Consider the following 144179-nt stretch of genomic DNA (forward strand, 5'->3'; position numbering starts at 1 on the left):
CGTGTGCTAACCATGCCCATAATATTCCTATGGGCATCTACACAGTTAGCCTGCGCTAATTCTTAGTGTGCTAAAAACGCTAGGACACCTTAGTAAACAGGGCCCTCACTGTGAATAGCCTGTTCGCTGTAGGGTCCCCAGGACAGATTTTAGAAGCTCCACGCTAACATTTATGACTTTGTCCCTGAGCAGTGAATCAGGCTTGGAACACAATTCAGAAAGGCCTTTTTTCTGAGAAATTCAGAGATGAGCAAATATTTATATACAAGAATATATCTCTGCAGATCAGGCACAGATATTCCCCCACATCAGTCTGAATAACTTCTTGCACCATAAAATAAAATGTGTAGTTTTAGGAATTCTGTTTCTTGTCCCCCCTCCCCCGTGGCCGAGACCAATCAAAACAGCACCTGTCTCTGGGCTGCTTTCTGACTATACCTTATTTACTCCTGCCAGAATTCTATGCGACTGCGAAGTACAGAATTTGCGTATAATTCCCCATAATTTCTGCGCAGAATACTGACTCTCTACTTGCTCAGCTGACCCTCCTGCCCACTCAACTGACCAGTGGTGTCTTGGGGGGGGGGGGGGGGCAGGAAAGAACACCACTCTTTCCTGCCCCGGCTGCCACCTCTCCCTTACTGGTGCCGCGCTTTTTCAAAATGGCTGCCGAGACTTCAAGCGATAGTCTCACGAGATTACCGCTTGAAGTCTCGGTGGCCGTTTGAAAAAGCACAGCACCAGTAAGGGAGCGGCGCAGGAAAGAGGGGGGTTCTTTCCTGCCCCCAAAGAGTACTCCTGCTGCAGCTCCTACCTCAGGTGAGTGCAGGGGTGTCGAGAGGGCTGTTAAAAAAAAAGAGAGGGGGGAGGGAGGGTGCAGCTGAAAAAAAAAAGGGGGGGGCATGCTGTGGGTGGCTGTTCACAAAAGGGATGCTGTGGATGGAAGGGGGTTATAAAAAAATGGATGCTGGCAGTGGAAGGGAAGGGGCTGCAAAGATGTCAGACATTTTTTTGCGCAGCGTTTTAATTTTTTTGGCATAGAATTCCAGCAGGAGTACCTAATGCAAGCAAAACAGCTGTGGCATCTGGAGAAGCGAACAGAACAGAACACCTCAAATAATTGCAGCAGCCGTAAAAAATAAAGCCATTTCTGAATTTTGTGTATTTCTACCCAGTGCAACCCGTTCTTACGTGTTTCCTGCCATTAGTGAAAGGGCAAAATCCGAGCAACCTTACTGCCAGCTACGCTCTCTGGCGTGTATCTCTACAGCTCTGTACACACCTCGTAGCACTAAATAAAAGTGTAGGTAACAGCAGTTGCTATCATAGTGCCACTAGGTGGGGAGCATTCTGGAGCTGCTAAAGTCAAGTGGAAGCTGTCAGTAAAACTAGGAAACTTTTTCCAGCTCACTCACAAAATCCACTTAGAAGGCTGTTCAGCCAATATCGCCTTTAAAAAGGTACAAACCCAGGCAAAATGCTAGTCAAAAAGAAATGCCTGAGGGGGCTACAGACATTCCAGGTCACAGTAAGTCAGCACAAGCCCAAACAGGCAGAACTGAAAGCAAACATCACATTTCTACATCCGGCAACGCCTTCATTCAACAGCAGGTGGTCATGAGATTGAAGTATTTGAGGATTGAAGGTATGAATTTCCCTGAAGAAAGCTCCTTATCCCTGGGCACACGACTGCTGGGGCTCCCCGGCCATTCCTCATGGACCTCAGCGCCCAGATACATTCTTTGAACGGCAACATGCTCAGTTTTATCCGTATCAGCAGGTCATCTAATATACACATTATACATATATATATATTTATATGTTATATATTATTACATACTATGTATAAAATTATTTCAAAGAAATTTGTCTTGATTCATATTCCTTTTAAAAGCAAACACATATGACCCGATTTCATGCTTCTGTCTACAGGTTGCAAGCTGGGATTCTCCCCATTCTCCTCAGCAGCATGATGATCCACCTTAGTGTATGGCTATTGGATATCTCTCCCCAGTTTTGCTTATTACCCTTGCTGGCTTCCGCATATCTATCAGGTCGTCCATGACTGCATGCTCTTTAGCATGTCATCAAAGGCCTCCCTGGAAGGGGCTTCAGCATTCTGGAAAGTGTCCCTGATTCTGCTGTACAGGCTAAAGGATTTCAACTCCAACCAGATGAATCCAAATCGATCCTCATCAAACAGGATAAACACACCTGGTGTCCGCTCAGGACTGGTGAACCCATGTCCCGCTATGAGCCCTGTTCCGTAAAAACTGGAAGGAAGACAATGGGGGGGAGGGTGGAAAAGATCATCATTAGTAGTGAAGAATAATTTATGATGTATTAATCAGCAAAGGGGAGAGAGGGAAAACTAATTATCAATCTCATAAAAGTCAGGAGACTTATAATAGAAGACAATGCCCTGAACCTTCTGCTAGTCATATATAAAAGGAATTAAATGGAAAAACCTGCAATACAGAGATGAGGTCCATATTCAAAACTATTTTTGTGCTTCATTTGAAGTTAACCACACATTTTTGTTCCTTTTTTCTTTGTTTTCATATAGTACAGTGAATGCTTAGCCAGACAGCTTGATAATCAGCTATCCAGTTATATCCTTATTCAGCTGTCCCAATTAAATGAATGGTGTTGCTGAAAATCTACTTACAGATATCAGGATAACTTGTTCAGATACCTAAACAGCGATTGCCATATTTAGTGAGGCAGTTAAGGCTAGCGAATATCAAGGATGCAAAGCTGCCTGGTCTACTCGAGCTTCTTCCTCAAAGAAAATTCTAGAGTTAGTGAGGAGGACAGGATCCTATGGCTCCTGTCGATCCCTAAATAGATGAGGCTGGAACCAATGGATCTGCATCAGAGCCTGGAAGGTGTGCAAGCAGACAGAGGGAAGAGGAATTTCTATGGGAGATTTCTCAAATGGAGGAAGTCTCCCCTAGCAGCCTTCACACTTTGGGGCAATAGTCAACATTCCAAGCATGTATTTTATTTCAAACAAGCAAAAAACGCCCGTTTCTCCAAAAATGAAACAGGCCCTAGGAAGGCTATCATCTAAGCGATTTCTCCTCTCTCCCCTGCCCTCCCCTCCATGTCCAGCGATTCTCCCCTCCCTTCCATGTTCAGTGACTCACTCCAGCCCCCACCTGCCCCCCCCCCTTTAAGCACCTGAGTTCCAGTTCAAACCCAGCCCTCACCTGCCCACCCTCTTCTCCCACAACAGCCCTCCTTTCCTTCCTGCTGCCCTTCCTTTAAAACTTGTATTTTACCTTAAGTCGCAGTGGCATCACTGAAAGCGGCAGCTTCAGCTCGGCTCGCCTCTAGCTTTCCCTTCCTTCTCAGTGTCTCGCCCTCCTCTGACATAATTTCCTCTTTCCACGAGGGCGGGACACTGAGAGGGAAGGGGAGGCGAGCCGATTACGTAGTAGCTCATTTGCATATGGTTACGAACCCAGCCAGCCAGGGACGCAGATTGACAAATTATTATATAGGAGATTATCTATAACCAACATTCTACAAGCACTAACCCAGACTCCGTGATACCTAGAACAGGATCGATAAGAAATAAGCATCTTCCCTACCAATGTAAAATAAGCATATCTGATGCCCAGTAACAATGAAAACAGTGACACGTGGCAAATTAACAGTTACTCTACTGCCAAGGTCAGTGACCGTCACACATGCTGGGCTTCTCACCACATTTTGCAGGTTCGGGGATATTCTTCGTTTCTTGCCATCACCCCCATGGGCAGCTCAAAGGGTTGTCCTGTTGCAGATCCTCCCGACTCGCCCTCTGCCGATTCCCCCTCTTCTTCCTCACTCGCAGCCTCTAATTTCGGAGGATTCCTCATGTCCTGCCGCACTCCATCCACCTCTCCCAGCTCATCCTGCTGCTGCTCCCGGTGCACCTGCTCCTGGATCTCTAGGATGATGCGGGACAACACCTCAAAATTACGCAGGCGTTCCAGGTCTGGCAGCTGGACCCGGCGGGTAAGGTCCACATCCATGGTCTGTTGCCCAGCTGGCACGTTGGGGTCTCCCTTTCAAGAAAAAAAAAAATCTGCAAGAATCAGCTCCCATCTCAAATTCAAGTTCAGTTTATTTGAAATGCCACAAATACAGCAAAAATCTAAGCAAATATAAAATAAAATTGTGGGGGGTGGGAACATGAAACCTCGTGGTATAATATTTAACGGTGAATGACGAACACCACACACAGAAAAGGGGGAAGGGAAAAATACAAGTTTAAAATGTGGGAGACATTTTTTTTTTGGGGGGGGGGGGGGGGGGGGGCAAAGCAGCAGCATACAAGCAGGAGAAAACACTCTTATTCGTCAGGTATTCCTACCAAAAGAAGCACAGCTAAGAGGTGGGACAGTCTTCAGAGTCAGTTCTGGGAAAAGTATGCTTTTAGCTGACATCTATATTTTTCAAAAGATGTTTCAAGCCTGAGATACAGAGGGAGACTATTCTAAAGGATGGGGGCGACTACAATCAAACATGAGGTTCTGTTAATGTCCAGGTATACTTGACGGAAGGTAGGTACTGATAGAAGACATTGCTGTGATGACTGGAGGGCCCTGGCCCATGCGTAGCCTTCAACAGTAGTTAAGAGTTCAATTGTAAACAGAACCCGTGGCTCTCTATCTAAGCAAACAGAGATAAGAGGTGCTCACAGTTAGCTTTGTCCCTTTGGCACTAGTCCCGTGGAAGCTGAGCATGATGATCTCTAGGCCGTGGCTTCCGTACGTGCCTTTGAAGAGACCTGCCTGCAGCAGGTCCTCCGAGCTGCAAGGAGGGTGATAGATGCGCCGATATGTCAGGCAGTTGCTGCAAAAACAGACGTTTCATTTGTAGTGCTACATGTAAAGACAACAGATTTTCAGGCTAGGAGGACAGAAGCTGTGTCATTACACCTATGGTCTTTGGTACAGTAAGCATTTGAAATGTGCACATAAGAGCAATGTGTTACAAAAAGCTGGTCCTCGGAAGCATAGGGACAAGCAATGAATTTATCTCGGCAATAAATCTGAGAACACCCCAGGGGCGTATCTGAGATTCGGCGGTAGGGGGGGCAGGGGCTAGAGTGAGGGGGCACATTATAACCCCCCCCCCCTGCCGCTGTCGTCGTCAACCCTCCCCCCCTACCGCCGTTAACCCTCCCCCGCCTACCGCCAACCCTTTCCCCGCCTACCGCCGTCACCTACCCCGAGGTCCGCTCCTGCCGGTTTTTTAAACTATTACTTCAGCTGAAGCCCAGCCGAGGTCTTCTTTAACTTCATCTTCATCCTCGTGCTGTTAAAGCTGCATGATGCATCCTTCCAGTTGGACAGAGTTTGACGTTGCAGCACGTTGACGTCCGTACAACGTGCTGCGACGTCAAACTCCGTCCAACTGGAAGGATGCATCATGCAGCTTTAACAGCACGAGGATGAAGATGAAGTTAAAGAAGACCTCGGCTGGGCGGGCGGGGGTTGGGGTCCCCCGCCAGCTGAAGTAATAGTTTAAAAAACCGGCAGGAGCGGACCTCGGGGTAGGTGACGGCGGTAGGCGGGGAAAGGGTTGGCGGTAGGCGGGGGAGGGTTAACGGCGGTAGGGGGGTCCAGGGCCCTGTGGCCCCACGCAGATACGCCCCTGCAACACCCCCTCTCTCCCGACATTGTGCTGAATAGATCAAACATGAGCAATAGGCAATTACAGCAGTAAAAGCATTCAAACAATACAAAATATGGCATGGCATACTACTTGCAACGTCAACAAGATACGTAATAGGACATTTTAATTGATAGTGAACGGAGTAAGAAGAGCTGGAAAGTATTGTGACTGATTTAAAGAAAGTTGCACAAGAGGTCAGAGAAATGGTTAAATATTATCTCAGCAAGGGCAGGAGTGGATAAACATGTCCTGCTGCAGTATGTGCAGCCCCAGTCACTCCTTGTGTGTGTGAGTGAGACTAACATATTAGTTATTTCTTCCATTAAAGGCCTGGTTGAAGAGCCAAGCTTTCACCTGCTTCCTGAAGTAGAGATATTCTTGTGTTAAGCGGAGCCTTTCAGGCATTAGACACGTTTAATCTCCCCTAGACCCAACCAAGGACGAAAGGAGCAATTTTGGATTTGGCTCACCTTTTTCAGTAGCAGTTCAAGGTGAGTTATATTCAGGTACACGAGGTAATTAGTTCCCTGTTCCCAGAGGGCTTACAGTCTAAGTCTGTACCTGAGGCTGTGAAAGTTTGTCACTTTCTCAAGATCACAAGGAGCTGTAGTTGGATTTGAACCCTGAATTCTCTGGTTTTCAGCCTGCTGCTCTAATCATTAGGCTGTCCCTCTGCTTAAAATGCGGATGAATCAGGTTTCTATTTTCTAGCGTTTTATTTTTTCTTTCTTGTATTTCATTATGTGCCATTTTTGCTGCTTATATAAAGACATATTTTTGATTGTTTTTGGTTTCCAAGCTATTCCTTTCCACACAGTTTCACACATTTTTTGGCAGGATGCACGATTAGAGGCAGGATCACTGTCTGACATTTATGTCTGTATTTTACATGCCAGCAGGATATAGCTGAGCGATGAAAAATGAGTTTCCAAAGTTCAAACCTGCTTCTCCCATGGATGCTCTTGGTGATCTTGGATAAATCACTTCACCCTGCTTTACCTGAAGTATGACACTTACTGTAGACCCTAATCTCTCTGTGGCAGAGAAAGAACGACAGTCCCTGAGCTGTAACTCTTCATGAGCTTGGATTTGAAAAGGCGAGAACCAAGTAATTACCGTAAATCTAAAAATCTAACCTGATCTATGAAATTTTGCTTTCAAAAGGAGCTTATAAATTTATAACTGCTGCCAAGACAGGGGTCTGTGATGCTCTCTCCAAATGCTGTTACACCAATGTATTTTTAAATGTCTTTATTTTAACTGACTGTTTTTTCACAGTGCGAGCAGAGACTCAGCCAGGGAGGACGATCACTTACTCATATTGGCTGGTGTATATGAACTTCATTAGGATGAGCTCCTGCATGTGTTCATGGAAGATATCCTCCAAGGTCCGGCCCCACTCCTCCCTCAACCACGTCCGAAACTCCTATGGAAACAGAGAGATAAAGGTAGTGCTTCATTACAAGGGCCCATACACAGGACACTGACATTGGGTACAATGCGACACAGCCACCCTCCCCACAGGAATCTATCCTCTGTTCAAGCTAACCAACTTCAAGTTGAAGTTGTGCTCTCTCTGAAGCAGAATATATGTACTTCCCAGGAACCCCCACCACCACCACCAGCACCAAGTCAGAAGCCATGCACCGTTGTCCCAGGCACCCCTGCCCCCCCCCCAACCCATCTCTTTCTTCCCCAGCACCCCTCATGTGTCTCTTCTCTAATCTACTGCTATTCCTAGCACCCCCCGTTTGCCACTTGTCTCCCTATTACTGCTCCTACCACTCCTGGTTTGGGCCCATGCTGTAACTGCCACGGCTACTGCTCCTGCTGATTCAGGCCACGTAGGCCCTCCCTGCTGCCCAGCCCCAAACCTCAGGTAAACCTTTGGGCTACACATTTACTGCTAGTCCAACCTCACCGCTCCTGCAACTACAGGCTTAGGAATTAGCAGAGGTGAGTGAGGGGATACAGAGTTTGGTAACAGGTCAGCCACCTTTTAGCTTATCAACTGAAAAAACCCTTACTATAACACACCAGGAGGGAAACACCCACCACAAGAATGGAGGTGATATAGTGTGAATTTGTGCACTTTTATACTGAACGCTATACTCCATAATCAGCAGTCTCTAGAATGACTATTGGTCAGTTTTTTAATAATATAGCTTTAAAGGAAACGCTATGGGCCATTAAGAACCTGCCCCAGGGTACACCACTGGGCATGGATGGGTATACACAGTAACATAGTAGATGACGGCAGAAAAAAGACCTGCACGGTCCATCCAGTCTGCCCAACAAGATAACTCATATGTGCTACTTTTTGTGTATACCTTACCTTGATTTCTATCTGTCTTTTTCAGGGCACAGACCGTATAAGTCTGCCCAGCACTAACCCCGCCTCCCAACCACCAGCCCCGCCTCTGCCATCCAACCTCCGCTAAGCTCCTGAGGATCCCTTCCTTCCAAACAGGATTCCTTTATGTTTATCCCAAGCATGTTTGAATTCCGTTACCGTTTTCATCTCCACCACCTCCGGCGGGAGGGCATTCCAAGTATCCACCACACTCTCTCCGTGAAAAAATACTTCCTGACTTTTTTCTTGAGTCTGCCCCCCTTCAATCTCATTTCATGTCCTCCATTCTACCGCCTTCCCATCTCCGGAAAAGGTTTGTTTGCGGATTAATACCTTTCATAGTAAGGCTAGTTTTATAAATGCTATAGAAAACATTTAGCACCCATGTTAACTAAAGTGTTTAACTCCATTAATACACTGAAATCTTCTGCTCAGTGTGTGGCGGTGGCCAAAAAAGCAAACACAATGCTAGGCATTATTAGGAAAGGGATGATGAACAAGACTGAAGATACTATAATGCCTCTGTATCGCTCCATGGTGCGACCGCACATTGAGTATTGCATTTAGTTCTGGTCACCGTATCTCAAAAAAAGGTATAGTGGAATTAGAAAAGGTTCAAAGAACAGCGACCAAAATGATAAAGGGGATGGAACGCCTCTCGTATGAGGAACAGCTAAATAGGTTAGGGCTCTTCAGCTTGGATAAGAGACGGATGAGGGGAGATATGATTGAGGTCTACAATTACTAATAACAGCATAACACGAAATCCTGACCATATAACATGTTTGTAATACATAAGATAGAAAGTGGATATGGACAGAGTTATTGCAAGTTTAGTTAGAGGGTTATTTCTATTGGTAGAGGCCGATCTTAAGTGAGTTTTTAATAGTTTACAAAATACGAGATAGTCTTCAGTTTGACAGACTTCTTTGGGCAAAGAGTTCCATCTGGTTGTATTTTGGTATGAAAATCCAGAATTGTGGATAGTTTTATATTTATTTGTTACATTTGTACCCCACATTTTCCCACCTTTTTTTGCTTTTTCTTTTTTGGCACAATCGCGTCATTTGATTTCGCCGAAGCCGTTTTTTCTTCCATGTCATCAAAGACACCCAGCGGCTTCAAATGTTTTTCTTGCGACCAAGCCTCAAAAAGGTGCCCAAACTGATCAGATGACCACCGGAGGGAATTGGGGATGACCTCCCCTTACTCCCCGAGTGGTCACTAACCCCCTCCCACCCTCAAAAAATATCTTTCAAAATATTGATTGCCAGCCTCTATACCAGCCTCAGATGTCATACTCAGGTCCATGACAGCAGTATGCAGATCCATGGAGCAGTTTTAGTGGGTGCAGTGCACTTCAGGCAGGCGGACCCAGCCCCCCCCCAACCTGTTAACACTTGTGGTGGTAAATGTGAGCCTTTCAAAACCCACCCGAAACCCACTGTACCCACATGTAGGTGCCCCCCTTCACCCCTTAGGGCTATGGTAGTGTTGCACAGTTGTGGGGAGTGGGTTTTGGGGGGCTCAGCACCCAAGGTAAGGGAGCTATGCACCTGGGAGCAATTTGTGAAGTCCACTGTAGTGCCCCCTAGGGTGCCCGGTTGGTGTCCTGGCATGTGAGGGGGACCAGTGCACTACGAATGCTGGCTCCTCCCACAACCAAACGGCTTGGATTTGGTCGTTTCTGAGATGGGCGTCCTCGGTTTCCATTATCGCCAAAAATCGGGGACGACCATCTCTAAGGACGACCTAAATGTCGAGATTTGGGCGTCCCTTCGCTGGGACATCCTGCAAGGACGTCCTCAGGAAAACTTGGGCGCCCCCGTTCGTTTATGCCCCTCCAATACACTTACATTTCTTCTGTATTGCAATGGAGCCGTTACAGAGGTTTGCAAGATGTAGTTTTGTATGGCTTGGTATGAAACAGTCAGTTGTGTTTTCCTCAATACTTTGAATACAAAGAGACAACGAAGGCAGGTGCCCCACAAGATGTGGCACTGAGCACCAGCATCCCTCAAGGTACAAAGTTCTTGACTAGTTTAAAATGGCAGTTATAAGTGCACAAACGTCTTAAGTCTACATCACTCATATGACAGCCTCACAGATATAATGGTGGGCAGCAGGGCAAGTGGCACAGTGCTAATACATAATTAAATGTTTTCAGTTTGGGGAATATTGGTTTATTTCTTTAGTTAAAAAGGTCGTCAGCTGCTCTGTGATTCTCTTACATTCTGTCCCAAAGCCCAAAGCCAAGTTCCCACTAACCTCTTGCCTTCCGCCCGACATCCGATGATAGTCTGTCTGATTGCACTTGGTAGAAAACTCATCTTTCTTCACAATCTACAAGTATTGGAGAAAAAAAACAGAAGGAATTTTACAGTGTGAAGCCAGAAAAAAATTGAAGTGAAAGATCAAAACAGCAAACTTACCTACAACAGTTGTTCTCTGAAGGTAACAGTTCACCAATTACACATGCGTTTATGTGCTGGATAAATTCTTCCAGAGCTTTCTCTGCTCACACATAGCTGCTATGCATTGTAGCAACCCCACAGCTTCCCTTTGCCTAGTATGTCATTGGGGGAATGAAGGAGGAGACAACTCCAAAAAGAGGAAGGAAGGAGGGACTACGACTGGTGAAAAGCTTCTTCCAAACTGGTTTGACTCAGTGTGCACTGTGCCAAGAAAGATTCAGAGCTCAAGACCTGTGTGAGCACAAACAAGCTTGAAGCCAAAGGGGAGATTCTGAGAGGAAGATTACTTGAGCTAAAGGGGAATGAAAGTGCTCGGCACCAGGGCCCCGATGTGCCTGGCATATTGAAAGAACGCTTTGGAAAGTCTCCTGTCCACCACCACCTCAACATTTTCCCAAGGACAATTCCATGGTTGGCCTTGAAGGACAGTAAAGGAAAAATGAGGTCTTACCTGATCGTTTTCTTTCCTTTAGTCCTTCCCACTATTCCAGAACCTGTGGAATAACTGTGTCCATCAACCAGCAGGTGGAGCTAGAGAACTGAAAACTGAGCTGAGACATATCGGCATCCAGTCCAGCTCCTCAGTATTTTATACTTCCAGCAGGTGGATGGACACACTTTTCAGCCTCTGGTTCTAAGTGACTCTGAAATAGTGTGAAGCTGCATAATGGAAATGGCCTTTATAGTCCATGGGCTTTTACTGGCCTGACAATCTCCTCACCCAGTCTGTAGGTGTCTCAAAACAGAGAAAGGCATTAGAGCTTGTCACTGCCGCTGTTTTGTGTCTGCAACGCGAGCTTGTTAAAAAAACTTGCCAGAGGCACTACCTGTGGCGCACAACAGTACGTTTAGCACCTTCCCTGAGTTGTTAACAAGCTCATGTTTGCCAGCAATGATGGTGGTGGTGGCGGCAGGTCAGGACGGCAGGCAGTTTCTTTTTTTATTTTGTATTCTAGCAAATGGCAGTGAGAAGATCAGATTGAATAAGTTGAAATGGTTAGTGGAGCAACAGAAGGAGCATCAGCTGCACTTAGACTCGGAGCTGTGGAATGGAAGAGAGGCAGATGCTAGGCACAGAGGGAGGAAGAGTCAGAAGGGCCATATTAAGAGGATAATTTATAGAGGATTTTTCATGTGCATAAGAGGGCTTTTATAAATTTACCCTAGCGCAGTGGTTTCCAACCCTGATCCTGGAGGCACCCCAGTCAGTCAGGTTTTCAGGATATCCACAATGAATATTTATGAGATAGATTTACATGCGGTGCAGGCAGTGCTTGCAAATCTCTCTCATGAATATTCATGGTGGATATCCTGAAAACCTGACTGGCTGGGGTGCCTCTAGGACCAGGTTTGGGAACCACTGCCCTAGAGGGTTAACAAAAATGCACAGAGACAAGATAGTATGCATTTTTATGCACTCTGGGGTAGGTGTGTTCAGGAACAGGATTGGGCAGATCTCAAAGTTGCAATTAATGTATTTTATAAAATGAGCAAAAGTCATTATAGATAATTCTATGTTTAAAACTTGAATTGTATTCTTGGGAATGATATTGTCACTGTAAGGGTAGATTGGGAGGGTAGCTTAAATTGTATTACAGTTTGTCTATTGACTAGTTGTACGTTATTCATCTGTAAGGTGTTATGTTAGTAACCAGAAGATTTTGTATCTGATTGATATATTCAAAAATTCAATAAAAATCGTTTAAACATAAAATGAGCAAATATTTTCTGCGATCACTTAGGCCTGCTCCTGAGCAGGCTTAAAATGCTTGCAGCTGCAACCTAGGCACAATTTCTGCTGCTTTGACCATAGTATTTCATAAAAACACATAAGCGCTTGTTTCTTTATAAAATATGCTTGAAGTGGGACACCTACTTGGTCTTTACAAAGAGGTGACCTGTTATAAACTACCTCCCACCCAGACGTACAAGCAGTATTAGCTAAAGACAGTGTTAAAGCCAGAAGCATCATGGCCTTGGTTCTAGACACCTGTAGCAAACAACGTGACTGTCCCTACTAGACACTTCGTCTGTGCTCAAGACAGATCCTGTAGCAACTGACTTGCTCCTGAAAACTGAGAAGGCAAAATCAATCATGTTTCTTCCTCATAAGAAACAGCCTGAAAAGATGTAAAGATGACTAATGCAGATCAGTTCAACAAACTGACGAAGACAAATTTAAAGTTCAAAAGTGACAAAAACATGTGTAAGGCGGGAATATCAAACATATGGGCCATTTCTGGCCCACTACACAGTCCACCCTTGGCTTTATGCACCCCCATCCCCCTGCTGTCCCATCAAGGTATTGCAACATTTTGGGTAAGTCACTTAACCCTCCATTGCCCCATGTAAGCCGCATTGAGCCTGCCATGAGTGGGAAAGCGCGGGGTACAAATGTAACAAAAATAAAATAAAATCTTCCTTCTCCTTTTCCCACCCTCTCTCCCTACCTCCAGCTGCCACTGTGCCACAGCAGCAGTAATGCAAGCACTTCAGCAGCAGCCGCAGAGTCTACCAGGCCCCATCTCCTCTGGAAACAAAAAGTATGAATTGGGGGAAAGCAGCAGCTAGAGTGCAAAGGCTCAAAGTCTCTGCAGCCAACACTGAAACACCTGCACTGGTGCTGCCACGGACCCAGCGAGATGTAGAGGGATCAAAAATGGTATTCAAAGTTGAGTCAGAGAAACTGAATGAAATCTCTATAAACCTAGAAGATGTAATGGTGCAATCTGACAAACTGAAGAGAAGCAAATCACCTGGACCACATGGTATTCATGCAAAAAAGTGCTCAAGCTCAAAACGTTCAAAGTAGCTCAAATACTGTTCGGAGAAAAGCCCTCAGAAACCAGGGACACTAGGTCTCTGGTTGTAAACACTGTTATTAAGCATTTATCTCAGGCATAAAATCTCCATTGAACATTACATGGTATTCATCCCAGGGTACTGATACAGTTGAAAAATGAACTTGCAGAACAAATGTTAGTAATATGTAATTTATCTTAAAAATCACGCATGGAACTAGAAGATTGGAGGGTGGCAAATGTATCGCTGATTTTTAAAAAAGGCTCCAGAGGTGATCCGGGAAATTATAACCGGTGAGCCTGACATCGGTGTCGGGCAAAATGGTAGAGACTATTATAAAGAAAAAAATTACAAAGTATATTCAAAAGAATGGATTAATGAGTCAAAGTCAATATGAATTTAGTGAAGAGAAATCTTGCCTCACTAATCTATTACATTTCTTTGAAGGGAAGAACAAACATGTGGATAAAGGTGAGCTAGTTGATATTGTATATCTGGATTTTCAAATGGCATCTGACAAAGTACCTCATGAAAGACTCCAGAGGAAATTGGAGAGTCATAGGATAGGAGATAATGCTCTATTGTAAATTAAAAACTGGCTAAAAGATAGAAAGCAGAGAGTAGGGTTAAACGGTCAGTATTCTCAATGGAGAAGGGTAGATAGTGGGGTTCCCCAGGGGTCTGTGCTGAGACCGCTGCTTTTTAACATATTTATAAACGATCTAAAGATGGGAGTAACTAGTGAGGTAATTACATTTGACGACGACACAAAGTTATTAAATCGCAAGAGGACTGTGAAAAATTACAAGACGACCTTACGAGACCAGCAGACTGGGCATCCAAATGGCAGATGATGTTTAATGTGAGCAAGTGCAAAGTGATGCATGTGGGAAAGAGGAATCCGAACTATAGCTATGTAATGCAAGGTTCCATACTACGCGTCGCCAACCAGGAAAGGGATCTACGTGTCATCATAGAAGGTTAGATATTAGGAAAGGAATGGTAAACAAAAATGAGGATGTCATGATGCCTTTGTATCGCTCAATGGTGCGACTGCACCTCAAATACTGTGTGCAATTCTGGTCACTGAATCATAGTGGAATTAGAAAAGGTACAGAGAAGGACGACAAAAATGATAAAGGGGATGGAATGATTTACCTATGAGGAAAGGCTAAAGCGGCTAGGACTCTTCAGCTTGGAGAAAATATGGCTGAGGGGAGATATGATTCAGGTATATAAAACAACGAGTGGAGTGGAACGGATAGACATGAATCGTTTGTTTACTATTTCCAAAAATACTAGGACTAGGGGGCACACAATGAAGCTACAAAGTAGTAAATTTAAAACGAATCAGAAAAAATATTTCTTCACTCAATGTGTAATTAAACTCTGGAATTCATTACCAGAGAATGTAGTAAAAGCTGTTAGCTTAGCAGAGTTTAAAAAGGTTTGGATAGACTCCTAAAAGAAAAGTTCATTAGCCATTATTAAGATGGACCTGAGGAAAATTCACTGTTTATTTCTAGGATAAGTGGCATAAAATGCATTGTACTATTTTGGTATCTTGCCAGGTACTTGTAATCTGGATTGGCCACTGTTGGAAACAGGATGCTGGGCTTGATGGACCTTCAGTCTGTCCCAGTATGGGACAGCAGACCATTCGTTCTCATGTGTGGGTATGTCATCCGTGTTGCCTGGTGCGGAGCTTAAACAAGCTACTAAAGCTTTAAGAGCACGCGCAGCATACCCACCACACATGCACGAGTGCCTTCCCACCCACCATGAGAGTGCAGGACCATCAACACAATACTATAGCATACTACAAAAAGAAGACAACACCAAGGGGAGGTGGGAGGGTATGTGAGAATGCCTAGGACTAGGGGGCATGTGATGAAGCTACAATGTAGTAAATTTAAAACGAATCGGAGAAAATTTTTCTTCACTCAATGTGTCGTGTAATTAAACTCTGGAATATGTTGCCAGAGAATGTGGTACAGATGGTTAGCTTAGCAGAGTTTAAAAAAGATTTGGACAGCTTCCTAAAGGAAAAGTCCATAGACCATTATTAAATTGGACTTGGAGAAAATCCACAATTTCTGGGATAAGCAGTATAAAATGTTTTGTACTTTTTTGGGATCTTGCCAGGTATTTGTGACCTGGATTGGCCACTGTTGGAAGGCTTGATGGAACTTTCGTCTGTCCCAGTATGTCAATATTTATGTACTTATGTAACTCTATACAGACCTTCTGCTACTTGACCAACTGGCAAAGAGATTTGGCCTGCTCCTGTGGGAGAGAATCCGCCAAATCAGACATACTGCACACCAAGTTCTGCAAGTAAAGGCTCATGTAGAGCTGGTAAGATTGAGTACAGGAGATGAGCATACAGGTCGGATACATCTTCTGCCCAAAGGTATCCAGGATTCTAGCTTCTCTGCCAGGGAGCGCCGAAGCATAGTCCCTAGAACTCCTGGCTCTTTTGAGCTCAGATTTCACCACCAAGGAATGACGACGCAACTGAGGCTTGTCAAACCCTGGGGAACTCTGGACCAGGTGCAAAGTGTATCTTCTTGGGCAAGGGACCAACAGAGGGGACTCCCAGTTCTTCACCTGAACATATTTTAGGATCCGGTGAAGAGGGACCGTCACAGCCTCTCTAGGAGGAGATTCATAGTCTAGGACCTCAAACATCTCAGCCCTGGGCTTGTCTTCCATTTCCAAACAGATGGGAATAGGAGCCACCATTTCCTTAACAAAACCTGGGAAGGAAAGGCACTCAGGTGGAGACTTCCTCCTGTCCTCTGGAGGGGAGGGGTCAGATGGGATACCATAGGACTCATTTGAGAAGTACCGTGGATCCTCATCACACATGAGCTCTCCTCATCAGTGTTGGCAAAAAAATTCCTCATGGGAGGGCCAAGACCAAGCTTGCCTCAAAACAGAGGAGCCATGTCCTCGAGAAGGGCACTGAGGTGTCAGCTCCATCCTCGATTCCGGCAAAGTTTCCTCCACTGACATCGAGGGGGTGCCAACACCGTGGCTGGTGACACCGGTGTCAGAGACCTCACTGCAGACTGAGGGCCTTGCATGGCAGCAGCAAGAGGCACAGCTGGTGCATGCACCCCAGATGCTGATGCACACTGCTGTAAAAATCCCACCAAGAGCTCAGGGAGCATGGCCCAGATACGCTGATTAAGAAATACCATCAGAGACAGACTACTGAACTGCCGGAGTCAAAACTGGTCCTGGCTGACTGGAGGCCAGCGCATTGGCACCTCTTGTACGGAGGGGTAGCACTCCTCTCATTGCCAGCGCTTCTTGAGGACCGAATCCCTCAGTGCCCCAGAATTCCCAGCACGGTGCGTCGAGTGGGGGGGATCTATGCCAATGCTTCTTGGCCTTCGCCTGGTGTCGGTCATCAAAGCTCTTCGGTGACAACAAGGACATCAAATCCCCACGTCGCCTCGGTGTTCAGTCCAGTTGTGACCAATCCCAAGGGCCCTGCACAGTGGCCAACATTGAGGCAGATGGAGACCACTCAATGCACGTTCACTCCCAGTGTCTGAGACAGGGCCCTCAGCCAAACGGACCAACGAACACAATGCAACTCCCAACGCTGATGCATTTCAGACCGGACTCCAAAGATCTTTTCCCTTTGAGCCTCTCTGACCAGCTGGGTTCTTTTCTTTTCATATGAAGAGAAGAACACAACTGGAAGGAGTGTGTTCAGGCCACAAACACTGAAGACACCAAGAATGAGTGTCTTTGCCAGAGATGGTCCTATTGCATCAGCTACAGAGCTTAAAGCCACTGGGAACCTTCAATGACATGCAATGGAAAACAGCCATGGCCAAATCAAACGGCTTGATGGTGACTAAAAAAAAGAGGCACATACACCAGAAATATTGAAGGAAAAATGCCCGAATGGAGCTCAGGCCAAAGGCCTACTGAGCACACCAAAAATAAAGGAAACTTAAAAGTGGGTAAAAATAAACTAAAACTACATGGGAAGGGAGAGGAACTTTTCCGAAGAACAAAAAGTCAGGGCAAAAAGCCCCAGAGGGAAGTCACAAAAAAACCCCAAAAACTACGCTCACATACCAGACACTGTGAAGAGCGCAGGACAATCGCGTTCTCTGCTCTCTGGGGGTGAGAACAGACCGATGGTCCAGCGCTCTCGCAAGCACGCAGGAAGGCACAGATGCTGTGCATGCTCTTAAAGATTAGTAGCTCCGCACCGGGTGACGTGGATGAAATGACTCATATGTGAGAATATGGCCTGCTCGTCCTCGGAGAATGCACTGCTACCCCATAACATGGGAGGGCAATGCAATTGTCCAAGAGGAGGGTGATCTCTTTGAATCAATATTTTCTTTCAGCCACGCCAGGCAGTACACCTGCCTCAGCTTCTAGACTGACTAGTCTTTTATTAACAAAAAGTCAATGAAAATAAAATATCCCAAAACACTCCTATATGTGCTGAACAGTTTCTTATATCTCCATTTTCATTTGTAAAAATGAACAGGGAGCGGAGGACTGTGACAATTACTCTCCCTACGTATAAGGTGTTTGTACCTGAACAAGTGAACAATCACTCTCTTGATTTAAACAAGCAGTGGCCAAAACTCGGAAGCATATGCTCGGTGTCTCACAAATGGTGTAAAGCCCTTGGCTAATACAGGGACTGAGGCTTACCTGGATATGCCCGTTGTGGGGGCCCTTGTGCCCATACATACACTCTACTGTTGCCGCCTTCCTTTCCATTAAGTGAATCCTGAAGAGGGGTTTAAGCCTCATTGGCTCATCCACGTGGGGGTCATGAGGGGGCAGGTACATCCAGCCAATGATAAACAAGCCGTCCACCTACAGAATATAAGGTAAAGTCATTCCATTCACATGCAAGGCTGAGAGTTTCCAAATTTAAGCATTAAGTATGGACACTAAAGAGCAGGTTCTCTTCAGCACCTTCCCCTGTGTAACTTCGCTGGAGGTCTTCCAGCAAGCTGGCTAGGAACCAAACAAGTTACATGGATTTTCAAGTGGTGGAAACACAGCAAACTAGGCCAAATATGCTGTCAAGTTTGAGGAGGATAGCTTAAACTTACCACAACATTCAGCAGGCCTCCATACGGTCCAATATCTGGCTGCCATAAGCCCAAAATGTGTCTGTAGCGATGCAGAACTGAAAAATACAAGACAAAATCATTCCCACTTAACTCGGCAGCCATTATGAGGGGAGGGAAGAGGAGGCGTGTGTGGGATTTCCATGAATTTGATAGCCAGCACTACAGTAAAAAGGAAATGAAAAGGCAGCAAAGATTTCAAATTTCAGAAACAATTTCTTACTTCTGTCTCCAAAGCCTTCGTCTGTGCCACACTGAATTACATCAGGACTAGCAGAACACTCTTTGTGAGAAATGAAACAAAGCACGTGGTTAGGGTTACCATTCGTCCGGATTTCCCCGGACATGTCCTCTTTTTTGCCTCCGGGTTTTGCCTGCACGCACGTTTGTCCGGATTTATGGACAAATGTGCAGGCGAGCAGCGCCGTGCGTCTCCCCTCCCCTTCCCTCTATCACTGTGTGAGAATACAAACCGGAAGAAGCAGACACGCAAACACTTCCCAACTTGCTTTTCAGGTTGCTAGCGACTCTGAGTCACCAACACAGCTTTGCTTCTCCAGCCTCCTCCACTCCCCCCCCCCCCCCCCGCTCTGACGTTCGTTCAGGTTCCTCTGACTTTTAACTTCCTGTTTCTGGCTGGGGGGGACGATCGGACGGTGCTGGAGTAGGAAATTAGTAGGGCGGCTGGCTGGCTGGCGATCTCAGACATGAGCTTGCTTGCTTAAAGGTAGGATTGGGTGGTAGCAGGGCAGTTCTAGGAATGTTGAAGGGAGGAGACATGCTGCACTGGGGAATTCCGGGGGGGGGGGAGAGAGAGAGAGACAGAGATGACAGTTCAGTGGGGAGGTGAGGGGACGGTATTTGTATTTCTGACGTGCCTCGAGTCACTCCTAAGCCTGTGTTTGTGGCTGCAAAGAAAGTCAAAGTGAAGCCCGAAGCCGGCTGTTGTTGGACGTTGGCTGCCAAATAAATAGCAGATTAGAAGCCCGAAGTACTGAACTGAAGACCAGCTGCAGCCAGCTCAGCTGTTTAACTCCTCCTGGGACTGGGGGGAGGCAGCGTTTGTCATTAGCCTGCCTGCTCAGTGCAGCCTGCTGCTGATCAGCAGATGAGTTAAGAAGAATCATATATAGTGGCAGTATGACTCCTAAATTCACAAACTCTAAGTAAACTGCTAAATCTTTTTGCAATCTGGATTCCTGTGATTCATCAATGATTAAAGAGATGAGTTATTTTTCATTCTAGGTGGAGATAAAGTGAAAAACACTGTGCAGAGAAACTTTGGGATTGACTTTCCAGTTTCTGAGTTTGTTTCAGGTCCCATTGTTTCTGAATCAGAAACTCACAAGCAGTACATGACAAACTTGCAGTAGAAAGGCTGCGTGTCTGCAGACAAAAAAAAGCTAAGGCTCATGAAATTTATTTTCACAGAGAAAGAGGACTACATCGTCTGGGCTGTAGAGCTCTGATGAAGAAAAGCAGCACTTCTATACTGTGAAATAGAACTAATTTCATGAGAAAATTAATTAAGCTTACTGTTTGCTCTGGGAACAAAACTAAAACTACTTGCTTGAAGTTTAATAACCATATAGCAAATAGAAACGAAATGGGAGCCAATTATTTATTTAAAAAAAACTCTAGCAGAGAAGTTGAAACAGGAAAAAATGTCTCAGAAATCAGCCATTACATTTTTTTTTAAGCTTGAGCTCTATAAGGCTGCCTAACACACTTCCAGCAATAATAATTCCCTGTAGTCAGTGTTTTCAGTTAAGTAGCAGGTGTGTCATTCAGCTTTGTGGAAAGGACGAGGTTTTAAATTTAGTTCACTCCTTTGGAACTTGTGAGTGACTTACAATCAGATACAGGGAGGTATTTTCCTGTCCTTCCAGGGCTTACAATTTAAGGGGCCAAATCAATAAGGTGTGCTCAGGCTTTACCACAGGGTTAGCACAACTTGGGTACATAATGCGGAAAGGGGTTTCATGCACAAACTAACCCTGCAGAAAGCCTTGGTAACACAGCTAATTTACTATTCAGCACAGATACAGAAAAGTGTGCTGAAGAGTGAAGTGATAGCAGGCATAGAGGACCCACAACTTGGCTTTGATGATCTAAGGTGAAGTGCACAAGGGGGCTGAGTGATACATTTCTGGTGGTCAATGTATGGCCCACTGGTTGAATTTAGGGGAATATGTGACAAGGGGTAGTAGTAAGGGGGAGGGGAGGTGATGGGGGGGGGCAGGGGAGGGGAATATGTGACAGGGGGCAGGGTGAGAGCGAGAAAGGGTGGGGAGAGGATCCGAAAAGGATATGTGTGGGCGTGGCAGGGGGCGTGGTGTGGATGGGACAGGGGGCGGGGCAGGGGCATGGTGGGGGCAGGGGGCGGGGCATGTGTCCTCTTTTTCAGAGGACAAAATATGGTAACCCTACACGTGGTTAATCCATGTAACTTGAACCATGCACACACATATCTCACCCCCCAATTTACCTCTGACCAATGACCAAATACAACACTACAAAATAATATTCTACAAGCTTCCTCCTTGGTGCTGCCCACTTTGTTGAGTTAAATCCGATTATCTAACAACGAAGTGGAAATATGAAGGATCTGATGTGAAGGGGTGACTCTGGATTTTTCTCGGCTGCGAGCCCATAAGAACGAAAGAACAGCCATACTGAGTGAGACCAAAAGTGGCCAATCCAGGTCACAAGTACCTGGCAGAAACCCAATTAGTAGCAACGCTACCAATCCCAGGGCAAGCAGTGGCTTCCCCCATGTCCATTTCAATAACAAGACCATGGACTTTTCTTCCAGAAACTTGTCCAAACCTTTTTTTTTTTAAACCCAGGTACACTAACCGCTGTTACCACATCCTCCAAGCAAAGAGTTCCAGAGCTTAATTATTCTTTGAGTGAAAAAAATATTTCTTCTTATTTGTTTTAAAACTATTTCCATGTAATTTCATCGAGTAAGCTTGTAAGCTCTTTGAGCAGGGACTGTCTTTCTTCTATGTTTGTGCAGCGCTGCGTACGCCTTGTAGCGCTATAGAAATGCTAAATAGTAGTAGTAGTAGTAGTAGTAGAGTGTCCCCTGGTCTTTGTACTTTTTGCAAGAATGCAAAAATCGATTCACTTCTACTCGTTCTACACCACTCAGGATTTTATAGACCTCAATCATATCCCCCCTCAGCCGTCTCTTTTCAAAGTTAGACAGCCCTAACCTCTTTAGCCTTTCCTCATATGGGAGGAGTTCCATCCCCTTTACCGTTTTGGTCGCTTTTCTCTGAATCTTTTCTAATGCCGCTATATCGCTTTTTCAGATATGGCAACCAGAACTGAACGCAATACTCAAGGTGAGGTCGCACCATGGAACGATACAGAGGTATTATAATATTCTTGGTCTTATTTTGCATCCCTTTCCTAATAATTCCTAGCATCCTGTTTCCTTTTTTAGCCACTGCCGTACAATGAGCAGAAGATTTCAGCATATTGTCTACAATGACACCTAGATATTTTTCTTGAGTGCTGACTCCTAAGGTGGACCCTAGCATCAGGTAACTGATATGGATAATTTTTCCCAATGTGCATCACTCTTCATTTGTACACACTAAATTTCATCTGCTATTTGGATGCCCAGTTTTCCAGTTTCCTAAGGTCTTCCTGAAAGCTTTCATAACCCACGTGTTTTGACAACGTTTAATAATTTTGTCTCATCTGCAAATTTAATCACCTCACTTGTAGTTGTTTTCCAGATCATTTATAAATATGTTAAACAGCACCGGTCCCAGTACAGATCCCTGTGGCACTCCATGATTCACCCGTCCCCACAGAGAGTGGACTTTTCTTTTAGGAAATTATCCAAACCTTTTTAAAACCCTGCTAAGCTAACTGCTTTTACCACATTCTCTGACACCGAATTCCAGAGTTAAGTACATGTTGAGTGAATACATATTTTCTCCGGTTTGTTTTAAATTTACTACTTAGTAGTTTCATTGCGTGCCCCCTAGTCCTGGAAAGGGTAAACAAGCAATTCACATCTACCTGTTCCACTCCACTCAGTATTTTATAGACCTCTATCAAATCTCCCCTCAGCGTTCTCTTCCCCAAGCTGAAGAGCCCTAGTCATTTTAGCCTTTCCTCATAGGAAGTTGTCCCATCCCCTTTATCATATCACCCTTCCCTGTACCTTTTCTAATTCTTCTATATCTTTTTTGAGTTGTGGTGACCAGAATTGAAAACAGTATTTGAGCTGCGGTCATGCCACGGAATGATACCAAGCCATTATAACATTCTCATTTTTGTTTTCCATTCCTTTAATAATTTCTAGGATTTTGTTTTCTTAGCCGCTGCTGCACTCTGAGCAGAAGGTTTCAACGGTTTTGTGCAGTAATAATGTCTTCAAGAACCTAGAAAGAGCTCTTAAAAATAAATGTGTGTTAAGAGTCCTATGGAGCTTCTCTTTTTAGGGTACTGAAAGAATCAAAGTGGCTTTCAGGGAAACAGATATGGTGGCCTTTTCATGCTCAGCAGGAGTGACCAACATAGAGAATGCCTGAGAGAGAGGAAAAAATAGTTTGTGTAGATGGGCAGATTGGATAACCCATATGGTCTTTAGCTGCTGTTGGTTTCTAAGTAAGTTTAATGCTGCTCTGGAGCTATACAATCTCCAATTGCTCCTGATTATGCCATTTCCAATCTCAGAATGACCACTGAGACATACCCCAGCAGTCTGGCAAGGCTGCCGAGGGAAATCCTGACAGCCATTTTGGCTGTGGAACCCGTGGGGGCAAGAGCAACTGGGGATCACTCTTGCTCTGAAGACTCACTAGGCCACCAAGAGGTTAAAAGATAGGCCCCAGATAGTGGGAGAAAGAGGGTGGCATAAGACTGATCATGGGGAGGAGGGGGTGGGCTGTAGCAGCAAGAGTAATCATGACAGGGGTGGGGCTGCTGAGAGTAATCACCGGGGGGGGGGGGGGGGGTTCTGTTTCAGACAAAGCTAAACAGCAAATTTTGGTCGCTGGTTTGGATGAAACCGAGAAGCCCAGTTTAGGTCGGCCTCTACTTTGTTGGGAGGGGTTTCTTAGACAGGGTGAGGGCTTACCTGGGAGAGCACGGAAATTTAATGTGTTTGTAAAGGAGGCCGCGTACCATTTGTTGTTTTATCTCATATTTTTCAATAAAAAGGTTTAAAGAGATGGTTATAGGTGTATTGAGGGGCTTGGAGGGGGCTTGGAAGGTGAGGGTTGGGGAAAGACGTTTTCAGGAGTAGGTACTCTGAAATGTTCATTCTTTTTGCATATGATGTGTAAATTTGGTTAAAATGGAATAAACATGTTTACAATTAAAAAGATGTAAAGTTTATGTATTGTTAATAATTTCTAGTTTTTAAAAGTGAGAGAATGTAATCAGATGTATTATTTCTAACTTAAAGCTGGACAATAAGTATGTTCTCAATGAAATGAATTGACTATACACCATATTGGCCTTGAAGAAGCCAATCAGATGATCAATGTGGAATAATGACTTAGACGAGTAATATCTGGGGATAATCAGGTTAATACCACGTTTTTTTTCTGTTTACTGTTTAATTGATCTCCTTGTCTTATTTCACTCTCCCTATTTTTCTTCACTTTGTGGTATAAGAAAGAGAAAGATTGTATATAATCCACATATCTAGTTGGGATTGTTTTCTTCTTATCTTGTATTAATGTGCAGTCATCTCTGTATTACTGTTTGCAAGTGACCCTTGTAAAATGAAAAATTATAAATAAATGATTTAAATAAATAAAAGAAGATGTAAAGTCAAAACTAATTGCAGAAAAATAAATACTGCTCTGACCTTTACACTGCATACTACATATACAATTTTACATTTCAACATGAGTAGGTTGATGGAGACAACAAGGAATTATTAATACCCTTGTGATACAACCCAAATCTGATTCCTGAATATTCTGACCTCCAAAAGTTGGCAGGAGAACAGCAGTGGATATGTGCCAACCTAAACTCTTTGCCCTCTACTGTATGCAGGTCAGGACTAAACTAAGCAGCAACACATGCTTTAAAAATAAGATGAGCAGATATTAGCTCTCCTTCCCCAGCACTGTAAAAGCTTCACTTCACCAGCTGAGCCTAGATCTCACCCTTCTGTCAGCTGAACTAAGAGGGCTCCAGCCTGGTCCAGAAGAGATGGGAGATTGCTGAAGAGCACCCGTCGCATGACCAGCCCACCCATACCAGCAAACCAAGAACTTTTCAACCTATACCTCAACAGCATCCCATTCACAAACCCAGGCAGATACGATTAAGGTACTAAAATCAGGATAACACATACTTTTCCAAGGCTGTGGGTGTACAGAAAGGAACGGACACCAACCAAACAGGAAGTGTAGCTGCAGACCACAGCACATACCCCCGAGGTGTCCAACTGCTATTATTCGAAGGATCAGAGGTTCTTCTTGGTTCACACCTTACACTTTCAATACCCAAATTTCACAGTGAACCAAACTAAGAGCTCACAGAGTATTCAACGCTGAACCTGCAAATAAATGGAATAATTAGCCAGCCCAATCTCCATGCAGTCTGTGTACAAGCAGGAATTGAGCCGGGACCAAGCAAAGTGTCTGCATTAAAAGGCAAGATTTGAAACCTGTAGTACCAGAGAATGGAACTCCGCACTACACCTCACAGCAAACATGTATCATCTGTACCTCAACAAAGAGGTGAATACAGCGATGTACTGAATTGAAGCCATGGTGCTAAAAAGAGTCTGGGAGCAGCAGAATAGTACGGAGAAGGAGCTACTTTCTCACACTGCAGCTTATCCCTCCATCACATGGTCCCAGCAGATATGGTTTAGGCATATCAGCCCAGCTCCTGCTTAAGATCCTGCAGATGACTGCCCTATCTTTTTATACATCGATGATATCTCTTTATATACCTGCATCGCACCCTAGGACAGCAAGTTCCACAAGAGAACTCTCCATCTATCGAGAAGCAGCTGGCAAAAAGTTATTTTATTTAAGGATGTCTGTAAAAGGTGAATTAATATCATACTTCACTTCAGTGTACACAGTACTTTTGGGTTTTTGCTTCACTGCCAGATATATCCACTGGGTACCTCCCCAGTTGCATCATCAGATGGCGTGCCTATGGCTTCCTTTACCTTATACATCCCTATCAGATTGTCCTTCAGTCACCTCTATGTGCCAATATTCATCAGCTGACCTGCATAAATAGCGGGTCTATCTTTGGCAGCTATAACTTAGCCAGTCAGCCAATGAATATCAACTTAACTGGCTATGTTCACAGCGGCCAAAATCCCCCAGAAATTCAATGCCGGTTGCTAGATACAGCCCTGGCATTTAATTTCCAGGTTGACTGCCTCCTGTGATCTGAATATCGGCCAAAACGCTCTACCACACGGCAGATGCACACAGGCTTGTCCGACTCCCTTGGCCTACCTCGGCCAAGGGCTCCAGGCATCTCTGCTGTCCCTGGCTCTCTCTGGGTGCACCAAAAGGGAAATTCCCTACCCAGTTCTTTACCACAGCATTAGCCCCTGAGCAATGGGCACAAAACTAGCCAGGCCAACTGAATTTTTTATTTTTTGTGTATGTGCTGCCGAAGCGAGCACCTTTGGAAAGCCTGGGAGCTGCAGGGGGAGCCCATTGGGAGCAGTACACCCAAAGTAAAAGGGCAAGAGCAGTGAAGGGATGTGGACCCCCACCTCTCAGTCAAGGTCCTGCAGGACCAATCCAAAGCCTCACACAGTAGCACTAAGAAGTGTGACGGGGGGGGGGGGGGTTCGGAGCCAAGTTCCAAGCTCAACCAGGTACAGTCCCGAGGCTGATCTGGGAGCAGCCGTTATGCTACACTACGATGTGAGGCTGCAGTCAGCAGAGCCGGAAGCCAGGCCAAGGGCAGGAGCACCATCAGCACAACCTACCAACTGCTGGAGGTAGAGAAAAATACAGGACTGTTCCAGGGAGCACCATAGCTTCTGCTGGCGATACAGCTGGCAAAATTCAATTTTCTCTACCTGCTGGTAGGAAGGGATAACACCCATTGGTTCAGAATGTAGCATGATATGAGGAATTTTCAGTTATTGATTTTGATATATAAAATATATAGCTGAAAAGACTTTTATCAGATACACTGGACTTTCACCTTCCCCTTCCCCCCTGGAAACTATACTGATAACAAAAGCTAGCCGGGTGGATACTTACAGTCAATCAACACATCTCCAGAGAACAAACATCTGAATATTGACAGCAATCACTGAGACTGAAGTTAACAAAGGGCAGCGAAACTCCACCTAATCTGACAAGAAGCCCACCTAGTCTCAGACAATGACTCAGGTCCAGATGCATCAACCAACGTTAAAAAATCTAAAACGTTAAAGTCCCTAACGAATTTTAAAAAACGAAGAATGCACCAAAAAAACAAGCCTCACAAGTTCGGTGCGGTACTGTAAAGTACAATGCATCAAACCTGTGTAATCCCCGTCGGTAATCGGCCCCTAAAGCATGCGCAGAGCAGCCAAGTGTTATGCTGGCTGCTCTGCGCATGCCACAAATGTGAACACTACCAAAAAAACAAAAACAAAACACAAACACGTGTGTTTCGGGAGGGGGCAAAGGCGCTCATCAGGAGCGTCCTTCACGGACGTCCTTGCCCCCGCCCCGCCTCACCAGAGTTTGCCACTGCTCCCCGCTTCCCCCCTGCTTCAAAACCAAATTTAAAATAAAAATAAAAAACTTTTAAGCCCAGATTTTAGAAACTTGTAATGCTGCCCCGGCACCCCTCCCATCCTCTGTTTCCCAGCTCCGCCTCCCGCCATTCTCCGCCCCCGTGCGCCGCTCCCCCCCTCCACCGGGCCCCCCCTCCTTCCTACCGGGCCCGCACAGCGCCTCTCACCTCTCTGTGAAGGCGCTGCACGGGCAAGAAGAACAGCACAGCTGATGCCTCTTCTAGTCTTGGCCTCTCTCCTTCGCTCCTTGGCCCGCCCCCGTCTGCATGCGATGGTTCAAAATTTCATTGTTACAGGGTCGTTAAAGTTTAGTGCATCTGGGCCTCAGAGACTGAAAACCCCACCTACCTATCTAATCTAACAAAAGAAAGCCTAATCCAATGTCCAGACAGAAACTCTTATGATGTCATTAAAACGTGTGACCAGTTACCATGCTCTCTCTCAAAACTAGATGGAACCTGTTTTCAGCTATCCCTGAGTTTTCATTGGATCGAGTGCACCTCACCTGACTTCAGCCTATGGTCCACAAAGAACTTATAAAAAGCCTGGACCATAAGGGGGGGGGGGGAATACATGTGTGGTGAGAGGAGTCATTGAGGAGAATGAACCCAATGGGGACAAGGGACGGTTATATGGAAGCGCAAAGATTTTTATTTTATTTTATTTATTTATTACAAGTTCAAGCTGATGTGTTTTCAAATAGGAGACTAATTTGGTTCGATAGGGGAAGGTCCAAGGACCCTGACCTCCCTCATCAACGTATCTGAAGTATTTCCTGCTCTAAAGTGGGGACCTCCTTCGGACTTCTTTCCATTCATGTATGATAATGATTTTGCAAAAGAGGGTTGAAAAAAAAAGGGGGGGGGGGGAAATGTAATGGAAAAGTGAACAAACTACTCAAGATTATGGTTGTAATATTTTGTTGTTGTTCAATAAAAAATTGTCTAAATTAAAATAAAGCCTGGAACATTTTCAGTTCTCTCTTTCTGCTCTCTAGCCTCTTGATCTGCATTTTCATGGACCTTGCTGGACTTCACACACATCCAAGATAAGACTCTGTCCAGGCTCCAGCAACAACAAGACTTCTTTTCCAGCAAGGACCTCCTTCATCACTCCAACCAGCAGCCTCCATCAAAGTGAGTTACATAGTAGATGACGGCAGAAAAAAGACCTGCACAGTCCATCCAGTCTGCCCAACAAGATAAACTCATATGTGCTACTTTTTGTGTATACCTTACCTTGATTTGTATCTGTCTTTTTCAAGGCACAGACCGTATAAGTCTGCCCAGCACTAGCCCCGCCTCCCAACCACCAGCCCCGCCTCCCACCACCGGTTCTGGCACAGACCCTATAAGTCTGCCCAGCACTATCCCCGCCTCCAAACCACCAGTCCCTCCTCCTACTACTGGCTCTGGCACAGGCCGTATAAGTCTGCCCAGCACCATCCCCACCTCCCACCACCGGCTCTGGCACAGACCGTATAAGTCCGCCCAGCACTATCCCCGCCTCCCAACCACCAGCCCCGCCTCCCACCACCAGTTCTGGCACAGACCCTATAAGTTTGCCCAGCACTATCTCCGCCTCCCAACCACTAGCCCCGCCTCCCACCACCGGCTCTGGCACAGACCGTATAAGTCTGCCCAGCACTATCCCCGCCTCCCAACCACCAGCCCCGCCTCCCACCACCGGCTCTGGCACAGACCGTATAAGTCTGCCCAGCACTAAACAAAAGAACTGGCAAGAAAAGACTCCACAAGAACAAGGAAGCACAAGAAAGCAACCTGCTCATGAGCACTCTGGGGAAATAAAAGTTTTGTTTTGTTTTTTTTAAGTGATAGGCTCTGAAATTTCCACCCGAGGGCACTTAACTCCCACTGAGCTAGCAGCCTCCAGGGAACAAACAGCCTGAGAGGGCCCAGCTCTCCAGGCATTATACAGAGACTATATATATACTTGATATACACATATATATACTTGATAGTGACCACTGGGTTACCATTAATCCAGCCTAATTTCTAATCTTGTAGCACATTTCCCTTGTGTAAGGTCCCTAAAAAACTGCCTCTCTTAACATTATTACATTACCTGTATTGTAAAGAAACATTTTAAAGTTACATATATGGTCTTTATGTTCTGAGCACATGTCCTTAAAACCTTACAGTGCAGGTTAATGTAATTCAACAAATATATTATTTAATTCCCTTTTCTTACATATTCTTATCATATTACATTACAAGAACAGTGGAGTTGATGCTGAGAAAAGTATTTTAGGGGCAGATCACAAACAAGCTCTACATCTGAAAATATGTTCATCAAGTAAACTTCTACTAGTACTACTTAAGATTTATAAAGCGCTACCAGGGTTACGCAGCGCTGTATAATTTAACACAGAGGGACGGTCCCTGCTCAAAGAGCTTACAATCTAAAGGACAAAAAAGTGCAGTCAAATTGGAGCAGTCTAGATTTCCTGGATAGAGGTACAATGGTTAGGTGCCGAAAGCGACATTGAAGAGGTGGACTTTGAGCAAGGATTTGAAGATGGGCAGGGAGGGGGCTTGGCGTATGGGCTCAGGGAGTTTATTCCAAGCATAGGGTGAGGCGAGGCAGAAAGGGCGGAGCCTGGAGTTGGCAGTGGTGAAAAAGGGTACTGAGAGGAGGGATTTGTCCTGTGAGCGGAGGTTACGGGTAGGAGCGTAAGGGGAGATGAGGGTAGAGAGGTAATGAGGGGCTGCAGATTGAGTGCATTTGTGGCTAACAGGAGAACAGCCCCTCCCACTCCAACACAGAACCATGTGGCTCAGTTCGACCCCAAATTCCAGAGAGCATTTGGCCATGTATTTCTGCAGAATGGCACTGGTGAGTGTGTTAAACACATGGGGCATCCACACCCAGTAAACATCCAGCTCGTTTCTGCAAACTCACAAAACTCTTCACAGCATCGCAGGTGGCAGCTAGAGACAGGGTCAGTCGAGAGGCTGTTGTTTCTAAGGCGGGATCCTACGTAGCTGTGTGAAAGCTCATTATGCATGAAAACTTGTGTTAGTACAGCAGGTATCACACACTATTTTAAAGGATGACTAAGGTAGGCAATAACATCTTAGAATAAAAAACACACGGTGCACCACTCTTGATTGTGAGGTTACATCCGAGCCAGTCTAAAGCCCTAACCAATATGCAATGGCCAATGTCTTATTAATAAGATGAAACGTTATTCAGACAATGGCCTGTTCCAAAGGGCTGGAGAAGGATCTCATGACATTGCACAGGCAGTGACCAAATCTTTCCCCAAGCTCAGACTCAAGTCCAACTCTGTTGTGGTAGCCACTCAGCCAACACTCCCCATGCAGCACTCTGCATGCTAAGCACAGAAAGGGTTAAATCATAACAAGTACATACGGCAGGTGTACACATCTCTGTACTCCATGTGTTCATAATCAGGAAGGATTTTCATAAAGCGGCCTGACTTCACACGTGGGTTTATACCTGTACAGACACAGCAGAGTAAATGCAGAAAAAAAGTCGGAATGGATTGCTGCTCGTTACTGCCTGTCGGGAATGATTACCCATTTATAGAACTGAACAATGTGGATTTCTGCGGCATTTGACACTGGGATTTTTTTGCAGGCTGTGAGAGCTGTATCACACTAACAGTGGTTCCCAAACCTGATTCTGGAGGCACCCCAGCCAGTCAGGTTTTTGGGACATCCACAATTAATATTCATGAGAGAGATCTGCATGCAAATCTCTCATTAATATTCATTGTGGATATGCCCAAAACCTGACTGGCTGGGGTGCCTCTAGGACCAGGTTTGGGAACCAATGAACTAGGAGAAAAGCCCTACCTGGAAAGTTATTTAGAGACTAAACAGGCTGACTTCCCTCCAGATGTAGACTTTTATTAATCCCATCCACTGATATTATAGATAAGGCAGTCCCTGCACTGAAAGAACATAATGTTTTCACTATGGGAGTAGGTGTTTCTATTAATCTTAAATGGGACTAATTAATTTGGGGGTGGAAAACACATCCCCAGCCAATGCACTAACCAATAGGGAGCTTCCAAGAAAAGGGGAAAGGGAATGGGACTTGACATACTGCCTTTCTGTGGTTACAATCAAAGTGGTTTACATATTATATACAGTGTCAGCAGGCCACCACCTTCAGGCCTTCCTGCAGGTATGGACTTGGCTAACCCTGGAAGGGCCCTTCCCTGGACACAGCACTCCCAGAAGCAGACTCCAAAAATATACTTAAAACCGCTTTATTCCATCAGCAAGGCCAAGACATTTCCTCTTCCAGACACAGTCCTTGGTTACAGCACAAATCTCCCCTTGTTCCTTCCCCCTGCCGGCCACAGTTTCTGGATACAGCTTAAATCATTCACTGCTTCCCCATCATAGCCTGATTCCTGGACACAGTTTTAAATCAATATTTAGTTCAATATTTTGCATGAATCACAGTCGGGATTCCGCCTGCACCACAGCACCGAAACTGTGCTCGTAACACTCGTGTCCAACTTCAAAAAGGAAATAGCTGTAGGAAAAAGCATTCTACTTTTACAATTCGACATGTCGAGTGCTTTTGACATGGTGGACCATACAATCCTGCTACAACTACTCAATTACTTTGGAGCCAGTGGAAACGTCATTGCATGGTTGAAAGGTTTTTTAACATCACGAACCTACCAAGTTAAATCCACCACAAGTTTATCGCCTCCATGGTCAGCAGACTGCAGTGTGCCTCAGAGCTCACCTCTTTCACCAACACTCTTCAACATCATGTTGACTCCTCTGGCAAAAGCTCTTTCAAATCTTGCTCTCAACCCGTTCATCTACGCGGATGACATCACAATCTATATCCCTTTCAGAAAGGACTTAAGCGATAATACACAGTGAAATCAGACTGGGGCCGAACACCATGCTTGCTTGGGCCAACTCATTTAAGTTAAAACTCAACACTGAGAAAACCCATTGCCTTATACTCTCCTCTTTCCATAACAAGTACAAACCGCCCACCTTAATCACTCGTGAGCTTGCCTTGCCAATCTCTGAGACTCTAAAAATCCCAGGAGTTATAGTAGATAGAAACTTAGCACTGGAGCAACAAACAAACTTTACCACCAAGAAAGCATTCTTTGCTCTTTGGAAACTGAAACATATAAAGCCTTATTTCCCTAGAGATGTTTTTCGCAATCTAGTTCAAACACTAGTATTAAGCCACCTTGATTATTGCAATTGAATCTATGCAGGATGCAAAGAAATGCTTCAAAGAAAATTACAAACTGCTCAGAATACTGCTGCACGGCTGATCTATGGAACATCGAGGTTCGAAAGTTCGAGGCCACTGCGTGAGAAACTACATTGGCTACCCGTTAAAGACCGGATCACCTTTAAAGTTTGCACCCTGGGGCATAAAATCCTCTACGGAGAAGCTCCAGCTTATATGGCTAACATTATCAACTTACCACCTAGGAACTCTGACAGATCATCTCGTTCGTACTTAACTCTCCATTACCCTACATGTTCTGGCCTCAAATATAAAGCCACTTACGCATCCACCTTCCCCTATGTTGGTGCTCATTTGTGGAATGGATTACCTAAATCTGTAAAAACTACCCCCCGATCATCTGACCTTCAGGAAAGCGCTCAAGACCACCTTATTTGGAATAGCTTACGCTAAAGTCCCGCCGTTGCATCCCTAACTGTTGAACTGTACCCATCTTAATGTCATCCTCCACTTTCTTACCCCTTCCCCTTCTCCGTAATTACTGATCACTCCTACTTCCATGTACTTGATTCTTTATGCCAAATTAATGTATGCCCTTTCAGCCCTTTACTGTTGTAAGCCACATTGGGCCTGCCCGCGGGTGGGAAAATGTGGGCTATAAATGCCATAAATAAATAAATAAATCACTGCTTCCCCAGCATGGCATTACTTCTGGACACAGTTGAAATCACTCACTGCTTCCCCAGCATGGCATGACTTCTGGACACAGTTTAAATCACTGACTGCCTTCCCAGGATGGCATGACTTCTGGACACAGTTCAAATCACTCACTGCTTTCCCCAGCATGGCCAGGTTCCTGGACACAGTTCAAGTCACTACCTGTTTCTCCAGCCGGGTCTGACTTCTGGCCACAGCTGAAATCATTCACTGCTTTACAGCATGGCACCTCTCTCCCCCTTGAATGGAACAGCTGCTTAACTTTTCCTCCAAGCTTTCCCCAGCCTTGAAGAAGGTTTGTTATGAAGCCTTTCAACTTCTTCCCTTGTACCTGAGCTAGAGCAGCAATCTCCATGGGCTCACTTCCCCAGTCATCTTGGGCTTGGATCTCCTCTCCGACCTCTTTCTCCACCTCCCATTCCATGGGCTCTTCTCCCTTTATGGTCCCCAGCTGGTCCTCTCCCTCCTGATTATTCCTTCTCAGCCAATCCCCCTCCTCTCCCTAGGGACCCTGGGACTTGTAGTTCCCTTGCTGCTCCCTTTGCTTGCCCCCAGGGCTTTGCAGGGATTCTTGGGAACTGTAGTCCTCCTCCCTTCTCCAGCTCTTGGGAAACGTATGCCTCCATGGGGGCGTGGCTTCCCAGCCCCTAGGATCCTGGGACTTGTAGTTGGAATCCCAGGTATGAAACCTACCCATCTTGCTCCTCTCCCGGATCCCTTCTTCCCTGACCGTCAGGGGTTCCTCACAAATGTACTTATTTTGTACCTGGGGCAATGGAGGGTTAAGCAACTTGCCCAGAGTCACAAGGAGCTGCAGCAGGAACTGAACCCAGCTCCCCTGGTTCTCAGGCCACTGCGCTAATCAATAAGCTACTCCTCCAATCCATATAATGAAGGGGGGCCGTGCACAGCTCTGGCCCTTAGAAGATGTGCGGATCATAAAGGATCTCTTAAAATATAATTTCCTGCTCACACTGGACAGATATTTTATTCCAATAAGTGGGGCTTCACAGCATAATTTCATGTCATGGGTTTGTTTGCAAAAGGAACCTTCACTTGTATGCAATAGTTACCATAAATTTCATACCAGAGAGACCAAGTATCACAACTTGTGAAGAATCCACTTCATATCGTTTAAGGAGAAATTACCGTTTCCCCGAAAGTAAGACCTAGTAGAGGTTTTCCTGAATTGGTAGATATAAGGCCTCCCCTGAAATTAAGACCTAGCAAATTTTTGTTTGAAAGCAGGTTCCGCCGAGAGCCTGACAAGGCCGCCTCCGGGCCGCTCCCCCTCCACCCTTGGTCGCCAGGCCCCCCCTCCACCCACCCTCCGTCGCTCCCGGAACTAACCTTAAACGCCTCCTTTCACCTTCGCAGCAAGCAGCAGCAGGGCAGACCTCTCCTTCCTTCCGTGCCCCGCCCTTGCGGATGTTACGTCAGGTGAGGGCGGGACACGGAAGGAAGGAGTGGCCTGCCCTGCTGCTGCTTGCTGCGAAGGTGAAAGGAGGCGTTTAAGGTTAGTTCCGGGCGCGACGGAGGGCGGGCAGGCCAACCCCGATCCAACCCCGATGTTTCCCTGAAAATAAGACCTAGCGCATTTTGGGGGGCAAAAATTAATGTAAGACAGTGTCTTATTTTCGGGGAAACACGGTAGGTCTTACCTAATCATTTTCTTTCCATTAGTCCTTCCCACTATTCCAGAGCCTGTGGGATAGCTGTGTCCGTCGACCAGCAGGTGGAGACAGAACTGAAAACTGAACTGAGATTTCTTTTGGCGTCCAGTTCAGCTCCTCAGTGTTTACTTAGACAAGGAGAAACTCAGAACAACCAACCACCTTAAACAATTTGCTAAGTAACACTAACCAGATGAGCAAAAAATCTCATCTCCGGACAACCTGTACAGAACAAGAGATATGCAGGAAGCACCATGCAAGGTGACCATAATTATTTGACCCTTTACTCTGCACCGACTAAACATCTCAGAAACCTCAGGCAGGCCTCTGGAATAGAGGGATGGACTAATGGAATCAAAATCATCAGGTAAGACCTAATTTCTCCTTCCATTACACAGCTTCCCACTATTCCGAGAACCCTGTGGGATGTTCAAAAGCAATCCCTGGAGTGGGTGAGATCCTGGCACTACTGCTGCAGTGTACACCCTGTAGTACTTGGCAAAGGTAAGCAACATCAACCATGTCTCCACCTTACTGTCTCCGGTGGATATTTGTAAGGTAGTCTCCCACACAGGATGTCGCTCTATGCCTCATAGAATTAGCCCACAAGGCCCAAGAAGCCTGCTTCCCCACAAGCAAATAAGCTGACATGATAGTCTCCTTCAGCCATCTAGCAACTGTGGGCTTGAAAACCATGATCCTCTCCATTGCTGTGTCAAACAGAATGACCAGATACTCCAGCATCTACAATGACGTTAGTCTGCTGTACTTCAAATTGATTGCTAAAAAAAACCTCATTAACTGCAGAATATGGACAACTTTGTCCATCGCCGCCACACTGTCCAAATAGAACAACGCACGAATGGGCCAGTCACTGAGACAAGAGTGAACTGACTCCCTAGCACCGAGGTCAGGCCACCACCATAACCTTCGTAAACAAAAAAATCTTGGAGCCAGGGCGAGACCGAAGGGCAAAGCCCTGAACCACAAAACTTAGAAACCAGACGCGGTGGCCATATGGGTCAAGTACGCCTACTTGATATTGAGGGCGGTGAGAAATTCTCAAGCTTGAACTGAGGCTATAACTCACTCTGAGGCACTGGTTTAGAACTTTGAGATCTAAGATTGGAAGAAAGGTGCCTTCCTTCTTTGGAACAATTAAGTTGACGGACTATCTGCCTTACATAAGAATAGCCATACCGGGTTTGACCAATGGTCCATCTAGCCCAGTATCCCGGTTACAACAGTGACTAATCCAGGTCACAAGTATCTGGCAGGAACCCAATTAGTAGCAACATTCTATGCTACCAATCTCAGCACAAGCAGTGGCTTCCCATGTCTGTCTCAAAAACAGACTGTGCACTTTTCCTCCAGGAACTTGTCCAAACCTTTTTTAAACCCAGAAATGCTAACCGCTGTTACCACATCCAGCAAACAGTTTGAAAGCTTAACTATTCGTTGAGTGCAAAAATTATTTCCTATTTGTTTTAAAAGTATTTCCATGTAACTTGAGTGTCTCCAAATCTTTATACTTTTTGAAATACATTTTTTTTTTACAGTGCACATACATTCTAACAATTTCGAACAGCTTTGTGTCATCTGCAAATTCAATCACCTCACTTGTTCCGATTTCCACATCATTTATAAATAAGTTAAAAGAAGATCTGTACAGATCCCTGCGGCACTCCGCTATTCACCCTCCTCCACCAAGAAAAATTACCATTTAACTCTACCTCTCTTTTTATGGTCCAATAACTAATTCCTAATCCACAGAAGGACATTGCCTCCTATCCCATGACTTTTTAATTTCCTCAAGAGTCTTTCATGAGGAACTTTGTCAAAAGCTTCTGAAAATCTAGATATACTACATCAACTGGTTCACCTTTATCCACGCCTTCAAAGAAATTAAGCAAATTGGTGAAGCAAGACTTCCCTTGGCTGAAACCATGCTGACTATCCCAATAAACCATGATTATTTATGTGTCCCATTATTTTATTCTTTACAATAGTTTCCACTATTTTACCTGGCTCTGAAGTCAGGCTCTCCGGTCTTATTTTCCAGATCACCCCTGGAACCCTTCTTAAAAATTGGTGTCACATTGGCAGGTACTACAAACGACTTAACAGGTTACAGATTAATAACAGTAGACCACGAATTTCAATTTGAGTTCTTTCAGTACTCCTAGATGCATGCCATCAGGTCCAGGTGATTTACTACTCTTTAATTTGTCGATTTGACTTGGAACTTCTTCCAGATTCACCAAATTTTTCAGTTCCTCCTCATCATCATCCTTGAAAACCATTTCTAGTACAGGTAGATCTCATATCTTCTTCCGTAAAGACCGAAGCAAAGAGTTTATTCAATCTCTCCGCTACGGCCTTGTCCTCCCCAACTACCCCTTTTACTCCTTCATGATCTAACAGTGTCACAGATTCTCTCACAGACTTTCTACTTCGGATGTAACTGAAAAAGGTGTTACTACAAGTTTGTCTCTACAGCAAGTTTTTCTTCACAATCTCTTTTAGACATCTTTATCAATGCTTTGCATCTAGCTTGACACTGCTTATGTTTATTTTCTTCATTTGGATCCTTTTTCCATTCTTTGAATGATGTTATTTTGACTCTAATAGCCTCTTTCACTTCACCTTTTAACCATGCTGTCATTTGCTCTTCTTTCCACCTTTAATACATGAATACATCTGTTCTGGGCTTCTACAATGATATTTTTACATAATATTCATGTACAATTTAAAGTCGTAACATTTGCAGCCCATCCTTTTAGCTTCTTTTTAACCATTTTCTTCATTTTATCACAGTCGCCCTTACGAAAATTAAATGCCACTACAGTAGATTTCCTCTGTGGCTTCACTCCAGATATCAGCACAAACTTGATAATGGTATGATCACCGTTTCCCAGCACATCCAACACAGTTACCCTGCATTCCACTAAGGACTAGATCTAAAATGGCTCCCCCTCTAGTCCGTTCCTGAACCAGTTGATCCAAGAAGCACTCATTTCTTACATCTAGGAATTTTACCTCCGTAACGCTCTCCGATATAACATTAATCAAGGCAAATTTGCCAGCTTTCCTAATTTCTATAAACATTTCTTCATTTGTCTGTTCATTCTGTTCTGGTAGACAATAGTACAACCCTACAAAATTACTCTCTCTCTTCACACATGGAATTTCTATCCACAGGGATTCCACGCTACTGTTTTATATAGAACTAATAAAAAAGGCCCATTTCTGACACAAATGAAACGGGCGCTAGCAAGGTTTTCCTCGGAGTGTGTATGTTTGAGAGAGTGAGTGTGAGAGTGACTGTGTGAGAGAGAGAGAGTGAATGTGCGAGTGTGTGACAGAGTGAGACTGGGTGCGAGTGTGTCTGTGAGAGAGAGAGAGAGTGTGTGTGTGAGAATGACTGTGTGAGAGAGAGAGAGTGAATGTGCGAGTGTGTGACAGAGTGAGACTGGGTGCGAGTGTGTCTGTGAGAGAGAGAGAGAGTGTGTGTGTGAGAATGACTGTGTGAGAGAGAGAGAGTGAATGTGCGAGTGTGTGACAGAGTGAGACTGGGTGTGAGTGTGTCTGTGAGAGAGAGAGAGAGTGTGTGTCTGAGAATGAGAGTGTGTGCCATGGGCCCCGCCCCCTCCCTCCCAGTTCCAGGGTCACCCCCCTCCCTCCGAGTTCCAGGGTCATCGTCCCCCTCCCTCCCTCCAAGTTCCAGGGTCGTACCCTCCCTCCGAGTTTCAGGTTCCCCCCCCTCCGACTTCCGGGGTCGTCCGTCCCCTACCTCCATCCCTCTGAGTTCCAGGGTCATCCCCCCCTCCCTCCCTCCGAGCTCCAGGGTCGTCCCCTCCCTCCCTCCCTCCGAGCTCCAGGGTCGTCCCCTCTCTCCGAGTTCCAGGGGACCGAGTTTCAGGTTCCCCCCCTCCCTCCAAGTTTCAGTGTCCCCCTCTCTCCCAGTTCCAGGGTCGTCATTCCTCCCTCCCTTCCAGTTCCAGGGTCGTCGTCCCTCCCTTCCGGTTCCAGCACCCCTCCCTCCAAATTTTAGAAGTCATCTTCACTCACCAAGTCGGGGTTACGGCGGCAGTAAGCAGCGGTAAAAGGCGTGCAGGCTCAGCCCTTCTCTCTCTCCGCTCTGGTCCCGCCCTCATTTCCTGTTTCCGCAAGGGCGGGACCAGAGCTGAGAGAGAGAGAAGGGCCGAGCCTGCATGCCTTTTACCGCTGCTGACGGCCGCCGTAAAACCGACTTGGTAAGTGAAGATGACTTCTAAAATTTGGAGGGAGGGGTGCTGGAACCGGAAGGGAGGGAGGGGGGACGACACCTCATGCGTGTGACGTCGCGTTCCTTTGCCTGGCAACTCTGAAGCGTTCCCTTCCAGTGATTGGTCGCTGCTGCTTGTGACAGACCAGGAAGCACGCAAACGTCAGGACAGGAGATGGCTACAGTGGGCAGCACGCACCCTTCAAACCCTTCACTGCCACGGAGTCAGCTTCAGAACGTTGGAGGTGCTTTTTATTATAGTAGATGTTTAGTTTGACTCAATTCCCTCTTTAACATATAGCGCAACCCCCCTTACAATTTGAGCCACTCTATCATTGAGATATAATTTGTACCCTGTTAACACAGTGTCCCATCGATTGTCCTCCTTCCATCAGGTCTCCGAAATGCCTATTATATCTACCTCATCATTTAGTGCTCTATACTTCAACTCTGCCATCTTAGTTTTTAGGCTTTTAGCATTTATATATAGACACTTCAAACTGTGTTTTTTTCCTTGCATCTAAAAGCTGCTTTGAAATTGCAGGGATAATTTGCATCCTTTTACTCTGTTCTCCCATTCAACACTCCTGGCTTGCTTTCACCATTATCGAAACCTCTGTATCAGGATTCCCTAAAGATCCTAGTTCAATAGTATCCTTCAAGGATACTTCACACTGAACCATGTGCTCCTGGGCCTTGGTCCAAACCCCAGGGGCACATGGCCCGTGACCAGCCCTGGGGACATAGGCCACCCAGGGGCTAAGGCCCACCTAATCTACCTAGCACCAGCCCAACCTCACCACCTGCTGGAGGTAGTGAAACACTGAAGGATTCCAGCATCCAACAGCCCTTATATCAATGGTGTCATGAACAGTTCAGAATCTCTACCTCCATCTGCTGGTCAGGAAGAGACAACCCACTGGTACACACTGGTCTAGCTGGATGAAAAGGAAAGGCGCTTTTTGCCATGAATAAGCAGCGCTGCACTGCGGCTTTAGGCCATACTCATTTATCTAAGACGTATCACAAACACTATCACTGCCAACCCAGAGGGTCAGCCTTGAAGGTCATTTTTCATAAGTTTCTTCATTTTGGCTTCAGTAATGTTTCTTTTAAGATTAGATTCACGCAGGAAAGGCTTGAAATGACAGATCACAAACCCTCATCAATAAGAAAGTATTACTGTGTTCTTCAGGACTGAATTCATCTTAAAGCACGTGATTCACAGCTAAAATGGAATTGCAGCATCTTCTCCAAACCTTTCATTAGATGTAAGCATGCCAAAGAGACCCAGGAGAGCGGAAAGAGACACTACACTCAGCTAAAATTGCAAATCTCTGCTCAGGCAATTATCAATTGGTAAATATCCCAGAAGTAAACCCATTCCCCTTAATGACCAAATCCTGCACCACCAGAGCATGCCTTGTTCTCAGTTAACAGGCATCACTGCCTTACTGATGGTCAAAGCTACAATCCTCTCACACTCATTGTACATCATCTCTCCCAGGAGAGAGAATACAAGGGTATACACCACACTGCAGTCAGTGTCCATTCTACAAACAGGGCCGCCGAGAGGGGGGGGACAGGGGGGACAAAATTCCCGGGGCCCGGGCCTCCAAGGGGGCCCAGTGCCACAGTCCCACCCACCACCGCCACCCGCCCCCTTCCACCCGAACCCCCGCCAGCAGAAGTGCTGTCTTCTGTTCTGACTCCGGCAGGCGCAGCCCACACAGACGCGCTCCTCTCAGCTGGTCTTCGCTGTACTCTGCAGGGCTTCTGTGCGTCTTTGCGTCTCATGTGCAGGACGTCAGACGCACAGAAGCCCTGCAGAGTACAGCGAAGATCAGCTGAGAGGAGCGCATCTGTGTGGGCCGCGCACGCCGGAGTCAGAAGACAGCACTTCTATTGGCGGGGGTTTGGGTGGAAGGAGCCCAGCCCGGTGGCGGAGGCGGGTGGGACTGTGGCGCCGGGGGCCCGGGAGCGGCCTTGTCCCGGGCCCGGCCCAGTCTCTCGGCGGCCCTGTCTACAAACTCCAGAACTGCCTGCAGCTTGTTTATTTCAAAGAAGATTCACCCCAGTAACTCACGTTTCACATAGACGTCACGACAGGACACTCCAGTGATTTCCAGTTTTCGTAAGTTCTCACAGACGCCATACTCTGTAACGACAGACATGCAAATTCAAAATTTAAGCGCGAATGGAGGGCTGACACGCAGGAAACTGTTTCAGGCATTCAGTGCTTCTCAAACATCCCCCTCCCCCCTTCCAGGAAGCACACCTAGCCGTTCAAATTAGTGTAGAAAATTTTTTTTTTTTTTGTACCCCGCGCTTTCCCACTCATGGCAGGCTCAATGCGGCTTAGGTACTTATTTGTACCTGGGGCAATGGAGGGTTAAGTGACTTGCCCAGAGTCACAAGGAGCTGCCTGTGCCTGAAGTGGGAATTGAACTCAGTTCCTCAGTTCCCCAGGACCAAAGTCCACCACCCTAACCACTAGGCCACTCCTCCACTGTTGCTACTATTTGAGATTCTATATGGAATGTTGCTATTCCACTAGCAACATTCCATGTAGAAGTCGGCCCTTGCAGATCACCAATGTGGCTGCGCAGGCTTCTACCTGGAATGTTGCTAGTGGAATAGCAACATTCCATGTAGAATCTCCAATAGTAGCAACGTTCCATGTAGAATCTCCAATAGTATCTATTTTATTTTTGTTACATTTGTACCCTGCGCTTTCCCACTCATGGCAGGCTCAATGCGGCTTACATGGGGCAATGGAGGGTTAAGTGACTTGCCCAGAGTCACAAGGAGCTGCCTGTGCCTGAAGTGGGAATCAAACTCAGTTCCTCAGGACCAAAGTCCACCACCCTAGGCCACTCCTCCACTGTTGCTACTATTTGAGATTCTATATGGAATGTTGCTATTCCACTAGCAACATTCCATGTAGAAGTCGGCCCTTGCAGATCACCAATGTGGCTGCGCAGGCTTCTACCTGGAATGTTGCTAGTGGAATAGCAACATTCCATGTAGAATCTCCAATAGTAGCAACGTTCCATGTAGAATCTCCAATAGTATCTATTTTATTTTTGTTACATTTGTACCCTGCGCTTTCCCACTCATGGCAGGCTCAATGCGGCTTACATGGGGCAATGGAGGGTTAAGTGACTTTCCCAGAGTCACAAGGAGCTGCCTGTGCCTGAAGTGGGAATCCAACTCAGTTCCTCAGGACCAGAGTCCACCACCCTAACCACTAGGCCACTCCTCCTCCAGAAGCACATATAAAATTAACCGTAACATTTCTTGAAAAGGTAGGATTTTTATTCTTTTCTGACCTGAAGATAGTTTGAAATGCTTCTTGTGACCCTGGGAATTTAATTCCACTATTTAGAGCCAAGATAACTAAATCTAGCTGTATGGATGGATTTGTAAATTATGTTTCTGCAGGTGGGTAGGTGACGTAGTAAATAACCTCTGGTTCCTGGACTTGTGTTTCTAGCTGATAGTTCAATCAGGTCTAGAATGTAATCTGGAGACATGCCAAACAGTATTTTCAAAATGACAGTGCTAGTTTTGAAAAACAGTCTGGCCTTGATTGGGAGCCAGCGTAGCATTACCAACAGTGGGGCTGATCTTTCATAAGTTGATATTTTGAATATCAGTCTTGCTGCCGTGTTTTGAAAGGTCTGCAGCAAATGCTACATTACAATAATATAGTTGAGACAACATCAAAGATTGTACTACAATATAAAGTAACTAGCCGTTAAGCCCGTTAAAACGGGCGAGATTTGTGTTTTGCAAAATGTAATAATTCTCACCTCCATCCATCCATCCATGTGCAGCAAACCTCCTCTCTCCCCTGCCCTCCCCTCCCCCGATCCATGTCCAGCAACCCTGCTCTTTCCCCATGTCCAGCAGCCGTCCTGTATCCCCTGCCCCCCCGTCCAGCAACCATCCTCTCTCCCCTGCTCTCTCCCCATGTCCAGCAGCCCTCCTCTCTCTTCTGGCCTCCCCCCATCCACCGATCCTCCCCCCCATATCCAGCAACCCTCCTCTTTCCCTTGGCCTCCCCCCCCCCCGTCCACCAACCCTGCCTTCCCCCCATGTCCAGCAACCCTCCTCTCTGTCCTGCTCTCACCCCAAGTCCAGCAACCATGCCCTCTCCCCTTGCCCTCCCCCCATGTCCAGCTACCCTCCTCGCCGCCGCTCCCTCCCTCCTCCGGGCCCCCTGCACCGACCTGACAGCGCCTCTCACCTCCGTGTGAAAGCGCTGCAGGCAGCAGCAGATTGCTCTGCTGCTGCCTGCAGCGCTTCCACACAGAGGTGAAAGGCGCTGTCAGGTCAGTGCAGGGGGCCCGATACAGATGGGGGTGAGAGCGGCGGCAGCGGAGATGGAGGGAGGGTGGAGGTTGGTGCGTGCGATGTTCATTTCCAGGCTCCAGCAGCAGCGTCCGACAGTCTGACTCCGTTTCCCTCTCTGTTCCGCCCTCTGACGTCATCACGTCTTGACGCGAGGGCGGGACAGAGAGAGAAGTCTCTACTGCGCATTTGCAGGTGAGTCGGTCACTTGCCATTTATATGTTTGATTAGTCTCTAATCCTTCTCAATTTCCATAGAGTTTTTAAACACTTTGATGTTACTTCTGAAACCTGATTTTCAAGAGTCAGATGTTCATCAAGTATAATTCCTAGTATTTTAGCCGTGTTTCAATAGGGTATGTTTGTTGGTCAATTGTGCAGTTTTAGTAGGAAGTAGGACTATGCGACCTAGATTAGTTTTAGTTTGAAAATTGTGGCCCACTTTTCCATAAAGGTCCACCCTTTTTTAACCTTCTCCAATATCTTTGTGATGTTGTTATTAAACGGTACATATATAGTACCACCATCAGCATATATAAATGGGTTCATTTTTTTTTTCCAATCTTTTGCCAAGTGGGGCCATCACGACATTGAATAATATAGGTGATATTGGTGAACTTTGTGGCACTCCACATTCAGATATGTAAGAGACTGAAAACTTGATTAGACATCTCTAGAAGACAGGATCAAGTCCTTAGAAAACCACTGAACCTCAAACTGGAAAAATAATGTACATCTAAATTATAATGAATGATGAAGTTACGTGTGTGTGATTAGAAAATACGAGACAATTCTGGCCCATAAACACCGGTGTGTTCCATCTGTCTTGAAGACTTGGGCTCGTTTAGATTCATTTTGTCAGTCTGATTTGATATGGGTATTGTCATGAAATGCTGCTGCTGTTCTGTTGGGTTTTTTTTTTTCCATTTTTGTTTCTTTATTTGCCATGGGTTATTGTTACTTTGGGGTTTTCCTTTTTGTTTTGTGTTATGCTTGGAAAACCTTAATAAAAATATGAAACAGTGAGAAAACCACTGAACCAAGCTGCCACTACACCACTAATTCCCATGTGGTCGAGCAGGGTCATTAGCATTGTGTGGTCTACTAGATCGAAAGCACTATATCAAATTGTACTAGTAGAATTTTCTGACCTTGGCATATTAACCTTCTGAATTTTGTTATCAGGATAGTTATGACTGTCTCAGTGCTACAGAGTGGTCTGAAACCTAATTGAGAGCTGTGGAGGACTGAGAAACGTGTCAGGTCTCGTATTAATACTGTGCACTTTACCTTCATATTGGGTTTTTATATTTTTGAATAGCATCATGTTGATGCAGGAAGAGATGGGGTGTCTTCTGGCTCGTGGGCCAGAGCCGCTCCCAATCCGCTTCCGCATATGGTTCAAACTTCTCCTCTTGACCTACAAGTGCATCCACTCCGCAGCTCCTCAGTACCTTTCCGCTCTCATCTCTCCCTACACTCCTCCCCGTGAACTCCGTTCGCTGGGTAAATGTCTCCTGTCGTCCCCCTTCTCCCCCACTGCTAACTCCCGGCTCCGTTCCTTCTATCTCACTGCTCCCTATTCCTGGAATAGACTCCCTGAGCCAGTACGTCAGGCTCAGTCTCTGGCTGTCTTCAAGTCTAGGCTTAAAGCCCAGCTCTTTGCTACTGCTTTCGGCTCCTAACCATGACTCTCTTACTCAACACCCTCACTTATCACCCCTACCACTGCAATTTCCCCACCCCTAGCTGTCTGTTCGTCTGTCCAATTTAGATTGTAAGCTCTGTTGAGCAGGGACTGTCTTTTCATGTTAATTTGTACAGCGCTGCGTAAGTCTAGTAGCGCTATAGAAATGTTTAATAGTGGTAGTAGTAGTAGTAGCCGCTCCTTGAAGGCAGCCTTCAGTAAAAGACTGGGGTTCAGTGGGTGCAGTCATGTCCCTGGAAGTCATCAGATTAATTCAGTTACCTCATCTTGAGGCTTTTGTACCCTGTCCAGTTCCTAAAAAGGTAAGCTGCCCTTACATCAGAGATGCTTCTGACAGTATTGAAGACTTTGATGTCTCAGGGCTCTCGATGCTGTACTTTACGGGGTCTGTGCTGATGCTTCTTGGCCTCCACCTGACATCAGGATCTCTTGGCATTCATGAAGATGAAGATGAATCCTTCCTCGACCTCAGGGTGGGATCCGAGGATGCCTGATCCCAGTGGGCACCACTGATGCTCAATGCTGAAGCAGGCAGAGATCTTGATGCCAATGCATCCCCAAGATCCGATGCAGTTCCTGGAGCCACTAAGACTGATACCTCTGACGCTGAAGTCAATGGACCAGACTTGTCAGCATCAAAATCTTTTCTTGCTGTTTCCGATGACCTTTAATTCCTCTTTTTGGCAACTGTGAATAGAATTTTCAAAAAGAGGAATTATGCATATGAGAACATTCAATATGCTGGAGGATGGACGATGTGGAGTAAGGGGGTATTTTTAAACATGTGGAGGCAAGAAATGGGCACTTGAATCCGCTCACTTTATGTCACATCAACACGCCCTGAACAGGCAAGCAATAGGGGGGGGGCTGAGGGGGATGAATATTGCTAAAAGATTGGCATTGCTCCAGGGTTTTGATGTTTGGATTTTTGGTGTTAAATGATAAGTAATATGTCATCTAACGAGTTATTGTAAAGTTTGTGATTTTAGAGATAAAAAGCCATTTGACATTTAATGTTCACATTTGCCAAGATCATAATTGTAAAGAGGGGAGAGGGGGAGGGGGGAGAAAAAAAGGGAGAAAAGTGTTTGGCGATGTTGACTATGTTGTTGGAATATTGTTTTGTATATTGATTTATGCTGTATGAACATTCCAAGTTAACTTGTAACGTGATTGTCGTCAATAAAACAGTTTAAACATAAAGAGGAATTATGAAAATACCCATTGTACTTGAATGTAACTCACCTTCAACTGCTACTGAAAAAAGTGTGAGCAAAATCCAAATCTAATATAATAATTTGTACCTCAACGTTCTATGGCTGGCTGGCTGGGTTCGTAACAACCTGATGTCAAGCAAGCCTCCAGCATTCCCTTCCCTCTCACTGTCCCGCCCTCAAGTAAAGACGAAATTACATCCGAGGAGGGCGGAACAGCGAGAGGGAAGAGAACGCTGGAGGCAAGGTGAAGTCATGATGTTACGAATGGATGGGAGGGTAGGGCACAGGACAATCGCTGGACATGAAGGGGAGGACAGAATAGCGGGACATCGAGGGCAGGGAAGAGGAGAATCGCTGGACATGGAGGGGAGGCCAGAATCACAGGACAAGAAGGGGAGGCAAGAATCCTGAGATACGGAGGGGAGAGCAGGGCAGAGGAGAATCGCTGGACACGGAGGGGAGGCCAGAATCGCAGGACACGGAGGGGAGGCCAGAATCACAGGACACGGAGGGGAGGCAAGAATCCTGGGATACGGAGGGGAGGGCAGGGCAGAGGAGAATCGCTGGACATGGAGGGGAGGCCAGAATCACAGGACAAGGAGGGGAGGCAAGAATCCTGGGATACGGAGGGGAGGGCAGGGCAGAGGAGAATCGCTGGACACGAAGGGGAGAACAGAATAGCGGGACATCGAGGGCAGGGCAGAGGAGAATCGCTGGATATGGAGGGGATGGAAGGCAAGGAGCGAATCGCGGGACATGGAAGGGAGGGGACAATCACTGGACATGGAGGGGAGACCAGAATCGCAGGACACGGAGGAGAGGCCAGGGCAGAGGACAATCACTGGACACGGAGGGGAGGCCAGGGCAGAGGACAATTGCTGGACATGGAGGGGAGGTCAGAATCACAGGACAAGGAGGGGAGGCAAGAATCCTGGGATACGGAGGGGAGGGCAGGGCAGAGGAGAATCGCCGGACACGAAGGGGAGAACAGAATAGCGGGACATCGAGGGCAGGGCAGAGGAGAATCGCTGGACATGGAGGGGATGGAAGGCAAGGAGCGAATCGCGGGACATGGGAGGGGACAATCACTGGACATGGAGGGGAGACCAGAATCGCAGGACACGGAGGAGAGGCCAGGGCAGAGGACAATCACTGGACACGGAGGGGATGGGAGGAGAGGGAGGAGAAATCGTTTAGAAAACAGAGCCTTCGTAGGGCCTGTTTCATTTTTTACTTGGGCTTGGTTGCAGTAGTAAATAAATAAATGATCGGGCCCCAGGCACTAATTATGAGTATCCATGATGGACATAGTCCTCCTGTACCTGGTGTACTTCTTAAAACCATAGAGTTTATGGGACATATCTGGCAAAATCAAAAATCAAAAGCTCAGTTTTGAAAATTAGTAGGTTTCACAGCCAGAAGTTCAAGGCCTTAAGGGAGCCTAGGGAACTGCAAAAAAAAATAAATAAATAAAGGAAACTTTAAAGTGCTGAAAACCTGACTAAAACAAACAAAAAGAAAAGAAAGAGGAAGGAATCTGGTCCTGCACAACACTTTCACGAAGGAGCAAAATAATTAAAGCAAAGCTGCAACACAAAGTAACCGTGACAAAGCTGAGGGAGAAGTGAAGAAACAGCATTCACTGCTCCGTCGAAAGAAGACCGGTCTGGTCCTGTGTGACAGCAGTGGGCGGGAAGATGCACGCGTGCCAGGTGCTTCGTTCTCAAATGCTTCTAGAAAGTTGCTGGGGAATGGTTACCGTGCCAAGGTCTGTCGGATGATGTCAACCATGAGTCAGAATAATGACATCCTGCTCGTCTTCTGGGGCTCCCTCCCAGCAGAAAATGCCAAGTGTCATGAGCTCTCTCCCAAGTTCCTTGAAGGGGTAGACTACACATTTAAGCCCTGTCATGAGGCATCCTGTTCCTCTTCAAAAATTCGAATGTTGTCCAAGCACAGTATTTCTTAGCTGTGTAGTTGCAGCTCATGTGCAGCTGGGAGCATCTATTATTGATATCTAATCAAGGATAATTACACCTTAACTGCGGAATCCCACATCCCTATTGTTATCCCATGTCACTTCCTACATGCAGAGCTCTAGTCCTCTGTAATTATCCTTGGAGAATTGGACGTCCCACAAAGACAAGCATATTCTGTACTGACATCACTACAAGTCTTATATTTTCGGGATTCAAAAACAATTATTTTTCTAAAGGAAAGAAGGGACGCAGTTACGAAAGTCAGACCTAAATGGCATTGCTTAATTACAATTCTTCTAAGTACAGAATGTAGAGTACGGAATACCAGCTGAACACTTCTATTATAAATACTCATATGTGTATGTGCTAAATGTATTGAAGGTAATCCTTAATTCTATCAATAACGTTATCCAAATTCTGGTATGCTGTGTAGCATCAATGCACATTATTGTATACTGGACGCATATAATCATTTTGCCAATATAAGCAGGTAAGCTCTAAAACCATCCCAGGAGAAAAAAGCAAGCACGTCAAGCCCTCTAAACTGGGCCCTGGAACATTTGTTTGAAAATGACACTGCTCCTTCAAGTCATGCTGAATCAGGTCCGAGAAGTTCAGTGCTTGAAGGGTTCATCATCTTGGCTAGGGAAACTGCACACTAGGGAGGTGATGGCCTTGGGTTCAGCTTCTGGCTCTGACTTGAAGGCTGTGAAAATTAAGGCTGCACGTCCATCAACATTTTAATTGCAATTACAAAATGCAGCCCTAACTAAAAAATAATAATAATAATAATAATAAAAAGTAATGAAAAGATCATACAAAATGCACATTTTTTATTTTTGTTTCATTTGTACCCTGCGCTTTCCTACTCATGGCAGGCTCAATGCGGCTTACATGGGGCAATGGAGGGTTAAGTGACTTGCCCAAAGTCACAAGGAGCTGCCTGTGCCTGAAGTGGGAATCGAACCCAGTTCCCCAGGACCAAAGTCCACCACCCTAACCACTAGGCCACTCCTCCACTGTTGCTACTATTTGAGATTCTACATGGAATGTTGCTATTCCACTAGCAACATTCCATGCAGAAGTCGGCCCTTGCAGATCACCAATGTGGCCGCGCAGGCTTCTGCTTCTGTGAATCTGATGTCCTGCAGTCAGACTCACAGAAACAGAAGCCTGTGCAGCCTTCTACATGGAATGTTGCTAGTAGAATAGCAAAATTCCATGTAGAATCTCCAATATTATCTATTTTATTTTTGTTACATTTGTACCCCTACTACTACTACTACTACTATTTAGCATTTCTATAGCGCTACAAAGCATACGCAGCGCTGCACAAACATAGAAGAAAGACAGTCCCTGCTCAAAGAGCTTACAATCTAATAGACAAAAAATAAATAAAGTAAGCAAATCAAATCAATTAATGTGGACGGGAAGGAAGAGAGGAGGGTAGGTGGAGGCAAGTGGTTACGAGTCAAAAGCAATGTTAAAGAGGTGGGCTTTCAGTCTAGATTTAAAGGTGGCCAAGGATGGGGCAAGACGTAGGGGCTCAGGAAGTTTATTCCAGGCGTAGGGTGCAGCGAGACAGAAGGCGCGAAGTCTGGAGTTGGCAGTAGTGGAGAAGGGAACAGATAAGAAGGATTTATCCATGGAGCGGAGTGCACGGGAAGGGGTGTAGGGAAGGACGAGTGTGGAGAGATACTGGGGAGCAGCAGAGTGAATACATTTATAGGTTAGTAGAAGAAGTTTGAACAGGATGCGAAAACGGATAGGGAGCCAGTGAAGGGTCTTGAGGCGAGGGGTAGTATGAGTAAAGCGACCCTGGCGGAAGATGAGACGGGCAGCAGAGTTTTGAACCGACTGGAGAGGGGAGAGGTGACTAAGTGGGAGGCCAGCAAGAAGCAGATTGCAGTAGTCTAAACGAGAGGTGACAAGGGTGTGGATGAGGGTTTTGGTAGAGTGCTCGGAAAGAAAGGGGCGGATTTTACGGATGTTGTAAAGAAAGAAACGACAGGTCTTGGCAATCTGCTGGATATGAGCAGAGAAGGAGAGAGAAGAGTCAAAGATGACCCCAAGGTTTCGAGCTGAGGAGACAGGGAGAATGAGAGAGCCATCAACAGAAATAGAAAACGGGGGGAGCAGGGAGGTGGGTTTGGGGGGGGGGGGAAATGAGAAGCTCGGTTTTGGTCATATTTAATTTCAGGTGGTGTTGAGACATCCAGACAGCGATGTCAGATAAGCACGCTGAAACTTTGGTTTGGATGCAAGGTGAGATATCAGGGGTAGAAAGGTAGATTTGGGAGTCATCAGCATAGAGATTGTAGGAAAAGCCATGGGATGAGATTAATGAGCCAAGGGAAGAAATGTAGATAGAAAAGAGGAGGGGACCAAGAACAGAACCCTGAGGTACGCCGACAGGCAGAGGGATAGAAGTAGAAGAGGATCCACCAGAGTGAACACTAAAGGTGCGGAGGGAGAGGTAGGAAGAGAACCAGGAAAGGACAGAGCCTTGGAATCCAAGTGAGGACAGGGTATCGAGAAGTATGCTGTGATTGACAGCGTCAAACGCAGCGGAAAGATCAAGAAGAATGAGGATGGAATATTGACCTCTGGATTTAGCCAGTAATAGGTCATTGGAGACTTTAGTAAGCGCAGTTTCGGTTGAGTGGAGAGGGCGAAAACCAGATTGTAGTGGGTCAAGAATAGCATGTGAGGAGAGAAAATCAAGGCAGCGGCGGTGAACAGCACACTCAAGTAATTTGGAGAGAAAAGGAAGGAGGGAGATGGGTCGGTAATTAGAGGGACAAGTAGGGTCGAGTGAAGGCTTCTTAAGGAGAGGTGTGACCACAGCATGTACCCTGCGCTTTCCCACTCATGGCAGGCTCAATGCGGCTTACATGGGGCAATGGAGGGTTAAGTGACTTGCCCAGAGTCACAAGGAGCTGCCTGTGCCTGAAGTGGGAATGGAACTCAGTTCCTCAGTTCCCCAGGACCAAAGTCCACCACCCTAACCACTAGGCCACTCCTCCACTGTTGCTACTATCTGAGATTCTACATGGAATGTTGCTATTCCACTAGCAACATTCCATGTAGAAGTCGGCCCTTGCAGATCACCAGTGTGGCTGCGCAGGCTTCTGCTTCTGTGAGTCTGACAGACTCACAGAAACAGAAGCCTGCGCAGCCTTCTACATGGAATGTTGCTAGTGGAATAGCAACATTCCATGTAGAATCTCCAATAGTATCTTTTTTTTTTTTTTAATATATTATTTATTAATTTCAAAATAAACAACAAGAAATTTCTTGTACAGAAAGAGTAATGTCACCATCTTAAAGAAATAGTTATTAAGTAAATATATCTATCCATGACAATTACATCTCAAGTCCACAATTCGGGCAAGGCACAATTCAAGGATTTATCATTAAGCATTTATATAAAGGAAAAAAAAAACCACTTTAAAAATATATCATCAAACAATAATTCAATAGTTTCAGGATAATTAGTAGGAGTATAAACCGAGCTTGTTTCTCTTACGGAGTAGATGTTACAGGGATTACTAACGATGGGGTAGTGGCCAAACCTGTTTAGAGTCCAGGAAATTCTGCAAATGCTCACTTTCATAAAAAACATATTTAACTGAAGAAAGTTTTATCACACATTTACATGGAAAATTGAGCCAAAAGATTCCTCCTAATTGGAGGACTCGGGGACGGAGTTTCAAAAATGCCTGGCGCCTTTTCTGTGTTTGCCTAGAAATATCAGGAAATATTTTTACTTTACAATTCAGAAAAATTTCCTCTCTATGAGAAAAAAAAGTTTTTAAGATCCAATCCCGATCTGGTTGCAACACAAAGTCCACTATCAGAGTAGCTGGTTGTACACCCAACAGCTCATTTTCTATTGTGTGAGAAAGATTTACATTTAACTCCTCATATGATGTTTCCAAGTTTGTCGTTAATGCTTGACCAGTGGGTTTCTTACTATAAGGTAACAAGTAGTAAATTCTTGAGACCAGCGGGTACAATTGTTCTGATATTTTTAATACTTCTGAGAGATATCTCTTAAAAGTTAACAAAGGTGCTACAGATGGCACTTTAGGAAAATGTATGAGTCTCAAAGTTTTCATTCGCTGCTGATTCTCAAGATTTTCTACTTTTCTTTGTAGTAATAAATTTTCTTTTATTAATGCTGCTTGGCAGCCTTTAATCTTGTCATTCTCTGCCTTGATAGTTTGTTCAAACACTCTGGTTTGTTGCAATTGTTCTTCCATCTCTAACATTTTACCTGGGAGTGTTTGAGTAGCTACCAAGGTCGAGGAAATTTTCTGAATAAAGGAATTTTCTAGACTCACCAAGGCGTCCCATATTGTCCCCAGGGTAATAGTTTCTGGTTTCTCCGTCGATAGTACTTTAAACTGTAACTGGCTCATTTTCTGGAATTCTCCATTAGGCTTGGCCGTCACCTCTTCCGTTACCTCTCCTGCTCCTCCTGTGGAACTCACAGCGACGCTTTCCTGCATCGCTGGAATCGGCACTCCACTGCTCATGTCTGCCCCTGCTCTCGGGCTGGCTTCCCCCGTTCCGGGTCTAGGCAGTCCACGACATCCATCTTGCAGCTTTGCCGGCATCACAGGAGGACTCCGCGTTTCAGGGCTCAAAGTGATATCCCCTTCTAGCGGGGAGAGCGGTTCACCTCTCACCGCTTCTCCCAGCAGCGAAGTGTTTTGCCCTGCTATTCCTCCTCGGGTAGCGAAACGATCCATCGGACCCAACTGAGGTCGTACAGGGGGAGCTGGGGTTACCCTCTGTCTACCCCGTCTTTTAGGCATGAAAATTATTTTTCAAAGACTCAGAAACTCATAAAAACAAGGTGAGTTAACGGAGCTGTTTCGCCAACTTCCTACTCGGACGCCATCTTGCCCCCAATAGTATCTATTTTATTTTTGTTACATTTGTACCCTGCGCTTTCCCACTCATGGCAGGCTCAATGCGGCTTACATGGGGCAATGAAGGGTTAAGTGACTTGCCCAGAGTCACAAGGAGCTGCCTGTGCCTGAAGTGGGAATCGAACTCAGTTCCTCAGTTCCCCAGGAACCAAAGTCCACCACCCTAACCACCAGGCCACTCCTCCACTCCATAGAAACATTATAAATTAACAGCATGCAGAAGAGCTACAAACAGCCTTACCCCCCCCCCCTTTTTTTTTTTTTACAAAGCCACTCTAGCGGCTGCCGGTGTGTCGGAACTGCCGCACAGATTTGTACAAATGTTCATAGTCTACTTCCGAAGTGAATGACACTGCACTGATTGCACCTTTAAGGAAGTGGAAGAATTAGTTACTGTGGTCCAGGACAGCTGATGCTAAACTATGCAATACCAGACGAGGCTGCACGAACGCCTCCAGACCTGAAAACTGGTGTTTGAGTGAAAGCTATCCTGGAACTCTAGCATGTAGTGCCACTGTGGACCTAATATTTCAGAAGGTGGTATTCTTCCAGGCAGTTAACTGAGGTTTGGTGAACTGGGAACACAAGATCAGATCCAATTACTGCAGCTGCTTTCATTTCCCAAGCAGCACATGACTTGTTCGAGGGGTTTGTTTTTTTTTTCTTTAGGATCAAGTCCCCAGCAACATTAAACACATACTGATTCTACTCCAGTCACATGCAAAAGTGAGAAACTGTTTACAGAGGCGCTTGGACCCAAAAATAAAACTACAAAATGACTCAACAGAAAAGCAGTTCACATAAAGGCAAATCAAAGCCACAAAACTTAACTACAGACTGTGAACTAACAAACTACACCTGGCAAAGCCTCATACGGTTATTGCTGCTCAGTGGAAACAAAGAGCTGCACCGGACTCGAGAAATGCGGTGTTGCAACTAGAGCAGCGGTACTCGATGTACAGGAGAATATCAGCAGTGACTAAACATAAACAGACCATTTGATCACAGATGGAGAAGCTTCTTGTATAGGCACAGCAGTATTCCTGCCTAAGGAGTTTCTTTAGGACTTGAGTAGAGGAGTGTGGTAGCCGTGTTAGTCCGCTCTTAAGGTTATCGATAGAAATCAAACAAAATAAAACATGGAAAAGAAAATAAGATGATACCTTTTTTATTGGACATAACTTAATACATTTCTTGATTAGCTTTCCAAGGTTGCCCTTCTTCAATCTGACGAAGAAGGGCAACCTTCGAAAGCTAATCAAAAAATGTCATCTTATTTTCTTTTCCATGTTTTATTTTGTTTGATTTCTATTGATAACTTTAGGACTTGATAATTTGGTCTGCATAGGGGGTTGGGGTGGGGGGTTTGGAATGAGAGGATATTGTGGTTTGTTGTTTGTTTTATCTTTCCCGCTCAATAGCAGGTTCAGTGCGGCTTACAAAGTATGGTACATTGTATCATGGAGATAACACAGTTATAAAGAGTGGGACATTGCAGGTCTCCGCCTGGTGGGGGTCAAGGTGGTATTATGATGTATTATTGCTGTTTGGCAGACCCCGCCTAATGCTACCAGCACCTAGAGGCTCTAAATCATTTGCCAATAAAGTGACTTTAACAGTACTACAAACGCTGCTGGCTGGGTTGACATCCGGGCAATGCCCGGGAATCCAACAATGGCGTGCCAAGTTGATTGTACTGATGAGACTTGAAAGACTGGATATACGGGACTGGAACTCGGAAAGAGGTGTAGAATTCCAGGACTGTTGGAGCCCCTTCTGGAAATCCTTGTCACCTGGAGTTAGAAGCAGACTTTTAAATGTTTGAATGATTGCCTGTTCTTCTGGGAAGGAGGGGGGAAGGGGAGTTAAAAGGAATTTTTTTTTTGGGGGGGGGAGAAATTAAAATGTTTGGTGACGCAGTTTGAAATGATGTTATGGTACAGTTTCGCTTTGTGTTCATGTTGGAACATTGTATAAGTTGTGTTACCACTAATAAACAGAATTAAACATAAAGAGTGGGACAAAAGTATGCGATGTAGGGAAAGGATTGGAGTGTGGGTATTGTTGTTGGTGTGGGTTAGGTTCGAGACTTTGTAGGGTGGTTTGGGTAGGCTTGTTTGAATAGGTAAGTCTTCAGCAGCTTTCGGAAGGGTAGGTGTTCGCTGGTTTTTCGGATATGTCGAGGTATGGCGTTCCAGAGTTGGCTGCCTATAACAGAGAAGTTGGATGCGTAGTAGGTTTTGTATTTGAGGCCTTTACAGTTGGGAAGATGAAGATTGAGATATGTTCGAGAAGAGCTGGACCGGTTCCTGGCTGGAAGATCGATCAGGTTGGACATGTAGTTTGGAGATTCGCCATTGAGAATCTTGTGGATCATAGTGTGGGCTTTGAAGTTTATTCATTCCTTGATAGGGAGCCAATGTAGCTTTTCTCGAAGTGGTGTTGTGCTTTCTAAACGTGAGTTGCCAAAAATTAGTCTTGCTGCTGTGTTTTGGGCAGTTTGGAGTTTTTTTCATGATTTGGGCTTTGCATTATGATCGGTGGATGCGTAGAAGAAACATGTATTCATCATATGACTATTGTTGAGTTTTGTCTGTCATCACATGACCCTTCAGAAGGATTACGTTTCCAGTTTTGTGGAAATATTTGACAGATAAAGCCGATAACCACACACAGCCTGCCATCCAACATTTCTGAATTATAATAAACTAGACTTTGAGCCCGTAAACACGGGCTAGTATAGGAAGGGGGGGTTGAAAGGCCCACCCCCACCGCCGAGTTCGCCGCTGCCCCTCCCCCTCCGAGTTCGCGCTCCCCCCCCCCACCGAGCCGTCACCACCCACCTTCCACCCGGCCAGGCCCTTGCTCCGCTATTGAAACAGCGAGGGTCCGGGAACGCAGCACTGAGCTCTGCTGAGCTGCCGACGTCGGCCTTCGTTCTTCTTCTCTGCCTGTCCCGCCCTCGTGTGACGTAACGTCGTCGAGGGCGGGACAGAGGCAGAGAAGAAGAAGGAAGGGCGATGTCGGCAGCTCAGCAGAGCTCAGTGCTGCGTTCCCGGACCCTCGCTGTTTCAATAGTGGAGCGAGGGCCCGACCGGGTAGAAGGTGGGTGGCGGCGACGACTCGGGTGGGGGGAGCGTTAGACGGCGGTGTCCCTCCCTCAGCAATGCGCAGTACAGACCCTCTGTGTTGCGCCCCCCCGTCATCACGTATTGACGTGGGGGCGGGGCAGAGAAGGTCTCTACTGCGCATTTGCGAGTGAGTATGGTCACTCGCCGTTTATATGTTTGATATTTACCACAGCATAACATTTTCAGATAATCTAAATAAACACTTGAATATAAAAAGCACAGTGAGGGATTTCTATCAAGTTTAAACAACAGATGTATAATACACCAGCAGGATACACCGAATAAAGTATGCTTTATGGAAATCACATCTACTCGTAAATGCGCTTTAATGGTGGTGTCTGGCACTTTATCTATAATGAATGAATTTGGAGCCTGCTTTTACCGACCAGAAACCACCCTTATCCTTCCTACCAGCAAGTCAGCATGCGAGTTATATGGACAAAAGGGACATAAGGAAAGGCTGAAGACATTCATAATGTATTTGATGAGGGAAGATGGGAAAGATGAGTTACGATAGGAATTACATTTACTAGGCATTGGCAGAAGCACGAAAATGTGAAATATTCCATGCAAAAGGACAAGAGGTCATGATCTAAAGTTAGAGGGCGAGAGGGTCATGAAAAAAAAAACGGTAAATAAGTGAAGTGAATACATCACCAGTGAGGGAGCACAAGCATGTTTGGAAGACAGAGGCCAGGCTAGGAGACTGCAATATTGCAAACAACCTCAACCTTCATGTCCTCAAGAACAGAAGACAAGGCAGGGCCTGGATAAAAGTACAGAATACTGAATTTCACCAGATAGATAATGGCTACAAATTCAGACACACCACTGATGCCAGCAAGGTGGTGGCAAGGTACTATCCAGCACAGCCAATTTGCTAGTTATATGTTTAGATAACTACAAGCCGAACTACATGTATGACATGGGGGGGGGGGGGGGGGCGAAGGATGACCTGATTTGGGTGCTGGCAGAGAATCAAAAGGAGTAGCCTAGTAGTTAGATCACCAGGTTTAACATCCAGGGGTGCCGGGTACAAATCCTATTGCTGCTCCTCATGCTCTTAAGCAAATCACTTAACCCTCCATTGCCTCAAGAACAGTATTAGATTATGAGCCCTGCAGGGACATGGAAATACTTAGTGTACATAAATGTGGCTCACCTTGGGCAACCAAATAAAATAAGAGGCACAACACCAAGAGTGTCTAGAATAGGGAATGACAGCCCACAACTAGCTGGGATATATCCTTAGCAGCACAGGCAAGACTGAATAGGTCAACTGACTGTCTTCTGGTATTGATTACTATGCTCCTATTACACACATTTGATGGAGGACAATTCCTCTGACATTCCTAAACACGTCCAATTTCACATCAGTTTTATACAATTGCAATTTTATTGTAGTTTACAGCTTTTTCAAATTATATCAAGAGCAAAGTATTATGGCTGTCTTCTTAGGTCACTTGAATATATTTTTATTATTTATTGCATTTGTACCCCACATTTTCCCACCTTTTTGCAGGCTCAATGTGGCTTACAGAGTGTTATTATGATGTAGTCATTACATGATCTTGAATACAATCGACAGTAGGCTAGAGGTAGATGGGGATTTAGATGGGAAGGTGTTGAGTAAGGTCATGTGAGAGGTGTTCTTTGATGAACCTCAGAGGTTTAAGGAATGGTTTGTTTCATTAAGGATGTCTTTTGTAGGCTTTGTTGAAGAGATGTGTCTTCAACGATTTGCAATATAGAGAAACAAGGGTCAAAGAAAAGTTGTAGGTGAGTTTTGGGTTGTTTCTTTTTTTACTGGATTATTTATTAGGATTTATTTTCCACCTTTTTGAAGGATTAATTTTCAAGAGCTCACTCCGTTGGATCAACGGAGAGACAACACAGTTGAGCTAGGTTTAAATGATAGCTAGGCCAAGGTATTGTCTGGATTTTTACAAATTAGAAAATAAAGCAACAGGTAATGTGGACATAGATGACTATAGTTTAAAGAACCTTTACCTGATAATGGGCTACAAAGCCAATGTCCTTATTAAGTCCATTTTTGTTTGTTTCAGTGTATGATCATCTTAATTTCAGATCTTTTGCATTCTTATGTGCTCAAGTTTCCTTTAAGTACTCTGATCGTGACAGCATTAACAGAGGGGGATCTTCCTTTTTAGAAGATTTCGTCTACTGAGATGTCACTGCATAATTTTGTTTTTAGAAAGATTTTTTTTTTTACCTTAACTTTTGGTTATTTTACTGACATAACAATCCTTCTTCACAACTTTGCCCTGATCATATACAGAACATTCATAGAGAAGCATAAATGTGATCCTTTTAATTCAAATGCCTTTCCACTCAAGCAGTTGTAGGGTCCTGTGATTTGTGTTGGTACAGTTTCCACTGTGGTATGCCCAGGGTTTGGGTTTTTTTCTTGTTTCTCTATGAAACCTATTTATTCATAACATAGTAACATAGTAGTTGACGGCAGAAAAAAACCTGCACGTTCCATCCAGTCTGCCCAACAAGATAAACTCATATGTGCTACTTTTGTGTATACCTGACCTTGATTTGTACCTGTCCTTTTCAGGGCACAGACAGTATAAGTCTGCCCAGCACTATCCCCGCCTCCCAACCACCAGTTCCGCCTCCCACCACCAGCCCCGGCACAGACCGTATAAGTCTGCCCAGCACTATCCTCACCTCCCAACCACCAGCCCCGCCCCCCCAACCACCGACTCTGCCACACAATCTCGGCTAAGCTCCTTAGGATCCATTCCTTCTGAACAAGATTCCTTTATGTTTATCCCACGCATGTTTGAATTCCGTTACCGTTTTCATTTCCACCACCTCCCGCGGGAGGGCAAGTTTATGTTTCATATGAGATATGTGCCAGAACACTAGAAGTACAGTAATAAAGCATATTTCCAAAGCTATCTTTGGGTTGGGAGTCTGTGCAGTGCACCTGATACAGAGGTGTGCTTCAGGCTCCCAATGGCACCCCTTCTCACAGAAGGACCACCCTGCTCACCCTCCCCTAAAGACAGCCCTTGATATTTCTTTCAGTGATTCATCCCCTGTAATAGTGGTTGCTGTTATGAGTCTTGTCTTCTTTAGAGGCAGGTCTTGCCAGACAAATCTGATTGATTTCTTTGACTGGGTGACCAAAGAGTTAGATCAAGGGAGAGCGCTAGATGCGGTGTATTCAGATTTTAGCAAAGCCTTTGACACGGTTCCGCCTAGACAACCGAGTGCCCTTGATATGGCCCCTAAAGTGACTGACTGGATTAGAACTGGTTGAGTGGAAGGCAACAAAGGGTAGTGGTAAATGGAGCTCATTCCAAGGAAAAGGATGTTACCAGTGGTGTGCCAAAGCAAGCCAAGGGGTGGGAATGACCAAGGAGATGAAACATGAGGAGTTAAGCCTTTATTTCATGGATATAGATCAATCAGGACATGTAACAACTTAGTGGTGTGCCACAAGGTTCAGTTCTTGGGCCGGCTCTTTCTAATATTTTTCTAAGCGATATCGCTGAAGAGCTGTCTGGTAATGTTTGCCTCTTTGCGGATGACGCCAAAATGTGCAATACGGTAGACCCTTGATGGCGTGGATAACATGAGGACTCAGCAAAGCTAGATAAATGGTCTGCACTTTCCAACTGAAATCATTAAATCTTCTGTAATACTAAATGTCTATTTTCTTATATATTTCCACTATTCATGATGTATTGTAAGCCACATTGAGCCTGCAAAGAGGTGGGAAAATGTGGGATACAAATGGAATAAATAATAATAATAATTATGCCAAAATGTGCAATACGGTAGACCCTTGATGGCGTGGATAACGTGACGGCTCAGCAAAGCTAGGATGAATGGTCTGCTCTTTCCAACTGAAATAATTAAATCTATGAAAATTTTCCTACAATAAATCTCCCTTTATTTCCCCCCCCCCCTAAAGTCAAAGGTCAGCCAAAAATTATTACATCCTCTTGTGAATACAGAGGCTGTCAGATACAAGTCACTCACATCCACTGTCAGAGCCAAAGATGACACATCTTCAAGATTTACCACCAGTGCTGGCAGAGTACAAAGGACTGTCATCAGCCCCTTCCCTACTTAATCTCTGCACAATACTAACTGTATCTGATAACTATGTAAGCCACATTGAGCCTGCAAAGAGGTGGGAAAATGTGGGATACAAATGGAATAAATAATAATAATAATTATGCCAAAATGTGCAATACAGTAGACCCTTCATGGTGTGGATAACATGAGGATTCAGCAAAGCTAGATGAATGGTCTGCACTTCCCAACTGAAATAATTAAATCTATTAAAATTTTCCTACAATTCATCTCCTTTTATCCCCCCCCCCCCCCCCCCCCAAGTCAAAGATCAGCCAAAAATTATTACATCTTCTTGTGAATAAAGAGGCTGTCAGACACAAGTCACTCACATCCACTGTCAGAGCCAAAGATGACACATCTTCAAGATTTAGGACCAGTGCTGGCAGAGTACAAAGGACTGTCATCAGCCCCTTCCCTACTTAATCTCTGCACAATACTAACTGTATCTGATAACTATGTAAGCCACATTGAGCCTGCAAAGAGGTGGGAAAATGTGGGATACAAATGGAATAAATAATAATAATAATTATGCCAAAATGTGCAATACAGTAGACCCTTCATGGTGTGGATAACAATACAAATGCAATAAATAAATAAGGAAGACCACGCCTACCACCCCTTTCAGACCCTGGACTTCATTTCCTGCCCTCTCACCTTCCCTGCAGCGCCTCCTCCAGATGGTGTCGGTGCTGAGGATCTGCCGAAACTTCTTGCAGACCTGGGCCAGGTTCGGCAGCTCGGGCCCGGGGAGGGAGGCGAAGATCTCCACCAGGAGCTCGGGAGGCAGCTGCAGCAGGGAGCGACGGGGCGGGGGAGAGCTCGGGGGCTCGGCGGGGCCCAGATCCGGGCCCTCGATCCGCTCCTCCTCCTCCTCGGGTTCGGCCTCCCCGTGCTGATGCTGCTGCTGCCTCAGCCGGCAACCCCGAGCCGAACCCACCGCGCACAACCTCGCACACACCGCCATCAGTGCGCAGCCGGCCGAAATCGTAAACGTCGGCGACGTGTTGCGTCATCACGTAAGGGGGCCGTGACGGCGCGGCCTGCTGCGTTCAGTGCGTTGAGGTTGGAGGAACGGGAGACGAAGTAGACCCCGCCCATCTAGTCCATTACGTGAGCTGAAGCCAGTAGGCGGAGCTTGACGCCCTTTTCCTTCACCCAAAACAATAACAAACAAAAACAGGGAACTTGAAATACCCTTTCTGAGGCTTTTTGCAACTACACTCAAAGCGGTTTACCGATATACAGGTATTTATTTGAGGGTTAAGTGACTTGCCCAGAGTCACAAGGAGCTGCAGTGGGAATTGAACTCAGTTCCCCAGGATCAAAAGTCCACTGCACTAACCACTAGGCTACTCCTCCACTAGCAACATTCTATGTAGAATCTTCAAATAGTAGCAAAATTCCAGAATCTCAACATTCCATTAAGAATCTCCAATTGTAGCAACCACTAGGCTACTCTTCCACTCCTTGGGATTCCGGAATCTTGCTATTCTTTGGGGTTCTACATGGAATGTTGCTACTCTTTGAGATTCTGCCTGGAATCTTGTTAATGGCACTTGGTATACTGCCTTTCTGTGGTTTTTGCAACTACATTCAAAGTGGTTTACATATATTCAGGTACTTAATTGTACCTGGGGCAATGGAGGGTTAAGTGACTTGCCCAGAGTCACAAGGAGCTGCAGTGGGAATCGAACTCAGTTCCCCAGGATCAAAGTCCACTGCACTAACCACTAGGCTACTCCTCCACTCATTCCACCAATAAGAGCCAACCTCATCAGTGATGTCACAATGGCTTGATTGCCCAATACTTGGCTCACTTCTGATATTGTGATGTCATAAGGGAAAGGGGGAAAGGGAAATGGGACTTGATATACTGCCTTTCTGAGGTTTTTTTGCAACTACATTCAAAGCGGTTTACACATATTCAGGTACTTATTTTGTACCAGGGGCAATGAAGGGTTAAGTGACTTGCCCAGAGTCACAAGGAGCTGCAGTGGGAATCGAACTCAGTTCCCCAGGATCAAAGTCTGCTGCACTAGCCACTAGGCTACTCCTCCACTAGCAACAGTCCATGTAGAATCTGAAATAGGGAAAGGGAAATGGGACTTGATATACTGCCTTTCTGTGGTTTTTGCAACCACATTCAAACAGGTTTCCATGGTATATACAGGTACTTGTTTGTACCTGGGGCAATACAGGGTTAAGTGACTTGCCTAGGGTCACAAGGTTCTGCAGTGGAAACCAAACCCAGTTCCCCAGGATCAAACTTCACTGCACTAACCACTAGGCTACTCCTCCACTAGCAACATTCCATGTAGAATCTGTAATAGTAGCAACCACTAACTAGGCTATTGTTCCACTCCTTGGTATTCCAGAATCTTGCTATTCTTTGGGGTTCTACATGGAATGTTGCTACTCTTTGAGATTGTGCCTGGAATCTTGTTAACGGCACTTGATATACTGCCTTTCTGTGGTATTTGCAACTACATTCAAAGCGGTTTACATATATTCAGGTACTTATTTTGTACCAGGGGCAATGAAGGGTTAAGTGACTTGCCCAGAATCAGAAGGAGCTGCAGTGGGAATTGAACCCAGTTCCCCAGGATCAAAGTCCGCTGCACTAACCACTAGGCTACTCCACCAATAGCAACATTCCATGTAGAATCTCAAATAGTAGCAACCACTAGGCTACTCTTCCACTCCTTGGGATTCTGGAATCTTGCTATTCTTTGGGGTTCTACATGGAATGTTGCTACTCTTTGAGATTGTGCCTGGAATCTTGTTAATGGCACTTGATATACTGCCTTTCTGTGGTTTTTGCAACTACATTCAAAGTGGTTTATACAGTATATTCAGGTACTTATTTTGTACCAGGGGCAATGGAGGGTTAAGTGACTTGCCCAGAGTCAGAAGGAGCTGCAGGGGGAATCGAACCCAGTTCCCCAAGATCAAAGTCTGCTACACTAACCACTAGGCTACTCCTCCACAGTAACCAAAGGTTATTAGAAATAAGGGACTGCCTCTACCTGGAACATCTGTAAAAAGTCTAAAGCTGTTCCCGTTGGATAGGCAGTGCCTTAAAATGTGGAGAATAAAGGATTTTCATTTATTTGAAAACTTCCCATATCTTCTTATATATATATACATATATATATATATATATAAAACGCACCTCCAACGTTCGAATGAAGCCTCACTTACCCAACATTCCAAAAGTGAAGGGGGTGAGATCGCTTTGTGTCTGCCCCGCCCACGCGTCAAACTTGACGTCGAGGGCGGAGCGTCAGGGAAGGAGGCGGCACTCCTGACGTCTCTAGCCTTCCCTTCACTGTGTTCCGCCTTCTTCTGACGTCAAGGATGACGTCAGAAGAAGGCGGAACACAGCGAAGGGAAGGCTAGACGTCGGGAGCGCCACCTCCTTCCCTGACGCTGCCGGAACCGCCACGGAGGTAAATTTAAAAAGAAAAAAAAAAAACAAAAAGATGTTGGGGGGGGAGAAGAGGGCGGGCCAGGCTGGGACATGGGAGAGAGAGGAGCATGGATGCGAGGGGGGGGGACATGGAAAGGAGAGAGGGGAATTGCTGGAAAACGATGAATGGAGGGGGCAGGGGACAGAGGAGCATGGATGGGCATGGATTGGGAGGGCAGGGCTCAGGGAGAGAGGGGAATTGCTGGAAAGGGATGAATGGAGGGGGCAGGGCTCAGGGAGAGAGGGGAATTGCTGGAAAGGGATGAATGGAGGGGGCAGGGGACATAGGAGCATGGATGGCCATGGATTGGGAGGGCAGGGCTCAGGGAGAGAGGGGAATTGCTGGAAAGGGATGAATGGAGGGGGCAGGGGACAGAGGAGCATGGATGGGCATGGAGTGGGAGGGCAGAGCTCAGGGAGAGAGGGGAATTGCTGGATAGGGATGAATGGAGGGGACAGATGGGCATGGATGGATATGGATTGCAGGGCACGGCTCAGGGAGAGAGGGGAATTGCTGGATAGGGATGAATGGAGGGGGCAGGTGACAGAGTAGCATGGATGGGCATGAATTGGGAGGGCAGGGCTCAGGGAGAGAGGGGAATTGCTGGAAAAGGATGAATGGAGGGGGCAGGGGACAGATGGGCATGGATTGGGAGGGCAGGGCTCACACTCTCTCTCATATACAATGTCTTTCTGACTCACACTCTCACACACTCTGTCTCACACTGTATCACATTCACTCTCTATGTGCCACACAGTCACTCACACACTCGCTTGGTCTCATACACTCACTCTCACAGAGAATCTGTGTCTCACACACACTCTCTCTCTCGCACACACACACACACACACACACACACACACTCTCTCTCACACTGTGTCTCACATACACACTTGCACACACTCTCATTCTCACACATACACACTCTCACAAACACACTCACACCCAGACTCACTCTCTCTCTCACACACACACACTCACACTTTCACTCTGTCTCTCACACAGTCACTCTCACATACACTCTCCCAAACATACACACTCCGAGGAAAACCTTGCTAGCGCCCGTTTCATTTGTGTCAGAAACGGGCCTTTTTTACTAGTATATATATATATATATATATATATATTATATATATAAAAGGCAACCCCAATGTTCTATGAAGCCTCCAGCCGGAAGTGTGAAGCGCCAGAGATATCCGGTTTCCCCATGAGTGAAGAGGAAAACAGCACAGCAGGAAATCCCTCTCTCTAACACTGAAGGACTCAGAGGGGGGAGGGGACAGAGACGCCCTCACTCTCTCTGTAACACAAACACAGCACAGCAGCAAACTTAACACTGAAGGACTGGACTCGGAGGGGGGAGGGGGAGGGAGGGAGGGAGAGAGGGCAGGGACACTCCCACATGCACACTCTGAAGAAAACCTTGCTAGCCCCCCCCCCCTTTCATTTGCATCAGAAACGGGGCTTTTTTACTAGTCTGCATATAAATATCATCAAATTAAAATTTAATATCACTAAAACAGCTATTATTGCAGCTAGTAGAAGCAGCACTTATGAACTCTGTGCTCATTTTTCTACACTGTTCTATACAATACAGATGCCGACATTTCAGTGAGGATATCCTGTTTCCTGATGGGTTAAATCTTAATCTGCTTTGTGATTAATCTTAATCTGCTTTGGGAAGCCTGGGGTTATGAAGATGGAATATTCTGAAATTATATGAAGTAAAATTAAACTCTCCTTTCATTGGGTCACATGGAATCACATCCACATCTGTTTTGTAGAAGTTAACATTTACAGTAGGGAAATACACACATGGATTATTTTGTTTTTAGGCATGTTTCAGGGGCAATGATTAACTGGCTATAAACCCCTAATAGAGAAGTGGGTTATATATGTGCTGGCAGGATGGGGATACAGCTGGAGAAGTGTATATGGCAGAGCTGGTGTTGGGAGGCGGGGCTGGTGGTTGGGAGGCGGGGATAGTACTGGGCAGACACATACAGTCTGTGGCAGAGCCGGTGGTGGGAGGCAGGACTGGTGGTTTGGAGGTGGGGATAGTGCTGGGCAGACTTATACGGTCTGTGCGGTGAAGAGGACAGGTACAAATCAAGGTATACACAAAAAGTAGCACATATGAGTTTATCTTGTTGGGTAGACTGGATGGACCGTGCAGGTCTTTTTCTGCTGTCATCTACTATGTTACTATGTATTAGTAGAATCCACAAAAGAGCTGTGGGGAAAGCATGTTTTGAAAGGGGGTGGGTTTCAGAGGCCAATGTGTAAAGCCAGGCAGTACAGCTGTGAATGGATGTCTGAGCACATGGCTTTTTCTGCAAGCGTAATAAAATGTCATGAAGAATTATACGTATATACAAAATTTATGCATGCAGAACTCACACGCTAATCGGGGAACCTGCCAGACACATGTGTACAAAGATTTCACGGTAAATGAGGCTTCTTGTACGCATGTCAGAACACAAACAAAAGTGTGGGCACTAAGGTTGCTAACTAGCTCCAGATTCGCCTAACAGGGTTGACCCAGTCCTGGCCTTACCCAGTGTATGCAGGGACTTGTAGCCTGGCTTTTCTTAGAGATCCAATGGGTAAATCAGAACCACAGGTCCCTGCATGCAATGGGGTAAGGCCAGGACTGGATCAACTCTGACGGGTGAATCTGGATCTAGTCAGCACAGATTATAGCACCTGTTCTTCTGTGCATAAAATATTAACCTCGTAGAAATTTGACATGCGCAGGAGAACATGTGCTCATGTGTGCTGACAAGTTTGTTTGTGTTCCCTGATGTGTGCATATCTTCTGTTACCTCCCATCAGTCTTTTAAACTACTTACAGACACTTACTACTACTACTACTACTTAACATTTCTAGAGCGCTACTAGGGTTACGCAGCGCTGTACAAAATAAACAAAGAAGGACGGTCCCTGCTCAAAGGAGCTTACAATCTAAAGAACGAAATGTCAAGTTGGGCAGTCTAGGTTTCCTGGGCAGAGGTGTAGAGGTTAGGTGCCGAAGGCGACATTGAAGAGGTGGGCTTTAAGCAGAGATTTGAAGATGGGCAGGGAGGAGGCCTGGCGTATGGGCTCGGGGAGTTTGTTCCACGCGTTGGGCGAGGCGAGACAGAAAGGGCGGAGCCTGGAGTTGGCGGTGGTGGAGAAGGGTACTGAAAGGAGGGATTTGTCTTGAGAGCGGAGGTTACTGGTAGGAACGTAAGGGGAGATGAGGGTTGAGAGGTAAGGAGGGGCTGTAGATTGAGTACATTTGTAGGTTAGTAGCAGAAGCTTGAATTGAATGCGGTACCTGATCGGAAGCCAATGAACTGACTTGAGGAGAGGGGTGATATGAGTGTATCGGTTCAGGCGGAAGATAAGACGTGCAGCAGAGTTCTGAACGGACTTCTTTCTGGCTGCAGATTTGCAGAAGACAACAAAACTAACTGTGAAAAACTGCATGAAATCCTCTCCACTAACCTTTCTATGCTGCTCTGGACCTGGTGAAAAAATCTCTCACATTGTCCACATGTCAAGAGCATATAGACTGGTAAATGTGCCATGCAGAATATAGGGAGCAGAGAAGCCAAGTTACCCAGTTCCAGACTGGAGAGTTGCGGCAAATCCTGGTTTTCAACTTACATCCCAAAGCAGTGTGGGATTTGTTGTGCCTGGTCCTGCCCACTGAAATCAGTGTTGCAAGGCCCATAGTGCACCAAGATGGGGGTGGTCAGAAATCCAGAACTGTCCCAAACTCTCCAGCCTGGAACTGGGCAATGGTATCTCTGTGGGAGAATATACAAGGTGCTCATTGTGGAATACTTACTGACCTCACTACCATATGTTTGAATGCAATGTGGAGCCGTATCGTTCACGTGAGTTAACACCTGTGCTCAATTCATCTCATGATGTGCGTGTACAACCCTCAGTTATTGCATCCTGTGGTTGGGATGCAATAACTTTCTGCATTGGTCCGTCAGAGAGCTATGATGCTGGGAGTGCTGGGGGGGGGGGGCAGGGTGAATGTTCAGAGAACTATGGTGGGGTCTGTACCTGACTGAGAGCTATGATGCAGTGCATGCTGGGAGGCTGGGAGAGAGATCTATGGGTGTGTGTGAGAGCGTGTGTGTGGAGGGTTATCCTGAGAGATATTTTATTTCTTTATTTATTTGTTACGTTTGTATCCCACATTTTCCCACCTATTTGCAGGCTCAATGTGGCTTACATAATACTGTAAAGGCGATCGCCAAGTCCGGTATGGAAACAAATACAATTTGATATTAGGGTCGGGTAAGGTTAGTATATTCAGGTACATAGGGATCGAAGATAGGAAGGAATATATAATGTCCAGTACAATCTATGGTTTTGCTGTGTTGCAGAGTTGAGGCATCTAAGTTAGGTCGGTGGGGAATGCTTTTCTGAATAAGTAGGTCTTTAACGATCTGAAGTTTAGATGGTCGTAGATTGTTTTCACGATCTTTGGCAGTGCATTCCACAAGTGTGTGCCTATGTAGGAGAAGTTGGATGCATAGGTTAATTTGTATCTGAGTCCTTTGCAGCTTGGGTAGTGGAGATTCAAGTAGGTACCTGATGCTCTGGTTCTGTTTCTGGTTGGGGGATCAATCAGGTCGACCATATATCCTGGGACTTCACCGTAGATAATCTTGTGGACCAAGGTGCAGATTTTGAAGGCGATACGTTCCTTGATTGGGAGCCAATGCAGTTTATGGGAGCGTGTGTGCTGGGGGCAAGAGAGATTTCAGAATAGCTAGTGTATGTGAGCAATTGGGGAGAGTGGTATGAGAGAGAGAGCTCTAGCTTTATTTACAGGGAGGATCTATCAGAGATGTATGGTATGTATGTATTTATTTATTTAGTTATTTATTACATTTGTACCCCGCTCTTTCCCACATACAGCAGGTCCAGTGCGGCTTACATAGTAAAAGAAAGCATCTTACATGGTAAAGAATGCAGTAAAAACAAGGAAATGTAGGAACAGTATTATAAATTGTGATGATCATAACTACTTACATTATGAAAGGCAATTCAAAGGACATGCGGAAAGAATATAATGAACTGTGGCAACAGTGTCCCGGAATATATGATTTAGAATAGGGAAGGTAGACAAGGATATGATAGGTGAAAGGGAAGGAGAATGGGAGGGAAATGGTAAAGGATGGAAGGAAGAAGTTGAGGGATTGAGTATAAGGGATTAGTGAAAAAGGTCAAATGTAACATTGGGGTCAAAGTGAGCGTCGACATCTTAGCAGGAGTATCGTAGGTGATCTGGTGGAATTAAGCTGGTCCATTAGGGTAAACTCGCTTGAAAAAATGGGACTTTAACATTTTCCTGAAAGGTAAATAGTTATTAATAGCTCAGATGGGTCTTGGGAATGTATGTGCATTCGGAGAGATGGAAAGATCTTGCAGCATCTTGCTGGGGATGGGGGGCAGAGAAAGAAAGTTGGGCTATAGAAAAACGGGGATTGAACCTGCAAAAGGAGGAGGGGCATCAAGCTTAGGGAGTGGTTCAAGCTAATTGGGGAGTAAAGCTGCTTGTGAAAGGGGGAATGGAGCCTGAGCTAGGGGACAGGTTAGGTAATATTGGGCCTGGGACATGGAAGAGCTATGCTTTCATGCTGGGGAAATTCTACATGGAAAAAACATTATAAATAAAGTATGCAGAATTTTAATTAATTAAAAACGTAGGCAAAAAAATTGTAATGTTTAATGTTTTTGCAAAGGGAAATGATAACCCATAGTGATAAAAATCTAATATATTAATAATAAATGACAGGTTTCTATGTAAATGACTACTTAAGGGGCCCCTTGTGCTAAGATTAGTGCATGGGTTTCACTGTCGTCCGCTGAGGCCACATTTAGCGTGTCTGTAAAATGGCTGGCTGCATTCGCATGATTTTTTATTAATGTTCAGGTGCTAATTTCCAAATTAGTACATAAGTACATAAGTACATAAGTAGTGCCATACTGGGAAAGACCAAAGGTCCATCTAGCCCAGCATCCTGTCACCGACAGTGGCCAATCCAGGTCAAGGGCACCTGGCACGCTCCCCAAACGTAAAAACATTCCAGACAAGTTATACCTAAAAATGAGGAATTTTTCCAGTCTATTTAATAGCGGTCTATGGACTTGTCCTTTAGGAATCTATCTAACCCCTTTTTAAACTCCGTCAAGCTAACCGCCCGTACCACGTTCTCCGGCAATGAATTCCAGAGTCTAATTACACGTTGGGTGAAGAAACATTTTCTCCGATTCGTTTTAAATTTACCACACTGTAGCTTCAACTCATGCCCTCTAGTCCTAGTATTTTTGGATAGCGTGAACAGTCGCTTCACATCCACCCGATCCATTCCACTCATTATTTTATACACTTCTATCATATCTCCCCTCAGCCGTCTCTTCTCCAAGCTGAAAAGCCCTAGCCTTCTCAGCCTCTCTTCATAGGAAAGTCGTCCCATCCCCACTATCATTTTGGTCGCCCTTCGCTGTACCTTTTCCAATTCTACTATATCTTTTTTGAGATACGGAGACCAGTACTGAACACAATACTCCAGGTGCGGTCGCACCATGGAGCGATACAATGGCATTATAACATCCGCACACCTGGACTCCATACCCTTCTTAATAACACCCAACATTCTATTCGCTTTCCTAGCCGCAGCAGCACACTGAGCAGAAGGTTTCAGCGTATCATCGACGACGACACCCAGATCCCTTTCTTGATCCGTAACTCCTAACGCGGAACCTTGCAAGACGTAGCTATAATTCGGTTCCTCTTACCCACATGCATCACTTTGCACTTGTCAACATTGAACTTCATCTGCCACTTGCACGCCCATTCTCCCAGTCTCGCAAGGTCCTCCTGTAATCGTTCACATTCCTCCTGCGACTTGACGACCTGAATAATTTTGTGTCATCGGCGAATTTAATTACCTCACTAGTTATTCCCATCTCTAGGTCATTTATAAATACATTAAAAAGCAACGGACCCAGCACAGACCCCTGCGGGACCCCACTAACTACCCTCCTCCACTGAGAATACTGGCCACGCAATCCTACTCTCTGCTTCCTATCTTTCAACCAGTTCTTAATCCATAATAATACCCTACCTCCGATTCCATGACTCTGCAATTTCTTCAGGAGTCTTTCGTGCGGCACTTTGTCAAACGCCTTCTGAAAATCCAGATATACAATATCAACCGGCTCCCCATTGTCCACATGTTTGCTTACCCCCTCAAAAAAATGCATTAGATTGGTGAGGCAAGACTTCCCTTCACTAAATCCGTGCTGACTTTGTCTCATCAGTCCATGTTTTTGTATATGCTCTGCAATTTTATTCTTAATAATAGCCTCCACCATCTTGCCCGGCACCGACGTCAGACTCACCGGTCTATAATTTCCCGGATCTCCTCTGGAACCTTTCTTAAAAATCGGAGTAACATTGGCTACCCTCCAGTCTTCCGGTATTACACTCGATTTTAGGGACAGATTGCATATTTCTAACAGTAGCTCCGCAAGTTCATTTTTTAGTTCTATTAATACTCTGGGATGAATACCATCAGGTCCCGGTGATTTACTACTCTTCAGCTTGCTGAACTGACCCATTACATCCTCCAAGGTTACAGAGAATTTGTTTAGTTTCTCCGACTCCCCCGCTTCAAATATTCTTTCCGGCACCGGTGTCCCCCCCAAATCCTCCTCGGTGAAGACCGAAGCAAAGAATTCATTTAATTTCTCCGCTACGGCTTTGTCCTCCTTGATCGCCCCTTTAACACCATTTTCGTCCAGCGGCCCAACCGACTCTTTGGCCGGTTTCCTGCTTTTAATGTATCTAAAAAAGTTTTTACTATGTATTTTTGCTTCCAACGCTAATTTCTTCTCAAAGTCCTTTTTTGCCCTCCTTATCTCCGCTTTGCATTTGGCTTGGCATTCCTTATGATCTATCCTGTTACTTTCAGTTGGTTCTCTTCTCCACTTTCTGAAGGATTGTTTTTTGGCTCTAATGATTTCCTTTATCTTACTGTTTAGCCACGCCGGCTGACGTTTAGTCTTTTTTGTTGGAATGTAATTGTATTTTACATGCATTGCCTGTCACCTATTATTTCTCTGTGATTACTCTGTGACCTCTGATGTGAATTACTTAGAGAGGTCACACTGCTATGTAACTTCCTGTGGGGGTTAGATGCAGCACATGCAGCACATGGAGCACATGGAGCTCATGTTCTCTCCTAACCTGAGAGGATCTGTGGTGGTGTGAGCATCCATTACCATCTAAGCACATGGAAGGAGCTGATAATACAAATGTATAGTAATATGTATATATAAGCCTGTCTGATTATAATCTAACTACAAACTGTGAGTAAACAGATGTTTTGTTACTTCAACTTTAAAGTGACTCAGCAGTGAATTATTCAGGGATGAATGAGAGAGAGATGAAGAAAGAAATTAACATTTCTAAAGCTGAAGCTGTGTGTACTAAAATCTGCTAATTATTTACTACAAATAATCCAACAAAAGGGTTATGGGCCCAGGTCCAGGAATTGAAAAAGAAGAGAAATATTACCAGGCAGAAAAAAAGGCCACATTTTTCTCTTAAGTTTTAAAGGAAAGATTCAGTCTGTCTCTCTCTCCCCCCACACAGCAGACAGAAGGCTAAGAAAATGGCTGAGGGAAGAAATTCACCATTGTTCTATTCTCTCAAGGTGCCTAAATTAACTGAGTTTAATTATCGGCAGTGGGAACTAAGATTCATATGTTTCCTTCGAGCAAAAAGATTAGATATATGCTTAGACCAAGACAGAACAGCTGAAAATATGGCTGAATGGGACAATGCAAACTATTATGTGAAGTGCATGCTTTTGGAAGCTCTCTCAGAGAAACAAGCCATATTAGTGGAGGGAAAAGATACACCAAAGGACATTTATATAAACTGAGAACTATGTATGCAACTACATATGCAAAGCAGCAACCAATTTGGTTGGCAGAGTTGAATGAAACCAAATTAAGGGATAAAAGTAAATGTAATGATCACATTATGTATCTTATGTCTTCATTTCAAAAGCTAGAACTTTCTGGAATTCCCATGTGTGATGCATTGAAAAGAGCATTTCTTTTTACCTCACTATCAAAGAAGTTTGATGTTTTTAGGTCTGTAAATGAGGCCATTGAAGGGCAATCTTTTGAACAGGCAACATCAAAACTAAGGCAGGAATGCATAATAAATGATTCTGAGGAGATGTGTTCTCAAAGCAAGTCAGAGAGAAATGAAACAAATTTCTTGGCAAAGAACAGAGGAAGGCGGAGCTATGGGAAAACTCCACCCAAGGGCAAGCTGATTTGCTACTCATGTGGAAAGGAGGGACATGTATCTAAATGGTGTAAGGAAACACAAAACACTCCCTCTAGCTCACCTAAGCCAATGGAACTAAAGAATTTTCAAACCAGGAAATGTATGAAGGACAAAGATAAACACAAGGGCTTTCTAATGGCAGAAAAATCTTTGACTATGGTAAATAATAATTCAAATGAAAGTACTTGGATTTTGGATTCAGGGAGCACATGCCATTTAACCAATTGTAAGAATTTCTTTCAGGAAATGTGTCCAGAGGAAGGTATTCTTAAAACTGCAAACGCAGGGACTGCTAAGATCCAAGCAAAAGGTATTGGATTCTTAAAATGCAAAGTGTCTAATGAAGTTAAAGAAATTCCTGTAAGTGATGTCTTGTATATTCCCCAAGCAGTTTGCAATATGCTTAGTGTATCTACATTAGATAAGAAGGGATTTGTGATTCATTTTGAAAATAGTAAGTGCACAATCTCTAAAAATGATGAAGTGTATGCTGAAGCTTTTATGCATAATGATGTTTATAAGCTGAACATTTCAGGTGAAGCCTCACATATGGCGCAAGTAAGGAAGAATGATGGTAAATGTAGTCTGGAAATCTGGCATCGCCGCCTGGGACATCGTGATTCTAAGGTGATCCAGGATCTTTACAGTAAGCAACTGGCCACCGGCATTCAGATAAGTGCAGATGCTGGTAAAATGGAGAAATGCATAGACTGTGTTACTCAAAAAGGTGTGAGACCCTCATTTCCTGCATACACAGGAAATAGGAGTAATAAAGTACTGGACTTAATACACAGTGACTTATGTGGACCGTTTAATATCCCATCATTGGGAAATAACAGATTTGTGCTAATATTCTTGGATGATTTTTCTAGATATTGTGTGGCCTATTTGCTGAAAGAAAAAAGTCAAGTCACAGACATGCTGAAGAAATACGTAGCCATGGTGAGCAATAAATTTGAAAGAAAACCAAAGGTTCTTCAGACCGACAATGGTGGTGAGTTCACTTCACAAAGCATGCGCACATTTCTAGAACAAGAAGGCATTCAGCATATCACAACAGTAGCTTATACACCAGAGCAAAATTCTGTTGCAGAGAGAAAATTTAGGTCACTTGTGGAAATGACCAGATGTATGCTGTCAGATAGCAATCTCCCTAAAAGACTATGGGGGGAAGCCATTCTCACAGCAGTGTACCTACAAAACAGAATGCCAACTAAAGGCGCTGAGCGCACACCACATGAGACATGGCATGGTAGGAAGCCAACCTGTCACACATAAGAACATTTGGAAGTACAGCATATGCTCATGTACCAAAACAAAGAAGGCATAAGCTGGATTCCACAACAGAAAGGGGCATTTTAGTTGGCTATGCTCCAGGACACAAAGGATATAGAATTTTGAATCTGAAAACTGGCATTGTTGGCATAAGACATGTTACATATTTTGATGAAAACAAAAGGGTTGATAAAGGCTGGATTATCCCAGATGAGCCTTATCATCCAGAATATGAAACTAGAACCATAATAGACATGCCAGTGTATATAAATGCCATACCAAGGCAGATGTCTGAAAGCAACTCACCTGTATCTAACGAGGAACAGGCAGAGGAAGCAGACACAGAAAGGATCATTGAAGAAGACAGTACAGTTGGAGAAGGGGAATCAATTGGAGAAGGACTCTCAGATTTAGAGGATGCGGAAAGGTCAGACCAACCTGTTGTCAGACGCTCATCCAGGGAAAACAAAGGTGTTCCACCCCCAAGACTGTCTTACCTAACAAAGTCAGCAGAAGCTCAAGAGCCCTTAACATGGGATGAGATTGAGAAAATGCCAGCAGAAGAAGCTGCTGAATGGCATAAAGCTGCACAAGAAGAAATTGATGCATTGGATAAAAATAATACTTGGATTCTTACAAAATTACCTCCTGGCAAGAAAGCTATAGGATGCAAATGGGTATTCAAGTTAAAAAGGAATGCACAAGGAAAAGTGGAAAGGTATAAAGCCAGATTAGTGGCAAAGGGATATCTTCAAAAATATGGAGAAGATTTTGATGAAGTGTTTGCACCTGTAGTGAAACACACGACAATTAGAACACTTCTGAGCATTGCAGTCTCAAAAGGCATGCAAGTCAAACACATTGATGTGAAAACAGCGTTTCTTCACGGAGATATAACTGAAGACTTGTACATGGAACAGCCAACAGGTTTCATAAATACAAAACAAAGACAGCTAGTGTGTAAATTAAACAAAGGTCTTTGTGGATTAAAGCAAAGTGCAGAATGTTGGAATGAAAAATTGCATGAAATATTGGCAAATTTAGGATTTAAGCAAGGTGAAGCAGATAAATGCTTGTACACTAGGTGCAGAAATGGACAATATGCATACATTTTAGCTTTTGTTGATGATCTGCTCATTGCAAGCGAAAGTGAGCAAGAGTACAAGGACATTGTAAAATATTTAAACCTCAATGTTGAGATAAAAGAACTTGGTAATGTGTCATACTATCTTGGTATAGAAATTGAGAAACAAAATGATGGTTCTTATCTTCTAAGCCAGAAGCAGAAAATAAATGAGCTTATTGAAAGTTTAGGTATGCAAGATGCCCAAGTTGTAAGCACTCCCATGATCACTGATTTTCTGAAGGATGAAACAGTAAGAGAACCTTTACCAGATAACATCCAATATAGATCAGCCATAGGTAAGCTTTTATATCTAGCTACCACATACAGGGCTGATATAGCAAATGCAGTAGGAATTTTGAGCAGAAGGGTCAGCTCACCTACCAAATCAGATTGGACTGCAGTTAAAAGGATGGTAAGGTATTTAAAGGGTACCATTGATTGTAAATTAAAGGTTTCAGCCAATAGTAATCCAAAACTAATATGTTACTGTGATTCAGATTGGGCAGGGGATCATTCTGATTATAAATCCACAAGTGGATATGTGTTTATGTATGGAAATGTACAAATTTCATGGGCCAGTCATAAACAAAGTATTGTGAGTTTGTCTTCTACAGAAGCTGAATACGTGGCCGTATCGGAAGCGTGCAGAGAACTGATGTGGATTGAAAAACTTTTGCTGGATTTTGGAATAGCTGAAAAGAGACCAATCCAGATAATGGAAGATAATCAGAGCTGCATCCGACTGTCACAGAATGACAAGGTTCAGTCACGCACCAAGCACATCGCAACGAAATACCACAACGTGCGAGAGTTGGCAAAAGAAGGGGTCATCAGTCTACACTATTGTCACACCAGTGAGATGACAGCTGACATCATGACCAAACCGTTACCCAGAGAACATTTTGTGAATCTGCGTATAAAGCTTGGACTTTGTATGAATAAATAATTGCATGACAGTTATGCATGAGAAGGGGTTTGTTGGAATGTAATTGTATTTTACATGCATTGCCTGTCACCTATTATTTCTCTGTGATTACTCTGTGACCTCTGATGTGAATTACTTAGAGAGGTCACACTGCTATGTAACTTCCTGTGGGGGTTAGATGCAGCACATGCAGCACATGGAGCACATGGAGCTCATGTTCTCTCCTAACCTGAGAGGATCTGTGGTGGTGTGAGCATCCATTACCATCTAAGCACATGGAAGGAGCTGATAATACAAATGTATAGTAATATGTATATATAAGCCTGTCTGATTATAATCTAACTACAAACTGTGAGTAAACAGATGTTTTGTTACTTCAACTTTAAAGTGACTCAGCAGTGAATTATTCAGGGATGAATGAGAGAGAGATGAAGAAAGAAATTAACATTTCTAAAGCTGAAGCTGTGTGTACTAAAATCTGCTAATTATTTACTACAAATAATCCAACATTTTTTCCCTTTTTTCTAATACGTGGAATATATTTGTCCTGAACCTCCAGGATGGTGTTTTTAAACAGCATCCACGCCTGATGCAAGTTTTTTACTCTGCGAGCTGCTCCTTTCAGTCTTTTTTTCACCATTTTTCTCATTTTGTCGTAATCACCTTTTCTATAGTTAAACGCTAGCGTACTTGATTTCCTAGTTTCACTTCCTTCAATGCCAATATCAAAACCGATCATATTATGATCACTGTTATCAAGCGGCCCTCGTATCGTTACCCCCTGCACTAGATCATGAGCACCACTAAGGACTAAGTCTAGTATTTTTCCTTCTCTTGTCGGCTCCTGAACTAGCTGTTCCATGAAGCTGTCCTTGATTTCATCAAGAAATCTTATGTCCCTTGCGTGTACAGATGTTACATTACCCCAGTCTATATGCGGGTAATTGAAATCCCCCATTATTATTGTGTTGCCCAGTTTGTTTGCGTCCCTGATTTCCTTTAACATTTCCGCATCCGTCTGTTCGTCCTGGCCAGGCGGACGGTAGTACACTCCTATCACTATCCTTTTCCCCTTTGCACATGGAATTTCAATCCACAGTGATTCCAAGGAGTGTTTTGCTTCCTGCAGAATTTTCAATCTATTTGATTCAAGGCTCTCGTTAATATACAATGCTACCCCTCCACCAATCCGATTCACCCTATCACTACGATATAATTTGTACCCCGGTATGACAGTGTCCCACTGGTTATCCTCCTTCCACCAGGTCTCAGAGATGCCTATTATATCTAATTTTTCATTTAGTGCAATATATTCTAACTCCCCCATCTTATTTCTTAGGCTCCTGGCATTTGCCCATTAGTGCGTGAGCCCTAACTGACACCTATGGAAAGGGCTCATGTGGTTGGCATGTGGCAATGTAGCTGTCCCCCAACACACTGCCCTCTCTAGTGCCAGGGAAGCATGCACAGATGCTTGAACATGAGCCACAGTGGTGCATTTGAACACATGGGATGCATGCACTAGTGCTTACCGCCACTTAGTAAAAGGAACCCTTAATTTGTAAGAGAAAAAGACAGACAGAAGCTCATTTAGCAAAGATTGTTAAAAGCACCTCTATAAATCTAGCAGGTCTCATGGAGATATGACATACAGGCTTTTCCTGGGGCTGAGGGAGCATTTTTCTCCTATTTTACTGTTGTGTTGTCTGCATTGTTTAGTCAGAGGCAGACAATAGAGCTTTACGTTCTAGAACGTCTGGTAAACAATCACAATAGAGCTCTGCGTTCTAGAACGTCTGATATAAACAATCAGGATTAAAAGAAACAATATAGAACAACAGAGCGGACTGATCTCGGCAGATAAATACATGATTGTCTCCCGTTAGAACGGCAACTAAGGAAGTGGGGTGGTTGCTGGGAGGGAGCTTCTGCCGACGTTGCACTTACTGCCCGCAGATCTCTGTGGGACGTAAAGGAGATCACGGGGAACCAGAGCCGGGGAACGTTGTGAGCAACTGAACCCTCAAACGCTGGAGCAGAATACGAGCCTACCGGAGGAGAAGCGCTGTATCGGAGGGAACAAGGAGGCAATGTTGTTCCGTACCTCCCTGCTCGTGTGCCAGCCGCCCCTCCTCCACTCTTGCAACAATGCAAAGAGAAATTGCTAACTTAAAGTAAAAAAAGAAGCAGACAAAGCAAGTTTGGAAATGGTAGTAACGTAATATTTCGATATTATACTCAGTTACTGTAGTAGAAAATAAATTAGTTTGATTAATGTTCCAAAGCAAAAAAAAAAATCTCTGCCCCGTGTGAGGATCGAACTCACGACCTTCAGATTATGAGACTGACGCGCTACCTACTGCGCTAACGAGGCGCTGAGATAACAAAACCTCAAAAGCTGTTTATAATAAAGATAAGTCCAGTGAATGTGTTAAATTACTTTCAGGCTTTACCCTGATGTACAAACGTACATACACAAACCATAGCTCAACTATAGAGATGTGGCTCTAACACTTTGAAGAAGAGCAGACTTGAGTGCCTGCAAAATCTATGAAAACAAATCATTCAGGTATAATTGTGTCTTGGTATTTCCATTCATTCAGTACAACACAGCTCTGTGGATGTCAGTGGATGCTGAACCCCCCCCCCCCCCCTCCCTGATATTGAACAAAATGCCTTCATTGTGTCAGGGAGCAACCTTACAAAAACACTTGCAAGCATATACAGCAACATATAAATGGCAAACATAGCAGCAATTTATAATTAACAGTTAAACCTCTCTAACAGTAGCACCACACAATTATCTAGATAACATTTTATAAAGCTTATAGCATAATCTTCCAGATAATCGTATGCTGATATTCCAAAGGAGGTGGTACATCTTCCTATTTTTCTAGCGGGCAAAAAAAAAAAAAAAAAAAAATAGTAAGAACTACTACTACTACTTAGCATTTCTATAGCGCTGCCAGGGTTACGCAGCGCTGTACAAGTTTAAACACGGGGAGGGACAGTCCCTGCTCAAGAGAGCCGATACCCTCCACACATTTTCCTGTCTAAAGCCAATTTCCCCCATGCATTTTCTATCTTTCTTCCCCAGCATGCTCTCCTCCACCTCCATCCCAGATGGTCCCCATGTCCATCTTCATCCCGTCTCCCAACCCCTTCAAGCTGGCTCTCCCCCCAGTGTATTTTAAATCTATATTTACTCTATAAATTTGTTGGCAGTGCCACCTCTGGAACGACTCCTGGTTTCTACAGGCACCACATGATTCAGCAAGTTTGAGCTGTTCAGTGCTCGGCCTTCCCCACTGCTCTCTCAGTCTTATGATGATAGTGACACATACCTAAAGCTTTTACAGAGATATGAATGGTGCAACTAGAAAACAGAACAGCTGACATGGATGAAGTGCCAGTGGAGGAAGAGTCATAGGATCACATTTTTTTTTTTAGTTGCAACATTTTTATCGATGGCAGGACACAGTCTACAAAGATTCTCATATAACAGTATATATAACAAGAACAAAGTTTTATACAGTCCGTCATCAAACTTTAACAATTTTAACCCCAACCCCCCTACCTTCAGCAGTTTGTAGTATCCCCCCTCTACAACCCCTCCCCCACTAACCCCCTCCCTCCCAATTGCTAACCTTTTCTCCCCTCTGCCCCCAAGGACTTGTACTCTGATAGTCCGAGTGAGCCCCCTCCCCCATCATAGATCTTAACACAAAGCATGGAGGGTCCTAACAAAAAAAGGTAATATATAGTCTCCTTGAAGCACATTATTATGACAAACTAAAAAGCAGACTTTGCCCTCTGGGACTCAATCCCTGTATATAAGGGTTCCAGATATGCGTAAAGTGTTGGAGCCATTTCGGAGATCCCTTCGCTTCCCTTGCCTCCCACATTGCTAACACATAAGTACATAAGTAATGCCATACTGGGAAAAGACCAAGGGTCCATCGAGCCCAGCATCCTGTCCACGACAGCGGCCAATCCAGGCCAAGGGCACCTGGTGAGCTTCCCAAACGTACTTTTCCAAGTCCGTTTAGTAGCGGTTTATGGACTTGTCCTTTAGGAAACCGTCCAACCCCTTTTTAAACTCTGCTAAGCTAACCGCCTTCACCACTTTCTCTGGCAACGAATTCCAGAGTTTAATTACACGTTGGGTGAAGAAACATTTTCTCTGATTTGTTTTAAATTTACTACACTGTAGTTTCATTGCATGCCCCCTAGTCCTAGTATTTTTGGAAAGCGTGAACAGACGCTTCACATCCACCTGTTCCACTCCACTCATTATTTTATATACCTCTATCATGTCTCCCCTCAGCCGTCTCTTCTCCAAGCTGTATAGCCCTAGCCTCCTTAATCTTTCTTCATAGGGAAGTCGTCCCATCCCCGCTATCATTTTAGTCGCCCTTCGCTGCACCTTTTCTAATTCTACTATATCTTTCTTGAGATGCGGCGACCAGAATTGAACACAATACTCAAGGTGCGGTCGCACCATGGAGCGATACAACGGCATTATAACATCCTCACACCTGTTTTCCATACCTTTCCTAATAATACCCAACATTCTATTTGCTTTCTTAGCCGCAGCAGCACACTGAGCAGAAGGTTTCAGTGTGTTATCGACGACGACACCCAGATCCCTTTCTTGGTCCGTAACTCCTAACGTGGAACCTTGCATGACGTAGCTATAATTCGGGTTCTTTTTTCCCACATGCATCACCTTGCACTTGCTCACATTAAACATCATCTGCCATTTAGCCGCCCAGTCTCCAAGGTCCTCTTGTAATTTTTCACAATCCTGTCGCGATTTAACGACTTTGAATAACTTTGTGTCATCAGCAAATTAATTACCTCGCTAGTTACTCCCATCTCTAAATCATTTATAAATATATTAAAAAGCAGCGGTCCTAGCACAGACCCCTGAGGAACCCCACTAACTACCCTTCTCCATTGTGAATACTGCCCATTTAAACCCACTCTCTGTTTCCTATCCTTCAACCAGTTTTTAATCCACAATAGGACATTTCCTCCTATCCCATGACCCTCCAATTTCCTCTGTAGCCTTTCATGAGGTACCTTGTCAAACGCCTTTTGAAAATCCAGATACACAATATCAACCGACTCCCCTTTGCCCACATGTTTGTTCACTCCTTCAAAGAATTGAAGTAAATTGGTCAGGCAAGATTTCCCCACACAAAAGCCATGCTGACTTGGTCTCAATAATCCATGTCCTCGGATGTGCTCTGTAATTTTGTTTTTGATAATAGCCTCTACCATTTTCCCAGGCACCGACGTCAGACTCACCGGTCTATAATTTCCCGGATCTCCCCTGGAGCCTTTTTTAAAAATGGGCGTTACATTGGCCACCCTCCAATCTTCCGGTACCACGCTCGATTTTAAGGATAAGTTGCATATCACTAGCAGTAGCTCCGCAAGCTCGTTTTTCAGTTCTATCAGTACTCTAGGATGAATACCATCCGGTCCAGGAGATTTGCTACTCTTCAGTTTGCCGAACTGCCCCATTAAGTCCTCCATGTTTACAGTGAAGTCAGTAAGTTTCTCCGACTCGTCCGCTTGAAATACCATTTCCGACACCGGTATCCCACCCAAATCTTCCTCGGTGAAGACCGAAGCAAAGAATTCATTCAGTCTCTCCGCTACGTCTTTGTCTTCCTTGATCGCCCACGTATACCTGATTCCTCCAGTGCCAATAAGCTGGTGGTTCCGTAGTTATCCAAAACTGCAAGATATTTTTCCGGGCCACCATAGTCTACGACATAGTAAACGCGCTCCCTTAGTTTGTGTACAAAAAGCTGATTGCGTGTCAAGCACAAAATGCTCCCAGGTCTCAGTCACTGGGGTCTAGCCCATGGCCTCCTGTGAGGAGCCCACATGTGCCAACTGCTGTCTAGACATGTAGGCCCGCATGACCACTCTATAGCCACATTCTCGCAGTCTCTCATCAGAGGTAAGACCCAGGATGCCCCTCAGCGTGGCCCCAACATCCCATCCCGCCAGCGACAACCCCGACTCCTGTTCACATATTTGACTATTGAGAAGTTTTTTATGGGTTTCCTTTTCACTAATGCTCTATGACAATCCTGTGGCCTCCAGTTCCTGAAAAAATGCACGCATTTTATGTCCCAGTCGAGCCCTCAACAATGTTTGGTTCAAAGCTAATACATAGGATCACATTTGAGGTCAATGGGGGCAGCCACTGATTTCTGGGCCTTGCAATGAAGAACACTGGTACAGGGGGTGAAGTTCTTCTGTACATGAAACAGGAGCAGGATCTGACTGTGATCATATCTGACGAGCTTAAAGTGGCCAGACAAGCAGACATGGTGACAGCAAAAGTCAGAAGGATACTTAAGTGCGCACAGGGATAGGAATGGACAGCAGAAAAATGTAGTCGATAGAGCCTCTCTGTAAGACTCTGGTGAGAACTAATTTGGAGTACTTCAAAGGATATACACTGGATAGAGCTGGTCCAGAAGCTGGCTACTAAAGTGATCAACAAGCTACTACTATTACTTATTTCTATAGCGCTACAAGACATGCACAGCAACTTTTCAAAATGATGGGGGAGGGGGAAGTCCTAGATTCAACCCAAATTACCTGCCCTATCCGAACACAATGTAGGTGTTGTTCAATATTAAGGGTGCTGAAGCATCCACTGGACTCATAGAGCTGGCACCTATGGTCATAGGAGCCAACTTTTCAAAATGATTGGGGGTGCTGAAATTTTTTTTCTTTTTTTACAGGCAGTGTGTCTCCCCCCCCCCCCCCCCCCCATCTTAAAATTCTGTCTACTGCAGTCTTCACCTGGGCAGTAGCAGCATCACTTATAGGCTGCCTGCAACCTGCGCAAGGACTTCTTCCCTGAACAGTCCCACCCCTCAGTCCCCCTGTACTGTGCAAATATAAAGAGATGCAAATTTCAAAAACTGACATATTTCAATCACTATACTATAGGCAAACAAATACAAATAAAACAAAACAAATAGAAAATATGATATCACTAGTAAAAAAGCCCCGTTTCTGATGCAAATGAAACGGGGGCTAGCAAGGTTTTCTTCAGAGTGTGCATGTGGGAGTGTGTGTCCCTGCCCTCTCTCCCTCCCCCTCCCCCTTCCGAGTCCAGTCCTTCAGTGTTAAGTTTCCTGCTGTTCTGTGTTTTTGTTACAGAGAGAGTGAGGGCATCTCTCTCCCCTCCCCCCTCTGAGTCCTTCACTGTGTGAGATTTCGTGCTGTGCTGTTTTCCTTCACTCATGGGGAAACCGGATATCTCTGGCGCTTCACACTTCCGGCTGGAGGCTTCATAGAACGTTGGTCTGCCTTTTATATATATAGAATTTTAGTGGACTAAATACATTTTTCAATTAGCTTTCAAAGGCCAAAACCTCTTTCCTCAGGTCAGGACAGTATACTGCTGTTATGATATTCTGTTCTGACATAAGAAAGGAGCGTTTGGTCTCCAAACATTAGTCAAACATTTATTAAAATTAGTCCAGTAAAGGTATCACCTTACTTCCATTTTCTGTATTTATTAACACAGCTACCACACTACTTTATCCTAAACTAAAAATAAAATTCATTTTTTCCTACCTTTGTGGTCTGGCCGTTTACTGTTTCTAATTGTGTTGGTCCCAGTCTCTTGTTTCTTCTTTCCTCGATCTTTAACTTTCCCCCCTTTCCATCCAGCGTCTACCCCCTCTCTTCCCCCTTTCCATCCAGCATCTGCCCCCTCTCTCTTCCCTCTTCTCATCCAGTGTCTATTTTCTCCATCTATGTGTAGTTTTTCTCCTCTCTCCCCTGCCCTCTCCCCCCATCCATATCCAGTAATTCTCCTCTCTCCCCTGCCCTCCCATCCATACTACTACTACTACTTATCATTTCTATAGCGCTACAAGGCATACGCAGTGCTGTACACCATACACAAAAAGACAGTCCCTGCTCAAAGCGCTTACAATCTAGAACTAGATGCATCCATCATTCTCTGTTCACTGCAGTGTGGCACAGGTAAAGAGTAACCATACCACACATTTATACAGAACCCTGTCTGATTTTGCAGGGCACTTTCTCCACATACCATGTTCCAAGACATAAAGCAGCACTCAGGCTCTTTGAGGATCAATACATTCAGTGCATTTTATTCTACACTAGTAAAAAAGGCCCGTTTCTGACACAAATGAAACGGGCGCTAGCAAGGTTTTCCTCGGAGTGTGTATGTTTGGGAGAGTGTATGTGAGAGTGACTTTGAGAGTCAGAGTGAAAGCGTGAGTCCAATCCATGCACCTCTGTCACCTGGCCCCTCCATTCATCCCTATCCAGCAATTCCCCTCTCTCCCTGAGGCCTGCCCTGCAATCCATATGCATCCATGGCCATCTGTCCCCTCCATTCATCCCTATCCAGCAATTCCCCTCTCCCTGAGTCCTGCCCTTCCAATCCATGCCCATCCATGCTCCTTTGTCACCTGGCCCCTCCATTCATCCCTATCCAGCAATACCCCTCTCTCCCTGAGGCCTGCCCTGCAATCCATATCCATCCATGCCCATCTGTCCCCTCCATTCATCCCTATCCAGCAATTCCCCTCTCTCCCTGAGTCCTGCCCTCCCAATCCATGCCCATCCATGCTCCTGTGTCCCCTGCCCCCTCCATTCATCCCTATCCAGCAATTCCCCTCTCCCTGAGTCCTGCCCTCCCAATCCATGCTCATCCATGCTCCTGTGTCCCCTGCCCCCTCCATTCATCCCTTTCCAGCAATTCCCCTCTCTCCCTGAGTCCTGCCCTCCCAATCCATGCCCATCCATGGTCCTCTGTCCCCTGCCCCCTCCATTCATCCCTTTCCAGCAATTGCCCTCTCTCCCTGAGCCCTGCCCTCCCAATCCATGGCCATCCATGCTCCTATGTCCCCTGCCCCCTCCATTCATCCCTTTCCAGCAATTCCCCTCTCTCCCTGAGCCCTGCCCTCCCAATCCATGCCCATCCATGCTCCTATGTCCCCTGCCCCCTCCATTCATCCCTTTCCAGCAATTCCCCTCTCTCCCTGAGCCCTGCCCTCCCAATCCATGCCCATCCATGCTCCTCTGTCCCCTGCCGCCTCCATTCATCCTTTTCCAGCAAGTCCCCTCTCTCCCTTCCATGACCCCCCCTCGCATCCATGCTCCTCTCTCTCCCATGTCCCAGCCTGGCCCGCCCTCTTCTCTCCCCCCCCCTTCGCATCCATTCTGTTGTTTCTCCCCTGCCCTCCCTCTCCCATTGTTGTACTTTACTGGCCACCCTCTTCTCTCCCCCCAACATGCGTGTGTTTTTTTTTTTTTTCTTGGTTTTAAATTTACCTCCGTGGCGGTTCCGGCAGCGAAGCGTCAGGGAAGGAGGCGGTGCTGCCGACGTCTAGGTTTCCCTTCGCTGTGTTCCGCCTTCTTTTGACGTCATCCTTGACGTCAGAAGAAGGCGGAACACAGCGAAGGGAAGGCTAGACGTCGAGAGCGCCGCCTCCTTCCCTGACGCTTCGCTGCCGAGCGATGCGATTGGTTGAGTGTCATTGCTCCGCCCTCGACGTCATCACGTTTGACGCGTGGGCGGGGCAGACACAATGCGATCTCACCCCCTTCACTTTTAGAATGTTGGCTAAGAGAGGCTTCATTAGAACGTTGGAGGTGCGTTTTATATAGAGAGATTTTATCCTATTCTCATTTGAGATTGTATTTCAAAGGAAACACTGTGCATATTTTACTAGTTATGGATAGTTCCCTGGTGCAACCACCGTTCTTCAAATTATGCTAGAATACAATTAATGTAGTCTACTACACAAAGCTCAGGAGTAGCTGGTTCCAATAGTAAAGGAATAAGACTTAACATACCACTCCTATTAAAAGTGCAGCACAAAGACACTAACCCTGCCCAAACTTCTGAACAGGCTACTTTTCAAAATGCAAAGTGATTTTTCTACATTCTCGGCTAGAAGAACCATAAACCCTTCTTTAGCATTTCAATTACAATTTTAAAACAGAGAACAAAAAAATGTTTTTCTTGCCATTGCACCATCTCCTTTTGGTTTCTCATCAGTATGTGTCACAGCAGTTTAAGGTTCAAATGACATTTGACCTTTTTAAACATTTGTAACAGCAGCCAGAGATAAAACAGAGCATCATTTAATCGGGAAAGACTCGGTGCTTGCAGTCTGTTTGAGGGGTGTAGGCAGGAGAAATTTATTATAAATATTAAGACAAATCATGGCCATTAACTGAAAAGAAAAAAGTAACCCTAAACATGAGCCCTTAGGGCACTTTAGTCTCACTTTCAAAGACACATTTTTTCATGAAATAAGAGGACAACACAAATTAAACTTTTTTCTACCTCCTGTTAGTTTAAAATCTATTGCTTTGATTTACCTGACTGAAGGGCACAGCACAGCAGGCTACCTCTTGTCTTCTCTCCTTATCTCTCTCAGCCTCCCGCCCTTGTGTAAACAGGAAATGAGGGTGGGACCTCAGAGAGGCAGCCTGCTGAGCTCCAGCCTGTTTTGCTTTCACTGCTGTGTGCTCAGGTAAAATCAGTTTTAAGTGCTGGCTGAGCTGCAGGAAAGCAAGGAGGGCAGGTTTCAAAATATTGGGGGTGCTTGAGCACCCACAGCACCCACGGAGTCGGCGCCTCTGGCCTATGGTCATAAGACACCCAGGGACATACTTAAAAAGCTAAGCATGTATACCCTAGAGAAAAGGCAGGATTGAGAAAGCATGAAAGAGACATTTAAATGGGCCACTTTCAACAGAAAAGAGGTTCTGGAACAATGGGTCATAGGATAAGGGTAAAAATAGATAGACTCCAGAATAATCTACAGAAAGGGTGGTGAATGCAGGGAAACAACAAGCCAGTGGAGGGGGTGAAGACAAGGGCCACATCAGAACCAGTGTTGCCAGGTGGGCGGTTTTCTGCGACCCGCCGCGGGAAATTTTTGCCCGCGGCGGGTTGCGGTTTTTTGGGCTGGTTTTTGTGCTTCGGGCGGTTTTTTTAGGTGGCTTTTTTGGCCGCGGTGGGCGGGGTTAGTGACGTTTTTGGGCGGGGTTAGTGACGTGGGAGGCGGGGTTAGTGACGTGGGAGGCGGGGTTAGAGATGTGGGAGGCGGGGTTAGTGACGGGGAAGGCGGGGCCGATGACGGCGGGGGCGGGGGTGATGACGGCGGGGGCGGGGGTGATGACGCGGGGTGCGGGGGTGTCAGGGGCGGGGTTTGAGTTTGGGCGGGTTTTGGGCTGGATTTTGGGCTCCTTTAGGCTGGAAAAATATTTTCCACCTGGCAACCCTGATCAGAACTGAATAAAGCATGGGACAAGCATAGAAGATCCCTGAGAGAGAGACATGATTCTACACCTAGCTAGATGGCTTGGGTGGGCACAGGGTCTCTGGTGCCCCCCTGCAGACTATCAGTTGGTGCCCCCCCATCCCCCCGTCTCGCTTCTTCATTAGATGTTTCTCCATTGCTACCTGTCTTTCCTTTAGACTGAAAACTACAGGCCCAGCCAGACCCGACAAAAGGGTCTACCACACCCTTCAATGTCAAGCATATACTAGAAAACTGTAAATTAGTTTACACAGGAAAGCAGTTTAAAAAAATAAACACAATTCCTGCTGTTTCTTAACACTGCTCTCCAGAGAAAGCACTGCCTTTATAAAGAGGCTTTTCAGTGGGACTTAGCCTATTAAAAACTATTAGCATAATTAGGAATGGCCAGCCCTTGTAACTGCCTCCCTGGCTCACTCAGAGCCCAGTCTCTTGGAGACTGCTATACATTGCAAAATAAGATAGCAGATTTAAATTCTCAAAGTGGACATATTCCAAACACTAAAATGAAAATAAAACGATTTTTTTCTACCTTTGTTGGCTGGTGACTTTCTTTTTCTGATCATGCTGGCCCAGTATCTGATTCGCTTACCGTGTCGGCACGGCCCTGGGTGGGCAAACTGGATAGGCCATATGTTCTTTACCTGCAGCCATGTTCTCTTTTTCTCTGCAAAACCTTCAGTAAAGTCTTATGATATATTTAAAAAACAGACATTAATCTAAACTGCAATCTGGTCCCAGTATTTCTCTTCAAGTACAGTGCACTCCATTTAAGTGCACGTCGGATAAGCGCGTGCTCTGTTTAACTGCGTGCCGTACTTCGGTCCCGTTTTTGGCACCATCAGTTTCTATGGGGACAAACTTATGGGAGTGAGAAGTTGGAACCCCTCGTCATTGGAAAGAGCAAACAGCCCCGTTGCTTCAAGAAAGTTAAGCGACTTCCTGTGTCATACGAGGCTAACGCAAATTCATGGATGACTGGGGAAATTTGGAAGCAGTGGCTAAAGAAGTTAGACACTAGAATGCGGGCACAAAAGCATCAGATTTTGTTGCTTTGTGATAATTGTGCTGCACACAGTGATGATGTCTGGCTAACGTCAAGGTGGTCTTCCTGCCACCAACCTATGGATCAGGGCATAATAGCCAATTTCAAACAACATTATCGGGCTCTTGTGCTATGTCATCTGATGAGCGTTATGGATGACCAGACTGCAAAGGACAAATGTGCTGTTGAACTTGCTCGTAATCTATCACTGTTGGATTCCCTACATATGCACAAAGAAGCCTGGAATCATGTTACACAGGCAACCATTGTGAACTGCTACAAGCGGGCAAGCTTTGTTAAGGATGTGGAGAGGGACGAAACAGATGCAGCTGTTGCAAAAGCGTCAGATGAAGAGGTTATTGACATCCCAGCCTGTGTTACTGAAGAGGAGTTTTATCACTACGTAGCTGTTGATTATGATCTACAAACAGCTGACGATAGCACTGATGTCGAGATATGCGCCTACACGCAGGCAACAATGGCTGATAATGAAACAGATGATGAAATGAGCAGCGAGCCACATGCAGACGAAATTCAACAACCTCCTCCTGTCACTTTTGCAAGAGCGTTGAAGAGTCTCAACACCGTGCGGGCCTATCTGAAGGCCACTGGATGTCAGTGCTATGACAGTTTTTACCGTCTGGCAGATGTAGTCTATGGAACTCACAGACCCAATAGTGTACAGAGGACTATAAATTAATATTTCAAGTAAGCCTAACGTTAGTTAACGGAGACTGTATACTGTACTTATAGTAATAAACAGTACTGTACATATGTTTATCAGATGTCAAGCTTCTTTGGGTCACAACGGTTAAGTGCACGCTCCGGTTAACTGCATGCATTTCTTTGGTCCCAGACTCTTGCACTTAAGCGGATTGCACTGTATTAGTATGTTTCATAATTTTTTATTGATGATAAACGAGGAGAAATACATGCAGTAACGACAGAGACAAAATGGCATCAACAAAACTTTCAAAGGAGTAATGACATGGTAAAGTTTATCATCAACCTTTTTTATAACATTTCCTCCCTTCCCCCTAGCCCCCCCTTCCCCCCCCCTTTTATATTCGTCCTTTTATAATTCTTCAATTTGCTTAGTGACGATTTATAGTCATCTATATTTCTTGGAGGAGTAACATCCAATTATAAAGTAAATATCCCTCACAATCGTTAAATCAATATGTTAGCACGTAGACATGTCCAAATGTCAGTTACCATTGTGGATTGTGTATTATTCTTCCCCTCCCTTTCTCTACCCTTCCCTCCCCTCCTAACTCCCACTCCCATGTGTTCCTAAGGTGTCCACATGAACCCATACATACCTGCACTGTATTAGTAAGGTGGCTTAATTTATTGATCTTCACTGCCAGTCAGGGCCTAAGTGCTACGGGGCATTATTAAAGCATGTCTGGCTCCTGAATCAAAGCAGGATTTAAAATCAAAAGCAGTCCAAAACAATAATTGAATGTATTATTATGCTGGCAAAAAGCACACAATGATCTGAAAAGATATACGAATCTTTCAGTCCAATATACACAGTCCCCCCAGATTCTATATATTGCGGCTTGATTTCCGCATGGAAATCTTACATATTCTAATAACAATACACACAACTTAATTGCCTAACTAGCTAATCAGTGCTGTTAATTGGATGTTAACAAGCAATTATCAGCAATAATTGGTATTAAGATTCACATGCACAACTCATTAAGTGTATTCTGTAATGTGGTACGCCTAAATTCTAAGTTGCATAGTTGAAAAGGGGGTGTGGCCATGGGTGGGGTGTGGGCATTTCTACAATCTCTGCACGTTCTTTTAGAATATACCCGTTCTGCGCCTAATATAAGCATCGGGATTTATGCCAAGCAAAACATAGCCTAAATGGGCGCAACCAAATGTAATCGCGTGCAGAAGCGCTGACCGTATTCTATATACTGTGCGGAACGTTAAGCTGATACTATAAGATGTAGGCGTACTTTGCAGAATATGCCTAGGTGGATTGTTTTTGCACGCAGATTTTTCAGGTGCCACATATATAGTCTAACCTAGTATATATAGAAAAGGAAGAAGATCCCTAGTTGAAAAGAAATGTAGACCGTAGGTATGAACTAGAGTCTTATGGTATGACAATCTCAAAGTAAGTCAAGGACACAGGACAGGAGGAGTAGCCTAGTGGTTAGTGCAGCAGACTTTGATGCTGGGGAACTGGGTTCAATTCCCACTACAGCTCCTTGTGACTCTGGGCAAGTCACCTAATCCACCTTGAATGTAGTTGGAAAAACCACAGAAAGGCAGTATATTAAGTCCCTTTCCCTTCATATTCTTTATCTGTTGTCAGATGCAGTAGTATACATTCAAGATGTAATTGTTTTTTTGTTCTGATCTCACCTGGTTATTCAGGCACACTTTTTCAGTTGTGATTAGCAGAAGGCTTGGACTTTATTTATTGTTTACATTTGTATCCCACATTTCCCCACCTATTTGCAGGTTCAATGTGGCTTACAGAGTACCGGAGAGGCATACGCCGACTTCCGTATGAACAATTACAAGGTGATGTAGTGGTAGAATTGGATAATTGGAACAGATATATAGGGAATCGTCGAACAGAAGAGTTGTGTTATACCATTACTTGTTTTGGTTTTGTTGTGTTGCAGGGTTTTGGCAGTTAAGTTGGCTCGGTAGGGTATGCCTTTTTGAACAGGTTAGTTTTTAGTGTTTTCCGGAAGTTTAGGTGGTCGTACGTTGTTTTCACGGCTTTTGGTAATGCGTTCCATAGTTGTGTGCTGAAGTAGGAAAAACTGGATGCATAAGTTGATTTGTATTTAAATCCTTTGCAGCTTGGGTAGTGGAGATGTAGGTATGTTGTTGCTGAACCGGATGTGTTTCTTTTTGGTAGGTCTATTAGGTCAGTCATGTATCCTGGGGCTTCGCCGTACATAATTTTGTGAACCACGGTGCAGATTTTGAAGGTAATACGTTATTTGATTGGTAGCTAGTGTAGTTTTTAGCATAAGGGTTTTGCGCTTTCAAGAATGAATAAGAGGGGTGGTGGTGAGGGTGTTAGCAGGGTTATTAAGGGTGATGGTTTTGGGAGTTTGGTCTTTGTATTGGAGGGGAAGGGAAGAGATTTAACAAATTCAGGTTGCTAGTGATATATAAATTTTAAATAAATAGGCAAAGGTCCCCAAGTCAGTGGCGTACCAAGGGGGGGGGGCGGTCCGCCCTGGGTGCACGCCGCTGAGGGGTGCTGCGGCGCGTGCCTGCTCCGAGTTCGCTAAAGTTCATCGCTCGTTCGCTGCAGCTCCCTCTGCCACGGAACAGGTTACTTCCTGTTCCGTGGCAGAGGGAGCTGCAGTGAAGCGAAGTTTAGCGAACTTGGAGCAGGCGCGGCCGCGGCACCCCCCAGCGCCGTGCACCCGGGGGGGGGGGTCATTTTGCCAGGGGGGGGGAAGGTGTAATTTAGCAGGGGGGGGCGCATCGGCGCTCCACCCCAGGTGCCATCCAGGCCAGGAACGCCACTGCCTCAAGTAACAAGTTAATGAAAGGCCCTCAACATGTCTTCCTGGAATTTACCTCAAAAGATGCAGGAGTGGCTGCAAATGGGCCCCATTCTTCCTCAGGCAGTGCTGCTTTGGTGGAATGATTCCACAGGCCAGATCCTATTTCTATATAGTTAAAGGTTATCAATAGAAATCAAACAAAATAAAAAATGGAAAAGAAAATAAGATGATACCTTTTTTATTGGACATAACTTAATACATTTCTTGATTAGCTTTCGAAGGTTGCCCTTCTTCCTCAGATCGGAAATAAGCAAATGTGCTAGCTGACAGTGTATATAAGAGAAAACATTCAAGCATTACTATGACAGTAAAATAGATACCATTGGAGATTCTACATGGAATGTTGCTACTATTGGAGATTCTACATGGAATGTTGCTATTCCACTAGCAACGTTCCATGTAGAAGGATGCGCAGGCTTCTGTTTCTGTGAGTCTGACGTCCTGCACGTACGTGCAGGACGTCAGACTCACAGAAGCAGAAGCCTGCGCAGCCACATTGGTGATCTGCAAGGGCCGACTTCTACATGGAATGTTGCTAGTGGAATAGCAACATTCCATGTAGAATCTATAGAAATCAAACAAAATAAAACATGGAAAAGAAAATAAGATGATACCTTTTTTATTGGACATAACTTAATACATTTCTTGATTAGCTTTCGAAGGTTGCCCTTCTTCAGATCAGAAATAAGCAAATGAGGTAGCAGATAGTATATATAAGAGAAACATCAAAGCATTACTTTGACAGTCTGACAGAGTGGGAGGGTGGGGGTATGCATGGGGACATCAAAGCATTTCATTGATATTCTAACAGGATGGGTGTTGGTAGGTGAGAGGAGGGAAATAAACAGAGAAATACAGCTTATGTTTTATAATGGGTTAGAAAACCCAGATCCTTATTAAGTCCTGTTTGTTGGGTGTCAAAATATTCAATCATTCTTATTTCAAAGGTCTTACGTTCCTGTACTGTTTTAAAATTACCTTTCAGTATTCTTACTGTGAAATCACTGGTGCAATGTTCTGGTCTTGTGAAGTGTTGGCCCACAGGGGTAGGGGCTTGACTGGCACCGGCTATTTTCATGTGATGTCTGTGCAGATTGAATCTTGTCTTAATCATCTGGCCTGTTTGATTGCATGATTGAATATTTTGACACCCAACAAACAGGACTTAATAAGGATCTGGGTTTTCTAACCCATTATAAACCATAAAGCTGTATTTCTCTGTTTATTTCTATGTTTATTATCCTCCTCTCACCTACCAACACCCATCCTGTTAGAATATCAATGAAATGCTTTGATGTCCCCATGCATACCCCCACCCTCCCACTCTGTCAGACTGTCAAAGTGATGCTTTGATGTTTCTCTTATATATACTATCTGCCAACACATTTGCTTATTTCCAATCTGATGAAGAAGGGCAACCTTTGAAAGCTAATCAAGAAATGTATTAAGTTATGTCCAATAAAAAAGGTATCACCTTATTTTCTTTTCCATGTTTTATTTTGTTTGATTTCTATTGATAACCTTTAAGAGTGGACTAACACGGCTACCACACCTCTCTATATAGTTAAAGTATTGTTCCTACAATGTTAGTTCACTTGAATGCAGAGGCATAAAGGAACCTAACAAGGAAAAGAAATGTAGGCTGATACCATTTTGATTGGATTCAATTCACTTAGGGGACCTTTTACTAAGGCACTGTCATGGTCATGCCCTGGTTTCAGGCTCTCAGTCATCTCGCCCCCTGGTGGCTGCATTGGATTGTCTGTGTGCTGTTTCCCGTTCCAGACTTCAGCCCAGTCCGGATCTTCCGGTCTGCCAGACTTGCTTGTCTTGTTTGAGCCTGCACAGCACCAGTACCTGCCTGGTGATTGCTGCAGCTGAATCTCAGCTGCTGCTGGGCTTATTAGCCATTTGGAAGCTCTCTGCTTTGCTTTTGCATCGCCTAAGGCCCTGGTTTGTTGGTGCTTATTGCACTTCTGCCTAGTTTGGCTTTTATTCTAGTTCTTGTCTGATTCTGGTTAGTCTGTGTGTAGTTTGGCTTGGGGTTTGTTTTTTTTCCTAGTCTTGTTCCTTGTTTGTCTTTTGTGTTTAGTTTCTGTTTGTCTGTGTTTCTTGTTCAGTGGCTGCCTGGCAGCTTTCAGTTCTGTCTCGTGTTTGTCAGTGTTTGTTCCCTGTTTTAGTGGCTGGTTGCAGCTTTCAGTCCCTGCCCTGTCCTGTAAGTCCTGTCGGCCGCCTGCATCCAGGGGCTCAACTCCTGGGGAAGGGTGGCACTTAACACACACTAATCTGTTGTTAGAGCACCTTAGTGAAAGGACCCCTAAATGACTAGTTTTCAGACTCTAAACTGCAATATTATTGAAGGCTTGTCAGTGGATAACGCTGAGCGAAGGGAAAACTGAAGTAAGCGCCGAGCCTGCACGCTTTTTACCGCTACTGCCGGCCGCCGTAACCCCGACGAGGCACCGTTTCTATGCATCCAGCTTCTCCTACATAAACACAAAACTATGGAACGCATTGCCAAAAGCTGTGACAACAATCTACGGCCACCTTAACTTCAGGAAATCACTAAAAAACAACCTGTTCAAAAAGGCATACCCCATTGACCCAATATAAACACCTACACTCTGCAACACAGCAAAACCAAAGCTCGTAATGGACACTATATAACCATTCCTCTCCTCGAGCCCTACTATACCTGAAACGTATGCACCTTTATTCGACCACAATACCACCTTGTATTTGTTTCTTTACCGGACTTGGCGAATGCCATTATGGTACTATGTAAGCCACATTGAGCCTGCAAATAGGTTGGAAAATGTGTGATACAAATATAACAAATAGTAATAATAAATAATATTTAGGGGGGCAGACTCAAGAAAAATGTCAGGAAGTATTTTTCCCACAGAGAGAGTGGTGGATGCTTGGAATGCCCTCCCGCGGGAGGTGGTGGAAATGAAAATGGTAACGGAATTCAAACATGCGTGGGATAAACATAAAGGAATCCTGTTCAGAAGGAATGGATCCTCAGGAGCTTAGCCGAGATTGGGTGGCAGAGCCAGTGGCAGGAGGCGGGGATGGTGCTGGGCAGACTTATATGGTCTGTGCCAGAGCCGGTGGTGGGAGGCGGGACTGGTGGTTGGGAGGTGGGGATGGTGCTGGGCAGACTTATACGGTCTGTGCCAGAGCCGGTGGTGGGAGGCGGGACTGGTGGTTGGGAGGGGGGATAGTGCTCGGCAGACTTACACGTTCTGTGCCCTGAAAAGGACAGGTACAAATCAAGGTAAGGTATACACAAAAAGTAGCACATATGAGTTTATCTTGTTGGGCAGACTGGATGGGCCAATGCAGATCTTTTTCTGCCGTCATCTACTATGTTACTATCTACTATAATAAAACTCACCCTCAACGTTCTGAGGACACTGACAACACTGAAGCCAAGCCCTGACTTCCTTCAAAAAGGTTCGAAGGTTCGTGGTGGTGAAGCCAACAAAATCGCTCCGGGCCCCGCCCTCGAGGGCGGAGCAATGGCAGAACAACAAAGGGTTGGCAGGGAGGGAGGCAGGGAGGCGGGGGTGGGGTGGGAAATCGATCCAGGCCCCGCCCTCGCGTCAAACGTCATGACGTTGGGGGCGGAGCAATGGCAGAACAACGAAGGGGTTGGCCAGGGAGGGGGGGGGGTGTTGGCGACGAAAACCTTGCTAGCGCCTGTTTCATTTGCTCTGAAACGGGCCTCTTTTACTAGTGTTATAATAATATAGCTTGGAATAATATATGTAAGTCCTCAGTAGGGGCCACCAGACTACCAGGACCCCTCAAGTAGGACCAGGGCAGCGGGGGTGGCAGGGGGTGTCAGGCAGCGGCTAGGCGGGGGTCCCAGAACACCCTCAGTCCACCCCTGCTGCATGGTAATTTATTTTTAAGAAAAAAAGGATAGCCTCAGCACGCATCAAAAACACGCTCTAACGCTAGTGCAGCCCTTTTACTAAGCTACTCCTTGCTCCAGCTTTGGGGTGTAATTCTATAAGGAGCCGCACGGCTCATTCATGTACACAAGTGTCCACTTACATCATAAATGACCTCTAATAGAATGTGGAACAGTACATGCCATGATTTGATGTCAGCACCTTTCTACCCTCATCCCCCCTTACGTTCCCGCCCGTAACCTCCGTTCACAGGACAAATCCTTCCTCTCAGTACCCTTCTCCACCACCGCCAACTCCAGGCTCCGCTCATTCTGCCTCGCCTCACCCTATGCTTGGAACAACCTTCCTGAGCCCTTACTCCAAGCCCCCTCCCTGCCCGTCTTCAAGTCTTTGCTTAAAGCCCACCTCTTCAATGCTGCGTTCGGCACCTAACTTACCGTTCAGTAAATCTAGACTGCCCCAATTTGACCGTTCACTTGTCTACTAGATTGTAAGCTCTTTGAGCAGGGACTGTCCCTCTATGTAAATTGTACAGCGCTGCGTAACCCTAGTAGCGCTTTAGAAATGTTAAGTAGTAGTAGTAGTAGTCTCATCTGCCCGCAACCTTTGAGTCATCTTTGACTCCTCCCTCTCCTTCTCTGCGCATATCCAGCAGATAGCCAAGACCTGTCGCTTCTTCCTCTTTAACATCAGCAAAATTCGCCCTTTCCTCTCTGAACACGCCACCCGAACTCTCGTCCACGCTCTCATTACCTCTCGCATTGACTACTGCAACTTACTCCTCACCGGCCTCCCACTTAGCCATCTATCCCCCCTTCAATCTGTTCAGAACTCTGCTGCACATCTTATATTCCGCCAGAACCGATATACTCATATCATCCCTCTTCTCAGGTCACTTCACTGGCTTCCTATCAGATACCGCTTTCAATTCAAGCTTCTCCTTCTTACCTACAAATGCACTCAGTCTGCTGCCCCTCACTATCTTTCTACCCTCATCTCCCCTTACGTTCCCGCCCGTAACCTCCGTTCACAGGACAAATCCCTCCTCTCAGTACCCTTCTCCACCACCGCCAACTCCAGGCTCCGCTCATTCTGCCTCGCCTCACCCTATGCTTGGAACAACCTTCCTGAGCCCTTACGCCAAGCCCCCTCCCTGCCCATCTTCAAGTCTTTGCTTAAAGCCCACCTCTTCAATGCTGTGTTCGGCACCTAACCCTTACCGTTCAGTGAATTCAGACTGCCCCTATTTTGACTGCCCCTATCAGTCCAATCGTTCACGTGTCTATTAGATTGTAAGCTCTTTGAGCAGGGACTGTCTCTCTTTGTTAAATTGTACAGCGCTGCGTAACCCTAGTAGCGCTTTAGAAATGTTAAGTAGTAGTAGTAGTAGCACACTTTGCCAGTAGGCGTGTGCAGCATGGGCGGGTAACTATGCACATAAATTATGTAATGCATGTGTTCTTTTACACACAGGCGTTTATTACCAGCTCGAGGGCTGATGTAAGTGATCGTGTGGTACGTTAAGCGCGTTTTTGTTTGTATTTTCTAAAGAAAAGTAGGTGCCAATATTTCTTTATACCATAGTGCGTAGGAAGATTGTAGGATAAAGTGAAACAGGTGCCATAAGCAACGCCTTTTGTGAGCACCCTGGGGAGAGAGACAAGCCCTGATTGGCAGGAAAACACCTTAAAGCCAAGATGTGCGTGTAAACGACCTCTCTGTTATTACACTGCCCTCCTCGAGCCTGACATCATCACCGCAGCAGCCCCGCCCTGCGAAACCCTTCCCGCCTATCACATCACGCGGCCCCTCGCCGCGCGCCGGCTGCCACACTCAACATGGCGGCGCAGGCGTCCCTTCTGACGCGACGCGTGACGTCGGCGGGTCAGCTGACTGTTGTGTTGTTGCTGCTGCTGTTGGGCCAGAGAGAGCCTCAGACGGGCAGCGTCGTGTCCTAGCAGATAACGCCCGTGCCGGGACTGGGAAGTGTGGCCATGCCTTCGGAGAAGAGCTTCAAGCAGAGGAGGACGTTGGGTAAGTGGTTCCCCCCCGCCCTTTACCTCGCCTTAAGGTCACCTGCGGGTTTCCCAAAGTCCGGGCCTTCCCCGTCTCAAAGGGCAGCCTGGGGGGGGGAGGGGATGCTTGGATGTTCTTGAAAGTGGGTGTCTATTGAAGCCCCCCTGGGGGGGAGGGGATGTTTGGATGTTCTTGAAAGTGGGTGTCTGTTGAAACCCCCCTGGGGGGGGGGATGTTCTTCAAAGTGGGTGTCTATTGAAGCCCCCCCCCTGGGGGGGGGGGAGGGAGGGGATGTTCTTAAAAGTGGGTGTCTGTTGAAGGCCCCCGGGGGGGGGGGGATGTTCTTGAAAGTGGATGTCTGTTGAAACCCCCCTGGGGGGGGGATGTTCTTCAAAGTGGGTGTCTATTGAAGCCCCCCCCCTGGGGGGGGGAGGGAGGGGATGTTCTTAAAAGTGGGTGTCTGTTGAAGGCCCCCGGGGGGGGGGGGATGTTCTTGAAAGTGGGTGTCTGTTGAAGCCCCCCTGGGGGGGGAGGGGATGTTCTTAAAAGTGGGTGTCTATTGAAGCCCCCCTGGGGGGGGGATGTTCTTGAAAGTGGGTGTCTGTTGAAGGCCCCCGGGGGAGTGGGGGAGGGAGGGGATGTTTGGATGTTCTTGAAAGTGGGTGTCAGCGAGTTGGTGTTAGAAACCTTCCCGGGTGGGAATAAAGTGCCTGCGTGGTTATTGGCATTTATTGCTCTGCTCTACTGGGACACATAATGGAAATAAGGTTATTTCCACCTTCCTTCCTGCCAGGCACTGCTCAGCAGCAGAGCCTTTTAGCTGCTTTATGAAAGCATTCCCCCCCCCCCCCCAACCTTTTTTTTTGTTGTTGTTAAAGGGGAGAAAGATTAGCTTGCTGAAGGATGCCAGTAGGAGTGCAGTGTGTGTATGAGGGCCAAGAAATAAGAGGGGGGGGCATTGAAAGTGCATTCACTCTGCAGCTCCTCAGTATCTCTCCCTACATTCCTCCCCAGGAACTCCATTCACTGGGTAAATCTCTCTTATCTGCTCCCTTCTCCTCCACCGCTAACTCCAGACTCCGTTCCTTTTATCTTGCTGCACCATATGCCTGGAATAGACTTCCTAAGCTCCATCTCTGGCCGTCTTCAAATCTAAGCTAAAAGCCCACCTTTTTGATGCTGCTTTTAACTCCTAACCCTTATTCACTTGTTCAGAACCCTTATTTTATCATCCTCACTTTAATATTCCCTTATCTCTTGTTTGTCTGTCCTAATTAGATTGTAAGCTCTGCCGAGCAGGGACTGTCTCTTCATGTTCAAGTGTACAGTGCTGTGTACGTCTAATAGCGCTGTAGAAATGATACTAGTAGTAGTAATTTTTGAGATTCCGGAATGTTGCTACTCTTAGGGATTCCGGAATCTTGCTACTCTTTGTCCTTATCCTTTATTTGTCCTGTTTGTCTGTCCTGATTAGATTGTAAGCTCTGTCGAGCAGGGACTGTCTCTTCATGTTCAAGTGTACAGCGTTGCGTATGTCTAGTAGTGCTGAGTAGTAGTAGAAAGGCAGTCTCTGGCTCCTCTGAAATGACTTGTTGAAGTGTGTATGCTATGTGCCCACTGCCACAGTGATGGGCTACACTTCATCCCCAGGGCCTCGAAAAGTATATTAATCTTTCCTGGCATGTTGTCATTGGCCACCCAAGTGTTGTGCCTCCCACTTACCCCACTGTAGCTTTCTGAAGAGAGGGAGAGTGGCTTGGTGCTGGCTCCCTCTGAGAACTTTCCACCATCCTTTGCGTTTTCACTTTTGGTTAGGGGTGATGGTGGGGCTGAGCCGTGATGAATCATTATGCAACACTTACTAACTTTCCTGAGCCAGTTTCCTGTAAAAAGAACAAATCAAATACACAGCAGGTTTTTCAGACACAAAGATGTCCTACTTGCTTGGCAAGATGCCTTAAAGATTTTTCCTTTCAGATGGGAGAAACGTTTTATAGTTTATGGATCCTGAATTTAAACGAGTCATTCTTTTGTTTGGGGTGTTGTGGTTTAATTATTCTTATTACTTATGTACTTCAAGGCCCTGGGAGAGAGAATCTTGGTAGTTTTGTAGTTTGTATCCTCATATTGAGGAAAAGTGAAATATGATGGAGGATATAGTCAATGTGTTTTTGAAATATCCAGCTGATTCCAATTCAGTCAGAACCAGTCTCAGTTGGGCTTTGCCTTCATGAATATTTGTTAAGAAATACCTGGGATTTCCCCTATTTTCACAGATCGATCTCTTGATTCTGCTTAGCCATTGCTGTGACAGCCACAGGCCGCAAACTACAGCTCCTGCTGAATATGAAGTTAGGCCTTTAGGTGTCACTGTTGTGCAATAGCAGTCTCTCCCTCCCTGGCTTACTCCCTCTGAGGTTCTGAGCACTGATTCTGCAACATTTGTGATGTACAGGGTGCAGAAGCTGGGTCTGAGAGTCAAACCCAGGGACCTACACATGGCATTGCACAGCATGAGCTATCCAGGATCATACCTTTGACGTGCAGGACTTCCCTGCATAGTTTTACCTTAGCCACAGATGATGAGGCCTTGAGTTATTTATGACTAATCTGGCTGTCCTCTTATTTTAATCTGACAGGCACTAATTTGATTTCCTGAAGGCTCAAGTGCTATCCCAAAAGTTGTATTACTCCACCCTCTTCTGTGACTCCGCCAGCTAGAATGCATTGTTGTCACAATTAGCTGAATGTTGACTATGGTTATTGACATAATTATAGATCAGCCTCTCAAAAATGTCTTAAGGAAACATTCAGAGCAAGCCATGTTAATTTCCAGACTGTTTACAAAACCAGATCGGGGCAGCTGCTTGGGGGGTCTCATCTGCAATGCCAGCATGTGGTTTTTCGGGTAATTTAGTATCCCTAGCATTCGGCTTTTCCCTTTCATTTCACATAGTGATTGTGTGCACACAGCTTGAAGACCTACAACCACGCTTGAATCAGGATTTTTTGGGTACTGTAGAGCATTGGCTTTCAAACCTGTCCTGGGGAGCTATCAGCCATGAGAGAGATCAGCATCCCTGTTACCTCCATTGTGTGCAAATATCCTGAAAACCTAATTTGCATATAAGGAAGTTGTAGTAGAGGTGCATATTCGTTAGGGATATCCTGAAAACCTGATTGGCTGATGGTTCCCCAGGACAGGTTTAAGAACCACTGCTGTACATATATCAACAAGACATAGTAGATGATGGTAGAAAACACCGATTGGCCTGGTCTGCCTGCCTAGTTGATGCTGTCCACTGTGCTTACGCTATATCTTGACCTATAACATTAGGAAAGTTTGTTTAATTTTAGTGATAAAGTTCGCTTGTTTTTGAATTCTTATTTTATATGTTATGTACTGCCTAGAAGCAGTTGAAACGGTGTACATACCAGTTCAGTAGGTATTTTTCTGTCCTCGGAAGGGTCACAATCTAAGGCAATGGAAAAGTGATTTGCCAAGGTCAAAAGGAGCAACAGTGGGATTTCAACCTGGTTCCCATCTTGCTGCTCTAACCATTAAGCCACCTTCCCCCCCCCCCCCCCCCCCCAGTATCTGATGTTTTCAGTCCCCCCCCCCCCCCCCGATACTTGTCTGGTGGCGGTGAGTGTTTTGCTGTCCGCCAGCGGAGTAATTACCGGATGTTCAATGTGGGCCCTTCCTGGACTTTGGCGCTGAATATCCATTTGTTTTTATTGAGCCGGCTAAGATGGTCAGTGAAGTCAATATTCAGCCCTTGCCCACGTAAGGCAAACCGCTTAGTGCTTTACTTATGCAGTGAGGGGCAGACTTAACATGACTCTGCCTCTGGAACACCCATGAGTTAGCAGCTTTTGAATCTGGTGCTAACTGGTCATTTTCTGCCTCTGAAAATGACCGGATAACTGCGAACAAGTGACTTACCTAGTCGATATAGAGCGATACAAAGGCATTATAACGTCCTCATTTTTTGTTTTCCATTCCTTTCCTAATAATACCAAACATTCTATTTGCTTTCTTAGCCGCCGTTGCACACTGAGGAGAGGGTTTCAACGTATCATCAACGATAACACCTAGATCTTTTTCCTGGTCAGTGACTCCTAACATGGAAATTTGCATCACGTAGCTATAATTCGGGTTCCTCTTTCCCACATGCATCACTTTGCACTTACTCACATTAAACATCATCTGCCATTTAGACGCCCAGTCGCCCAGTCTCGTAAGGTCCTCTTGTAATTTTTCACAACCCTCTTGCTATTTAGCAACTTTGAATAACTTTGTGTCATCAGCAAATGTAATTATCTCACTAGTTATTTCCATCTCTGGATCATTTATAAATATGTGAAAAAGCAACGGTCCCAGCTCAGACCCCTGGAGAACCCTACTATCTACCCTTCTCCATTGAGAATACTGATCATTTAACCCCTCTCTGTTTTTTTTTTTTTTTGTCTTTGAATCAGTTTTTAATCCACAATAGGACACACTACCTCTTATCCCATGACTCTCAGATTTTCTCAGGAGTCTTTCATCAGGTAAAATAAAATTAAAAGGGCACCTACCGGGAAGCCACCAGAACTGATCTGTCTTATTCTCGCTCAGATTGTGTTTTTAGTGGGGTTCTAGGTGCACAACTCACACTCAGTGTCTCCGCTGTTCACCATCTTTGTCTGTGTTACACAAGGTATCGAAAGCTTACACTGCTCTGTACAGAAGATAATCCAGCAGAACGATGGGCAAAGGAGAGGGCCGATCCTAGGAGAAAGCTTTATAATAACATAGTGGTGGAGTGGCCTAGTGGTTAGAGCACCAGTCTTGCAATCCAGAGGTGGCCAGTTGAAATCCCACTGCAGCTCCTTGTGATCTTGGGCAAGTCACTTAACCCTCCATTGCCTCAGGTACAAACTTAGATTGTGAGCCCTCCTGGGACAGAGAAATATCCAGAGGATCTGAATGTAACTCACCTTGAGTTACTACTGAAAAAGGTGTGAGCAAAATCTAAATAAATAAAATAGTTCCCAAGAGGTGTAGCAGGAGCCCTGATTGTACAGATTAAATCAGGTATAGTCAAGCTGTAGATAATTCCTGGCTTTCCATTCAAGAAGCAATTACTCTGTATCTTACAAATATCCTTTAAAAAGCTATTCCTACAAGGTAAGGCTGAGCTCATTAGCTGAAGATGTTTTTTTTTCCGCTTCCTCTCTTTGCTGGGCATCGGATTTCACTCTTCCATTATTATCTCCTCTGAGAGCTCATAGCCATAGAAGCTTAATGCAGAGGAGCCTTGGAGACCTGCCTGCCTCCAGCTAAGCTCCTTTATTCCTGCCTCCTGTCAGCAGCTTCTGCAACACACACACAATTTCTTCTCAGGGCATCTGGGTTGGACACTGCCATAGTCTTCTCAATCCAGCCTCGGCATTTGGCATTCAACTGAATAGCGGACACACAGAATAGCCTTTGGGGGAGAATGGATTTAATTGTTCACTGAGCCATTGGATAGCAGTAAACTTCTGAGCTATGTATTTAAAGATGATCTGATGCACATTTAGGGAAAATACAGTTGTGTAAATTCAGGTTGTACTCGTTTAGAAAGTGTTTGGTAGTTTGGTTCCATTAGCAGTGTAACATTACCATTGCGTAAGCTGAGAGGGATAGGAGACACAGGCCAGCTTATCCATAGACTCGTGTTCATGTCTCTCAGGACCTGGTTCAGATCCACGAGGATATTCTTGCTTCACGATACATAAGCACCAATCACACCAGATAACTCATCGCATAAAGTATGATGTGACCTACATATGTATAGTTGATCATGATTCGTCCTTGTCATTTTCAAGGCATAGATTGTAGAAGTCTGCCCAGCACCGACCTTGTTCTCCAGCTACTGAAGCTCAATCTGTCCTGCCACGATCACGGCACAGACCGTAGAAGTCTGCCCAGTGCTAGCTTTGCTTCCTAGTTGCTGGTGTTGCTCTGTATGGTTCCATCATGCCTTCTATACAGGATTCCTTCGTGTTTATCCCACACATTTTTAAAATTCTGTTAACCATTTTCAACTCCACCACCTCCACAAGAGGGCATTCCAGATATCTACCACCCTCTCTGTAAAAAAGCACTTCCTGACATTGCTTCTCTGGAACATCTATTCATCTCCCCTCGTTCTACCACCTTCCCATCTCTGGAAAAGGTTTGTTTATAGATTTGCTAGTAAAAAAGGCCCATTTCTGACACAAATGAAATGGGTGCTAGCAAGGTTTTCCTCGGAGTGTGTATGTTTGAGAGAGTGTATGTGAGAGGGACTGTGTGTGAGAGAGAGAGTGAATGTGCGAGTGTGTGTGTGTGTGTGTGAGAGAGAGAGTGTGTGAGCGATAGTGTGTTTCACACAGATACAGTGTGTGTGAGACACAGACTCTCTGTGAGACTGAGTGTATGAGACCAAGAGAGTGTGTGAGTGACTGTGTGACACATAGAGAGTGAATGTGATACAGTGTGAGACATAGAGTGAGAGAAAGACATTGACTGAGAGAGAGAGTGTGTGTGTGACAGAGATACCTCCCCCCCTCTCTCTCTGGTGTCTGAGCGTTACTGTGCAGGACGCTGAGTTCTGGCTGTGCTTCAAGGAACTGACCAATCCTATTTAATAGAATGCACCTCCAACATTCTGAAGCCGAGAAACCTCGTGCGATTGGTCACTTCTGTTTGTGAGGAACCCGGAAGTACGTAATGTCAATTCAGGAGATGGATACAGAGAGCAGGAATGCCTCAGCCATGCAGTCAGCTTCAGAATGTTGGAGGTGCCTTTTATTATATAGGATACCATTCAAATATTTGAATGTCTGCATCATATCACCCCTGTCTTTCCTTTCCTACAGACTATACATGTTCAGGTCCTCTAGTCTTGTGATGCAAACCCCATATCATTTTTGTCGCTTTCCCCTATCTTGAGTCTGAGGCTACACGGGGGAGTGGGGGGTTGGAAGTGAAAGCTATCGATGGACCTACATGACATTGAACAGTAACAGGCTTAAGGACTCAAATGTTTAGAATTCAAAAGTAAAGGAGGAAAGTCCAGGGTGATAATCTGATCACATCCCTGCTTAGAGGAACTCAGCTGTGCTACTGATTTGGGGGGTGGGGGGGGGGGGGTTTCCTCCATTCAGATGTTAGGAGACACAACAGGACCCTGGAACATGACAAAAGGCCTAATGGCTTGATTATTGCTGGGGAGAAAACACCCAGTGTGATGTGACCTGTGAATGAGACGTCATTTTTTTTTTAACCTGCTCCTTAGATTCTAGGTAGTTAAAAAGACAGACAGGTGTTTGTGTCCCTAAGAACGTCTCTTCAGGGTTTTGTCTCCAGGTGGATTAATTTTGTGCATACTGTGACCTGGATGAACTTCATCACATGCCAGTGTATGTTGGGCATGATCTCACACAAGTCAATGTTTCAATTCTGCGGTCAGCGTTTATATTAAACACTGGCAATGGTGCCCCTCCCTGGATAAGTTGCTGCTCTGTGCCCACACTGCCCTGGCACTGTACGATAATGTGACTGCAGGCTGTAAGGATATTAAGGAAATGATCTGAATAACAGCTGCCGTTATCTGGATGATCGCTTTAAGGTTCTCTGTTAGGGCAGCATAAGGCAGCTCTTAGGAACATTTATTTTTTTTATGGTTTATTAAAACCTACTAGAAGTACATAAGTATTGCCATACTGGGACAGACCAAGAGTCCATCAGGCCCAGCATCCTGTCTCCAATAGTGGCCAATCCAGGTCACAAATACCTGGCAAGATCCCCAACAAGTACAAACATTTTATGCTTCTTATTCCAGAAATAAGCAGTGGATTTTCCCCAAGTCAATTTAATAATGGTCTATGGACTTTTCATTTAGGAAGCCGTCCAGACCTTTTAAAAACTCCGCTAAGCTAACTGCCTTTACCACATTCTCTGGCAACAAATTCCAGAGTTGAATTAAACGCTATACTGCTGTGGCAGAGCAGAGCGGTGTACAATCTAAGAATTTCAGAAAAGAAAGGAACTCCATTAATTATAGGAAAGGCACACAGGAGAGCAGGACGTTAAAACAGGGTTGCAGTTACTGGTCTCAGCTACCACTCGCCGGGACTCGGTCTCCAAAAACCAGGTCTTTAGAAGGATCAATATGAAGAGAAAAGGGGTAGAGTGTCCCAAATGTGAGGGGAGAGGAAAAAGAAGGCGCAGTGTCTTGTGATTTCTAATTGAGCAAATTTGGGGCTAGGTAGGACTAAACAATGGTGATTAATTGGACGGAGAACTCTAGCAGGTGAATAGGGTATCGATTCTAAAAGCTTTGACAGCCAGAAGTGCTATTTTGTAAGTGATCCTGTGTTAGGGAAGCCAGTGTTGACGTTTCAGCGGAGGAGTGATGCGTGATAGTACGGCAAGCACAGCTCTTTTTAAACATTAAATTTGTCTTGAAAATCCAAGGAATTTAAACATAATGCATCCAGTACAAATTATCATAGAAAACCTTCCATCCACACTACTTATACTTATCATTGTAATAAAAAATGCAATCCAAGGTACCAAATACCCCATTCCGCAACTAAGTACCCCCCCCCCCCCAGACCACCCCCTCGGAACCTTTTTCTGGGTTAAAGTACCAAAATCAGTCCAAAGTTGAGAAACAGGGTCATACTGGCCCAATCTCTTATCCGTGAGTTGTTCCATTTCTCCACTCAGTGATAATTTGAAAGTCCAGTCAAATTCAGTAGGTCCCGCTGACTGCTTCCAGTGATTTGGCAGCTGCCAAACGCATTCTTTTGAGACGTCGTCGCCACTTCAATCCACGTCTGTTACCCAACCCCCAACAAACGCCATTGTGGTTCACAAGGAAAAGGGGTGTCTGTATGAGCTGCGATCTGAAAGAACACTCTCTCCCAACAGCTCTAAAGTTTTATTGCAAAATGTTGTGAAGTTTGTAACCTTTTTAATGTTGGTTATCGATGGCAGTGTATAGAACCAGTAATTTAGTACCTGGAAACTAGAGAAGCATCAAACCAGTCAAGGGGGGGGGGGGGGGGTAGAACTTGTGTTTTTGCCTTACTGGATTAATGATTTAATTTTGTGCTATATTACCGTAAAGAGAAAAATAAGATGCAAATTAACTAAGACCAGGCTGCCTGGAGAGTTTAGATTTTATAATGTTTGGGTACGTACAACATACTGAAACAAACAAAATGGGCACGAGTAAGTCAACAAGACACTCATATTGTTTTTACTATTAACCCCCAGTTCCCTCCTTTACCCCCTGCCCTCTTATCTCATTTAAGTCATAACAGTTAGGAACAGCAAATGCATTCCACCAGAAGTTGTCAGTCTGTGCATTATAGTAATTTGTCAATGTACAAATCCCATCTCCCCTCCCAGTCCACTCCTGTAATCTCAAATACAACCTCTAAAGGTCCTGGACTCATATGACCCACCAAGGGCAATCGCAAGTTCAAGATACCACATAATGGACCATTGAGAAACCGTACCACTTGCAGCTACTGCTTGTGCAAAGGCTTGATTGAAAAGCCAGCTTTTGGATTTGCTTTCTAAATGAAGACCTACGGGCAGTGAGTTGCAAGCGGGTGTGCCAAGTAACTAAAAGCAGTACTGCCTTAGCTGGTGACTGAAGGAGTAACCAAACAGTTAGCCTCACAAGACCGTAAGGTCTAAAAGTGGAAGACAAATATGTTGGCTCTCACCATACTTTTTACCCAGGGATTCCATCATTAACATCGTAAACTTGATCCCATAGCAGATTGGAAGCCAGTGGCATTCTAGCAACACAGGTGTTGCATGGTCTGATCTTTTGGCATCATAAAATACCTTAAAGGTGTATTTTGAAGAAGTTGTAAATGTTTTAACTGATAAGGGAACCAACCCCCGCCAAGAGAGAATAACAGTAGTTCAACTTGTTAATGTCTCATATTCCGCCAAAACCGATTTACTCATATCACCCCTCTCCTCAGGTCACTTCACTGGCTTCCAATCAGATACCGCATTCAATTCAAGCTTCTCCTTCTTACCTACAAATGCATTCAGTCTGCCGCCCCTCACTACCTTTCTACCCTCATCTCCCCTTACGTTCCCGCCCGAAACCTCCGTTCACAGGACAAATCCCTCCTCTCTGTACCCTTCTCCACCACCGCCAGGCTCCGCTCATTCTGCCTCGCCTCACCCTATGCTTGGAACAACCTTCCTGAGCCCTTACACCAAGCCCCCCTCCCTGCCCATCTTCAAGTCTTTGCTTAAAACCCACCTCTTCAATGCTGCGTTCGGCACCTAACTCTTACCGTTCAGTAAATCCAGACTGCCCCAATTTGACCGCCCCTATCGGACTGTCCGTTCACTTGTCTCTTAGATTGTAAGCTCCTTGAGCAGGGACCGTCCCTCTGTTAAATTGTACAGCGCTGCGTAACCCTAGTAGCGCTTTAGAAATGTTAAGTAGTAGTCATGACAAGGGCATTCAGTAATGGTTTAAACCAGTGGTTCCCAAACCTGGTCCTGGGGCAACTCCAGCCAGTCAGGTTTGCTGCATATCCACACTGAATATGCACTGAATAACCCTAGTAGTGCTCTAGAAATGTTAAGTAGTAGTAGTAATATGCATGAGAGAAATCTGCATGCAAATGAGTCTGGTCTCCAGGGTTTAACCATTTGCCTTCAAGCTTCCTGTGCCTTTCTGGCAATTTGCTGGAAGCAAAGTAGAGATTGCTTTAGGAAGACTGATGAGTGCTTATTGAACCAGCCTTCTGTTCTTTCATCACACTGCAATCCTGTCATTACAGTATGGTTTCCTACTTATGTCATCAGGGTGACTGGAAATTCCTTCCTTTGTCATGAAGGATGGTGAGGGAGGCAGGAATAGGATGTGTTATTGAGCATATGATGCTGGATTGTCTCTGTAACTTGACTGTTCCGCTCCTGCTTGTCTCCTGTGCTGCTTTTAAAGATGTTTTAACGTGTGTCCTGTTGACATTGTCAAACATACTATGCTATAATGTCTGCTGTTATTTTGAATATTTTACTGTTGTGATTGTGTATTCCCTGTGTCTGGTTTATTAACTTTAGGTGAATTTCTTAAACATGTACATAAATCCCAATAAATTAATGAATAAGTAAAGGCCCCATGGGGAGAGGGCAGGGAGTTAGATGACTGCCTTAGTTTGTCCTCTATTCGCAAATGAAGGGATGTGACTCAGGGGAATGGTACTGGCCCAGGTCTAAATAAGGAAACAGGTGGAACAGCACGTGTCTGGCATCTGTGTATCTGGTCTGTGGTCACCTGGAGACACTTCCTTGCAAAACAGTGGCATAAGCGAGTATTCTGGTCTTGGGATGTTATAAACATGAGCACACACTGACTACAATGTACGGCTGTTGAATAGATCTCTTCGTCCTTCTCTTGCAGAGCAGCGAGTTGAAGATGTGCGTCTTATTCGAGAGCAGCACCCGACCAAAATACCAGTAAGTCAAGTTTAACTCACTATTGGCAAATTTGTGTGCGAGAGTTTTTCTTTCCTTCAGAAAAGTAGCAGAGTCCTCTTGACAACTTAGAGCATATTTCCTGGTGACAGAAAATCTCGAAACAGGACTCGGACAACCCCCCTATTTTACCTTTAACCATAGACACATGCTGGAGATGGAAGAGGGAACTACACCTCGGTTTCCTTCAACTAAAGATCATTCCTTGTCATCAAGCAGATGAAGCCATTACGTATGGGTTATGTCCATCAACCAGCAGGGGAGATAGAGAGCACTCAAACTTTCACAGTGCCCTCTTGGCCAGCCAGCTCCACTGCCTCTTCAGTATTCTCTATCTCCCCTAGCAGGGTGGCTGCAGCTTGTTCGAGCTCCAGAAAAATCTGCCGGGAGGTGGTTCCTGGCTTGCCAGTTGTTAACCGGGGTGTTGGAGGCTACAGCAGCTTCACTTTAAAGGCACATAGGTTAGCCCTTTCCCTGCCTTACCCATACCTCTGTGGATGTGGACATATTGCCTTGCTTTCCCTGTCCTTACCCACCAACAGTGGATGCAGGCATATAGGTTCGCCCTTTCCCTGCCTTTCCCACTCATCTGAGCCTCCGGAGTCTTCAATACCTCTGCTTTCCTCACAGCTTTAAAAAAAAAAAAAAAGTCGCGTTGCGTTTTTAAACGCAGAGACGCTGGAACAGAGGTTTTTGACCTGATTTTCAGCAGGATCGTAGTTGTACACTAGATCCTTTGAGGTAAGAGTGTTTTCCAACTCCTCCGGGGTGGGCCCGCGATCGGGGCAATTTTGGCGAGAAACCGCCATTTTGGATTTTACTGCCATTTTTCGGCGATGGATGCGGACAATGTAAAGCGCTGTTCCACTTGTGGCAAGCGCAAATCAGCAGCAGGGCTCTGTAAATCGTGCTGTATTGGCGTAGGAGCCGGCCCGAGCATGGCGAGCGATGTTTCTTCCCGTTCTGAGCTGGCAGCGGGCGCCATTTTGCTTACACCGCATGGCACGGCCTCGAGGTGGGGCACCTCGAGATGAGGTTATTTCAGGAGTGGCTAGCACCGGACAGGATTTGGGTGCTCAGGGTGAGATTTTCTCCCCGGATTTTGTGCTTTTGCTGCATAAAGCATACATGATGAAAAGAGCCCTTCCTCAAGGGTCGCCTGAGGCTCCTCTGATTGCCCCCCCGATGGATTCTGGCCTGGGACTGCCCAGTGAGGCTTTTTTCCCGGATGCTTGGCCTAAAGATAAGCGCAGAAGGGTTAATTCCCCTTCAGATTGTGGTGCACCTTTTTCCCCCCCTTGGTCAGGGTGTGAGGATTCGGAGAACTCTGACAGACGTTCTTGGTCTGAGGAACCAGAGTCAGGTGCGGATTTACCACAGGATCTGGATGATCCCTCCGCGGTGAGGATTTTCCACCGTGATGAGCTGCCAGCGCTTATTTCAGATACCCTGCAGGCCCTCTCGATTGAAGATCCTGACAGTGGCATGGCCTCCTCGGGTAATCCCAGGATGGCTAGTACCAAGAAAGCTGCTCGGGCCTTCCCTTTGCATGACTCCATCCTAGAGCTTGTTTCGGCTCAGTGGGCTGACCCCGAGGGACCTTTGAGAGTTTCCAGGGCTATGGGGCAGTTATACCCTCTGCGTGAGGGACATATGGCTCGTTTTCAAATGCCTACAGTGGATGCCCTAGTCACTGCGGTGACAAAGAGAACTACCCTCCCTGTTGAAGGAGGTGTTGCCCTGAAGGATGTTCAAGACCGTAGGCTGGAAACAGCGTTGAAACGGTCCTTTGAAATTGCAGGTCTCACTGTTCGGGCGTCTGCATGCAGCTGTTATGCTGTGAGAGCCTGCCTAGCTTGGCTGTAACAGGCAGTGGCTCAGCCCGGAGATGGAGCGGAGCCCTTCTTGGATGTGGCTCCGCGGATGGAGGTGGCCTTGTCCTTTCTGGCTGATGCCCTTTATGACCTTGTCAGAGCTTCGGCTAAACAAATGGCAGTAGCAGTGGTGGCTCGCCGTCGTCTGTGGCTACGACACTGGGCAGCGGACATGGCTTCTAAGCAAAGATTGGTGAAGTTGCCTTTTCAAGGACTTCTCCTATTTGGTGAGGAGTTAGAGAAAATTGTGAAAGGCCTGGGTGATCCAAAACCCCAGCGCTTGCCCGAAGATAGGTAGAGGCCTTCCTCTAAGGGCCAGGCGGTCCACTCCTCGTACAGACCTCGCTTCCATGAAGCTAGAGGGTACCGCCCGGGGCGTTCTGCTGGGTTCAGTTCACGTGCCCGTGGTCAGCAGAGGAACTCCTTTCGCTCGGACAAGCGTTCCGCAGCCGGTGGCTCAAGACCAGGAGTTCAGGGGCGACCCTCTCAATGATGGTGCGCCGGCCCTCTCCTCGATGCCTGTCATCGGAGGACGGCTTTCCCTCTTTGTCGAGGAGTGGGCCAAGATTTCCTCAGATCAGTGGGTTCTGGACCTGATCAGAGATGGATACAGAATAGAATTCAACGCTCCAGTAAGAGACGTGTTTGTGGAGTCCCGATGCGGTTCTGCCGTCAAACGGGCGGCGGTGGAGGAGACTTTACAAGGTCTGATTCAGTTAGGGGCAGTGACCCCGGTGCCTCCCGCCGAGCAAGGCTGTGGCCGATACTCCATCTACTTTGTGGTGCCGCGAAAAGGTGGGTCCTTTCGCCCTATTCTGGACTTAAAAGAAGTGAACAAGTCCCTGAGAGTGCGGCATTTCCACATGGAATCCCTGCGCTCCGTCATTGCGGCGGTTCAGCCAGGAGAGTTTCTCACGTCTCTAGACCTGAAAGAAGCTTACTTGCACATACCGATTTGGCCCCCGCACCAGAAGTTTCTGAGGTTTGCGGTGTTGGGAAAACATTTCCAGTTCCGGGCCTTGCCTTTTGGCCTCGCCACAGCTCCCCGAACCTTTTCGAAGGTAATGGTGGTAGTAGCTGCTTTTCTCAGGCGAGAAGGTATCAGGGTTCACCCGTACCTAGACGACTGGCTCATCAGAGCAGACTCTGCAACAGAGAGCTTACAAGCTACAGCCAGAGTGGTCTCAGTACTGCAATCTCTAGGCTGGGTCGTCAATATGGCCAAAAGTCACCTGTCCCCTTCACAATCTCTAGAGTTTTTGGGGGCCAGGTTCGACACAGTCTCGGGCTATGTGTTCCTACCTGAGCCAAGGCGGTGCAAGCTTCAGAATCAGGTCCGTCTGCTCCTGAGGATGCCCCGCCCGCGAGCTTGGGACATTGGCCAGCTGCTGGGATCGATGACAGCCACGATGGAAGTGGTACCCTGGGCGAGAGCGCACCTGAGACCTCTACAGTATTCCCTACTCCGGAGATGGTCTCCTATTTCTCAGGATTACCAATACAGACTTACTTGGCTCCCTGCGGCCCGTCTCAGCATGGAGTGGTGGCTCTCGGACAGCATGCTGCGGCGAGGAATGCCGCTGACGCTCCCCGTTTGGTGCCTAGTGGTAACAGATGCCAGCCTGAAGGGCTGGGGCGCACACTGCAAGGGGAAGCATGCCCAGGGTCTATGGACACCCGAGGAGTCGGAGTGGTCCATCAACCGCCTAGAGTTGAAAGCGGTGTTTCAGGCGCTTCTGGTCTTTCAAGTGACCCTGGAAGGATTGGCTGTCAGAGTGATGTCGGACAACACGACAACGGTGGCCTATATAAATCGACAAGGCGGAACAAGGTGCAGAGCACAAGCCGCGCAGGCCGAACTGATTTGCCACTGGGCCGAGCTGCATCTTTAGTGTCTGTCGGCAGCTCATATTGCAGGTCAGAGCAATGTGCAGGCCGATTATCTGAGCAGGTATCAGATCGATCCAGCAGAATGGAATCTGGCAGACGAAGTATTCCTGCAGATCTGTGTCAAATGGGGCAAGCCCGTGATGGATCTAATGGTGACAAGTGCCAATACCAAAGTCCCGTGCTTCTTCAGCAGACGGAGAGATCCTCGCTCGGCGGGGTTGGATGCCTTGGCTCAACCCTGGCCTCCGGATCTACTTTATGTGTTTCCCCCATGGCCCTTGATAGGGCGCCTGCTCTTGCGGATTCGGCTGCACCCAGGAGAAGTGGTCCTCATCACCCCGGATTGGCCAAGGAGACCTTGGTATGCAGACCTCCGACAGATGCTCCTGGAGGCTCCTCTGCCGTTACCTCTGGTACCGAACCTGTTGACTCAGGGACCGGTAGCCATGGAGGACGCCGGCCGCTTTGGTCTTACGGCATGGCTATTGAGAGGGCGCAATTGAGGGATAAAGGTTATTCCAATAAAGTTATTTCCACTCTCCTGCAAGCCCGCAAGCGGTCCACTTCCGTGGCTTATGCCAGGATTTGGTGCCTGTTTGAGTCTCGGTGTGCTTCCAGAGCCATTGTTCCAATGCGGGCTCCTGTCTCGCCGATTCTGGACTTTTTGCAGGAAGGTGTACAAAAAGGCTTGGCCTATAATTCCCTGCGGGTGCAGGTGGCAGCGTTGGCCTCCCTTCGTGGTAAGGTGGAAGGCGTGTCTTTGGCTGCTCACCCAGATGTGGCACGGTTTCTTAGAGGGGTGCTTCGGCTCCGACCTCCAGTGCGAGCACCCTGTCCAGCTTGGAACCTGGGGCTAGTTTTGAAAACCCTGCAGGCATCTCCTTTTGAGCCGCTTCGGCGAGCATCGGAGAAAGACTTGACACTGAAGGCCGTTTTTCTGGTGGCCATTACCTCGGCGAGACGGGTGTCAGAGCTCCAGGCGCTGTCCTGTAGAGACCCATTTCTGCAATTTTCAGAGTCCGGAGTCACGGTTCGGACCGTGCCTTCCTTTATGCCTAAGGTGGTTTCAGCCTTTCACTTAAACCAGCCTATTTTCTTGCCCTCTTTTTCAGAGGCAGAGTTTCCAGAATCTTTTGGGCAGCTGCACCTTTTGGATGTGCGCAGGACTCTGCTGCAGTATCTGCGAGTTACTAACTCTTTCAGGACGTCTGATCATCTGTTTGTTTTGCTATCCGGTTTTCGCAGAGGGTCTTCAGCGTCTAAAGCCACTATTGCCCGCTGGCTCAAAGAAACTATCTTTTCAGCTTATCTGCTGGCCGGCAGGGTTCCGCCTGTAGCCTTTAAGGCACATTCTACTAGAGCGATTTCTTCCTCTTGGGCTGAAACTGGAGCACTCTCTCTTCAAGAGATATGCAGTGCAGCAACATGGGCTTCTAAGCTCTCCTTTGCCCGACATTACAGGCTGGATGTGGCTGCCAGGAGGGCTGCGCGTTTTGGTGCACAAGTGCTAGCGCGTGGTGTGGCTTGTTCCCACCCTATCTAGGGATTGCTTTGTTACATCCCATACATAATGGCTTCATCTGCTTGATGACAAGGAAGGGAAAATTAGGTTCTTACCTTGGTAATTTTCTTTCCTTTAGTCATAGCAGATGAAGCCATGAGCCCTCCCTGTATGATTGTCTGTTTGCTGTGAATCTGTTTTTCAGGTTCTGTTCTAATTTTCTGAAGTTCCTTCCTTGGGAGAAAGTTGGAAAACAATCTTCAGGATTCATGTTCAGTTTAAATTTAGGAGGATGTGTTCATTCCCTCCAGCATGTTTTTTTTTGAGAATGTGTTGATTCTCTCCAGGAGGCGCGTGTGTTCCTCTCCAGTTCTATAAATAGGAGGATGAGTTCATTCCCTCCAGTGTGTTGGGAGGATGTGTGATTCCCTCCAGGAGGCGCGTGTGTTCCCCTCCACTTATACAATAAGGAGGATGAGTTTATTCCCTCCAGGAGGATGTGCATTCCCTCCTTTATGAGTTCATGCCCTTGTGATGGGCCATCGTTCGCTGTGAGGAAAGCTCTTGTGATTCCCATTGCGGTTTGCCATACTGCTTTGGAAGCTTCAAATACTGAAGAGGCAGTGGAGCTAGCTGGCCAAGAGGGCACTGTGAAAGTTTGAGTGCTCTCTATCTCCCCTGCTGGTTGATGGACATAACCCATACGTAATGGCTTCATCTGCTATGACTAAAGGAAAGAAAATTACCAAGGTAAGAACCTAATTTTCCCTTTAATATTGTCTTACAAATAATCCGGCACTGCTGAGCAGAGATTTTTCAGAATGAAGGACATCTTCATTCTCATTCTATGACAGGACTCTTACAGTTAAGTGCCTGTTTGCTTAAATTTATAGAATACTGTGGATTGAGTGGGTAATAAATACTTACACATGTAGATGGTAATACTGTACTCGGCCACTATTCTATTAATATTTGCTAAAATGACTTATTGCGTATTTGTTAAGGAAGGAGCATGAGTGAGGCAGACGGGGTCAACATTAAGTACTGTAAATTACCTGTGTAAATGTTGCATTTTTTCACTAAAATTAATGCCAGCTGTAGACCTGGTGTGTTAGCACTGACTCATTCTAGTGTTGTATTGTATGTAGAGTAGCTGCCTAAGTCGTGACACTCACTTATCAAATTGCCCCCCTTTATGTCAGATTTAGCTCGCAGCTTTTCAATATAGTAGTTCAAGGTAAGTTGTACCTGAATATATTTCCCTGTTCCCGAGGGCTTACAATCGAATTTTGTACCTGAAGTGTGGAAGGTTAAGTGACTTGCCCAAGATCACAAAACGCAGGCATGGGATTCGAACCCAGGCTTACCTGGTTGGCAGACCGGTACAGTATCCATTAGGCTGCCTCTCCACTCTAGTGGCAAGCCATCTGTGTATGTTCCAGGCGTAGACCGCTCAGGACAATTGGATGGTGCGGAAATGTTTAAATAAAGAAATCATCTTTCTGCTTCCCTTCAGAGTCGGAGGTTCTCAAACCAGTCCTCAGGACACACCCAGCCAGTTTTTCAGGATATCCACAATGAATAAGCATGAGATAGATTTGCATGCTCATTGTGGATATCTTGAAAACCAGACTGGCTAGGTGGTTCCCAAGGACTGGCTTGAGAACGGCTGCTTTAGAGGCACATTATATCGGTGGGTCCCAAGTCCGGTCCAGTCAGGTTTTCAGGATATGAAAGAGTTTTGCATATAATGGAAGCAGTGTATGCAAATCAAGTTCATGCATATTCATTGTGGATATTCTGAAAACCTGACTGGCAAGGGGTACTCCAGGACTGGACTTGGGAAACACTGTATTATATAACAGAAGTAAACTTCAAGCAGGCCCTCCTTAAGTGTTTCTAAGCAAGAGACCAGGAAAAGATTGCAGCAGTAAGTGAATTATTCTGCTGTACCTGAATGTAACTCAGCTTGAGCTGCTAGTGAAGAAAGCATGAGCTAAATCTACAATTCCCTCCCTTTCTCCTCTGGTACAGCAGTCCCTATCAAACCACTTCTATTACTACTACTACTAATATTTCTATAGCATTACTAGACGTATGCAGTGCTGTAGACTTGAACATGAAGAGACAGATCCTGCTCAACAGAGCTTGCGATCTAATTAGGACTGATAGGGATAAGGGAATTACTAAGGTGGAAATGATAAAACATGGGTACTGAAGAAATGAGTAAGGGTTAGGAGTTAAAAGCAGCATTATAAAGGGAGGCTTTTAGCCTAGATTTGAAGACGGCCAGAGATGGAACTTGACGTACTGGCTCAGGAAGTCTATTCTAGGCATATGGTGCAGCAAAATAAAAGGAACAGAGTCTGGAGTTAGCAGTGGAGGAGAAGGGTGTAGATAAGAGAGATTTACCTAGTGAATGGAGTTCCCGGGAAGGAGTGTAGGGAGAGGTACTGAGGAGCTGCAGAGTGAATGCACTTGTAAGTCAGTAAGAGGAGTTTGAACTGTATGCGGAAACGGATAGGGAGCCAATGAAATGACTTGAGGGCTAATACGAACATAGCGACACTGGTGGAATATAAGTTGTGCAGCAGAATTTTGAACAGATTGAAGGGGAGAAAGATGGCTTAGTGGGAGACCTCTGAGAAGCAAGTTACAATAGTCTAAGCAAGAGGTAATAAGAGTGTGGATAAGGGTTCTGGTAGTGTGCTCAGAAAGGAAAGGACAGACTTTGGTGATATTATACAGAAAGAAATGACAGGTTTTAGCAGTCTGTTGAATATGTCCAGAGAAGGCGAGAGAGAGGAGTTGAAGGTGACCCCAAGCTTACGAGCTGATGAGACAGGGAGGGTAAGAGAGTTATCCACAGAGATAGACAGTAGGGGAAGAGGAGAGGATGGTTTAGGGGGAAAGATAAGAAGCTCAGTCTGGGTCATACTTAGTTTCAGATGGTGGTGAGACATCCAGGCAGCAATGTCAGACAGGCAGGCTGATACTTTGGCCTGGATTCCTGCTGAAATTTCTGGTGTGGAGAGGTAGATCTGGGAGGCATCAGCATAAAGGTGATACTGAAAACCATGGGATGAGATCAGAGTACCAAGGGAGGAAATATAGATGGAGAAAAGAGGTACCAGGACAAATTCCTGAGGTGTACACCAACTGAGAAGAAAACCAAGAAAGAAGAGAGCCTTGAAATCCAAGTGAGGACAGCGTATCAAGGAGTAGGCGGTGATCGACAGTGTCAAAAGCAGCAGATAGATCGAGAAGGATGAGGATAGAACAGAGACCTTTGGATCTGGCCAGGAACAGGTCATTGGAGATTTAGCAAGCGTTGTTTCAGTTGAATGAAGAGGGCAAAAGCCAGATTGAAGTGGATCAAGAATGAAAGAAAGTCAAGACAACAACGGTGAACCTCACGTTCAAGTATCTTGGATAGGAAAGGGAGGAGGGAGATGGGGTGATAGTTGGAAGGACAGGTAGGGTCCAATAAAGTTTTTTTGAGGAGTGGTGTGACTACGGCGTGTTTGAAGGCATCAGGAACAGTCACAGTGGAAAGTGAAAGATTGAGGATGTGACAGATAAAAGGGATGACAGTAGGAGAGAGAGTGCTAAGTAAATGGGTGGGAATAGGATCAGAGGAGTAGGTAGTTAGTTTCGAGGAGGAAAGAAAATATGCAGTTTCCTCTTCAGTGATTTAAAAAAAAAAAAAGGAAGAAAGAGGCAGGCATTGAAGAAGGGTTGAAAGAACTGACTAAGGGAAGGAGAGGTGGAGGTGACTTGGTTGATAATTCAAGTTTAATCTTGTGAACCTTATCATGAATGTACTCAGCCAGAGTCTGAGGAGAAAGAGAAGGGGGAATTGGAGGTGAAGGCACTTTGAGGAGAGAGTTCAGTGTGGCAAAGAGACGTTGAGGGTTTGAGCCAAGAGAATTTGCCAACTGGATGTAGTAATCCTGTTTGGCAAGTGAAAGAGCATACTGGGTCATCAAGAATTTGAAATGTATGAAGTCATCATGGGCACGGGATCGGCAGAGCGGGTACAGGCATGTAGATAGCGGATTCTAGAGGTCAGCCAAGGTTGGGGTTTGTTACGCCTTACAGAATGGGGAATGGGAGGAGCGAGAGTATTTAGAGTGGAGGAGAGAGTAATAATATAGGAAGAGACAGCTTCATTGTCAGACTTGGATAACATAGTGGTTGAGAAGAGATTTGAAATGCTGGAGGACAGAGTAGAAGAGTCAATAGTCTGAAGATTCCTAAATGTACTGGTAGAGATTGGACGGGACTTGGGGGGAGGGTGTTTAAGTGTGAAAGTTATCAGATGATGGTCGGAGAGGGGAAGAGCTGAGGCGCAGAAACTGGACAGTGAGCAGTTGCAGAAGAAAAGATCAAGACAGTGGCCATTCTGGTGAGTGGGGTGTAGTGGAGCACAGTTGAAGATTGAAAGAGGATATTAAAGCGAGAAACTCAGAAGCATAAGAGTCAGAGGGATCATTAGCATGAATGTTAAAATCCCCAAGAATGAGGGAAGGAGATGAAGGTTCAGGAAAGAAGGAAAGCCAAGATTCAAGGTCAGTGGGAAAGAAAGAAAGGGACTTATCAGGGGGTCGATAAATGACTGCTACTTGGAGAGGCAGAGGAGTGAATAGATGGATGGAGTGGACTTCGAAGGAAGAAAAGCAGTGAGACTGAGGTAGAAGAAGAGGTTGAAATCTACAGGAGGGTGAAAGTAGTAGCATGACACCACCTCCACTTACTACTACTACTTAACATTTCTAGACCGCTACTGGGGTTACGCAGCGCTGTACAGTATAATAAAGAAGGATATTCCCTGCTCAAAGGAGCTTACAATCTAAAGGACAAAATGTCAAGTACAGACAGTGTAGATATCCTGAATGAAGGTATAATAGTTATGTGCCGAAGGCGACATTGAAGAGGTGGGCTTCAAACAATTATTATACCAGAACAATCAACTGCCTTCAGGGAACTGAGTTCCAGTCATTGCCTTTCTCCATAGGGTATAAACATTATTCTAAGGAAGGGATTCTCAACCCATTCCTCGGGACACACCCAGCTAGATAGGTTTTCAGGATACCCACAGTAAATATGCATGAGAAAAACTTGCATGCACTACGTCCATTCTATTAAAATCTATCTCATGCATATTTATTGTGGGTATCCTGAAAACTTGTCTGGCTGGGTGTGTCCCGAGGACTTGGTTCTAACCCCTGTTATAAGATGAAGCTTAACACTAGAACTCCCGAGTAATGGGTCATGGATTGTCTTTATTGAATGCAGTAGTTTCTTATTGGGCTGGCAGGACTGAGAGCTGGTGCAGTGGTCCTTCACCACTTTTCTCCCTATGTTTCTGTCTTCCCATTTTACCTTGGTCATTGCAATATCGGTCTTGGTTGGAGGCCACACATCAGGATTCCTTTTGGACCTGTGTGGTCATTGAGTGCCACACTTGCATGGTGACTGGTGACTCCCAGAGTGGATGGCCTGAGAGAAGACTGAAACCCAGGTCCCTTTTCACGTGCTGCTATTGGTTACAGATGAAGCTTTCTGATTTTGTAACTTCTGTTTTAATAGCATCATTTCCTCTCTGAAATAGTTAAGAAAGAAGACGGGGGGAGGGGGGGGGGGGTAAACACTTAAATATATGCTCAACCGCTGTCCAAGGAAACAGAATGTTACATGCTCCCAACTTTTGTATTTTTTTTTAAGTGTGTGCACTTAAGGCTTAGTTTGAGTAGCCTTAAACAGGCTGTTGCAACTAGATGGAACCGCTTCTATAAAATGCTAGTATCAATATCTTAAAAACTTACATCTTGGACAATTGGCAGCGGAATTGAATGATAATTTGTGTCTTGTCTGCCTTTGATGTGGCAGCAAGAGTCTTGTCAGCTGATCAAACTCTTATCATCTGCAAAGTCCTTCCATCACGTGCCCAGTTGCTCAGTCATCTTGCTGTTTCTGCAACGGATTCATCCATTGTTGCTGGCATCAAGGAGCATTTCCAACACTTATTTTCGTGTTCGTCCGCTACACAGTGTTGGTTCTCTTCTAGACCCATGTCTGAAAGACGATCCAATTATCATCCCAGATGATGTAAAAACACAGGCAACCGAATCTTTGAGAAGGTTGTACCAAAATCAGATCGAAATGGAAGGCTCGAGCCCATTAACATCAACAACTCAGGATCCTTCACATGCCCAGAAAGCATTACATCTGTAGAAGAGCTCCCCCATCCCCCCTCCAAAAAAAGAGAATGGATGTGAGCATTAGAGAATGGTGTCCCCTTCCCCGTGTCATTGTCTGCTTTTAATATGGGAATGCTGTTGCACACAATATCTACTGATTTAGCTGTAGTATCAGATTTCCTCCTGGGCCAGATGGCTGCTGCACTGCACATGAAGTACAGGTCATGTTACTGCATATTTGGAAATATGAGACATTTCTGGTCTCGGAGACGGTGTAATATTGCCTTTTGTGACAGCAATTAAAAACGGAGCAAATGCACAGAGATCAATATGACTGGGAAGCAGCTACTTCTTTGCTTAACCAGCTCTGATCAGAAGAGCTAATTCAAAATAAAGCTCGTTACCACTGATATGCTGCTTGACAATATAGTAGCCAGGCTTATTTCATTTCCTGTCTGCATGAATCAGAAAACAGATCAGTGTGACGTCTTTTCCTTTGTCCCAGCTTCGCTTCTCTCCTTTCATTAAAGGAAAGGTAAAGGGAGATACAAAGCCAAGGTGCTTTGGGTCCCCTGTTCTTGGTCACCAGGGATTTTTGACTGATTTAGGATCCACCCCCCCTCTTCGATAATCGAGTTCTTGCAGCAGTGATCCATGGCTTGGCAGTCATGGACTTTGACTCCCTCTGAAGCCTGGTAGATTTGCACCCTGACTGCACCAGAATGGAAATGCAAACAAGGGAACTTCACAGTTTCAGTCCCTGGAGATATACAAGATAAGGGCAGATAAGGATGTGTGGACATTCACTTCCTGTTTTTACAGCCTTATTTGGTCTGTGGATATCCATTCCTTTTTAAGACGTGGATTAGTTACAGAAAAACCCAGTGCTGAGAGTTTGTGAAGCCCAAATCCAGTAATCAGAAATGGAAGTATTTGCCATGATGTCTGTGTTTAAGTGAAACCAGCCTTATCTTAAGCAGTAAAAAGGGTATCTATTAAGCAGTTTCAAGTTTCTTGATGGACAATATTACTGTATTGTCCAATTGGACTAATTCATAATCAGTGTGCGAAATAGTAAGTGAACCTCCAACTTCCTTAGCACAGTGAATTGGCTGATTACAATCAAGTACTTAATTTGGTAATATTAGGGGTCTGCAGGCCAAAATTGTTTTCCAGGCTATTCATGGGATTTTTCGTTTTGGGGGCACTGTCGTCACTATGTGCCTGTTGATGACGGAAGGGAAAAATAAATTTTAGATTTTTTTCCCTGTAATTTATATTTAAACATTTTTATTGATGAAACAAAATAACTACATCCAATATCTGGCATAAACACAAATGCCACCGTCAAACTTTCAAAATAGAAATACAATGATAAAGTCCATCATCAAAACTTTTTAACAGTTTCTCCCATCCCCCCCTAACCCTTCCTCCTTCCCCTCTGCATAATTTCAAACGTTTTTTATTGACATTGTATCAGCACCAACATTGTCATGCCAGCTCTGTTTCAGTCTATATATACAACAATTGCTAACTAGCATACAGCATTTATAAATTTTTGCCAACATTATTATCCCATCAATCATACCAGTCCTCCCCCCGCCCTCTCCCATTCCCTCCCTTCCCCCCCCATTTTACCCCAGACCTGGATAACCATTCAGTTCAGCCCGTAGAATTCACCTTGTATTTAAAAGCAAACTTCGGCCTCTAGGGCTTAGACTTTGCAAATAAGGGCCCCAGATAGCCAGAAATGTAACTCTCTTTTTCTGCGAGAGCCTAGATTCCCCCGCCTCCCACGATACCAGCTGATGTAGCTGATTTCTCCAGTGCCAGTAAGCCGGAGGATCTTTGACCGTCCAGTATTGTAAAATACATTTCCTGGCCAAGAGGCTCATCTTACGGAGCATCAATGTTTCAAAACGATTCTGCCCTCTAAAGGACCCCGGGATGTCTAAAATCAGTTGCTCAACTGTCCCCAGAATCCGCTGCCCTAACCGCTCCTCCCAAAATCCTCGAACTCGAGCCCAGAACCTTTTTAAAATTGGGCAGCTCCAAAACATGTGCAGCATTGTGCCAGGATGTCTTCCACATTTAAGACAGTCCGGGCTTCGATTTCCTCCCATATGTGCTAATTGAGCTGTAGTTACATATCCCCTATGGATGCAGCGATAAGCACATTCTCTCAAACGAGCATCCGATACTAACAGGGGTATTCGTGCTATTGATTTAGTGATGTCCCAGGAGGTCACTGCAACTCCCAATTCCTTTTCCCAAGCACTCCTTAGCTGTCTATAGTCCCTGGGGGGCAGCCATCCTGATATTGTTTTATAAAGCGAGGATATTGTGATTCCTCCCTCACCAAAGGAGTGAAAAAATTCTCGTATCCTTTCCCCCAGCCGAGTTCTCAAGGGATCTGTCGGTAAAGAAGTGAGGTAATGTCGCACCTGACATATTGCAAATCTATTCCCCCAGGAGTCGCCTACCTTTCCCAATAACTCCTCATCGGTAAGAGGCTGCCCATCTTCGCCCACCAGGTGTTCCAATTTAGAAACTCCCCGTCTAGCCCATTCAACAAAATGTCGGCTTGACAATCCTGGTAAAAATGCACTGTTCCCACGTATGGTTATCAAATCTGTTACTGTTGGGTCCCCCCCCAGTTGGCGAGTAAGCACTCCCCACACCTCCCGGAGCGATCGCAACAACACACCTCCACTGAATCCCTCCGGTAAATCTCGTGTTTTGTGGTGTAAAAGCGAAAAAAGATGGTGCGGTTCCCAGAGCGCCGCCTCCAACGCCGTAGGAGTATATTGTTGCGTGTCTAAACACCAATCTCCCAGATATCTCAAGTGACATGCTTTATTGTATAATTCTAAATTTGGCATGCCCATTCCTCCTCGACTCCAACTCCCCACTAATCGTGAGAAGCGAACCCGCGGCTTCTTGCCTCTCCAGCAGAACTTTGATGCAAGCTTGTAAAAACTTTTTAGGTCTTTCCGTCGGAGCCAAATTGGGATGGTCTGCATCACATAAAGCCATTTGGGGAACAACACCATTTTAATCATGTTTACTCTCCCTAACACTGATAACGGCAAATCCATCCATCCTTGTAGCACCTGCTGGGTCTCCTCTAACAGCCAAGTAATATTCAGATCATACAACCGCGAGAGATCCATAGGCATCAAGATTCCGAGATACCTAAAGGAGTTTTGTGCTTTTCTCAGAGGGAACTCGCCTCTCCACCGCCTCCACACGTCCTCTGAGGAGGCCAAGGCCTCTGATTTTTCTAAGTTCAAACTGAGGCCCGCATAGTCTCCGTATTCGGAGAATATCTCTAATAGAGCGTTCAGAGATTCTTGTGGGTCTGTTAAATGGACCAAGATATCATCTGCGAAAGCCACTACCTTGAAGACCTCGCTTCCTATCTTTACCCCTGCCACCGCTTTCTGTTCCTCAATTTCTCTCAATAAGGGGTCCAGTGATAGCACAAACAATAACGGTGACAGAGGGCAACCTTGGCGTGTTCCCCGGCCTATTTCAAAATCTTGTGTCTCAATCCCATTTACCGATATTCTAGCCCTTGGCGCTGAATACAATGCTTTGATCCCTGATAGAAATCGATCCGTGAAGCCATATTTCTGAAGAACAGCATATAGGAAATTCCATTTTACTTTATCAAAAGCTTTTTCAGCGTCAAAGCTGATTAACAAAGAATTTTCCTTCCCTCGACGTCTGGCTTCTAATGAGGCCAGCACCTTACAAACATTCTTAGTGACTTTCCGTCCCCTCACAAACCCCACCTGGGAGTCGTGTATAAGGTTCGGCAAAATTCTCGCTAATCTGTTCGCTAAGATCTTAGCCATCAATTTCACTTCGTAATTTAACAGCGAAATGGGCCTGTATGATTCAACTAGTTCCGGATCCTTCCCTTTCTTGGGGAGTACTATAATACAGGCTATATTTAAATTCGGAGGCATCCTTTCCTGCTCTATTAATATATTAAACATTGCAGCTAAGGGCTCAGTGATCTCTTCTCCCATGATCTTGTAAAACTCCGCCCGGTAGCCGTCTACTCCCGGCGCCTTAAGCAGTACACTTTGATTAATCGCCAGGAACACCTCGTCTGATGTAATAGGAGTATTCAGTTGTTGTGCCTCCTGGGGGGATAGCGTTGGTAAACCCATCTGATCTAAGTAGGAGTCTCCCGTCAGACCATCATCTGGCGGGGCCTCATATAATTTTTTGTAATATTGGTAGAAACCCTCACTAATTTCCTTGTCCGTGTGGACTCGCTCTCCTTGCCTCTTCTTCATAGTCAAAATCCTGGTTTTCCCCTGTTTGGTTGCAATCAGGCGCGCCATCAAACGACCACACTTGTTCCCATGCTTATATAATTGGTATTTATAGTAAATTTGCGATTTAACTGCTTTATGATGAAGTATTTCATTTAATTTAGTCTGCAAGAGCATCAAATGTTGTCTATTCTCAGTGGAGGCCCGTTGCCCATATCTTCTCCGAGCCTGGCATACTAGTTGACTCACCCTCAGTATCTCTCTATTCCGAGCTTTACGTTTGTGAGCCATATAGCTAATGATGTCCCCTCGAAGTACTGCCTTAGCCGCCTCCCAGTACAGAACCGGGTCTTCAACATGCATTGCATTGTGTGTTTTATAATCCCGCCAACTCTGGTGTATGGAGGCCCTGAAATCTTGATCTCGATATAGCTCTGTGGGGAAAACCCATCTCTGTGCCCCTCCCCTCTCTTCCCGAGGCGTCCAGCTCATTTCCACCCAAGCATGATCCGATATCACATCTGCTCCTATTGCAGATGCCATCACTGAATTGAACATCGGTTCTGAAATCAACAGATAATCAATTCTAGCCTGTGTGCCGTGCGCCCTCGAGAGATGTGTGTAGTCTCTCCCCTGTGGGTTGAGAGTCCTCCAGACATCCACTAGCCCCACCTGTCGGCAAAGATTAGGCAGCCCCCGCGACTCCTGTCTGAGCTCATTCCTCCTAGCCCCAGTACTGTCAATCGAGGGGTCCATCACCATATTAAAGTCTCCCCCTGTTATTATGGGCAAAGATTTGCTCATTAACAGTCGTGAAGTGATCATCTTATAGAACTTCCGATCATATTGGTTCGGAGCATATACATTGCCAAACAACATAATTTGGCGCTGCACATGGGCCTCACACAGCAGAAATCTACCCCCTGGGTCTGTGAAGTTCACTTCCACCTTATCCACTATTCCTTTTCGAAACAGGATGGCAACCCCCCCTTTCTTTCCTTGTGCCGCTGCCGATACACAATCCCCCACCCACCAGGTTCGCAATTTAGCATGTTCCCCAGCCGATAGATGGGTTTCTTGGAGGAAGGCTATATCTACTTTATGTCTTTGTAAATGTTGCAAAATTTTTGAGCGTTTAATTGGGGACGAGATCCCTCCCACATTCCATGTAACTATTTTTAGTGGACCCAGGTCCCATAAAAAATCTGATCACAAGATGTATACCATTTATTCATAGAAGAGGGATGTCCCAGCCTCCACCCCTCCTCATGCTCTATCCTTAGCCATTTTAGTTTATTCTCAAGCCCCAGTCGCCGTCTCTTCCAGGTCTCAATCCCCCCCCATCCCCCAATTCCCCCCTCTTCCCCTTTTGGAGCCCCAACTATCCCCTTAAACCCCAACTTCCCTTCTTCTAAACCCAGGCCTCTAAAAGAGACCATCACGTTTAACACCTCCTACCCCCCTCCCTCTCGTATACCATCTAACACAAAATGTTTCCCCTCGACTTCCTCTCCTCAGTATAACTCTAATTTATGATTATGTAACTTTTCCAGTTTGTCCAGAAAAAAGGAAAAAAACAACATTTAACAAACTACACAAAACCTTATTCCAGAGTTCTCAGGCTGTCTCTCTGATCTGTAGGGAGAATCCTCCGCAGCCCTCTTCGAGAATATCCCCAGGTCAGCCTCCTGTAGTGGCCTTCTGGTATTAATCCAGGCCGCTTTGGCAAAAATCGCTTCAATTCTTCGGTACAGTGATTGTGCTTCGATGCTCTGTAGTATTCTATGCAATAATCCCAGACTTCTGTTCAAGCCATTCTGCAGCGCGTGCCCAAGGAATTCTAGTTGCCTAGTATGTTCTCCCAGGCTGCCTCCTGTGGCCACAATCTCATCGATCCATCATCTCCGCCCATCAAATTGGGTCTGAACATCCTCCAACTCTAATTAACTTTTTGTAATCCAACATATTTTATCCATGTGCCCCTCGATCTCATCTTCCATCAGATCTCCTCTGAGCTTCAATTTAACCTCTCTATCAGCGGTGTTCCACAGAGTTCAAAAAAGCTTGCGCTTGTTCAGTCGTTGTGTAGACCTGTGTGACCGCTTGGTAGGTGACTCTTAATTTAGCTGGATATTGCAGTGCAAATCGAATTTTCTTTTCAAAAAGTTTAGTGCATATAGGCGAGAACTTCCTTCTCTGCATCGCCACCGCCGCCGAGTAATCCTGGAAGCATAAGATCTTTTTGTTCCCATATTGCAGCTCCTGATCTTTCCTTAAAGCTTGCAGTATTGCCTCTTTGTGCGCAAAGTTTAAGATGCGGCAGATCACCACTCTCGGGCGTGTAGCTTCCACAGGCTTGGGCCCCACTCGATGAGCTCTCTCTATCTGGAGCATTCCCAGGGCTTCTGGGAGTTGTAGTTGTTCTGGCAGCCATTTTTCCAAAAATACCCGCAGGTTTACAGTCTCCAAAGCCTCAGGCAGACCCACCAATCTTAAGTTATTCCTCCTTGATCTGTTCTCGAGGTCTTCTAGCTTTCCTTCATAGCTTTCCACCATGGTTTTAAGCTTAATATTTTCCTCCTCCATTTTGTGCACTCTGTCTTCGAGAGCTCCATGACGTTGCTGATACTCCGCTAGTTCTTTAGTAAGCTGTCCCAAGTTTTCCTGGACCAACGTTATTTTGCTGTCGATGGGCCCCAGTCGTCGATCCAGCAGAGGCTCCATGGCGGCCGTCACCTCCGCCGCCACCTCCGCTACCCACACGGAGCTCAAGGCCGTCGCAGCCGGGCTTGCCGGCGCCGCCATTTTTTCCTCGCCGGCCCGCGTCTTTTCTTTGTCTCGGCGGACACTTTTCGCCGCCATGGATTTTCCCGTGAGTAGCGTCGATTTAATTACCTTCCCTTCTTCTTGCGGGTTAAGGTGTCTGGCGGTTCTTTACTGGGGCGTTTCCCTTGATTTTGAGGGTTAAGTGGGTAAGCTGGCCAGAGCGGAGGTTTCAGCAACCGCTCCTGGTCATGGCGTCACGTGATCTTTTTTCCCTGTAATTTAAAATGAATGCACATCTCCTATTAACAGGTAAACTACCCTGCAGAGTAAATCAGTACCACTGGGTTTTGAGTAGAAGCTGACTGAATTTCAGTTTCGGATCTGGCCATGAAAATGACCAGAAATCCAGGTTCAGGTTTCAACCGAAAATGCCTGTGCATTTTCAGTTGAAAGCAAGACTCACTTTCTCCCTGCCCCATGATCACTTTCTGCTTTCCTGTCTGACCACCCGTAGGCCCTCCTCGGGCCTATCTTAGGAAGACCTGGTGGTCTAGTGACCTCTTCAGGAGCAGGAACAAATCCCACTCACTCCTCCTTCATTCCGCTGCTCCATTGCAGTGGCTGATTGAGACTCCCTGTGGCAGGTTTGCGAGACTGCTGCAAGAGGTCCTACATAGTAACATAGTAGATGACAGCAGATAAAGACCTGTACGGTCCATCCAGTCTGCCCAACAAGATAAACTCATTGTATGTGCTACTTTATATGTATACTGATCTTGCATTGTCCTTGCCATTTTCAGGGCACAGATCATAGAAGTCTGCCCAGCACTAGCTTCCCAATATTACCCGGTGTTGCCACCCAATCTCCTCTAAACTTCTGTGGATGCATTCCTTCTGAACGGGATTCTTTTGTGTTTATCCCACGCATTTTTGAATTCTGTTACTGTTTTCATCCACATGGCATTCCAAGTATCCACTGCACCTTGAATTGGTTGCTGCATCTCAAAAAAGATATAGTGGAATTAGAAAAGGTGCAGAGAAGGGCAACGAAAATGATAAAGGGGATGGGACGACTTCCCTATGAAGAAAGGCTAAAGCGGCTAAGGCTCTTCAGCTTGGAGAAAAGGCGGCTGAGGGGAGATATGATGGAGGTCTATAAAATAATGAGTGGAGTTGAACGAGTAGATGTAAAGCGTCTGTTTACGCTTTCCAAAAATACTAGGACTAGGGGGCATGCGATGAAGCTACAATGTAGTAAATTTAAAACAAATCAGAGAAAATGTTTCTTCACTCAACATGTATTTAAACTCTGGAATTCGTTGCCAGAGAATGTGGTAAAGGCGGTTAGCTTAGCAGAGTTTAAAAAAGGATTGGACAGCTTCCTAAAGGAAAAGTCCATAGACCGTTATTAAATTGGACTTGGAGAAAATCCACAATTTCTGGGATAAGCAGTATAAAATGTTTTGTACTTTTTTGGGATCTTGCCAGGTATTTGTGACCTGGATTGTCCACTGTTGGAAACAGGATGCTGGGCTTGATGGACCTTTGGTCTTTCCCAGTATGGCAATACTTATGTACCACTCTCTCCATTATGTTTAAACTGTTTTATTGACGATTATCACAATACAAATTAACTTAGAATATTCATGTAGCATTGCTTGATATACAAAACAGCATTCTTACAACATATTCAACATCGCCAAACACTTTTCTTCCCCAGTTTTCTCCCCCCTCCCCTCTTAACAATTCCTTGGCAAGTGCTAATATTAGATGTTAAATGACTTTTGTTCCTAATATCATACACTTTAAATACCTCGTTAGGTGAAATAGTGCTTATCACAAAATATCAGAAAACTAAACATCAAAGCTCTAGAGCACTGCCAAGCTTTAGCCATATACATTTTACTCAACCCCTCCAACCCCCCACCCAATACCTCCCTCCCTTGCAAGCAGAATTCCACTCTAAACTAAATTCCTACTCCAGGCTACCCATACTCTCCATTATTCCACTATTTATCAGGCATTGACAAGCAGACTACGTCCCCTTGGGCTGAGAATTTGCAGGTATGGTGTCCAAATCTGTAGAAAACGTACTCTGCGTTTAGGCGATTGTTTTGAATCCCTAGCCTCCCAAGAGGCCAGGAGATGCACCTGATTGCGCCAATGCCAATAAGCTGGCCCTTCCGAAGAGACCCAGTATTGCATAATACATTTCCAAGCTACCAAGCTCAGCTTCCTGTATAACATTATAGCAGGGGCACCTAATGGAGCAAACGCTCTTGGTTGATCCAACAGAAACTGCCTCTCCGTTCCTTGAATTCTATTCCCCAATCGAATCAAAAACCCTCTTACCCTCTGCCAGAACATGCGCACCTTGGGGCATTGCCATAATGCATGATATAATGAGCTGGGACCCCCTCCACTCTCTCCATTAAAAAAAATACTTTCTGACATTTTTCCTGATTCTGCCCCCTTTCAACCTCGATTCATGTCCTCTAGTTCTACCTCCTTCCCGTTTCCGGAAAAGGTTAGCGGATTAATACCTTTCAAACAGACCTTTTTCTGACAGCCATTTTGCAATTGGTACCAGCAGGGGCAGGAGAGAGGTGTTGGAGGGGGGGGGGGTGAGGCAGTTTAATTTTTGGTTCTGAAACTGAGCAGCCAGTTTTGGTCGCAGATTCGGTTTCGGTTGGGCTCTAGCTTTGAGCTTGGTCTTCATCGTAAAAGTTAGTGATAACTCATCATGCCACAGTAAAAGGAGGAGCTTCTAAAAAGACTAACAGCTGTGTGTGTGGACAGTGTTACAACAGTGTTTTGTAAACATATGTGGTTCCATTTATATCAGAAAACCTCTGAAGGAGAGGAGAGAAGACATCTGGAATATAGGGCTGAGCCTCAGGATGCTTTCCATGCCTGCCACCTGTGGACTGTGGAGCAGAGGACAGGCTGGGTGACCCGTGTGTTGATGTCATCTGGAGGTGACAGCAGAACTGTAAAACCTAGACCTAATGTGGGTGCATACCTGAAGGGGCTCACTAAAGGCCTTTTGAACAACTAAACACAGGGAAGTGGAAGATTAAAGTAGAATCAGTAGCAGCTGGGACGTAGTACACATATTGAATCTCTGAACCGTGCCCAATCTTCAGATTTTGCGATCTGGTATGCCAGAGACCCAGGTAATCCAGACTTTTTTTTAGGTAAGGGTATCTTTAGCATAAGCTGATGTTATTGGAACTCCAGTATGCCTGCTCGATGTTCAAGTGGAAAACCTGGGATAGATATATTCAAGCCTTATCCCATAGAACCCGCAGTCTGATATTGAACTCAACATCTTGAGGAGAACTATAAAGAGCAGCACAGAAAAGCAGAGCTGGAGGAAGTGGGGACTGGGGCGGTGAGGGCGCCTCGTGGCCTGGGATGGCGCAGAGTCGAATCTGTGGGGGGGGGGGGGAGAGAGAAAGACGAAGGAATAGGAGAGGAGGAGAGGGTAGAAGATAGCGGAACAACGGAGAAGAACAACGGGTAACTGAAAACTGGGCACGTAGAACATTGCTACTTACAATCAGTCGGGAGGATTACAATCTACCCCCCCTGGGGGGGGGGGAAATAGGGGGTGAAGGGGAATAAAATGTTCAAAGGTTGATGTTCAACTCGTTTTAATGTTTACGTTTGATAATTACGACTTGTATTCAATGCATGACAAAAGTTGGATGTGTACTTATCTGCAAATTCATCAATAAATATGTAGAAACATAAAGATATAGAGATGGGAGGGAGAAAATGTAAACTCTTGATGACAAAGCAGAAGACCTGTACCAAGTTGTATACATGTGAGGAACTACTCAATTGTCGCTAACAGAAATGTTAAGTCTTTGTCTATTCTATTGATCATCAATAAAAAGTGTTGAAACATAAGGTCTGTTTTTAGGATCCAGCTGTGCTCCCCCCCCCCTCCCCACACTTGATATAATGCGGGATTTTGTTGCCTATGACTTGAGGGTAAGTTGGGGTGTGGACCCTCTTTAGACTCCCTGTGTTTGTTTCTTCTTTATCTGCTTGTAAGAACCCTTACCTGTGGTGGATTTCAGTTTCCTTTCCCAAAAGTGGTCTCGCTCCTGGGTGGGGATGGAGACTTCTTAATTTGGAAAAATTGTGCAGTGGTCTTGCCTTGGGGATTTGGGAGACAACCACTTTAAGGAGTCCACTGCAAAACTGGAAGATCCTGGTATAATAACCGGGCCAATTAGAGTCTCAGGTACTACCTCTTTAGGCCACAGGCCTGGCCCACATTACAGTCTGCTGGTATACCAGCTGAAAGTAGAACTAGAGCAAAGAATTTTCCAAGGGCTCGTTTACGCTCTCCGTTAGGATCGTGAGGATTATATTTCCAAAAAGCGCTACAGTTTTACTAAGCTGTATTAAGCAGCTAGCATGGGTTTTACCATGCAGTAGACATTGACATGGACCTGTGCTAACGTTTTCTGTGTAAAATAAATAAATCGCAGCCAGCGCAGTTAAAGACTTGCATTAGCTGCTTAATGTGGGAGCGGACAGCAGCTGAGTGTGACATGGGTGAGTGGCCGGCTGTGACAGCTAACTGTCGCGGCTGCATTTACCACCACCTCAAGAGGAGACGGTCAGTACGGCTACACTGTTGGCACTCTGGTCCAGCTGCTGCAAGGTGAAGTGCTTACAGTGGTCACAGGTCCTGGTGCTTGTGATCAAGTGGTCCCTGGCCAGAGCAATTCCCATCTGGTGCTGCCCATGTTGGCGCCAGCATCCAAAATGGCAGTAATTTCACAGTATTTCTGCTAGGGGGCGTCCTTCCACATTAGGAGTAAATTTATTGTTGAATCTTGAAAATACTGAGGTTTTCTTTATCAGGGCTCAGATTAGGCTCCTAGAGGGTTCACACATTTTTCTTCTCAATATTGTACATTAAATATTCAAGGTGCTCTCTTCCGTTTTTAAAATACTTTGTTTATGTAACTTGGTTGGAAGATCTAACTCTTGTTATTACACTGGAGGCACAGAGATGGGATGAGGTTGCCTGGGAGTAACAGTTTGTAGGGCACTGTGTACATTACCACTTGTTACACTGCATTACTCATGCTATGCTTGTAGTTGTAACGAGCTTTGCCATGCTGTTAATAAAATTAGTAAACATTTAGTTTGGTGAATTCCCCCCCCTCCCCCCCCGAGGAGTAGCCTAATGATTAGGGAAAGGGAAATGGGACTTGATATACCGCCTTTCTGTGGTATTTTGCAACTACATTCAAGTTTACATATATACAGGTACTTATTTTGTACCAGAGGCAATGGAGGGTTAAGTGACTTGCCCAGAGTCACAAGGAGCTGCAGTGGGAATCGAACTCAGTTCCCCAGGATCAAAGTCCACTGCACTAACCACTAGGCTACTCCTTCATTAGTGCAGTGGGCTTTGATCCTGGCAACCTGGGTTAAATTCCCACTGCAGCTCCTTTTGAGCTTGGGCAAGTCACTTAACCCTCCCTTGCCCCAGGTACCAAAACTTAGATTGCGAGCCCTCTAGTGACAGAGAAAGTACAGTGCTGTGTACATCTAGTTGCGTTATAGAAAATGATAGTAGTATTTCTCACTCCCTAGGAATGGGGATAGGCTCGTCAGCTTAGGAGTGAGTGGAAATGCAGAGTTTTGCAGAAGGCAGCTGCTCTTGTTCCTTTGAGCGACTCGGTGATAACTGGAACTGGAGGCTGCTTTAGCTTCCACAGTCGTTGCAACAAAGCATTCTAAAATATTGCCAACAACAAGCTGCACTCGCTTGCTGAGTTTATTTATGGTAAGTTCTCTTGCCTTTCAGGTGATTATCGAGAGGTACAAGGGGGAGAAGCAGTTGCCTGTGCTGGATAAAACCAAATTTCTTGTTCCAGATCATGTTAATATGAGCGAACTCATCAAGATCATCAGGTATGAAACTCGATAATACACATATGTACACATTTATGACAGATATGACGGGATGCGTTTTTTTTTTTTTTAATGGGGGAGGCATTTATCAGTTTCTCAATATTATCTATCTACTGTATCTGTTTTTTGCCTTTTAGAAGAAATTTAGCAAAGGTGATTGTACAGCAAGTATATTTTTTATTTTATTTTTATTACATTTGTACCCCGCCCTTTCCCACTCATGGCAGGCTCTATGCGGCGGGCAATGGAGGGTTAAGTGACTTGACTTATTTGACTTATTTCCAAGTTTACGTCACTTTTCTAATTTTGTATTATGCCAGCATTTGGTCATTTTGAACTGTTTATGTCAAGCTACACCTGTTGTACACACCTTGGGTGAAATCTCTTTATAAAGGTGACTGAAATAAATAAGGGCAGTTAAGAAATTTCTCCTTATTAACACAAGAATGGGATTTGCCCATTGTCATTTGATCAACCTTAGCAAGCCTATGGCACAGTCCAGCTCAGTGTTTTGCTTTGGGAGTGGGACCCTGGGAAAGTGATTTTTAAAGCAATTAAGGGAAATTGTGTGTGATCTGTTCAAAGTGCAGTGATGGGATTAATGACTACAGAAACTTATAGGAACCCCAAAAGGAGTTCATTCTGTTCCTGGGTGCTGCTGTTAGGTTGGAGCCCCCTCCCTGCAGCATTTTGGCACTGAAGGAAGGTCTCTTGCTTGGAGGGTGAACCCTTGGTACTAAAGTTATTACTTTTCTCTGACCCTCACTGTGTTCATTCTTTTTTTGTTTTTCCTGGTGATCTCTTTCAAAGGAGGCCTTTGCTCAGAGCAAACAAGAGACCTAGAATCTAACCAGGTATAACCCGACCATAGGCAATAAAACCATTACAGCAGTAAAAATATTCAAATAACAGCACACCTTATGACAATGTCAACATATTACACATTGAAACATCTTAATAGACAGCATAGGGTGTAAGAGGTGGTGGAACACAGACAGATAAGATCGAGTAACAGGAGTTAGAAGATAAGGGTGTTTAACTTCAGGAACAATTGCACATGAAGTCAGAAAAGGTGCAGGAAAATGATCTCGGCTAGAATAGAAGTGGGTGAGCAAGTTCTGCTGCAGTATGTGTAGCTGGTGTTAGTCCTTCTGCCCCAGATCGGCGTGGATTCTATAACAATTTGCGTAATTTAACAAGCTAATAAGCGCTGATGATAGCACTTAACAAGCAATAATAAGCACTGATTAGAATTTAGCCGTAACAAAGTGCACCGAACTTCTAACGCACGTGGGCAAAAAGGGGCAGGGAAATGGGCATTTTGTGGGCATTCCAACATTTACATGTCTAGTTATAGAATATGGCCCAGTACGTGTACGTGCTGGGATTTACGCCATGTTTTCATTGGTGTAAATGGATGTGCATAAATTTTGGCGCTGAAATATCAAGCATATTGGCACTGATTATAGAATACGCTTAGTCTGCACTCGGCAATTTTTTTCTTTTCTTTTTTTTTAGGCGCTATATATAGAATCATCTCTTTGTGACTAGCTAGTCAGTTGCTTCTTCCATTAAAGGTTTGGGAGAAGAGCCAGACTTTCACTTGCTTCCTAAGAAGAGAGGGTCTTATTTGTACCCCGCGCTTTCCCACACATAGCAGGTTCAATGCGGCTTACATAGTAAATAGAATAACAAAGTCTTGTAAGGAGAAATATTACAAACTGTAGTAAACATAGTAATAATAAGGTCTTAAGAACATGTGAATTTAACATGGAAAGGGGACTAAAGGTAGGATGAGCAAAAGGAAAAGAGACTGGGAAGGGGGTATGGTGTAGGAAAGATGAAGAAAAGAAGACTAGGGGATGAACATGAAGGAGGTTGGGAGACATGGTCTAAGATTAATCATCGTCAAAAACAGGAGTCGTGCGGGTGTCAGCTCAAATGAAGTGGTCCTCAATACAGTGAGTAGCCTAAGCAAGGGCATAGCTATGTGGGGCCAAGGGGGCACGGGCCCCCGTAGAATTGGCCCTGCCCCCCCCGCCACCAGTCCCTTCGACCCCCCCCAACCCTCCCCCGTCGGGTACCTTTGCTGGCGGGGGTCCTCAACCCCCGCCAGCCGAAGTCCTCCGGCACGACCGCGTTTCTGATCTGCAAGGGCAGGCTTCTACATGGAATGTTGTTAGTGGAGGAGTAGCCTAGCGGTTAGTGCAGCGGACTTTGATCCTGGGGAACTGGGTTCAATTCCCACTGCAAGCTCATTGTGATTCTGGGCAAGTCACTTAACCCTCCATTGCCCCAGGTACAAATAAGTACCTGAATATACTATGTAAACCGCTTTGAATGTAGTTACAAAAACCACAGAAAGGCGGTATATCAAGTCCCATTTCCCTTCCCTTCCCCTTCTTAATAATTCCTAACCTTTTGTTTGCTTTTTTGGCTACTGCTGCACACTGAGCAGATTTCAATGTGTTCTATGCAAAATGGACCTTTTAATGTACCTGAATGAAAGGTGTGAACAAACTGAAGACTGCTATGTTTTACAACAAAATATTGAAATGAAAATATTGAAAAGAGCTCATAATCTAAATAGGACAGACAGAACAACTAAGAGGTAAGGGAATTAAAGAGGTGGGGATAAAAGGGTACACGGCAAGTGAGTAGTGGTTAGGCGTCAAAAGCAGCGTTAAAGAGGCGGGCCTTTAGCCTGGATTTGAAAACGGCCAAACATGGGGTTAGACATACAAGCTTGGGAAGTCTATTCCAGGCGTGAGGTGCAGCGAGACAAAAGGAACGGAGTCTGGAATTAGCAGTAGAGGAGAAGGGGACAGATGAGAGATTTATCCACAGAATGGAGTACCCGAGGGGGGGGGGGCGTAGGGAGAGACAAGAGTGGAGAGGTACTGGGGAGCGGTACAGTGAATGCACTTATAGGTCAGTAAGAGAAGTTTGAATTGAATGCGGAAACGGATAGGGAGCCAGTGAAGTGACTTGAGGAGAGGGCTAATGTGAGCATAGTGACTCTGGCGGAAAATGAGTCGCGCAGCAGCGTTTTGGACTGATTGAAGAGGAGAGAGATGGCTAAGTGGGAGGCTGGTGAGAAGCAGGTTGCAATAATCTAGCCGAGAGGTGATAAGAGTGTGGATGAGGGTTCTGGTAGAGTGCTCAGAGAGGAAGGGATGGATTTTGCTGATGTTATAGAGAAAGAAACGACAGGTTTTGGCAATCTGCTGAATGTGAGCAGAGAAGGAGAGAGAGGAGTCGAAGATGACCCCAAGGTTACGAGCTGATGAGACAGGGAGAATGAGAGTGCCATCCACAGAAATAGAGAAAGTGGGGAGAGGAGAGGTGGGTTTAGGGGGAAAGATGAGAAGCTCGGTTTTGGCCATGTTAAGTTTCAGATGACATTGAGATAAGCAGGCTGATACATTGGTCTGGATGCTGGTTGAGATTTCGGGGGTAGAAAGGTAGATCTGGGAGTCATCAGCGTAGAGATGGTATTGAAAGCCATGGGATGATATCAGAGAGGCAAGGGAAGAAGTGTAGATGGAGAACAGGAGAGGACCGAGAACAGAACCCTGAGGTACACCGATTGGTAGTGGAAACATGAACCCTGGGTTAGGCATCGTATAGGTATTGTCGGTGAATAATAGACAGTTGAGAGTTTTGTGATTGTCCGTATCATGGGCTTGCACTTAAATGAGTTCATGTGCAGTTGTTACATAACAGCCAAGCATCAGGCAGTGTTAAGTGCTCGGTATCATCACAGCGTGTTCTAGCTTCACTAAGTCAAATGAGTCTGCCGTGCAAGACGTAGCTTTTGTTCTTCGGTCAGGTCTGTCGCAGGATTCACAGCCTTTGGAAAGAGTCTTATTGCTTGACGGTGACATCTAGTGGCTGGACTTAAGGCTGTGAGGAAGCCTGGAGGATTATCACATTGAACATGGCTAAATGAGTTGGGAGAGGATATAAACTAGATGCCATGTCCCAACCTAGGTTCCAACTACACAAAAAAGGCTCAAAAGGAACAAGAAATGGCTGGGTAAACCCCCTCTTCCCCCCCCCCCCAAAAAAAAAAAAAAATAATTGGTGTCTAGTGTTAAGTGCCATTCTGGGGATAATTCTGTAACTGGCCCCCTGAGCCCCTACGTTCCTTTTGTAAAATACTACATAGTAACATAGTAGATGACAGCAGAGAAAGACCTGCATGGTCCATCTAGTCTGCCCAACAAGATAAATTCATATGTGCTACTTTATGTGTATACCTGACCTCAATTTGTATCTGCCATTTTCAGGGCACAGACACCGTAGAAGTCTGCCCAACACTAGCCCCGCCTCCCACCACCGGCTCTTCCACCCAATCTCTGCTAAGCTCCTGAGGATCCATTCCTTCTGAACAGGATTCCTTTGTTTATCCCACGCATGTTTGAATTCCGTTACCGTTTTCCTCTCCACCACCTCCCTCGGGAGGGCATTCCAAGTATCCGCCACTCTCTCCGTGAAAAAATACTTCCTGACATTTTTCTTGAGTCTGCCCCCCTTCAATCTCATTTCATGTCCTCTCGTTCTACTGCCTTCCCATCTCCGGAAAAAGGTTCATTTGTGGATTAATATATATATTTTGACAATTTTACATTAATTTCAAGAATGCATCTTGATTTAGCAAAGATGATTAACAAAAATATATGATATTATAGTGTAAGAGTGAAAATGCACACCTTTAAGTTAAGCGTGACCAGTTAAGCGCACAAATGTATGGCTGGCTTAAGCTCCGGTGATAGTATTCTAAAAGTTGTTGTTTTTTTTTTTTTTTTTTAATTCTTTTATTTATCCTTTTATAATTTTACAAGCTTAATACTTGAACATGAAAAACAGATTAATTGATTTACAAAGAAAATTTCTCAGAAGAAATCTAAAAGTTGTTATAACTTCTTAGTGTCACACACACACAAGGAGTGACATGGGCTGCACATACTGCAGCAGGACATGTTTATCCACTCCTGCCCAACTGAGATAATATTTAATCACCTCTCTGACCTCATGTACAACTTTCTCTAGTCACCTTATTTTCTAACTCCTCTTACTCTCTTTATTTTTGTTACATTTGTACCCTGTGCTTTCCCACTCATGGCAGGCTCAATGCAGCTTACATGGGGCAATGGAGGGTTAAGTGACTTGCCCAGAGTCACAAGGAGCTGCCTGTGCCTGAAGTGGGAATCGAACTCAGCTCCTCAGGACCAAAGTCCACCACCCTAACCACTAGGCCACTCCTCCACTGCTGCTACTATTTGAGATTCTACAAGGAATGTTGCTATTCCACTAGCAACATTCCATGTGGAAGTCGGCCCTTGCAGATCACCAATGTGGCCGCGCAGGCTTCTGCGAGTCTGACGTCCTGCACGTACGTGCTGGACGTCAGACTCACAGAAACAGAAGCCTGCGCAGCCTTCTACATGGAATGTTGCTACTGGAATAGCAACATTCCATGTAGAATCTCCAATAGTAGCAACATTCCATGTAGAATCTCCAATAGTATCTATTTTATTTTTGTTACATTTGTACCCTGCGCTTTCCCACTCATGGCAGGCTCAATGCGGCTTACATGGGGCAATGGAGGGTTAAGTGACTTGCCCAGAGTCACAAGGAGCTGCCTGTGCCTGAAGTGGGAATCGAACTCAGTTCCTCAGTTCCTCAGGACCAAAGTCCACCACCCTAACCACTAGGCCACTCCTCCACTTATCTAGCGGGCCCTTTTACTAAGCCGTGGTAGGCTGTGTGCGCGTGCAGCGCTCGGCCAAATGAGACTACCGCCAGGCCAGCGCACCGTCCTGGTGGTAATGTCAGGTTTTGTGCACGCCCATAACGTGTGGATGAATTATTTATTTCCTCCTACGGCCGTAATCAGCACTTGGCGCTCGCCGACCGGTCACCTCTCGTGAGCCTTTACCGCTAGATCAGTGGGTGGCATAAAGGGCTCAGACCAGTTTTGGGCGCATGCTGGTTTCATTTCTGCCGCAGGCCCTTTCCCCGTCCCATTAAAAAAAATAATACATTTTTTGTAGATGCGGTAAAAACTGGCCCAGCTCATGCCCAATACACGCGCCTTCACTACCGCAGGCCATTTTTTACCATGGCTTAGTAAAAGGACCCGTATATGTTCCATCATTGCTTATACCCTACGCTGTTTATTAAAATTATTACTTATTGTATTGACATTGTAAGTAGGAACTATGCCATACTTTGTATTGTTATTTGAATATTTTTACTGTCGTAATTGTCTATTGCTCATGTTTGATCTATTCTTACTGTACACCCACCGCCTTGAGAGAATTCCTTCAAAAAGGTGGTAAATAAATCCTAATAAGTAAGTTATGCTTTAAGTGCAAGCCCCTCCCAGACGCCGCCTGTGTGTAAACCCACCTGTAATGTAAGATATGTACAGAGTAGCATTTAGGGGGAATTTCAGCATATAGGCACTCACATACAGTGTATGCCATTATTATGCACATAATTAACGAGTAAATTAGTGGAACCAGGATTATTTGAAATTCTGCAAGAAAGTTAAAACTTTTTTGTTAGGTTATAATTATCGACTGCTGTTGTTTGATGTAGTTTACTGCATTTTATTGTATTTTGTGTGTGTTTATGTATATATATACTACTATTACTACTTATCACTTCTAAAGCGCTACTAGACGTACGCAGCGCTGTACACTTGAACATGAAGAGACAATCCCTGCTCGACAGAGCTTACAATCTAATTAGGACAGACAAACAAGAGATAAGGGAATATTAAAGTGAGGGTGATAAAATAAGGGTTCTGAACAAGTGAATAAGGGTTAGGAGTTAAAAGCAGTATCAGAAAGGTGGGCTTTTAGCTTAGATTTGAAGAAGGCCAGAGATGGAGCTTGACGTACCGGCTCAGGAAGTCTATTCCAGGCATATGGTGCAGCAAGATAAAAGGAACAGAGTCTGGAGTTAGCGGTGGAGGAGAAGGGTGCAGATAAGAGAGATTTACCCAGTGAACGGAGTTCCCGGGGAGGAATGTAGGGAGAGATGAGAGTGGAGAGGTCCTGAGGAGTTGCAGACTGAATGCACATATGTTTTACCATTTACTGCATTGAACCCATTGCAGTCAACAAGAATTATATCGAGTAATTTATGAAAGGTTTTCTGTGTATACACATGTATCGATGTGGGCCAGAAAGTGTGTGTGTGTTTTTTTTTTTGTTTTTTTTGGGGGGGGGAAGCAAGGCTGGAGTCCTTTTATAAGCGATGCCAGTCCACCCACACATTTCCATGCTTTACTTTCTGGATGGCTATTGTATAAAGGCACAGAGGTGCCTATATTGTCTTTTTTGACTTCTCCCAGATGTGTTGCTATAAAGTCAGGCTCTTTAAATGTACTAACACATTCTAGAGAATGTGCATTGAAGAATTTTGATGCATTTCTTAGGTTCAGTAGGTCTTTAAGTACTTTTGTATAACATGCAATATGTACTGCTGAAAACCTTTAATGTATATGCAGGCCATCTGTATTTACTCCTGGGGAAAATCTGCATCAAAAAAACCAAAATGGAAAATTCTGCAGTCTTTATTTGTTCAAATAACAAACACATTTTTATAATGCTATACTGAAAATATTGAAAGATGCAGCATTCCTGGCTCAGCTATTTTCCCCTTTTCTCTTGACTCCTCACAGTTGATCTCTCCCTCCTTCCTGTCAGGGTCAAATCCCCCAGCTTGTTTTCTACCGCCTGCTCTCTCTAGGGTCCAACTTTCTGCCCTCTATCCCAGCTCTCTTTGCTTCACTTTCCTTCAGTTCTTTTGCTCTCTTCTTCCCTGTCGCCCCTCTGGGTTTGCCATCTCCCCGGGGCAGACCCCTCACTGTAGCTTTATTTCTGTCTCTCTCTTAGGTAATTCCATCATTGCTCCCTTCATTTTCACTGTGGGCTTAGTTCTGGCCCGGCCACTCATGTTTCCCTAGTTGCACAGCTCATCCTTTTGAGCCTGTGTGTGCCAGCACTGGTGGCTGTAGCCTCACCCCAGAGCTCACACGAGCTGGATCCAGCAGCTGCAACTTTGTCTTTAGGCTTGCTGCAGCTGTGGCCTTTTTCTCTGGGGCCACGTGAACCAGCACTCACGATTGTGGCCTTCTTTCCTTAAGCAGGCCATAGCCTCACACAGGCAGACACCATCACCGCAGCTTTTTGCATCCCATGCAGAATTTCCACAGAATATTGCCCATTTCTACCCTCAGGGTAGGGGTAGTTCCTTGTTAGCTGCTGTTAGGGCTTTGAGCTTGTGCTGTAGCATTACTGTACTTCTTTGCACCTGCCAAATATTGTACGATGTGGACTTTAAAAATATGGGAAAATATAGCTTACTGTTAAAAAAGGCCCGTTTCTTAACGCAATGAAACGGGCGCTAGCAATGTAATGAGTTCCTGCCATTAATGTTTCCATGGTTGTATTCTGAATATAATTGTTGTTTACACGTGTAAGATTTCTTTATATACAATAGTTTTTGTGTAAACTGGGTTAAAACGTGGTAAAAGTTTTCCTTGTTCAGGCCCTTCAATCAATTTAACAATCACATCAGAAGAGCTCCTTACTCGTGAGAATGCAACATACAGTTGCCCATGTGAGAGACTGAGAGTGACAGTGTGTTTTACAGACAGTGTAAGAGAGAGATACACAGAGTGACTGAGTGTGAGTGTGATGTCTGTGTGTGTGTGATGTGTGTGAGTGACAAAGTGATTAAATGTTTGTCTTCCCTTCCGTTCTGTGCATTTGCCTCCACTGATGTTCGTACCTCCCTGTATATGATTGTTTGTTAGAGATTCAATCCACTCCACTTCCCTCCTCCAAGTTCCGTTCTGTCTGATTGGTGAGGGCGGGGACAGTGAGAGCCAATGAAACACAACTACAGACTTATGAACCCCACAGTGCCACGGAGTCAGCTTCAGAACGCTGGAGGTGCTTTGTATTATATAGGATAATCCCTCATTTGCAAATTCATTTTAAGCAAAAAGCTCACTGCCTTATATTTTAAAAAGAAACACACAGAGTGATTGACAGTAAAATTAGTCACACACATCTATGTAGCATAATATCTTCCTAGTCACACGATCTTGGCTATCTTACACCACATCTTCTGTCTTCCAGGAGGCGTCTACAGCTGAACTCAAATCAAGCTTTCTTTCTGTTGGTGAATGGACACAGCATGGTGAGCGTCTCAACCCCCATCTCGGAGGTGTACGAAGGCGAGAAGGATGAAGATGGCTTCCTGTACATGGTTTACGCCTCTCAGGAAACATTTGGAATGAAAACATTGTTGTAAATTGGCTGGTGGTTTCTCAACTGGATTTTCCTTTGAAATCACTCACTGGAGGAAGAAATTAGAAAGGGATGTCAGTTTTAAGATTGTAATCTTACCTAGCTGTTCTGGTGTAACTTGCCTTTTTTTTTAAAAAAGAAATATTACAGCCTTGTGGATAAGCCTATGCAGCTATGAAAAGTAGCATTAAGAAATATTTAAAATCAGCTTGTTCTATGTTTTATTTTTTTAAGTTTTTGAAAGGTTTCGAGTG

At 45.3% G+C, this 144179-nt stretch overlaps 2 protein-coding genes and 1 non-coding gene across 6 annotated transcripts; 1 reads left to right on the forward strand and 2 right to left on the reverse strand.

Annotated features, from left to right (window-relative positions):
- Window positions 1-889: 889 nt before the first annotated feature.
- On the reverse strand, window positions 890-87131 carry FBXO31 (F-box protein 31). 4 transcript variants are annotated; one of them, XM_030204561.1, is made up of 10 exons: window positions 87092-87131; window positions 41147-41218; window positions 30574-30660; window positions 18405-18481; window positions 17995-18162; window positions 10292-10366; window positions 6987-7096; window positions 4692-4845; window positions 3712-4055; window positions 890-2273 (listed from the first exon to the last, which is right to left on the reverse strand). In XM_030204561.1, exons 3-10 carry the CDS (start codon window positions 30626-30628, stop codon window positions 2051-2053), a joined length of 1206 nt encoding a protein of 401 aa, XP_030060421.1. In that variant the 5' UTR covers window positions 30629-30660; window positions 41147-41218; window positions 87092-87131; the 3' UTR covers window positions 890-2050. The 4 variants fall into 4 exon arrangements, with proteins under 4 accessions (XP_030060421.1, XP_030060418.1, XP_030060419.1 ...); XM_030204558.1 differs by lacking the exon at window positions 87092-87131 and adding an exon at window positions 61164-61478; XM_030204559.1 differs by lacking the exons at window positions 30574-30660; window positions 87092-87131 and adding an exon at window positions 61164-61478.
- Window positions 78986-79058, reverse strand: TRNAM-CAU. The gene has a single exon. It is a non-coding gene; the product is annotated as a tRNA-Met (tRNA).
- Window positions 87132-98465: 11334 nt separating the features above from the next.
- On the forward strand, window positions 98466-144028 carry MAP1LC3B (microtubule associated protein 1 light chain 3 beta). The gene is made up of 4 exons (XM_030204562.1): window positions 98466-98600; window positions 110048-110103; window positions 134484-134590; window positions 143755-144028. The coding sequence occupies exons 1-4, from the start codon at window positions 98561-98563 to the stop codon at window positions 143927-143929; spliced, it is 378 nt and encodes a 125-aa protein (XP_030060422.1). The 5' UTR covers window positions 98466-98560; the 3' UTR covers window positions 143930-144028.
- The last annotated feature ends 151 nt before the right edge of the window (window positions 144029-144179 follow it).

The sequence above is a fragment of the Microcaecilia unicolor genome, chromosome 5, assembly GCF_901765095.1.
Source record: "Microcaecilia unicolor chromosome 5, aMicUni1.1, whole genome shotgun sequence".
Taxonomy (NCBI): domain Eukaryota; kingdom Metazoa; phylum Chordata; class Amphibia; order Gymnophiona; family Siphonopidae; genus Microcaecilia; species Microcaecilia unicolor.

Coding starts and splice junctions, on each gene's coding strand:
- MAP1LC3B (XM_030204562.1), top strand. CDS start 98,561: ATGCCTTCGGAGAAGAGCTTCAAGCAGAGGAGGACGTTGG. Junction 98,601..110,047: donor CAAGCAGAGGAGGACGTTGG/GTAAGTGGTTCC, acceptor CTTCTCTTGCAG/AGCAGCGAGTTGAAGATGTG. Junction 110,104..134,483: donor AGCACCCGACCAAAATACCA/GTAAGTCAAGTT, acceptor CTTGCCTTTCAG/GTGATTATCGAGAGGTACAA.
- FBXO31 (XM_030204558.1), bottom strand. CDS start 61,473: ATGGCGGTGTGTGCGAGGTTGTGCGCGGTGGGTTCGGCTCGGGGTTGC. Junction 41,219..61,163: donor GAGGAGGCGCTGCAGGGAAG/GTGAGAGGGCAG, acceptor CTGTCGTTACAG/AGTATGGCGTCTGTGAGAAC. Junction 30,661..41,146: donor TCGTGACGTCTATGTGAAAC/GTGAGTTACTGG, acceptor GTGTCTGTACAG/GTATAAACCCACGTGTGAAG.